This window comes from Miniopterus natalensis, chromosome 1 (genome assembly GCF_054644295.1).
Source record: "Miniopterus natalensis isolate mMinNat1 chromosome 1, mMinNat1.hap1, whole genome shotgun sequence".
NCBI classification, from domain to species: domain Eukaryota; kingdom Metazoa; phylum Chordata; class Mammalia; order Chiroptera; family Miniopteridae; genus Miniopterus; species Miniopterus natalensis.
This window is the reverse complement of record NC_142081.1, coordinates 81,903,984-82,048,162: the sequence shown is the minus strand read 5'-3', so window position 1 is coordinate 82,048,162 and position 144,179 is coordinate 81,903,984. Positions and strand designations below refer to the sequence as shown.

The 144,179-nt window shown below is 40.1% G+C and overlaps 3 protein-coding genes across 3 annotated transcripts; 2 read left to right on the top strand and 1 right to left on the bottom strand.

The window, feature by feature from the left end:
* Positions 1 to 29,344: 29,344 nt before the first annotated feature.
* OPTN (optineurin) lies at positions 29,345 to 77,427 on the top strand. Its single transcript, XM_016203921.2, has 14 exons — positions 29,345 to 29,418; positions 36,115 to 36,291; positions 36,954 to 37,156; positions 41,831 to 42,013; positions 43,967 to 44,040; positions 46,333 to 46,467; positions 56,299 to 56,401; positions 57,575 to 57,690; positions 59,059 to 59,208; positions 59,766 to 59,859; positions 61,190 to 61,348; positions 68,167 to 68,297; positions 69,279 to 69,361; positions 73,670 to 77,427. The coding sequence occupies exons 2-14, from the start codon at positions 36,126 to 36,128 to the stop codon at positions 73,795 to 73,797; spliced, it is 1,725 nt and encodes a 574-aa protein (XP_016059407.2). The 5' UTR covers positions 29,345 to 29,418; positions 36,115 to 36,125; the 3' UTR covers positions 73,798 to 77,427.
* A 2,695-nt stretch (positions 77,428 to 80,122) lies between these two features.
* Positions 80,123 to 113,447, top strand: MCM10 (minichromosome maintenance 10 replication initiation factor). Its single transcript, XM_016203918.2, has 20 exons — positions 80,123 to 80,213; positions 81,524 to 81,612; positions 84,555 to 84,893; positions 85,677 to 85,778; positions 85,919 to 86,059; positions 87,647 to 87,818; positions 89,664 to 89,829; positions 92,930 to 93,097; positions 94,346 to 94,462; positions 97,149 to 97,348; positions 98,911 to 99,011; positions 99,677 to 99,787; positions 99,874 to 99,991; positions 101,663 to 101,891; positions 102,987 to 103,131; positions 103,724 to 103,842; positions 105,554 to 105,667; positions 108,071 to 108,216; positions 111,209 to 111,251; positions 111,338 to 113,447. Exons 2-20 carry the CDS (start codon positions 81,606 to 81,608, stop codon positions 111,419 to 111,421), a joined length of 2,622 nt encoding a protein of 873 aa, XP_016059404.2. The 5' UTR covers positions 80,123 to 80,213; positions 81,524 to 81,605; the 3' UTR covers positions 111,422 to 113,447.
* Positions 113,448 to 123,388: 9,941 nt separating this feature from the next.
* Positions 123,389 to 133,129, bottom strand: UCMA (upper zone of growth plate and cartilage matrix associated). Its single transcript, XM_016203909.2, has 5 exons — positions 132,977 to 133,129; positions 132,573 to 132,638; positions 132,382 to 132,477; positions 128,339 to 128,437; positions 123,389 to 123,486 (listed from the first exon to the last, which is right to left on the bottom strand). Exons 1-5 carry the CDS (start codon positions 133,032 to 133,034, stop codon positions 123,389 to 123,391), a joined length of 417 nt encoding a protein of 138 aa, XP_016059395.1. The 5' UTR covers positions 133,035 to 133,129.
* Positions 133,130 to 144,179: the final 11,050 nt, after the last annotated feature.

Sequence of the window (144,179 nt, the reverse complement as noted above, 5' to 3'; positions counted from 1 at the left end):
CCAAGAAGAGATCTGGAGGCTCAGCCACTGAGTCTCAGTCCTGAGTCCCTATCCTACACTGCTGTCAGGCACCATCTTCCCAGGGTCCAGCACTCCTATTCTTACAGCACCAGCCTGGGGAGTGCAGTAACTCAGACCTCCAACTACTGGCAACACCACCTTGCCAAGCTCAAGTCCTGCAAAAAGGTCTGCTGGCTGCACCCAGCAGGGACCTTTGGTGTGCTCTTTTTCTGGAGAAGCTCTAGGCAGACACTCAGATAGTCATTGACTGTGTGAACTACAACAGGAGGGAGCACATAACCCACACAAGAAACATTCCTGGAGCACCTAGTGCAGGTGATCTGGAAGACTGCACCAATGAGCCCCACAAGACACCTACATCATAAAGCCATCGTAACAAGTTTGGGAATCATAGCAGATCTACCTAATACACAGAGACAAACACCAAAAGGCAGGCAAAATAGGTAGACAAAGAAATGTGCCTTAAATGAAAGAACAGGAGAAATGCTCAGAAAAAGGCTTAAACAAAATGGAAGCAACCAAGATACCAGGTGCACAGTTTAAAGCAGAGGTGGGGAACATTTTTCCTGCCAAGGACTATTTGGATATTTACAACATTTGTCAGCCATACAAGATTATCAACTTAAAACTTAACTATGAAAAAAGCTCCTAGATTTATTGAATTTCTAGTCCCACCTGCGATTGCGTTGGCAGGGCCAAACCAAATGATTTTGCAGGCCATATACGGCATACAGGCTGGATGTTCCCCACCCCTGGTTTAAAGCAATGGTTATGAGGATGCTCAAGAACCTTCAGGGAAAAATGGATGATATCAGTGACAACTTAAACAAAGGGCTAGTAAGCATTAAAAAGGACATAGAAACTGTAAAAAAAGAACCAATCAGAAATGAAGAATATAATATCTGAAATGAAAAATATACTAGAAGGAATCAACAGCAGGTTAGATGAAGTAGAGAATCGAATCAGCAATTTAGAGGACGAGATAACAGAAAACACCCAAGCAGAGCAACAAAAAGAAAAAAATAATTTTTAAAAATGAGGAAAGTCTAAGGGGATCTCTGGGGCAACATCAAGAGTAACAACACCTTCATCACAGGGGTATCAGAAAGAGAAGAGAGTGAGCAAGGGATCAAGAACCTTTTGAAGAAATAATGGATGAAAACTTTTCTAACCTGGTGAAGGAAAAAGACATGCAAGTCCAGGAAGCACAGAGTCCCAAACAAGATGAACCTAAGGAGTCCCACACCAAGACACATCATAATTAAAATGGCAAAGGTTAGAAACAAAGAGAGAATCTTAAAAGCAGTAAGAGAAAAGCAGTTAGTTATCTACAAGGGAGAGCCCATATCACTGTCAGCTGATTTCTCAACAGAAACACTTCAGGCCAGGAAGGACTGGCATGAAATATTCAAAGTGATGAAAAGAAAAGACATACAACCAAGACTCCTCTATCCAGCAAGGCTATCATTTAAAATTGAAGGTGAAATAAAGAACTTCCCAGGCAAAAAGGAAAAAAATAAAAACTAAAGAAGTTTATTACCACCAAACCAGTATTGCATGAAATGTTAATGGGCCTTCTTTAAGAAGAAGAAAAGAAAAAATATGTAGAGAGAAACATAGGTATAAAGAATAAAATGGCAATAAATAAGTACCTATCGATTACAACTTTAATTATAAATAGATTAAATGTTCAAATCAAAAAACATAGGGTAACTGAACGGATAAGAAAATAACCCATATATATACTGTCTACAAGAGACCCACCTCAGAACAAAAGATACACACTGACTGAAGTGAAGAGATGGAAAAAGATATTCCATGAAAATGGAAATAAAACAAAAAAACTGGAGAAACAATATTTGTATCAGACAAAATAGACTTCAAAACAAAGGCCGTAATGAGACAAAGAAGGACACTATAGAATAACCCAACGAGAAGATATACACCTTGTAAACATATATGCACCCAACATAGGAACACCTAACTATATAAAGAAAATCTTGGTGGACATAAAGGGAGAGATCAATAATAATAGTAGGTGATTTTAACACTCTTTGACATCAATGGATAGATCTTCCAGACAGAAAATCAACAAGGCAAGAGCAAACTTAATGACACATTGGACTAGATGGATTTAATTGATATTTACAGAATATGTCATCCCAAACAGCAGAATATACATTTTTTCCAAGTGCACATGAAACATTCTCTAGGACAGACCACATGTTAGGACACACACAAAAATCTTAATAAATTCAAGAAGATTGGAATCATATCAAGCATCTTCTCTGACCACAGGGTATAAAACTAGAAATCAATCACAATTTAAAAAACTGATAAACACTCAAACACATGGAGGCTAAATAACATGTTACTAAACAATGAATGGGTTAACAATGAGATCAAGGAAGAAATCAAAAGTTACCTTGAGACAAATGAAAATGAACACACAACAACCCCAAATCTATGGGACACAATGGAAGCAGTACTAAGAGAGAATTTCATAGCATTACAGGCCTAACTTAAGGAGCAAGAAAAATCTCAAACATAAAAATCTAACCCTATGCCTAAAAGAATTAGGGGAAAAAAAATACAAAGCCCAGAGTGAGTAAAAGGAAGGAAATAATAAAGTTTAGAGTGGAAATAAATAATGTAGAGACAAAAACAAAAATACAAAAAATCAGTGAAACCAGGAGCTGGTTTTTTTAAAAGATAAGCAAGACTGACAAACCTTTAACCAGGCTCATCAAGAAAAAAAAGAGAGAAGACCCAAATAAATAAAATCAGAAATGAAAGTGGAAAGGTAACAACTAACATCACAGAAATACAAAAGATTATAAGAAAATACTATGAACAACTATATACCAACTAATTGGACAATCGGGAAGAAATAGATAAATTTCTAGAGACATACAATCTTCTAAAGCTGAATTAGAAAGAATCAGAGAATCAGATTACAACTAGTGGAATTGAAGCAGTAACCAAGAAACTTTCAGTGAATAAAAGTCTTAGACCAAATGGCTTCACAGGCAAATTTTACCAAACATTCAAAAAAAGAACTGACACCTATCCTTCTCAAACTATTCCAAAAAATTCAAGAGGAGGAGAGATTCCCAAGCTCATTTTACGATGCCAACATTATCCTAATTTCAAAACCAGATAAAGACATTACAAAGAAAGAAAAGTACAGGCTAATATTCCTGATGAACAGAGGTGCTAAATACCTCAACAAAATATTAGAAACCGAATCCAGCAATACATTTAAAAAGATCATACACTGTTATCAAGTGGAATTCACTCAAGGGACACAAGATTGGTACAATATTCACAAATCAATAACCATGATACATTACATAAACAAAATGAAGGATAAAAGCCACATGATTATGTAAATAGATGCAGAAAAAGCATTTGATAAAGTTCAGCACCCATTTATGATAAAAACTCTCAGCAAAATGAGAATAGAGGGGACATACCTCAACATAATAAAGGCCATATATGACAAACCCCCAGCCAACATCATATTCAATGGGCAAAAACAAAAACTTTTCCCTTAAGATCAGGAATAAGATGGGAATGTCCATTTTCACTACTGTTATTCAACATAGTACTGAAAGTCCTAGCCACAGCAATCAGACAAGAAGAAAACATAAAAGTCATTCAGATTGGAAAGGAAGAACTAAAACTTTCATTATCTGCAGATGACATGATACTGTATATAAAGAACCATAAGGATTCCACCAAAAAACTACTACAACTGATAAATAAATTTAGTAACGTAGCAACATACAAAATATTCAGAAATTGGTGACATTTTTATACACTAATAATGAACTATCAGAAAGAGAAACTAAGAGAACAATCCTATTTATAATTGCAACACAACAATAAAAATAAGGTACCTAAGAATAAATTTAATCAAGGATGTAAAAGATCTGTACTCAGAAAATTATAGGATACTGAAGAAAGAAATTGAGGAAGGTACAAATAAGTAGAAGCATATACCATGTTTATGGATAGGAAGAGTTAACATCATTAAAACGTCCACTCTACCCAAAGCAATCTATAGATTTGAAGCAATTTCTGTTAAAATACCAAAGGCATATCTCATGGAACTAGAACAAATATTCCAAAAATTTATATGGAACCAAAAAAGACCCCAAATAGCCTCAGCAATCTTGAGAAAGAAGAACAAAGTTGGAGGTATCATGCTACCTGATATCAAACTATACTGCAAGGCCATAATAACCAAAACAGCATGGTATTGGCATAAAAACAGGTGTATAGATCAATGGAACCAAATAGAAAGCCCAGAAATAAACCCACACCTTTGCAGTCAATTAATATTTTACAGAGGAGGCAAGAATATATAATGGGATAAAGACAGTTTATTCAATAAATGGCGTTGGGAAAATTGGACAGATACAGGCAAAAAAGAAAGAAAAAGGAAGGGAGGGAGGGAGGGAGGGAGGCAGGGAGGGAGGCAGGGAGGGAGGCAGGGAGGGAGGGAGGGAGGGAGGGAGGAGAAAGAAAGAAAGAAAGAAGAGAGAGAGAGAGAGAGAGAGAGAGAGAGAGAGAGAGAGAGAGAGAGAAAGAAAGAAAGAAAGAAAGAAAGAAAGAAAGAAAGAAAGAAAGAAAGAAAGAAAGAAAGAAAGAAAGAAAGAAAGAAAGAAAGAAAGAAAGAAAGAAAGAAAGAAACTAGAATACCTCCTTACACCACAAACAAGAATAAAGTAAAAATGGATTAAATACTTAAATGTAAGTTGTGAAACCATAAAAATCTGGGAAGAAAACATAAGCAGTGAAATCTCAGACATTTCTTGGAGTAATATTTTTTCTGATACAGCTCCTCAGGCAAGGGAAACAAAAGAAAAGATAAACAAATGGGATTACATCAAACTAAAAAACTTTTACATAGCAAAGGAAACCATCAACAAAAATGAAAAAACAACCCACTGAGTGGGAGAACATATTTGCTAATGATACATCTGATACAAGGTTAATTTCCAAAATTTATAAAGAACTTATACAGCTCAACACCAAAAACACAAACAATCAAATTAAAAACCGGGCAAAGGGCCCAGCCGGGCATGGCTCAGCGGTTGAGCGTCAACCTAGGATCCAGGCAATCGGGGTTTGATTCCCAGTTGGGGCACATGCCTGGGTTGCGGCTCGATCAATGACTTTCTCATCATTGATGTTTCTGTCTTTCTCTCTCCCTCTCCTTTCCTCTCTCTGAAATCAATAAAGATATATTAATAAAAAAATTTAAAAAAAAACTGGGCAAAGGACCTGGATAGACACTTTTCCAAAGAGGACATATAGATGGCCAATGCATATCAAAAGATGTTCAATATTACTAATCATCAGAGAGATGCAAATTAAAACCACAATGAGTTATCACCTCACACCAGTCAGAATGGTTACCATCAATAGATCAACAAATAAGCATTGGCAAGGATGTGGAGGAAAGGGAACACTCGTGCACTGTTGGTGGGAATGCAGACTGGTGCAGCCACTGTGGAAAACAGTTTGGAGTTTTCTCAAAACATTAAAAATGGAACTGCCTTTTGACCCAGTGATTTTACTTCTGAGAATATATCTGAAGCCCAAAACACGAATTCAAAAGAATATATGCACCCCTTTGTTCATAGCAGCATTATTTACAATAGCCAAGATTTAGAAGCAGCCCAAGTGCTCATCAGTAGATCAGTGGATAAAAAAGCTGTGGGACATTTACACAATAGAATATTACTCAGCCATGAAAAAGAAGGAAATCTTACCTTTTGCAAGGATGGACCTGGAAATTATTATCTATGTGAAATGAACAAGTCAGAGAAAGACAAATACCATATGATTTCACTTATATGTGGGATCTAACGAACAAAATAAGCTAACAAACAAATATGGAAACAGGCTGTCAGAAGGGGGTTGGGGATTGGGTGGAAAGGGTGAAGAAATTAAGTTTTAAAAAAAAGATACAGACAATAGTATAGTGACTGCCAGAGGGAAAGAGCAGTAGTTGGAGGTGGGAGTGGGCAAAGGGGGAATACATGGCAGAAAGAGAAATGCAGTGTGAGATGGTGTTTTATTGAGTTGTACACTTGAAATCTGTATGGTTTTATTAACCAATGTCACCCCCAATAAATTCAATTTTAAAAAAGGGAAAGAAGCCCAGCCGGGCATGGCTCAGCGGTTGAGCATCGACCTGGGATCCAGGTGATCGGGGTTCGGTTCCCGGTCAGGGCACATGCCCGGGTTGCGGGCTCGATCAATGACTCTCTCATCATTGGTGCTTCTGTCTCTCTCTCTCCCTCTCCCTTCCTCTCTCTGAAATCAATAAAGATTTTTTTTTTAAAGGGAAAAAAGAATAGTGGTTATAACAAAATGTGTAATTTTGAAAGTTCAATAAAAACATAAAACAGTATGCAAAAAAATTACTCAACTGTTGCAAACTACTGACAAAGATTTTATCTGTGAAAATGAAGGGAAAGTAAAAGAGGAATTCATTCAAATGTCAGAGATCTAGACCTAGAGGAACTGGGGGAAAAAATAGTTTTTCCCTCCCCCTCCTAAAACTCATGCATTTTATTTTTCTTGACCTAAAATCTGCTGGTCAGAGCTCCCAAAGGTTTCTCTCAATTCCTTGCTTCCAGTGAGCCATTTTCATGTTGTTAGGAGAACAAATCGTCACCTCCCAAAAAACCTGGAAAGGAGTTTTCAGCCTCAGGAACTGAGGAAAACACAAGGGAGCGAGTTACCTGAAACTTAGTCAAAGGGACACTGAAAGCAGAAAACCCACATCTCAAAACCATCTCGCAGTCTGGGGGTAGACCCTCCCAAAATGGGAACAGGCGACAGTCACAGTGCAGGGATGGGTAGCAAGGCAGAGGGAGTCCACTTTGGACCAAGCAAAAGAAGTCCAGCCACCCTGAGGCAGCCAAGCAGAGAGAAAGAGTCCTGAGGAGTCCTCCGAGTCTTCCCAGGTTTGAGATGTCCCTGGCTTCAGCTGCCGTGTGACTACACCTGCTGAAGAAACTCTGTGAGAACTGCCTAGCAGAACCCCATTAAACCCCAGATTCATGAGCAAAATAATTGTTACTGTTTTGTCAAAAGTTCGGAAATAACAGAAGTAAAAGCAATAAATCACCAAAGTATCAATTAGTAAAAGTTTATGAATGCACACCAAAATACAGTTTGCAAACTGGGAGCACTCCAATCCAAACGTGGAATGAGGCTCAGGGGTATATTGTTATTAAGCAGCCCGTGTAGTGAGACAGCAGTGACTGTTTATTCTTCACTGGGATTGGTTATAATATTAGAATTTTCTTAAATGATGGGGAGTTAGTCAGCAGTTACCTCATACGAACATTGGGAAACAGTTTAAGTTTTGCTTCTGATTTCCAGAAGTGTAATGACCCTGGTCATGTCAGACTTGCAAACTCAGCTAGATTAAGCTTTCTTGTATAACTAAACTAGTTTTGTCTGCTCAGGGGATTTTCAAGGTTGGTCTCTGTTTTGTATTTGAACAGTTTTAAGCCCAAAATTATGGGTGTGTGTGTGTGTGTGTGTGTGTGTGTGTGTGTGTGTGTTTGGGGGGGGAGTTACACAGCAATAGATAAATGGACAACTGTTAGGCCCCACCACATCCCCAATACATTCACACACACACACACACACACACACACACACACACACACACACACGGCCCTTTAGTAATTAAGAAGCATTTATTGACTGATTTCAATGAGAAAGTCACTGTCGTAGGAAAGCTGGGCGGGGGGGGGACAAAAACATGCTTCTCTCAGAAAGCTTACAGACTAGTAAGAAAAAAAGACCCAAGCAAACAAACAAAACAAACCCCATTAAGTACAGGTCTTAGTGCAGTGATGAAAGCCTGCTAAGGTTTTTATAGACGCACAGAGATGGGGCACCCAACCCAACCTGAAAAAATGGCTGGAGGAGGTTGCAGCTGAGCTGAGTCTCAAAGAAGAAAAGGACAGGAGCCCAGAGACGAGGAAGGGAATGGGAGCGGGCAGACAGCATCCGGAGGGCCAGCAGGGAAGACACGCATGCGGTGTGGACCGGGACAACTCTGCAGGGTGGCTGGGAGCTACACTGGAAAGATAAACAAGGTTGTGTCACCAGGAGCTCAGTAAGCTGATAAGAGGAGTGGATTAGATCACCGAGGAAGCCATCAGTGTCATTTCAGCAGGAGAGTGACATGGTAAGGTCTGAGACCTCTTTAGCAACTGCCTACAGAATGGCTGAGGGGAGAGAAGGTTGGAGCACGAGTCACAGGCAGAGCAAGCACCAATGAGGGCAAGGCCAGTGTGGGCTGGAGCTGGCTTTTACCATCTCACAAAAGCCAATTAAGTGTTTAGGGATTTGGGGGAGAGACTATAAAACCTTTGATAGCTTGAAATCAGCCACAGTGGGAATATGTACTCTACAGAAATGGATAAATGCTACAAATCAAGCGCCCCCCCCCCCTCCACAAGCAGGTGGTTAACCATTTACCAGCACACCACTGATGGAAGCAGAGATGTGAATAGATTGCAGAACAGCTTAAGAAGCAAAAGGGGCAGGCCTTGACGACTAATTCATATTAGTAGTCAGGGAAGAGTCAGAGGTGCCTCTAAACTTTCTAACATATACAACTGAGTGAAGATCAATTACATGAGCTGACATGGAGAATAGAGTAGAGAAGTCAGTTTGGCCAAGATCATGAATTTGGGGGTATATATAGCATGTTGACTTTGAAATTCGAGCAAACCCTTGATTACAGAGATCTGAAGCTTGGGGGAGGGTCTAGAGCAAGGCCATAAGAGTGAGTGAGATTGTCTAGGGTGGGGAACATTGAAGCATTAAGCATTAAAGGGTGCTTAGAAGGGCTTTTGGGAACACAAACATTTCAGCTGTGAGAGAGCATCCAGAACAGCATGAAAAGCACATAGAAGCAAACTGTATGGTCACAGGTGTCACATGCAGCAGAGAGGGTCAATTAAACAATTCAAAGGTAAGTATCTATAAGTATCCCATGTCACAATCATGAGGTACAAAAAGTGGCATTTCTTTAGTATTTAAACTCTCATCCCTCTAATTGTCAGCAACCCATCCTAACATTCTTAGGGTTTCTATCTCACGTAGGGTCTAAGAATCCCAGATATATTTATACTCTGTAGGTGTCCATCCCAGGAAATGCCATTTTACAGAGAAGGGGCAGGAGCTGTGGCCAGACCATCATGGTGTTTCTGCTAAAAGTCACCAGTTCTATGCCAGGAAACACTGGAAACCAAGGATTGCTGAGGCTACTACCAGCTCAACAATTTGGGATGCAGGAGGCAAGGATGCCTGTCTCCTCGGTATTACCTTGAGCCATGTGCTACAACCAGAGTTGGTCATAGCTCCAAGGTACTGCTCTGTGTACACACACACACACACACACACACACACACACAGCCATTCCCCCAAGGAGCCCCATGGTGCTGGGGTGTCTGGGACAGGAGCAGTCACAGCATCAGTTGCCTACTGTGCATAGAAAATTCCCCCCACCCAGGGGTCCCCAGGGTCCCTTCCCACCAGCTGACCTTGGTCTAGGTCTACCTGCTTCGTCATTCTAATACATTTTAAAGGGACATATCTTCCTGCATACCAGGAGGAGGGTAGGTTGGCTCATAGGTGCCACCATCCTGGATCACTCTGCCCATTTATTTACTTGAAACTGGGATTTATCCACTGTGTGACTTGACCTATCTGATTGGTAAATTTGGGAAAAATCAATGGCGCATTATCTCCACCCCTAAACCCCTGCGTCTTTCCTCCTGGGAATGAACTTCCCCAAACAGCACAAACTCTGCTTTGCTCCGCCAGGGTCCAGGGAGGTGGGATCTGGGGGCAGGACCCTGCCTGAGTGGATAGGTCTGTAAAATGCTGGAGTTAAGCATTAGGAGGCCAAGTTTCCTAATGGATAAGCCACACTTTCCAACCAAGCCCTTATCAGTCAGAGAAAAGTTTCTCAATTTCAGAAGCCAGGCAGGGAAGTAGAGGGCTATTTTCTGAGGCCCCTCAAAGACTCTCAGAAAACAAAGAGAAAGAATTGAAATGTCAATATTCCCACCCCACCCCCAAAGCTCTTTGGCTTCCTGGCAACCTTTAGATCTGGGTCAAGGCCTGGGGTCTGCCTCAAGCCAGCGTCCCAGTTCTTGCCAAGAGAAAATTAATAAGGGTGCTGGTGAACACTCACCAGAAACCTTAGACTGTGGAACTAAAACTGTCCCCTCCAATGGCCTCTCCCAGAACAAAAAGTTCTGTTCCAAGTAACTCGGTGTCTCCACACCACAAATAGAAATGGCTAGCAACTTTGAAATGTCAGCTCTACTGCTAAAAACAATTCTACACCCTGTTACACATCCGTTTCATTTGGCAACAGGAAGTCTCCAGTGATCCTGGACAGAGCAAAAGGGTTCTCAGTCAAAAGCAAAAACACTGAACTGCATGTGGACACTGCAAGACAGCACCTTAAAGGCCGTGGAGAGCAGAAGAATCTCCTAAATTTTGCTTAATAGGCTTTTTGATCTACAATTCCCCTTTTCAGACCAAAAACCTATGAGTTTCTCATTGTCAACTAAGAAACATCCAGACCTGTAGAGAATTTTTATGAGTTTGAGCCAGACTGACGACAATTGCCAGGAAGCAAAATCTCAAAGAATTGAGAAAATGCTCCAGAGAAAGGCAGTTCTGCACCTTATTTTATACATTAGAAGCAAAAGAAGAGACATAAGATGGGGGTTACAAGAAATTAATTGGTGGTAGATTAAGGGAGCAAGAGAAAGCAAAGCGGGGAAACCTCTGAGACTGAATAAAGAGTAAAATGGAGAGACTTCTTTTACATTGGTGAGTGTAGAATAGTTCATTAACATTCACAACACGTAGAATGGTAGTTGGGGAACAAGATAACAGTGGGGGCTCTGTGGTCTCATTCTATGGTGGGAGATTGCTTCCTGAGAGGTCGTGAAAAAGGGGACTACTATGACATTCCAAGGGTGTGTCTAGGATGTGATTACCTGCCATGACTCGCTTTTAGTTAGTGATTTTTATATTCAGAACATTCTATGTAGTTACTTTCAGTCCCTGAGTTTGTAAGACCTGCCATCAGGCTTCCTCTGAGCTTCTCAGGTTTAGTTCTTGGCCCCGTTTTCATCCACACCATATGCACTGGAAAGTCTGAGGGTCAAGTGTCACTTAAAGATGTTTGGGCACAAAGAAAATGAACTAGAAAAAGTGGTGGTAATGAGACTAATTTTTTTTTTATTGTAAATTAGTTCAGCTTTATTGGAAGTAAATTTAGTAATACATATAATGTATGTCAAAACCTTGAGAATTATATATAACTTCTAAATCAGTAATCCCTCTGTATAAGTTTAACTAAAGTAAAAATAATAATGAGGAAAGATCTTACTGGCAAACATGTCCATTACCGTATTTTTGAAACAACATGGTAATTTATGCCCAAAATTAGTATTAAAAATATTAATTTTTGAACAACATAAGTTCACCCAAGCTAGGGCTCAACGTCATGCCTGAATGAACTCATGAACATTTATTCACCTTCGGCATGGGCTGAACCTCAAAAATAACTATTTATTTTTGTATTATATTTTGGGGCCTATTTTATGAGATGCATACAGATTTGCAAAGCTGTAACTTCCAGGTGAATAGAATGTTTTATTATTAACTAATGATCCTCCCTCTCATCAATATGTTTTTTCTTTACATTTTTATATGAATATAGCTATTTAAACTTTATTTCAGTTTTTTGTTTTCTTTATGTATCTTTTCCCATCTTTTTACTTTCAGCTTTTTCATTTTGTATAGATACCACTCATAATGGGATAGAGCTGTAGCTTTTGAAATTTCATTGAAAAATCTGTTTATTAACAGCTTTAGTTGTTTTACATTTATTATAATTATCATTATTTTGGAATTCCTTCCATTACATGTCTTTTTAGTTTGTCTTTGTTTCATCCTGGGGGGATGAATAAGATATTGGTTCCAAGAATTGATTTTGTAGCCTATTTCTGAATCTGCCACTTATTAGCATTATGAAATTATGTGTCATACTCGCCTGTCGTATAAAATGAGGACAGTGATAAAGCCATAAAGTTGTGCTGAAAGATTCAGTTAATTAATATGTGTAAAGTGATTGAACTTTTCCTGGGTGTAGGAATCACTATATAAGTTACAATTACAATTCTTTCTCTTTTATATAAATAAATAAAAAAGATGTTTGGGCCCAAAGAAAATGAACTAGAAAAAGTGATTGTAATAAGAAAAGTAGAACCAAGAGATGCCTTACTAATTTAGTGATGGAGTTATTTTTAGAATGGTAGGAACTTCCATATGTTTCTAGACCAAGGGGAAAATGCCCAAGAAAGGAAAGATGGCCGATAGCAGAAACAGGAATAATTTTTGGAACAAATCCCTCAAGGAATTTATAATTGTGTAGCTTTTACTTGGTAAATATGTCCTATAACTGATAAATGGAAGGAAGTGAAACCCCAAACTTGTAAGTTCTAAATGCAACATAGATGGGTCATCATTCTTCTAAGGTATTTCCAAAGAAGTCGGCATAACAATTCCAAGTCACTCCTATGATAGACGCTTAAAACTTAAGGAAATTGTTAATATTTGGGAAGTCGTAGATAAAACTGATTCCCTAAAAAGATCCCTTCAAAGAGCATTGTTAACTTAAAAGTAAAAAGCTAAAGTGAGAGGCAACAAGCGTTAATTTGAGATGACAAAAAATTGCAACCTGGGGCATAGATTCAGGCAGAAGCCCAAATTACATCCTGATGAGGGGGCAAAGGCAAGAAGTTTCACAGGAAAGGGAAGGGAACAAATTACATGAATAGAAGAAAGGAATTCCTGTTGGTGTTAACAAGCTAAGTTACTCTTTAGCTATACATGGCTGGTTACTGATTCTAAAGAATGTCCAAAATCATCATTCCTCGTTTGCGGTCAAGAGATCTGCTTTCCTGTTAGCTTTGCAAATGATCGTTTCTAAGCCAACATTGGTTTGGCCCCATCCAAAGGTTATTTTGCCCAGTTCAAACATTCCAAAGTTTCAAGGAGTAAGACGTGCAAGGCAGTTCCTCTGGAATGACTGCCCTGACTCCACTTTAGAATGACTCCACTTACGCCAGCTTTTCACAGCAGCAACAGATTCACCCCTAGTTTTCAGGGTTTTCCCCAGAGCTGTGGTCCCAGAAATCATAAAATGCATAAAATCACTGCAAATGGTCACAGCCCTGGGCTGAGAACAGTCAAGGGAACATGAAAGGGACAGCACACTCATCTGTCAAAGCCCATGCTCTTGCTGCGGCCACGGAGCTCCCGACCTGGCACAGATGCACCTTCTAAGCCCAGTGATGAAACCTGCTGGCAAGGGCTTCTCAGAAATCTAGTCCCTGGGTTTCTAGCCTCTGTGATGATACAAAAAGAGCTTCTAAAGAAGTAGGGACTAAAGGGGTGCTGACAATATCTGGCACAGCCTCCTTGGTCCTCTCCTTCCTCCACTCCCACTCCTCTCCTCTCTTCACCAAGAATCAACTACAGGGCACCTAGTAACAGAAGACCAAATGGAAAGCCTACAAATCAGCACAGGAAGAGTCAGGACTCTGTAAGTGGGGTGGGCAAGAGAAAAGCACAGAGGGGTTAAGGGTGTCGGGAGCGGGAAATAGGAGGTCCAAAGGGGAAGAGGCTTTCCTCCCTGGTGTGGTGCCAGTGGAAAAACTGGAGCAAGCAGCTGGTCACACAGAGCAGAGGAGCCGTGGCTGCAACAGAGGAGCCCCAGGTTGTGGGCTCGATCCCCAGTAGGGGGCATGCAGGAGGCTGCCCATCAATGACTCTCTCATCATTGATATTTCTATCTCTCTCTCTTCCTCTCCCTTCCTCTCTTGGAAATCAATAAAGATATATTTTTTAAAAAAGAGTGTTGAGAAGGATAGAAAGGATTTACATGATGTTCTGAAGATGGAAAGGTTCCTATCCCATAGGAGAGATATAAAGGTTAAAATTAAAAAGGGGGAAATGTAAATTGAGCAAACCAGTGTTTATAAACACAAAGAAAGGGAAATCATAAGATGGCATCCCTTAAAATCCAGCAAAGTCCATATCAACTGTAATTAGCACACGTGTACAAGTAGATGAGTCATATCGAGAAAAGGGTTTTTGATTTTCAAAGGTCACATGAGAATCGGGGATGAAAACAAGGCTGCAGATCTCCCAGAGATGGCACATGAGTGAATATCATGAGACAGGTTGCCACTCGCCTGCCTGACCCTGTTTCCAAAAAATTAGGTAAAAGAAGCCAATGAGGCCTTAAGCAGCATCAAAGAGATGAGATGGGAAGGATAAAATCATTTTTTTATTAACTAAAGATTGAGATATCTATAGAATTAAGTTTAGAAAAAATTTTCTCAAATTCTCCAGCTTTTGCACTACAAAGAAAGAGAATTACAGGCCAATATCCCTGATGAACATAGATGCTAAAATCCTCAGCAAAGTATTAGCAAATCAGATCCAGCAATATATTAAAACCAAGAGGTCATACATTATAACCAAGTGGGATTTATTCTAGGCATGCAAGGTTAGTACAATATTCGCAAATCAATAAATGTGATACATCACATAAACAAATTGAAGGACAAAAATCACATGATCATGTCAATAGACACAGAAAAAGGATATGGCAAAATCCAACACTGATTTTCGATAAAAGCTCTCAGCAAAATGGGAATAGAGGGATCATACCTCAACATAATAAAAGAGTCTATATATGACAAACTACAGCCAACATTATACTCAATGGGCAAAAACTAAAACCATTTCCCCTAAGAACAGGAACAAGACAGGGGTGACCACTTTCACCACTCTTATTCAACGCAGTACTGGAAGTCCTTGCCACAGTGATCAGACAAGAAGAAACAATAAAAGAAATCCAAATTGGAAAAGAAGTAAAACTGTCATTATTTGTGGATGACGTGATATTGTACATAGAAAACCCTAAAGACTCCACCAAAAATCTACTAGATTTAATAAATGAATTCAGCAATGTAGCAGAATACAAAATTAACACCCAGAAATCCCTGGTATTTTTACCCACCAATAGTGAGCTTACAGAAAGGGAAACTAAAAAAGCAATCCCATTTACCATTGCAACCAAAAAATTAAGACACTTAAGAATAAACATAACCAAGGGGGTAAAAGACCTGTACTCAGAAAACTACAGGACATTGCAAAAAGAGATAGAGGAAGATATAAATAAGTGGAAGAATATACCGTGTTCATGGATTGGTAGAATTAACATCATTAAAATGTAAATACTACCCAAAACAATCTATAAATGCAAAGCAACCCCTATTAAAATACCAATGGCATACTTCACAGATTTAGAACAAACACTCCAAAAATTTATATGGAACCAAAAAGGACCTGAAATAGCCATGGCCATCTTGAGAAAGAAGAACAAAGTTGGAGGGATCACAATACCAGATATCAAGTTATACTACAAAACCATTACAATCAAAACTGCTTGGTACTGGCACAAGAACAGACATATAGATGAATGGAATAGAACAGAGAACGCAGGAATCAAACCAAACCTTTACGCTCAATTAATATTTGATGAAGGAGGCAAGAGCAAACAATAAAGACAGTCTCTTCAACAAATGGTACCGGGAAAATTGGACAGGTACCTGCAAGAAAATGAGGCTAGACCACCAACTCACACCCTACACACAAGAATAAACTCAAAATGGATAAAAGACTTTAATGTAAGACATGAGACCATAAAAATCCTAGAAGAAAACTTAGGCAGCAAAATCTCAGACATCTCTCGTAGCAATATGTTTGCTGATACATCTCCTAGGGCAAGGGAAACAAAGGAGAAAATAGACAAATGGGACTATATCAAAATCAAAAGCTTCTGCACAACAAAAGAAACCATCAACAAAATGAAAAGGGAGCCCACTGTATGGGAGAACATATTTGCCAATGATATATCTGGTAAAGGGTTAATTTCCAAAATATATAAGGAACTTATACAACTTAACAAAAAGAAGACAAACAATCCAATTTAAAAATTGGAAAAAGACCAAATAAACACTTCTCCAAAATGGACATACAAATGGCCAAGGGACATACGAAAAAATGCTCAAAGTCACTAATCATCAGAGAGATGCAAATTAAAACCACAAGATATCACCTCACACCTGTCAGAATGGCTCCATCAGCAAATCATCAAAGGACATGTGCTGGCGAGGGTGTGGAGAAAGGGGAACCCTAGTACACTGCTGGTGGGATGCAGACTGGTGCAACCACTATGGAAAACAGTATGGAGTTTCCTCAAAAAATTAAAAATGGAGCAGCCGTTTGACCCAGTGATCCCACTTCTAGGGATATATCCTAAGAAATCCAAAACACCAATTAGAAAGAACTTATGCACCCTTATGTTCATAGCAGTGCAATTTACAATAGCTAAGATCTGGAAACAGCCCAAGTGCCCATCAATAGATGAGTGGATAAAAAAAGCTGTGTTACATTTACACCATGGAATACTATGCAGCTGTAAAAAAAGGAGTATCTCTTACCCTTTGGGACAGCATGGATGGACCTGGAGAATACTATGCTAAGTGAAATAAACCAGTCAGAGAAAGACAAGTACCACATGACCTCATTCATACGTGGAATCTAATGAACAAAATAAACTGGTGAACAAGATAGATACAGAGATATAGAACCATGGAGCAGTAGGATGAATTTCTGAGGGAGGGTGGGGGTGGAGAGCAGGGCAAGGGGGGAGAGAGATTAATCAAAGAAATTAGATACATATATGCATGACCTATGGACACAGGCAATGGTGTGGAGGAGACCTGGGGAGGCAGGGGTGGATGCCTGGTGGAGTTCAATGGGGGAAAAAGGGAACATTTGTAATACTTTCAACAATAAAGAAAAATAAATAAATAAATACACTTATGACCCTGGAAATAAAATAAAATAAATAAAATAAAATCACTCAAAAAAAAAAAAATCCTCTAGAGTCTGATTCAGGTCCAAGAAAGACACAGCTAACCATATAAACAATGTCTTACAGCTTATATGTAATGGCCAACTTTTTGGAAAATCTTTTTTACATAATAAACTTATTATTTAACACTGAACATGTTTAGTCACATAAAGGATACAAATTGCCCTAGCCACTCAATTCGCTGAGTGTCCTCCCATGCACCAAAAGGTCACTGGTTAGATTCCTGGTCAGGGCACATACTGGGGTTGTGGGTTGAATCCGTGGTTGGGGTGCATACTGAAAGCAACCGATCAATGTTTCTCTCTCACATCGATGTTTCTCTCTCTCCCCCTCTCCCTAAAAAGAAATCAATAAAATTTTTAAAAATATATCTTTATTGATTTCAGAAAGAGGAAGAGAGAGAGACAGCAACATCAATGATGGGAGAGCCATCATTGATTAGCTGCCTCCTGCACACTCCCAACTGGGGGGATCGAGCCCGCAACCAGGGCATGTGCCTTGATCCAGAAGTCAATCACAATCTTCTGGATCCTAGGTCAACGCTCAACTGCTGAGCCACACCTGACCAAGCTAAAAACTTATTTTTTAAAAAAGAACACAAATAAACAACTTTGTGCTACTATTTATTATTCTGAAGTCAATGGAAATTGATTGACTAAAGTCTCCAAATCTGAAACCTACTTCTCTGCTTCCGTCCTTCTTAAGGCTCTGTGGCCTTTGACACCTTAAATGGCCCCCTTGTTCTCTATAAGTTTTCTCCTTTGCCCCTGGGACATAGCACAGTTTCCTTTCTTCCTCTCTGGCTGCTCGCTTTGCTTTCCTCTTCAACTTTCTGTTTCCTCTCAGTACCTCTCAAATTGGAGGAACTCAAGATGAGTTTTTCTCTGAGGATGACTCCTAAGGCCATATTTCCAAACTTAATCTCTCTCCTGAAGTTCAGGCCCATTTTCCCAAGTGGTAGTAGACATCACAAACCTATCCTACAGCTACTTCACACACTTATCCCACAGCTACTTCACTCACCTGAACCGTAGGTACTTCAAATTCCTCAGACAGAACTTACCATCTTCCTGCCAACACTGTTGCCCATCTCATCTCAGCTAATGATCCTATATCTATCTAGTCACCCAGGGCAGAAAATCTTGTTTTCAAGAGGCCTTGTCTTCTCACCTGTCACATCTAATCATCCTGAAACTCTGTCTACTCCATCTACATAAAAGCTCCCAAATGCATCCCCCTTCTCATGATAGCCAAATACTGCATGTAAATTTTTTGCATCTGAGATGGCAGTCCCCTCGATGTCTGATATGAAGTATCTGTGAAGGACTCAATCCTAAAAAAAAAAAAAAAATTCCTCCTCTTGTGGGTCCCTGAAATTCACTTAACAGACAAGGTTTGTATTACAAAATTAGAAATAATCCTAAATGGAAAAGGCTCTGGAAAGGTAACAACGGCCTACGTTGAAAGCACAACAAAGTGCCACTGCTGTATCATATATCCTTTCATGGGAAAGGTTGATGGGACAAATAGAGAGTGAGGGTGCAAAACTGGAAGGTGAAGGATAAGAGCAGAAAAGAAAGGATGCGAGGGGCAGAGAGCAGTCAATGGGTGACATTTCATGAACACACAGAAAGTACACTTGAGCCAACCAAGCCAGAATCAACTAAAATATACTTTTGTACTGAAGGTGAATAAAAAATTCATGAGATGGGAGCCAAGGTAGACTGAAAATTGTTTTATAAAAAAGCTTCGCAGAGACTCTTCCCTTGTTTCTACAATAAACAGAATGGAACAGCTTCCCAGAGTTACAATAAGACCTAATGAATGGGAAAGTTCTAAATTTATGTGAGATCTCTGAAATTATTGCAGTGGGAAATACTACCTTAGCACTTACAAGTTCACAAATAGGCCTTAACTTGGAGTTCTTGCAGCCAACTCTTCAAAACTTGGCCACCATTGCCACAATATTCCCTGAATATTCACTTGTCTCTGCAAGACATGTATTTTGGTTGGGACATTTTTCTCCCTCCCTGGGATCATAGCAAATTAACTTGGTGAGATTGCTTTATGTGAATTCCACACTGGACTAACTCCAGTGTAAACTAAGTCATTTTCCCTTAGTTCCCAGTGGAAATAGAAAGAGAAATGGGTGAGTTGAGAATAACAATGGGTTAGTAGTTGCAAGATTTAAAGCCATATCTGCTGGAGAATTGAACCATGGGCCTTAGGGGGAAAAGGAGTGCGCTCCTGGCATCCAGTTGTAAAGATCTGAGAAGACCAACCTCAGAGAAACCTGTATTACTGCTCATCAGGGCATCATGTCTACAAATTTAATAACTGTTTATTGGTCTATGACAAAGGGAACAGGAACTCTGTGCACAAACCGGAAAAGGGTTAATGTAGTCCGGTGAGAGGAATGTTGAGGTTCTGTGGGTGCAAAGGTCACAGGCAATCCAAGTAAGATTTTGTATCCAGGTATATTGTAGTCTATTTGAAAGCCTATATAAATACATTTTCTCATGAAAACAGGGTATTTTCAAATTGCAAAATCATTTATGACAATTTAACTAGCCAAGCATAAAGTTAGCCTCTATGGTTAATTTTATGTGTACAATGGTTAATGTTCTGTGTGTAATGGTTAATTTTATGTGTTAACTGAACTGGCCCATGGGATGCCCAGGTATTTGGTCAAACATTATTCTGGGTGTTTCTGTGAGGGTGTTTTTGGATTTTAACATTTAAATTGATAAGACTGACTAAAGCAGATGGCTCTCCCTAATGTAGGTGGGCCTCATCCAATCAGTTGAAGGCCTGAATGGAACTAGAGTATGACCTTCACTCAAATAAAAGGGAATTCCTCCTGCCTGACTCTGTTGAGCTTGGACATTGGTTTTTGTCCTGCCTTCAAGCTTCCTGGGTTTCAAGCCTGCTGGCTTCTGGACTAGAACTACACCATCAGTTTTCCTGGGTCTCCAGCGTGCCAATTGCAGATCTTGGAACTTGTCAGTCTCCATAATCACAAGTCAATTTCTTATAACATATAACATTTATAATATATAATATATATATATCCTATGGGTTCTATTTCTCTGAAGGACCCTGATTAATACAAAAACAAAGATGCCTGGAATTAAGGTAATTTGGCATCTACTAAAATAGGATACCAAATGTAATGAACCAAAAGCAATTCCTATTTTTTCAAGCTGGAGGGAAGTGAAGAGATCATTTGAGGAAGAGGTCAAGCCCAGGGTACTCCGTCCCTTCCTGAGTTCTCAGGCCAAGCCCAGGCAGCCTGACACCCAGGCCTGTGTCCTCCACTCCACCATGCACCTCTGAGAAGTGAGACACCTCATTTTCAAAAAAATGAGATGGAAAGAAGACAGATGTGTCAACACTGACAGATAAATTATTAAATCAGAAGCAAGAAACTGTAGAAAATGAGACACCCGGGCTGTGTCTCACTCCCCAAGCACAAAGATAATGATAATGTTTTTCACACCATGACAAAGAATTGTAGTGTCTTATAGTGATTATTTTCCCAAATCACTGGCTTTGGCTAATTAATACTTATCAGATAATTTTGCTCCAGGAACTATTAACAGTTTTACAGCAAAACAAGGAAACAAAGATTTAATGTTTAATCCATGCTCTGCTTTGACTTGGTAGAAAAGGTGGCAGGGACTAAGCTTCTGTGTATACATAATGGGAAAGGAGTAGGAAGTAATTAATAAGTAGTATCATTACTAAGTTATCTTTACTTAGCATTCACAGAGGACCAAACCAACAATCACCTAAAGGATAAAGCCCTCCACTCCTTTCCAGTGAGTTTTCTGTTTCATGATTTAGAGACCTGAGACAAAGGAAAAGAAGGAAGACCTCACCCCAGCCCCAACACACACACACACGTTGTGCTCTGGCTTTTCATAAAGCAGAGCCTTTGCTCCTCTGTCTCAAAATACTTAGCTGAGTCTGTTGCAAATTGGTGGCAGGTTAGACCCTAATCCAGAGCCTCTTTAAAAAAATATATATCCTCACCTGAGGATATTTTTCCCATTGCTTTTCAAAGAGAGTAGAAGGAGAGAGAAAGAAAGACATTGATTGGTTGCCTCCCACACTCGCCTCAACTGGAGCCAGGGAGTGAGCCTGCAACTGAGGTACCTGCTCTTAGTTGGAATTGAACTCTGGACCCTTCAATCCATGGGCCAATGCTCTAACCACTGAGCCAAACTGGCTAGGGCTCCAGAGCCTCTTTCTGATGGAAGCTTTGACTACATACCTCACTTCTCACACAAGCAGATGCCAGATATCTGTAAGAGGAAAGTGACCAGTTAGAGCTTATACAGGTGGCCCCTAAAGCAGCTTTACCATTTAAAAATTGAATACATTTTTTGTTTGTTAATTTTTTCTATTTATTTTTTTATTACATAAAGTACAGAAAATGGGAATTTTTAAAATATGTTAAACGATGTCACGTAAATGACCTTCATTTTCTGCCTCAGGAGCACAGGCTCTTTCTACGGCATTTTCCATGGCAGCTCTTAACATGTCTGGCTCCAGTGCTTGAATTTCTTCCCGAATTACATCCTTAGGCTGCTGGATAGTCCTGGGCTTTAATTCATGCACCAACTGCACCTTGTATGGGTACATGTGTAAATTTGTTTCCATGCACTGCAATGAAGTCTGTGAGATTCCAAGCTCACAAGTTCACTCCTGGCTCTTCCTGGGTGCTCTGCTGCATGCACTCAATATTCTCCAGCACACTACTGAGCATGATCTCCAGCTGGTGGCAGATCACTAACAGACTCCCATTGCCGGAACTTTGAACCAAATGAAGTATTGCTCGGATTGTGGGTGGATTCCTGACATGGAAATAGCACATGCACACTCTCTGTGTTAGAAGAATGGAGTGCTGATTTTTTAAATAAAATTCAATGATTTCTACATGTTGCTCTGTTGTGAAGTTTTCCATAAATTTCCAGGGAACAATTTTTCAAAATCTGAAACAAAAATTTAAAAAAAAATTAATGCCAAAAAAGTTATTAAATTTTTAAATGGTAAAGTGACTTCTGGGCCACCCTGTACATGCACTGGTCTGAGTCCCTGTGATACCATTGTAATTAGCTACTTATTAATAATAGGAAAGGCACAAAGGGAGAAGCCAGACATTATAGGCATGTCATTTGGGCAGCTTCACCAGGAAGCTGCAACTTTGCATCCCTCAGGAAACAACCTGCCTATTCCCTGGAAAACACTGGGGGAAAGGATCCAACAGAACGAAGATAGACACATGCCCAGTAAAGTTGGGGTGACATAGGGAAGATACTTGCCTGTCAGTCAAACCCAGGGACAGAGATGGTTGTCCAGAATGGTCATGGCCACTGCAAGCATATGAAAATTTGGACAACGATTAATAATCTCCTAAACTAAGAGTTCTCTCTCTTGTTGCTCTTGTGTCTCTCGGCCTGTGGCTCACTCTTGGCTTCCGTGCATTCGCCCTTGTTTCCTTTATAGCTCTGTGGCCCTACAGACCCCATATACAATAGACTAATGGACGGTAGCAGGAAACACAAGCTAAACTAGCCTGATGCTGGATTGGACACAGCTCCAACATGGAAAGGAAATTCTGGACACTGGCTCTGATTTTAGCTCTACCGAAACCCCAGCTACACTTCTTCTATGACTGGACAAAGGGAAATGGAGCCTTGGAAACTCAGGGATGTAATTCCACAGAAATAAAAATCACTCGTTCTCCCATGTGAGTCTCAGAAAATTCTTCTTCTCAGAATTCCACTCCCAGCAGCAACTAGGAGAGATGAGGCCCCCTCCCCTCCATTAACACGTTTCCAATATTCAGGGCTGTATATCTAGGAGTGGAATTGCTTGGTAATACGGTAATTTTGTTGAACTTTTTGAGGAACCCATCATCACAATATTTGGAGTCAATGGTAAATTGAATCTAAGGCTCAAAGAAAGCCCAGATCCAGCTGAGCTACAGGGTAGATGCTGGCCCAATAGAGGAAAAGGCATACCTTTTACAAGACAATATGATTATTTATTGCAGGCTCTAGTATTCTTTTTGGTGTTTTGTAGTATGCTTTACATGCCACAAAATTCACCCATTGTAAGTGTATAATTCAGTGATTTCAATTATGCTAATAGAATTGTGCAATCATCATTACAATCCAGTTTTAGAATACTTTTATCACGCCCCAAAATATCCTTGAACTTGTTTGTAGTCAACACCACTCCTAACCCCAGGCAACCACAAGTCTGCTTTCTGTCTCTCTCAGTTTCCATTTTTCAAGACATCTCATCTCTATGGGATCACAGTACAGGCAGATCTATAGTATAGGTAGATCTTTTGGATCTGGTGTCCCAAGTATGAGTATTAGTTTACTAGCTCAGATGTACATAAAAATATTATGTATCTTTACTTTCTCTCCACTCAGCCCATGTAGGAGTGTAGGGAAATCCACTGTCAAGCATCATTCTCTGGGGCCATGCAAAAATCCAGGAAGGTTTCTGGTACCACTGGAATCAGGGCTATTTATTCTTCAGCCCATTAATTTTGATGCTGATACCCTCACTATCCAACATACAGGTTCTTCTAAGGAGAAGGCAGGTTGCTCTGTTATTTTCAGTGACAAGCCTAGATCTGTTAAAGCTGTGGAACCAGGTTCTCAAGGTCCAATAGATGCATCACAGAGCTGTGTGATGCCAAGGGCTTGCCATGTGTCCTGATGATACAGGGCTGACGCTTGAGTCCTTGAACCTCTCCACTCTGGGGGAGTCACTCTTTCTTCCTACTGCTGTGAAAGGCCCCCACCTCATCCTGCTTCTCTCCCCTCTCTACCCAAGACACCTGGGATAGATCATTTATTTGGTAAGAATGGGCATTCTCTAAAGACTAGAAGAAAGGTTGGCCTTCCAAGAATTCTGTAAATGTCCTTGAGGTAGGAAACACAAAGGGATTAGCTGCTTTCTACCGAAGGAGTTAGGGAGTGCGAAGGAGCACATAAATCTTGAAACAAATATCTCACTAAATACTCTATCACACTGCTTTGTATTCACCTACCACAAAACCACATGGGTAAACAGCTAAAAGCATATTATAATTGCAGTTTTCTTAGCTGCAGTTGGAATCCTTGTACTCACAGAAGTTTAAGAGGAAGGAGGTACTATTGAGGCTAGAAACAGAGCTGGCTCTAACACTAGCAACTAGCACTATGCACCAGGCAATTTTCTGAGTGTTTTATACATATTATTGTTATTGGTGAAGTGTCCTCCACATCCTCACCTGTTGCTGGTGGAAGTGGAGCTCTTGGGGTGCCATGGGAACAAGAATTTCCAGAGGCCCCCACAGGAGGATGAGGTATTGTGGAAAGTTTTATTTCTGTGGAATTAAACCCCTGAGTTTCCAAGGTCCCATCTCCCTCCATCCCACCATGGAAAAAGTCCCATTTTGTCTTCAGCAGAGCTTGGATTAAAGCCACTGCCCAGAGTTTTTGTTCCATGTTGAAGCACTGTCCAGTCCAGCATCTGTCTAGCTTAGCTTGTGTTCCCAGTTGCAGTCCATTGACTGTGGGGTCCACATGGCTGTGGGCCATGAAGCTTCTAGGGCCACATGGCAGGCTAGCATGGGTCATGGAATAAGCAAGTGCAAGGAAGCAGGAGTGAAGCAAGAGGGACAAGAGGGAGCGAACTCCTTTGTGTGCAGGTTATGTATTCCCAAATTTTTGTGGGCTTGCATTGGGGTCCACCCTCCTAGCCAATGATCTTTGTTCCCAGGTTAGACTGACAGACAAGTACCTTCCCTTTGTTATCCCCGACTTCACTTCGCTTGGACCCATTTCCCTTACCCCAGTGATTTGCAGGGAATGGACCTGTGGTTCCCTGGGGAGTGTATAGTTGCAGCTGCCCAGATGACCATGCTTACAATGTCTGGCCTCCCCTTTGCTTTCTTTCTATTATTAACATTAATAACTAGCTAGTTATGCTGGTAACATTATTCCTTTAATCCTCAATGATTTTAGGTAGGAAGTGCTGAAGATCCAAATCCCTTTGGAGCAAGCTCAGATTCAGAATTCAGAATTCAGAATTCAGAATTGTTTGGATTTTAGGAAGGCAACACATGGACGTAATTCATATAACATAACTCCCCAAGAGGTTTATTCAACATAGTACTGGAAGTCCTCGCCATAGCCATCAGACAGGAAGAAAACATAAAAGTATCCAAATTGGAAAGGAGGAAATAAAACTGTCATTATTTGCAGATGACATGATACTGTACATAGAAAACCCTAGAGACTCCATCAAAGTACTACTAGATTTGATAAATGAATTTGGCAAGGTAGCTGGATACAAAATCAACATCCGGAAATCAATGGCATTCTTATACACCAACAATGAACTTTCAGAGAGAAAAACTAAAAAAGCAATACCATTTACCATTGCAACTAAAAAAATAAGATACCTAGGAATAAACTTAACCAAGGATGTAAAAGACCTGTACTCAGAAAACTACGCGACACTGAAAAAAGAAATAGAGGAAGATATAAACAGATGGAAGAAGATACCATGCTCATGGATTGGAAGAATTAATATCATTAAAATGTCCATACTACCCAAAGCAATTTATAAATTTAATGCAATTCCTATGAAAATACCAACAGCATATTTCACAGACCTAGAACAAACATTTCAAAAATTTATATGGAACCAACGAAGACCCTGAATAGCTGCAGCCATCTTGAGAAAAAGAACAGAGTGGGAGGGATCACATTACCAGACTTCAAACTGTATTACAAAGCCACTGTAATCAAAACGGCCTGGAATTGGTACAACAACAGGCTTATAGATCAATGGAACAGAACAGACTACCCAGGAATAGACCCACGCCATTATGGTCAGTTAATATTTGATAAAGGAGGCAAGAGTATCCAATGGAGTAAGGACAGTCTCTTCAATAAGTGGTGCTGGGAAAACTGGACAGATACATGCAAAAGAATGAAACTAGACCACCAACTTTCACCATACACAAAAATAAACTCAAAATGGATAAAAGACTTAAATGTAAGTCACGAAACCATAAAAATCCTGGAAGAAAACATAGGCAGTAAAGTCACAGACATCCCACGTAGTGGAATTTTCACTGAAACAACTCCTAGGGCAAGAGAAACAAAGGAAAAAATAAACATATGGGACTACATCAAACTAAAAAGCTTCTCTACAGCAAAAGAAAACAGCCTCAAAATACAAAGGAATCCCACGGTCTGGGAAAACATATTTGCCAAGGATGAATCTGATAAGGGGCTAATTTCCAAAGTGTACAAAGAACTCATAGCACTCAGCAAGAGGAAGACAAACAACCCAATTAAGAAATGGGCAAAGGACTTAAATAGACACTTCTCCAAAGAGGACATACAGATGGCCAAGAGACACATGAGAAAATGCTCAATGTCATTAATCATCAGAGAGATGCAAATTAAAACCACAATGAGGTATCACTTTGCACCTGTCAGAATGGCTGCCATCAACAAATCAACAAAGGACATGTGCTGGCGAGGGTGTGGAGAAAGGGAACCCTAGTACACTGCTGGTGGGAATGCAGACTGGTGCAGCCACTATGGAAAACAGTGTGGAGGTTCCTCAAAAAATTTAAAATGGAGCTGCCTTTTGACCCAGTGATTCCACTCCTAGGAATGTACCCTAAGAATCCTGAAACATTCATCAGAAAGGATATATGCACCCCGATGTTCATAGCAGCACAGTTTACAATAGCTAAGATCTGGAAACAGCCCAAGTGCCCATCAGTAGATGAGTGGATCAAAAAGCTGTGGGACATTTACACCGTGGAATACTATGCAGCTGTAAAGAAGAAGAATCTCGTACCCTTTGGGACAGTATGGATGGTCCTGGAGAATATTATGCTAAGTGAAATAAGCCAGGCAGCAAAAGAAAAATATCACATGATCTCGCTTATACGTGGAATCTAAAGAACTTAATAAACTGACGAGCAGAATAGATTCAATGACATGGAAGCATACTTGAGACTGACGAAATGTCAGAGGGAGGGGGGAGAGGGGGTGGAAGGGGAGAGAGTAACCAAAGAATTTATATGCATATATACACAACCCAAGGACACGGACAATGGTGGGGAGAGTGACTGGGGAGGGGGAAAGAACGGGGTGGAACGGGTCATTGGGGAGAAAAAGGGAAATCTGTAATACTTTAAACAAAAATAATAAATAAATAAATAAATAAATAAATAACTCCCCAAGAGGGTCTGAAGCAGCTCTCATACAAACTAATTAATGTGCCTCCAGTGAAACAAATAATCACAAGTGGTCTAAATAAAGACTGTAAAAGGTTTATATCAGTTTAGGTCGTTTTGCTTCCAAATGAATTAATAAACGCTTTGTTTCTCAAAACTTTTTGTATTTTGGATCTGTATTATAGCTTACATTTAACAGATAGAGAATGAGGTCAGCAAGAGTAGGTCATTTGTCCAAGGTCACATAGCTAAGAAGCGGTGGGGGTCCTCAAGGCTGGAAGTGGCTCAGGAGAAAACTAGCTCGACCACTTTCTCTACCAGAAACTCACCTCCAACCTTCCCGCTCTACAGCCTTGGCAGCCTTGTGTATGACCTCTCCCCACTCCCACCCCACTCCACCTCCCAGCTTCTTGGATACTCATTTTATCTCACTTTAATATGGTTTAAAGTAGAAAGAAGCCCAATGGAGTGTGACTCACCCCAGGCACCCCTAACAGCCCAGGAGGGGCCCTTGGGAATTGGATCTCGGGGCAGTTAAAACTTGCTAGCTGCCCTGCCCTGTTACAGGGGTTAACTTCAGAATGGTGTGAAGGGGGAGCCCTCCTGGAGCAGGCAGTCTAGATAGCAGGAAACTGAACCCCTTGAGGGTGGCAGGAAAAGGAACATCTGCCTTTTCCCATTTGTATTAGGATCCAACCCCCCGCTATCCCCCAAAAAGCCCTGGCCTTCCGTTTCTTCCAACCAGTGAGCAGCATGGACGTGCAACCATGTGCCGCTTATTCCCACTGATTTCAGCAGCAGCAGCAGCTCCTTCGTTCACAAACCGAGTTTTCCCGGTAAGACATCCTTCCTCCTTAGTCTTCAGCACGAGCCGGCTCCCAGGCTCTCTCCCAGGCCACCTAGGACCTCACCCCGATATCTGTTTTCTCGTCTTGTCTGAGGGTTATGTTGCCTGCCGGGTGCACTGGTAGCACCGCCTCGGCCAAGCCCTTGACCCCGCCAGTCGTCAGAGGCCTTCTGCGCCTGGTGTCCAGTCCTTGCTCATCCCTGCTCGGTGCTTAGAATGCAAACTAGGACACTCCCCCTCCTTTGTCTTGTTTCCTCCCTTTTAAATCTGTCTAATCCGTTGGCATCGTCCCTCTTCTGGTCCCGCAGATCAATACTCCCGCTTCCCAGGTACAATCCAGGTCAATCCAGGTCAATCCAGGTCAATCCAGGTCAATCCAGGTCAATCCAGGTCAGTCCAGGTCAGCCCAGCAACACCCTGCCTGGGGCCGCTGAGGTACACGGGGTCAGAGTCGGCGGCTCCCTAGGAACAGGAGCCCAAGCCGCGTGCTGCGAGCTTTTAGTTTTTAATTGAAGGTCTACTTTAGGGGTAAAATGGGGTGGAAAGCCACGCATGCTCAGTTAACTATATCCAGATGTAAGACTGAACAGAGATGGAAACCTGTTTCCCAGGATGCCTGGGACCGTCCTGCTCTTTCCGCGGGAAGCAGCGACCCCTGCGGGTCTGGCCTTCTTTAGGGACCCCCGCGGGGAAGACCGACTCCGCATACTCGGTTTAATTAGTAATTTATTTTAATTAACGCCATCTGTCACGCTGTCACGCTGACACCTAGGCGCAACCCCCAGCGCCGCAGGTCCCGGCGCGCACCCAGCTTGAGGCGAGGGGTTGGTCGCCGCGGCCCCGCGGGCGTGGAAAGGAAGGGGGGGGGGGACACTTGGGGCGGGGCTTCCCCGAGGGGCGGGGCCTATCCGGGGCCCGGGGCCTGGGCGGGGCGGGGCGGGGCCGGAGGAGGGGCGGGGCCGGGAAATTCCCCGGCGGGGCGGGGAGGCCCGCGCGGTAGTCAGCTGAGCTCCGCTGGGCGGGGTCTCGAGGCGGCGCTGCTGCCGGAGGCTCCCGGAGGCTCCCGGAGTCCCCGCCGCCCCGCTGCCAGCCCCCGGGTGGCGTCTGCATCCGGGTCCGAAGTCCTCCCCCGGCCGGCTCGGTGCCGAGGAAGCCGTGACCCCGAGTGAGGCGAGAGCGCTGGCGCCGGTGAGCGGGGCCGGGGTGGGCAGGCGCTGGGGGAGGCGGCGGCTCGTCCCCTGCCCTGGAAGCTGTTCCCGCAGCCCGTTCCCGGCCACCCTGAGCCTGTGGGGGCGTGGGTAGCGAGGGGTGGGGTGTCCCCTCCGGTGGGAGAGTGTCCAGGACGGTGACCTGTGGGGAAGGGCAGCGGGGGCGGCCGTCCTAAGGCGCCCTTCCCCCCTTCTCCCGGCCTGGCGATCTGCAGGTGACTTACTCTGCAGGTCACCAAGGTGGTTTAAGGGTGACAGCCTTCCTCAGGCTGGGATTCCTCATTACAAGGGAAGCGGTGAAGGGTACACCTCTGGCTTTATGAAATGCCCCGGGAACACTAAAAACAAGGGACCTCTCCCTAAGGTGGTGGGATACTGAACAGTTGAATCTTCATAAACCATTCTATCTAGGAGAACATATATATATATATATATATGCTTTTATACAGAGAGAGAAAGAATATGAATATTTGATGAGACCGAGGAATTGTTTTTGCTGTCGTAAATGTGTAAGCTGGAGACCGTAGACATTGCTAAGAGAAAATGAAACTCAGGTTCTCCACCAGGAAAACTGTTGTGTGGAAATGTGTGCCACAGAGCTCTTTCAACATGAAATGGAAAACCAAAGCCCTAGGACAGTAAGATGGTGTTAGGACATCAGAAGCCTCACATCTGAGCAAGTGGCATTTAGGAGAGCCTTCCCCCCCTTGCTCTTTGCCTAGGGGTCCCTGGCTAACCCCCAGGATGTACCCAGTTTCTACTGGGCTGGAGAGATCCTGGAGCAGAGCCAAGGCCTGAGACTGCTCTGGAATGGAGTAGGCAAGTGAAGTTTAAATGTAGCCCATAGAGAAAGGACAGTCATTAGTCTTTGGGGGTGATCGGTCTGTTTTTCTAATGAGCAAGTTTAAGTATTCTTTATATATTGTGAATAACATTATAAAAGTAGTATCTTCTTTTTGTAATTGACCTCAGGTTGCATCTTATACTATGGAATCCAACTAAACCCTCCAAAAAACAAAAGCAAACTTTATTCTTGAAAGGAATTGGTCACTGTATTATCTTCCCATTGGAACCCCTTCCACCCCCCTTAAGTAGAAGCACATGGGTACTCTCTTCTTTGCCAAACCCTGCTTTTTTGTGAATTTTTTAGAGACTCAGACTGTTCGATATATTCCGTGGAATCTATGGAATAGCAAATCCAAAGGAAAAGGACAAAAATTAAACTTTGTTTTTGAAAAAATCTTTGATTCCGAAAGAAAAAAGTTATATTAAAAGTTTTCATTTTCACTTTGACATGTATGAGTATTGAATAACAGAATGTGTGTTATGAAATGACATCCAGGTACCTTTGTAGTGATATTAAAAAAAAAAAAAAAGCACTAATTTTCTCAATAAGTCTTAAAAGCTGAGTGTAAGAATCTGGAAATGAATGCCATAGAACTGTAGGAAAACTCAGTACTAGCGTGCTGGGTTTGTCACCTACACAGCAGGAAGTGTTTTACTAGTCTTAGACTTTAAAATACCTTGTTAAACTGTATTTTCATTTCATTTGCAACAAACGTTTACTGAGAGCCTGCTGCGTGCCAGTCGCTAGGAAGAATAAACTAGAGATCTTGGCTTAGGTTTGACTGAGAGATGGGCTGGCATTGGATGATTACAGTACTTTGCAGAGAAGGGCCAAGGAGATGGAACACACAAAGTGCTGTTGGGTTCTCAGAGGAAAGAACAGTTCCTTTCACATAGGATATCTATTTGAGCTGAATATTGAACTGTCTAGTGGGTATTTGCCAGAGCAAAAGGGGGCCAGACATTTCAGGCAGAGAGAGCTCTGTCTTGTATGGGAAGAGCTGTAAGCAATCAGACGAGCTTGTATTGGGAAAGAAAACATGGAGGAAATGAGGCTAAGATGGAAAGAGATGAGAGTCAGACCATGTAGGAGACTATGAAAAATTCATTCAGCAAGTATTTTTTGAACCCCCAGAAATCCTATATTCTGTGGAGTGCAATATTGTTGTAGTTCAGATAAGACAAGAAGGGTGTGACCTAAGTTGGTGGGATGGAGAGAAGATGGAAGTGACAGCACTTGGTGACCCATTAGACTTGGGGAAGAGGGAATGGGAAGAATCAATCATAACTCCCAGGTTCCTGCCTGGGGCAATAATGTGAAATCTACTTCCATTTTCTGTATGTTACAAATTACAAAATCAGAATACCATTTCTGTCACAAAAGGTGAGGGTTTTCTTGCCCTCTTAGTAGGATACAGTTTTTCTTTTTCCGGGATGGTGATAAGTTTAGTTGATGCGATTTTGGAATCTTAGCCTCGTGTGAACCCAAACCAGAATTTGCCAATAGCCAGCTGTTGTTTCCAATCAATAAATAGGTTTTTACTTTTTAAAATTAATTTATCCACTTGATGACAGACTCATAGATAGAGAGCAGCAGGCTGATAACTGTTGGGGGGGGGGGGTGTTAGGGGGTTGTTGAACAAGAAAGAAAGAAAAAACTCATGGACATGGACAATAGTGTGGGGGGAGGGTAGAGGGAGGTGGAGGAGGGTATAGGAGAAGTAAATGGTGATGGGCAGAGATTTGACTTGGGGCTGTGAATGTACAATAGAGAGTACAGATGATGTGTTGTAGAATTGTGCACCTGAAACCTGTATAATTTAGTTAACCAGTGTCACCCCAATAAATTCAATAAAAGGGAAAAAAAACTAATTTATCTACTTGTGGATTGAACCTATGAATACTTAATCAGCAGATCTGGAGAATCAGCCAACCAGGGTTGGGGCCTGGGCTTATTCTGTATTATGCCTGCTGGTCCAATATACAGTGGGTGGAAGTCAGTATAAGGCAAATTTCAAAATGACTCTCTGACAATCAGAGTCATCCTGTAATAGAATGAGCAGTTGCCTGCTAAGGTCATCGCTTATATTTTCTATCATTGAAGTCATTCAAGCCTGGTCTGTATGACCATCTGCCATGGGAAATGGATAAGACATTCTTGTATTGAATAAGGAATTGGACTGGATTATTTTTAAGGCCAACTCAGGAATGAGATGTAAGCTCATGCCTACAGAGTCAAGTCATTGCTATAATTACTTGACCTCTGGAATTAAGAACGATAAAAATATATAATCAGGAATTCAAATAGCAGATCTGGGAATTAAATCTAGGAGCTTTTGCGTTGGATCTTTTACCTTCCAACTAGTTCTCATTCTTTCTCATTGGCAAAATCTTGACAAATACAGTGCTAAATTAACTCACCCTTTTGTAGTTAAAGATCACCTGTGCTTAGAAATGACACCTTTCAGATCCAGATTAGTTGGCCTTTTATGAGAAATTCTGTTATTAGGTGGAACCTTGGAATAAATGACTTAGTTCCAAATTCCATGACCTTTGAAGATGTATGCAAGGGTTTCTAATGCATCTCTGTGTTTGCTTAACTGAAAGTAGCTCCAGGTAATGTTAAAAACAGAGAATTCAGCTTCCTCTGGCATTCTACCAATAGACATTTCCCATATGCACTGTACTGTGATAACTCCTAGTGAGGCCCTCCAAATATTCTAAAACCATAAAGTGTCCTTTGAGTCACCAAAATTGATTAAATTGCTTTTATTAAAAATTTGGTAATAATCTACATGCTTATAATTTTGGTTTTTACATGCTTATGTTCAGCATATGTGCTTTTAATTTACTATGACATTTGCATTACCAAATAAATTTTCCTAACAATGCTGGAAAACAAAGAGTTTACTATAACTAGGACAGGCATATATTTTATTAGTGAGAGGGGATGGCACAGCCTTGAGAGTGTTAGGATACATGGGTTGAACTGTGATTTGCTAGAAGCTTAAGAATACTTTTTGACCTGAAACCAAACGTAATGATCATCAGTTGCTAGACAAGTCAATAAACCATAGCAGGAGGCCAGGTGACTTCTGAAGATCACACTTCTGGTTAGTCGCACCCAGTATTTTTACTCCTGTCTGCCTTAGTATAACCCTGCTTTTTTCCTGGTGTCCTTATAAAATATGGGTAACCTGAAAAAGTGAGAAGCACCAATGTAAAAACTAGAACCACTTTAACTTTATTATGGTTGTGTCCAGAAGCTTGGTGGAGGTATAAAGGAAAGTCAAGAAGGAAAAATATCTGCCCAATTTTCAAAGGAAAATCTCTCTTTTCCTCCCTCCTCCCCTTTCCTCTCTCCTCCCCTTTCCTCCCTTCCTCTGTCTTTCCTCCCCTCTTCTCCTTTCCTTCTTTTTCCCCTCTCTTGGAAAAAACATTAAGGAAAAATGTGTGCATATAATACAATGAAACCAAACCCATCTACAGATATCTGCTTAGACACTTAATTAAAAAAAAATTTTTATTGCCCTGGCCGGTGTGGCTAAGTTGGTTGAACGTCATCCCATGCACTGAAAGCTTTCTGTTCGATTCCCCGTCAGGGCATGTGCCCAGTTTGTGGGTTCGATCCAGGTCAGGCTGCATACGAGAGGCCACCAATTGATGTTTCTCTCTCACATCAATGTTTCTATCTCTCTCCCTTTCCCTTCCTCTCTCTCTTAAAAAATCAATTAAAAACATTTTTATTGAATTTTAGATGTTAAATCTGTTAAATGTTTCCATTTACTCTTTAATTATACTTTTTGCAGTATTATCATTGAATACCTGAGGAAATTTAATGTGGACAAGTGATAAACATTACAACAATTTTATCTTTAGGTCTATTACCTAGAATTTTAATATTCCTCTGCAAAATAAATGGGAACACTGTTACTAAGTTAAAGCTCTTTCTTTTGAATCCTCACCCAAGAATATGGTTTTTTTTGGTTTCTTTTATTGATTCTAGAGAGAGAGAAAGGGAGAAAGAGAGAAACATCTATTTGTTGCCTCAACCCAGGATCAAACCCACAACCTAGGTGTATAACCTGACCTGGAATTGAACTGGCAACCTTTTGGTGTATAGAACAAGGCTCAACCAACTGAGCCACCAGTCAGGAGACTAAGAACCCATTTTTATGAAATATTAGCACCAACATAATTCTGTGCAAAAATGAATTTTATAGAAAGACAGAAAAACTGGTGTTATTTTTATCCAAATTTGGATAAATTATTTTTATCCAAATTATTTTATGCAAAATAATGCAGATTGTTTTATTGAGGAAAACAAAAGTCCATCTAGTCACCTGATACTGAGAGAGCACACTTCAGCATTATTCCTCTTCTAAATGAAGTAACGTGTAAAATGTAGATGCCTTCAAAAGGCTCACGGTTGAATATTACGCTTTATCGGTGTTTTTTACCTCCTTAAATTGCCATCTTCATCAAAGAATTTCATGAGAATGCCTTTCCTTGTGCTAACTGCCCTAGAGAGAAGTCACAAAGGTGACGGTGTCGTGGGGCCTGCTGTCCTGTCAATAGTAGTACCATCTCTATCTACAAATTCCTCAGACAAAAGGCAGGTTGCCAGCCTCTCAGTTCCAGGGGACTTCCAGAGAACCCAGGTACCACCTCTGGTTGGATTGAGAAGAAGCAGCACCCTGCATTCCATGTGCATAGTTGCATTTTATTACACAGACGCTGAGAGAGTGCTCATAGATGTTATGATTCAGTGATAGATCAGATAGTGCATGTCTCTCTCCTCCTCTTCCAGTGACTGATTCACTGACTCTGCAGTTCTTCATGAAAAGGCTTATCATCATCTTCATGAAGTGTGAAAAAGAAAACGTTTGCCCAGAGCATGTAGAAGAGTCATTAGAAGAGATTTTTGTGTCTGCCCAGGTGGTAGGCTACACAGAAGTAGAGTTGGGATGCACTTTCTCTTACTTATGTCCACTTTGATCCCTCTACAAAATAAAGGGCTGTGCTTAAAACAGTCTCAGAATATGCAATAATTAGGCAAAAATTTTCTAGTCTTTTTAGTGTACTCTGCAAAATTATCAAATACCAAAGCCTAAATATAGTCATACCTTTATCGTATTATAGGTCTGGGTTTGGAATCACTCTTGATACTTGGTTGCGCTTCTTGTTAAGTGACTTTGGTGAGCTATGAAACCTCAGTGAACCCAGCTTTGTCCCCTGTAAAAGAGATATAGTTGAGTTTCAGTGAGGATTAGAAACTGACGTGTGTGATGCAGTGATTCAGGACATAGTAAGCATCCAAATTATGTTAGTTCCCCCTTTCTTCTTAGCCAAAAATGTAAGAAATAAAATATGAAGATTATGAGCAGCTTTATTGAGAGATAATTCACATACCATACAGGTTACCCAAAACACAGAGATTTGAGTTTAAAGATTTGCATGGGGAAATCAATTTAATGATACTTTGTCCATGTCTACAAGTACATATATATGGAAACCCTCTTGAATGACTTGTGTTAGGATTCCTGATCATCCTGATGTCATGCCTTCTCTTCCTCCTCCACATCCCAGCTTCTCACTACACCCCTGTACACACCCATATACACAGACATGCACATGCACACACATACACACTGAAGCTAGGATATACCTTTTTTGTTTAAAAGGAAGAATCATAAATGTTCAAATATATTTGGAGAGAAAGTAGGCAACTCTTGGGATACATATTAGCAATTGCTAATGGATTGGGGGACTCCTGGGGACCCCTTGCAGAGGGGAGAGAGCTATTTTTCAGTTTGTAACTTTTCCATAGGAATTGCTGCCATGTCCTACCAACCACTTAATTGCCTGACTGAAAAGGGAGGCAGCCCCAATGAAACCACAGGAAATGGACCCCCCAATCTGGATCACACAAACCTGAACACATTTACCCCAGAGGAGCTGCTGCAGCAAATGAAAGAGCTCCTGATTGAGAACCATCAGCTGAAAGGTGAGCAGCACCTGGGCCCTGTGTCTTTCCATTCATCCTGGGCCTTCCTGAGCCTAATCCCTTTGTAATAAGGCTTGTAGGTGAACTCCTTGCTCTCTGTCTGGTTCCCTGGGGGCAGAAAGAGCACAGAATTTTCCTTTCAGTAAGGCTAAAACTGTTTCCATTATTTACTTTTGGGTATAGGTCAGAATAATAAATATTTTTTGTATCTCAGGGAAATGACATAGACATTTATCCCATTTAAAAGGAAAGAGAAAGAGGCTGCTATTATTTCAGAATTAGTCCTAAATATTACCTTGCTAAGAGGAAGCATTCTAATATCAAGCCATGGCTTTTGGCATTCCCAGTGTTTGAATCTAGGAGTCACAGATGTTAGTCTGTCTAGTTATTCATAGGTATTTGTGCTATACGGAGGTACCCAAATCAGTTTTACTTTCTTGGGACTTTTGAGGAATAGAAATAACATTAAACCTGCTAGTCCTGTCTGGAAGCAAAAACCACTCATCTTGCTCTACAGTCTTTCCGACTGACCCTCGCGCCCAGGTCCAGCATCGCGTCTTTAGATTCCCAGCCGCATGGTGAAGTGGTTTGAAGGGTGGTTTGACTCATTAAATCAAGTCCAGTCCTTGTTATGTGATACGCTCACTCTGAACCCCATACAGAAGCCATGAAGCTAAATAACCAAGCTATGAAAGGGCGATTTCAGGAGCTCTCGGCCTGGACAGAGAAACAGAAGGAAGAACGCCTTTTTTTTGAGATCCAGAGCAGAGAAGCCAAAGAGCGCTTAATGGCTCTGAGTCATGAAAATGAAAAATTGAAGGAAGAACTTGGAAAACTAAAAGGGAAAACAGAAAGTTCATTTGAGGTGAGCAGACTGATTAGTTGTGATTTTATTTTATTAACATTTTTAGTGGAATCTTATTTGTCTAGACTTGTAGATCAAACCCTTTCATGGTTCAGGTGTTTTGCATTATCTTGAAAGGAGTGTTCTTGCTGAGAAGATTGGTTGCAATTTTAAGCGTCATGAATAATCTCTGTTGGGAGAAAGAAATTTGTAAAGCTTTGACCATATTGATTTTAGTCAGAAGAATGTTGAAGTTATAAATCACTATTTTGTATTCATTATAGACGGAGCAGAAGGACCTCTGCCTAGAATTGTGCAAGTGTTAGTTTTTGGTATATGTCTTTGATATGAAACTACATTTTTAAAATTTACTATTACTCAGAATTTTTACTTGTTGACCTTGTCCTTCCTCTCAGTCTAAAGCAGATTCTTCACTTTATGTTTTACATTTACTTCTGAAAAATGTTTTGACAAATGTCGTGTTGCAGTAGGAGTTTACATAGGGTGGCCATGTTTTCATTGCCCCCAAAGCACCTGAGAAATACACACACAACCAAGAGTGGATGTCAAAGATGTTAGTGAAAAAACAAATCAGAACACATGTGAAGCCTCTGCCCATCCTCTAACACTCACTGAGTATTATTTGTTCAGGTGGGCATCTGTCCGAACCTGCAACCTAACAGCCCTTTGGAAGATGGAGCACTGGGAGGATGTAATACCAGATATCAGTGATTGTCTTGGGACCTTACTTTGAACTTTGTTGATCTCTAATTTCTTAAATGGGTAAAGAATGCAGACAAATAAATCAGAAAGAAAATAATGAAAAGGGACGATATTGAATAATCTAAAGAATGAAAAGTTGATTAGAAAAATATCATAGTTTATGTCAATGATCTCATCAGCTCATGCTCATGGGACAGTGAAAACATTCTGCTTTAATACATTTATATTTTTATTGGAAATGTTTCACCGTTAACAAGATTTATCATTTCTGGTGCTTCAGCGTGTCTTACAGTTCTAAGAGCATTAAGTCACTTTTCTGGGGGAAATCTCTCATTGTCCAAATATTTTTGAGGTACTGTACTCTGAAGAAATGATTCCCTGGGATACATGAGTAATTTTCTATTCTCTGGAACAAAATATCCTACAGATATTTCCCTTGTTTTTTGGGATGCGAACTGACAGTTGGCTTCAGCCATTTGAAGCCTATCACACTGAAGCAAAAAAGGAAGCTTCCAGAAGCAATTTCTTTGTCTAAGATAGTCTACCTGTAGGTTTTCCTACATGTCCCAGTATTGGAAGAAGTTGAGATCAGAAGCTGAAGCTCTAGACAGCTTCTTTCAATGCAGATAATAAGTTGAAGTGAGCTACAACTTTCTCCCCCAAAGTATGCCTCCCAGGCCCACCCCTGACTCCTTGCCTCTTCTTTAATCTTTGTTTCATGGATCATTTGAGACGATTTTTAAAATTTGGGCCCTCATCTTCCTGACTTACTAAAGCTCTTAAGGCCTTGGATTTCTCTCACTCATGCTTGCCCATCTTTGCCACTGTTTCTACAGAAAATGCCCCCCAATCTATCAGGGCTGCTCAGGCCTTCTGTGCCACAGAAGGCCAGGGAGTTGGGAATTTCCTTTAGAGAGCTGCCTTCCGATCCTCAGGGAGAGGCTGAGGCATTAATGGTTCTGTCCAGTTTCACTGAGTTACACATTATAATGTCTCTAAAGAGTACTTTTTAACTTTCAATTGAAGATTGCTAGGCAAAGGTCATTAGATAGACTTTTCTTCTTGCATTATAAGATGGCATGTCAACTTGCACGCATTGCCAAGACAGCAGGATAGAAACATTACACAGATACACAGAAAGACCAAGAAGTGGCTGTCTCACTAAGGTCAATGATAAGTACTCAGATGCGATGGCAGCGTGACAAACAGTGCAGTGGGGGTTGAGATTCGGGACAATAAACCATGGGAGTTCTAGTCCAGGAAGGCAGTGAAAAGACTCTCAGTGTTAAAATGGAGAGAAACTTAAGTTTTATCCTACAAGGTGTTTATGGACAAATAAGTAGATTCATAATTTCCCAGTGATGATTAAGAGATGCACACGTTGTGGAAAAAGACAATTAACCTGACTGTCCAAATTCTAGTGTCATGGCCTTATATTCCTGGTCCTCAGCACTTGTTTAAAATTCTCTTTCCAGGAACATACTTTTATAAGGAGACAGAAATTTAAATAAAGCTCTTTAAAAAACTAAAATAAAAGTATTTCTTACTTTTATGCAAAGGTAGTTTTTATTTTTTTATATGTCTTTATTAACTTCAGAGAGAGGAAGGGAGAGAGAGAGAGAGAAACATCAATGATGAGAGAGAGTCATTGATCAGCTGCCTCCTGCTAGGGATGGAGCCCACAACCCAGGCATGTGCCCTGACCAGGGATCGAACCGGTATCTCCTGGATCCTAGGTCGATGCTGAACTACTGAGCCATGCCGGCCAGGCGCGAAGATGGTTTTTAAAAATTCATTATATAACCTGTCCCCTGAGAGGGTCACATGGGTAAATGTGAAGATTCCTAATTGGGCATAGTCTTGCCCTCCCCTGCTTGCTTCTGATTCCAGGCTGAGCAGTACCTTTCCTTGTATGTTTTCATTTCTTCACATGTATGTTTCCTTGGTGTGAGTCATTACTAAGAGAGAGAGCATAAGCCTTTAACCTTTCCTTGTACACCTGACTTCATTTCACAATGACTTGCTTTTCTCTAAGGCCTGTGGTAGTTCCTAGCAAGGGACTATTCCAAATGAAGAGAAGCGTGATCTCGATGGTGGGAGGGGCACTTCCCTGCTGCACTTTTTACTATTTCATGGTCCAAGCACATGCCCTTCTGATACTTTTTGGTTCCAATGTGAGCCTTTGGACCTGTTTACCACTCCTTAGGAAATCTATCACAGAGGGTGTGTATGTGTATGTGTGTATACATGTCAGTTTTCTAATGTGCTGCATCCTCTCATAATCTCAAGTGTATGCATTTCTGCTGGTGCCATGCCCACAAGAGCAGTGAAGGTTTCCTCAGCAGGAAATCAGAGAGGCCAAGAAGGTCATAGCCAGCAGATACCTTAGAGACCATGTGGTACCATGTCTTTCTTTCTAACTCAAGAAAACTTGAGGCCAAGACACAAAGTGAATCTACTCAAGGCAACACCTGCACTGATTAGCAGAGTGTGAACTTGAGTCTCTTCTCCCTGCTCCCAAGTAAAACACCACAGCTAAACAGGGTCTTGCTCTTCTGACTTTGTCATATTCAGTAATTGCAACAGGATGAACACAACATGTACTTGACATTAGTGAAATATTAATGTTTATTAATGTTTACAGAGGCCGAAATTTAATTTTTTTTCCTTTCGTTACCAGCCTCTGAATTTTCAGTTTGCTTATTTCTCAACAGATTTATGTTTAATAACCTTAAAACAACAACACAGAGTATTATAGTACCCAGACTACATTCCTAGGAGAATCTTGAGCCTTTCATTGTGTTTTCGCCATTACTGTACCAAGTGAGGTCTTTGGTGCTTTGCTTTCTGAGTAGACATGACAGGTATGGGAAGTGTGGTGGTGGGTATACATTTATGGGGGAAATAGAAAAAGCAAGAGTGTTGAGTTGGGGCAGCTTTTTGTCCTTATTTTCTTGTATTTTTGGACTGTACCTCATAATTCTGCCATTGCCAAAGACAGGTTGTTTTTGTGGAGTTTTTTAATTTACTGCAAAAGCACCCTGGCCAGGGTTGGTTGTGTTGCGGAACTGGGGACGTTCCCCTTACGGAAAGACCAGGCGGCACTCGGAGGCTTGGGGTTCAGGAGGTTGGTTTATTTTACGCTGGGGGCCCAGAGGAGTCCAAGCCCAAAGTCTGAGCCCCGAACACAATTGGGCAAGGAGTTATATACCGTCCATGTTTCCACCTACGTTGCTGTAGGGGGGCGGGGCTCACCTATCTAGTTTGGCACACAGGGGGAAAGTGGCGGGGTGCAGGAAGGGGAAGGGGGGGACTGTTGGCCATTGTAGACCGAGCTTTCCCTTATCAATTGGAGCATCGTCCTGTACACCAAAAGGTGGCAGGTTCCATTCCTGATCAGGGCACACGCCCAGGTTGCAGGTTCAATCCCCAACTGGGGCAATTGATGTTTCTCTTTCACATCGATCTTTCTCTCTCCCGCCCTCCTCTCTCTAAAATCAATTTAAAAGTAATAAAAATAAAGTATTTAAAAAACTATGCAAAAGCACTGTATTTTTAAATTGAATTTATTGAGGTAACACTGGTTAACAAAATTATACTGGTTTCAGGTGCACAATTCTACAACACATCATCTGTATACTGTATTGTGTGTTCACCACCCCAAGTCAAGTCTCTGTCCTGGTGGTTTATTTTCATATCACATTATTCCAGCAGGCTGAGGAAGCATGTCTTTCTTGTCATGAGGTTATTTTCATTTTTTTATTATTTGAATACAACAAAATAATGTCAAAATGTTTATTTTTAAATGTTATGTCAAAATAAATTGCCAAGGAAAAGTGAGAATTTTCAACTGTAAAACACAGGGGACCAAGATGTGGAGAAACCACCTTGCCAGTGGGTATGGGGCACTTGAGTTTGATGCTGCAGCCTTAGTTTTATTCATTAATTTGCTTTTCTCTTTATCATTTCCAGAACCCCCCTGGGGACCCCAAAGTCCCCAAAGCAGAAGCAGAACAGGAAATGGAGCAGCTGAAGACCCAAGTGGTGCGACTTCAAGCTGAAAAGGCAGACCTGCTGGGCATTGTGTCTGAGTTGCAGCTCAAGCTGGGCTCAGGCGGCCCCTCCGAAGACTCTTTTGTTGAAATACGGTTGGCTGTAAGTGTTTTGGTTTTGTATTAAGCAAATTCCAAAACCTCACCTGGGCAGTTGATGCAAATACCACCATTTCTTTTTCAACATAGGGAAGCCACTTAGTGGGGAAATTTCAGTGTAGCAAAGGTAAATTGGCCCTTGTTTTTTAAGTATAACACAATACTTGTGAGGGTTATCATAGCTGAAAGGGAAAAACATCAATTAATTCTTATGACGAAAGAGCTAATCCTTCTTTTTTCCAATATGTCTTCACATATCAGACATTTATGTCACCGACCTAAAAGGCAAAAAAACCCCCCAAAACACAAACTTTTTCAGACCAGGTCTCAAAGCTGTGTTCAGCATTTCACTTAGGTGAGCAGAATCGTGATCAGATGCAGTAAACTAATGGCTTTAAAACACTTCTTAACATTAGAACCCTCTTTTCAAACAAGGTCTTATGAAGAACTGTGGTTTGTTAAAAATAAGTAGTGAAAAGGAGCAGAGCTGCTCTGGTTGTAGTTGGAGGAACTATCTTGGCTTCTCTAACAGCAGCTACTTGGGAACCTCTGAGAACAGAGTTTAAAGCCAGTGCTATCAAACTTGCATTTATGTGCCACCCAAAATAAAGTGGTCTAAGTGAGTTATCATGTCCTAGCACATGTGCAGTGTCTGTCAAGTGTATGTCTGGGTGTTCGACAGTCCTACTAACAAGGTGAATGAACCACAGGGGCCTCTCCTTCCTTACTACTAAAAAAGATTGAGAAGAGAGGGGAAAACACATGTAGATCCAATCCTGTGTCATACACATTGTCATTTTAGGTTTGTCAAAGTGCATGTCTGTTAAAGGAAAAGAGATTAACCGTGTCTCTGAAAGAGAAAAATGTACCTTATAGACAAGGAGAGCTGGGTGGGGGAGGTGGGAAGCAATTTGCAAAAAGCTAAACTACTGATGTGTCCAAAATATTAGAGTGTGACTTTCTTTACTTTCTGATTCATTTGCTGCACTAAAGATTGATAGATTTGGAGAATGGCTGTTAATAACCTTGACATCCATGTCCCCTAGTAAATTTTAGATGCATTAAAAGTGGCTGAAATCAAGAGAATTAAAATACCATTTAAAAGCACAGTTTGCCAGAATACCCTTTGTGCAAATGACTAAAGATTATGAAACACAAGTTTGATAAAAGAGCATTAACCTTCTGCAAATAACTGATAAAATTCAAGAAGCCCAAAGAGCCTATCAGAAGTTTCCAAAAGATTTCTGCCTCCAGGGTGTGCTTAGCATATTATGTTCCCTTACTGATGAGTGACAGTTATTTTTAGTGTAAACCTGTTTCTCTTGCCTTGCTTCTGTGAACTGGAAAGCACTGCCCAAGATTTAGGAAGAGTGTACACGAAACTATCCAGAACATCTTTGTGCATTTTTGGAAGATTATCCCGCTACCCCATTAGAATAGAAATGTCCTTCAAGTCATTGAAGTGGTCTTAATCTTGTTTCCTAAATGGCTCAAGATGCGTAGGGTTTCTAATAGGAGCTGACTTTGTGCTTTGTGAGCCTTGTTCACAGAAAACCACCTCTTTTTCAACTTTGCTTCAGCAAGTTCTAGTATTTTGCATTTTAAAGGACTGTACAGGAAAGGTATGTGGAGTTGTCTCTAGCTCTGTGTGACCTTAACCTGGGAAAGAAGTGCAAAGGAGAGCAGGAGATAAGCATTCATGTTATGGGGTCAGATTGACCATGCTGAGTGAGAGACCAAACTTCATCTAGATATTTATAATCCTGACAGGGCATGTGGGGTGAGGGAAGGGTACATTTCCATTCCATCTGAGTCACCAAATTTAAACATCTCACACTTAAATGTTTGGTAGGTTGCATGTCATCAAAATTCTTGATCTTTTGCTTTTTCATCTTTTGATAAAGAATTTGTCTTGTAGACATACTGTGTTAAGTCCCTTTCATTTCTGCTTCTACAGGAAGGAGGAGCAGATGTGGCAATGAAAGAAATCAAAACGATTCCAGGGCCCACAAGAACTGATTCCATTGACACGTATGTGAAGAAAGACTAGGGCTGTTGGACAGTCTTGTCACTTCCAGGTCTCCACTGAGAGGTCGAACATCATCGGCTAAAAAAGTCACTTATTAATTTATACCAGGACCTATTAAGAATGTTCTGTTTAAGTGCTGTTTAATGTTGCAGCTAAAACTGGCACAGAATAAAAACAATGTTCAATGCCATTTCAGGCTAACTAACCCTCGCCACTCAAGATATTTCATCTCCTTCAGATAAAAAGTGAAAGCAAATTTGTTCTCAAAAGACCTATGTTTCGTAATTTGCATACCAGAGCAGTTTGAGCTGGACCAGGCCGCCCAGCTTGATAAGTGGCATATTTCCATTTTCTCTGCCCTGTTCACTTCTGAGTACAAACCAAGGTGACTAATACTACTAATACTACTAGGTAATCTATAACAATGGCTGTCACTGCTCACAGTCTCTGAGTGTTTCTTGAAAGTGCCCAGATATCTTACCTGTGGAGTCTCAAGTACTTATTAGGAAGTAGACCTTGTAATTGATGGGGGCACTTTGAGGAGATGGTAGAAGGACTGGGCCCCTGAGACCCTTGCACATAGCACTCCTCCAGAACAGGCTGTCAGCTCATCCTCTATAAGCCGGTTACTACTGTATTAGTCTACTTAAAAGAGACAGTTATCTGAAAGTTTCTCTGAGGGTCTCTTCCCTCATAGACTTTTAAAAAATTTTATCTTGCCCGGCCGGGCATGGCTCAGTGGTTGAGCATTGACCTAGGATCCAGGAGATCACTCGGTTTGATTCCCGGTTAAGGCACATGCCCCGGTTGTGGGCTCAATCCCCAGTTAGGGGTGTGCAGGAGGCAGCCCATCAGTGATGACTCTCGTCATTGTTCTTTCCATCTCTCCCTCTTCCTTCCTCTCTCTGAAATCAATAAAGATATATATTTTTTAAAAATTTATTTATCTTTATTGTTGAGGATATTACAGATGTCTGTCCCCCATTCCTCCCCCATAGACTTTTATTAGTATCTTTTTTTCTATAACTTGATGAAAGTATTTATAAAACATGAAAATGGGCTGTTAGTTTTTTTCTGTTATGCTCCCAAGCCCTTGTATGAGGGAGAAAATAAGTATTATCTAATATCCTTTCTTTAAGCAGAACAATTGGCATAAATGAAAGTTATTCCCTTTTTTAGTTAGAAATTCCTCAGTTTTTCCCCATATTGTTTTTTTTTTTTAAAATATTGGAAGACGTTACTGAAAGTCGTGGGAAGGAAGAAAACCCTGAATGAAATATCCAAGCCACTTCCTCCTCATTTAGATCAACATGCGCCTCCTCATTTAGATCAACATGCTCAGACCACTTCCTCTTTCAAGCCACACAGCTGTTTTTTGATTGCAGCTTATTTATCCTGCTTAAAAGTATATTAAGGAGTCAGAGATTGACTTCTGGGTTTGGAGTTTGAGCTTAGGAGTTGGGAACAGGAATTTACTCCTGGCTGTTTATCGGATGGGGGAATTTTGAGTAGATTACTGAAAGAGTAGCTGCCATTAGCATCAGCATAGTCATCCGGAATGTTTAGTTATTGTAGCGGTGGTCGTGGTTTTGTTTGCTTGTCTTTGAACTGCCTCTTTTTTTTTTTTTAAATATATCTTTATCGATTTCAGAGAGAGGAAAGGAGAGGGAGAGAGAGAGACAGAAACATCAATGATGAGAGAGTCATTGATTGAGCCCACAACCCGGGCATGTGCCCTGACCAGGACTCGAACCCCAATCGCCTGGATCCCAGGTCATGCTCAACTGCTGAGCCACGCCCGGCCGGGCTGAACTGCCTCTTGATTTAATCACATTTTGAAATCAAGAAAAATATTTGATATACCAACAATACCTACGTTTCTCTAATTATTTGGATTTCTTCTCAACTCAAGAATGTGATGCTTCTGTCGAGTTGGCATGTCACCACTGGCAACATGTGTGCTGTGTACTTTGACTGTGGTCCTCTTTGAGACAAGTTCTCTAGGAGAGCTGGGCACCAGAAACCAGGACTACCCCTGCTCTGCTGTCCCCGTGGGTCCTGTGGTCTGCTGTTGTGAGCACGTGCAGTGTAAAGCAAACCTACTCATTAGTCTCCACTCTTTCCCTGGAAAGCACTAGGGTTCACAGGGCCAGCGCTGCTTGTCAGTAAATGAGAATTAATTGGAGAGTGTTCTGGAAAGCAGTTCCTTTAAGTTGGTTCCAGTTATATTCTTAGATTTTGACATTTTTGTTTTCTGACGAAAACCTTTTAACCTCTATCCTGCTATGATGTAGGAGCAGATCTGCAGAAGGTGCCAGGAATTATTTGGAATCTGAGGAATTAACTGTGAGCCAGCTCCTGCTTTGCCTAAGGGAAGGAAACCAGAAGGTGGAGAGACTTCAAAATGCACTAAAGGAAGCCAAAGAAAGGTATGAAATAGGTAACTTGAAATATGCACGCATTGCTTTTTTAACAGCTTTTTCGAGATAACATTAAGTTACCATACAGTTCATCCATTTAAAATGTACATTTCAATGATTTTTAGAATATTCACAGAGTTATGTAGCCATTATCACTTTATAATTTTTAGAAGGTATTTCCCCCAAGTAAGAAACCCAGTACCCATTAGCACTCATTCCCTATTCCTCCCAGTAATCTACTTTCTCTTTGTAGATTTACCTATTATGGACATTTCATATAATTAAAATCATATAATATTTGGTCTTTGTGATTGGCTTACTTTACTTAGTGTAATGTTTTCAAAGTTTATCCATGATGTAGCATGTATTAGTTTTTCATTTCTTTTTGTTGCCAAATAATATTCCCTGTATAGTTTGACATTTTATTTATTCATCAGTTGGTGAACATTTTTGTTATTCCCACTTTTTGCCTATTATGAATAATGTTAGCTCTAAACATTCCTGCACAATTTTTTGTGTTAATGTATTTTTTTTTCCTTTGGTTGGTTAATCCTCACCAAAGGTTATTTTTTTTCATTGATTTTTAGAAAGAGTGGAAGGGAGAGAGAGAGGGGAAGAGAGAGAGAGAAACTTCGACATGAGAGAGATATATCGACGGGTTGTCTCCCACATGTGCCCCGGTCAGGCCTGGGGATTGAACCTGCAACCCAGGTATGTACCCTTGAACAGAATTGAACCCATGACCCTCTGGTGAGCAGGCCCACGCTCTAACCACTGAGCCACACCAGCCAGGGCTGAACACATTTTTAAAATTCTCTTGGATGTATACTAAGGAGTAGAATTGCTGGACATGTGGCAACTCTATATTTAATATTTTCAGGAACTACCAAACTGTTCTCCACAGCTGCACCATTTTACATTCCCACTAGCAGTGTAGGAGGGTTTCAATTTCTCTACATCTTCAACAACACTTGTTGCCTGTCTTCCTGATTATGGTTAGCCTCATGGATGAGAAGTGATATCTCATTGTGATTTTGATTTTTATTTCCCTAATGACTAAAAATGTTGAGTATCTTTTCATGTTGACCATTTTATACATCTTCTTTGAAGAAATGTCTATTCAAATCATTTGCCTTTTAAAAAAATTGGATTGTCTTTTTATTATAAGAGTTTATTATATATTCTGGATACAACACCTCTATGAGATTGTTGATTTGGAAATATTTTCTCCCCTTCTATGGATTATCTTTTCACTTCTTTGATGGTATCATTTGTAGCATAGGGTTTTTTTTTTACATAGTCCAATTCATTTTGTGTTTTGTCTCTTGTGCTTTTGTTATCATATCTAAGAAATCATTGACTAACCCAAGGTCACAAAGATTCTCTCCTATGTCTTCTAAGACTTTTATAGTTTTAATTCTTACATTTAAGTCTGTGATCCATTTTGAGTTCATTCTTTATGGTGTGAGGTAGGGGTTAAACTTCATTCTTTCATATATGCATATCCAGTTCTAATACCATTTGTTGAAAAGATTATTCTTTCCCTTGGTGAAGTGTCTTAGTACTGTTAGAGTAAATCAATTGACCATAAAGGAAAAGATTAGTTTCTAAACCTTCAGTTTTATTCCATTCATCTATATATCTATCCTTATGCCAGTACTACACTGTCTCAACTACTATAAGTTTGTAGTAAATTTTGAAATTAGGAAGTGTGAGTCATCCAACTTTTTTCTTCTTTTAAAAGATAGTTTTGGCTATTCAGGGTCCCTTGTATTTCTATATAAACTTAGGGTAAGTTTGTTAATTTCTAGGAGGAAAAAAGCCAGTTGGGATTTTGTTAGGGTTTGCATTGATTCTGGAGATCAACTTAGGGAGCACTGCCATCGTAACAATATTAAGTCTTCTGGTTCATGGACATGGGGTATCTTTCCTTTTATTTAGGTCACCTTTAATCTCTTTCAGTGATGTTTTATGGCTTTCAGCATACAGATCTTATCCTTCTTTTTCAAAATGTAGTCTATATATTCTAGTGTTTTGGTGCTATTATACATGAAATTGTTTTCTTTATTTTGGGATTATTAATTGCTAGTGTATAAAAATGCAACTGATTTTTGTATATTCATCTTGTAGCTTATAACCTTGCTGAACACACTTATTAGCATTAATAACTTTTTAAATGAATTCCTTAGTGTTTTCTACATATAAGATCATGTCATCTACAAATAGAGATAGTTTTGCTTCTTCCTTACCAACCAGGATATTTTTTTCTTGCCTGATTGCAGTGGCTTGAATTTCCAGTACAGTGTTAAATAAAAGTGGAGAGAGGAGACATCCTTGTCTTGTTCCTAATCTTAGGGGGAAAACTTTCAGACTTTCACCATTAAGTATGATAACTGTTTGTTGTGGGTTTTTCACAGATGCTTTTATCATGTTGAGAAACTTCCTTCTATTTCTAGTTTGTTGCAATTTTTATTTGAAAGGGTTTTAGATTATGTTAAATTTTTATGTAAACATAAATTTTTATGTTTCTATGGAGATGGCTATGGTTTTTTTTTTAAACCTTCACTAACATCATGTTACATTAATTGATTTTCAGATGTTAAACCAACTTTTTCATCCTAGGTAAATCACACTTGATTATGGTATATAGTCCTTTTTATATGTTGCTGGCTTGGATTGTTAGTATTTTGTTAAGGATTTTGCATCTGTATTCATAAGCAATATTGGCCTGTAGTTTTCTGTTCTTGTGATAGCTGTCTGGTTTTAGTGTAAGGAAAATATTTTCCTTACAGACTGTGGTATACACACACTGCACACAAACACATACATACACAGTTTAGGGTCAAATATATCTTATAGAGTTATGAAGTCAATGAATGCCTGTGTGTGAATGCACTTTTTAAAAATGCAAAGTGCTAGATCATATAAGACATGGGGGAGGTTATGCAAATTTTTAGGGTTCCAGTGTTTGCAACATTTAATCATAAATGTACTATGATATAATCAGTTCTCTCAGACATTTAAATGGCTCATTGACCTTAAAATTATAACACTATATGAAGCACTTTCTAATTGAAGCAGTTTAAATTTTTAACTATCAGAATATCTGTTCTTGAAATATGAAACATAAGTTATTTATTCAGAGCGAGGTTAACATGGAAGACACATCAGCATTTTTTCAATGATTTATTTGATTGTCAGATCTTTTCTAAGATGAAAAAGGCCTTCTGGCTCTAAATCCTAGCTTTTTATCCCTTATCCTACTGCTTAGAAAAGTATAGGGGTTGACTTCTAGGAGACTAGTACCTTGTATTCTAATGGAGTAAAATATTTCTCCTGCTTTTTTGATAAATCCCAAAACATAGAAATAATGCACAGATAAATACATTTTTAAAAGCATTCTTTTAACACCTTAATTATTGCAGCTCATATTTTTTTATTTTAAATAAGTTTTTATTTTTCAATTACAGTTGACATGCAATATTATACTAGTTTTGGTTGTACAACCCAGTGTTTAGACATTATATAACTTACTAAGTGATCATCCCAAAAAATCTCGTACCCATCTGACACCATGCATAGTTATTACACTATTGACTACATTCCCTATGCTGTCTTTACATCCCTGTGACTATTCTGTAACAACAAATTTGTGCTTCTTAATCCTTTCACCTTTCTCACCCATCCCCTCAACCCCCCTTCTGTCTGGCAACCTCAAAATGTTTTATCTTTTTTTCTTCTTTTTAAAGAAGACCCTTCAGCATTTCATGTAATATTGGTTTGATGGTGATGAACTTACTTAGCATTTTCTTGTCTGGGAAGCTCTTTATATGTTCTTTAATTCTAAATGACAGCTTTGCTGAGTAATCTTGGTTGTAGGTCCTTCCTTTTCATCACTTTGAATATATCTCGCTAATCTTTTCTGACCTGCAAAGTTTCTGTTGAGAAATCAGCTGACAGCTCCCTTGTAGATAATTAACTACTTTTCTCTTGCTGCTTTTAAGGTTCTCTCTTTGTTTCTAACCTTTGGCATTTTCATTATTATGTGTCTTGGTGTGGGCTTCTTTAGGTTCATCTTGTTTGGGATTCTCAGCACTTCCTGGACTTATATCAATTTCCTTCACCAGGTTAGGGAAGTTTTCCGTCAATATTTTTTAATGTATGTTTTCAATTCCTTGCTCCCTCTCTTCTCCTTCTGGTATCCTTATGATGCAAATATTGTTACACTGGAAGTTTTCTCAGAGGCTCCTTGTACTATCCTCATTTTTTTGGATTCTTTTTTCTTTTTCCTGTTCTTATTGGATATTTTCTGCTTTATTACCATCAAAATCTCTGAGTTGATCCTATGTTTCATCTACTCCACTGTCGATTTCTTGTAATATATTCTTTATTTCAGTTAATGTATTCTTTATTTCTGATGGGTTCTTATTTATGTTTTCTAGTTCCATTTTTATATTTCCTTTCTTTTTGTTGAAGTTCTCACTAAGTTTATATACTCTTCCCCTAAGTTCATTGAACATCCTGTGACCAGTGCTTTGAACTTTGCATCTGGTAGATTGCTTGTCTCCATTTTGTTTAGTTTTTTTCTGGAGTTTTGTTTTGTTCTCTCATTTGGGACATGTTTCTTTGTCTCCTCATTTTGGCAGCCTCCCTGTGTTTATCTCCAGGGGTTGGTAGAGTGGCCTTATGTAGTAGGTATCCTGTAGGGTCCAGTGGCACAGCCTCCCCACTCACCAGAACTGGGCACTCCAGGTGTGTCCCCCCCAAGTAGGCTAGTACACCCTCCTGTTGTAGCTGAGTATTGATTTCCAATTGCTATTGGCATGTCAATGGGAGGGATATATCCCCAGGCCAATTGGCTGCTAGGACTGGTTGCAATCTGCTGTGTAGGGGCTGACCCCATGGAGCAGGACTTAACTTCAGCAAGACTCTGGTGCCCAATGAATCAGCCCCTTGAGTGTGTCATTGTGGAGGTGGTTGGGTGGTGCTTCAGTGTGGTTTGAAGCTGTCCACCAAGTGCACTGGTCTCCTGCCCCCAGGAAGTGCAGACTAAGGTCAGCTGCCGCCTTTGTTCTGCCCAGAGCCATCTGGCATGAGCTACAAAGCAATCTGTAGATGGCCGTTACTTATACTAGGCTTGGAAGTGCCCAGGAGAGGCCAAGCTGCAAACCAAGGCCAGCTGCCGCTACTTCCAGGCCTGGGGCCACGTAGTGGGAGATACGGTGCACACTGAGGCCAGATGCTGCTTGTTTGAGAGATTTTAGGACAGTCTGAAGCATGAGCCAGGACAGGCCATTTATATAGAAAAGCCACTGGAAATAGCATGGGTGGGCCTGCAAGTTGGGTGGGGGCGGGGCCAGGGCCTTGGGATCATCGGGGCCGAGCAAACAGTGATAGTCAGGTTGATGGAGGCTCAGATATGGTTCCCACCTGCTAGTTCTGTGTGGGGAGGGCTCAGAAAAGGAATAATGGCCTTTGCTAGTACTTCCGCTAGGGAGAAAGCTGCCCCTCTAGCTCTTACCCATTGCCAGACACTTCAGTTCCTCCAATATGTCCCTGTGCCTTTTAAACTACTGACCCAGCACTGGAGCTCAGAGCAAGTGAGTCTGCTGGTTTTTACAACCAGAAGTTATAGGGGACTTCTCTTCCTGGCACTGGAACCCTGGTGTGGGGCTGGAACCCCTCGCTCCTCAGAGAGCACCTCTGAAGCCTAGATATTCCTCCTGATTTTTATCTGCCACATGTGGGTGTGGGACCAGCCAGTTCCACATCTCTGCCCCTCCTACATTCTTGATGTGGCTTCTTTATATCCTTAGTTATAGGACTTCTGTTCAGCTAGATTTCAAATGGTTTTGAATGATTGCTGTTCTGTAGTTTAGTTGAAATTTTGATGTGGTTGTAGGAGGATGTGAGTACTGTATTTATGTATGCCACCATCTTATTATAGCTGATTTTAAAGGGAAAATATTATGCCTTAATACTCATGAGTAATCAGTGTGTTCATTTATTTCGGGCATGTTTCCTCTCCTAAGTTCTGTAAACCATTCTAAATGTCACGTTTAGCCAGTAATTCACCCTTACTTCGATAACATGATTAGCTTTAATAATAAAAGTGTAAACTTAGGCCCTGTCCAGTGTGGTTCAGTGGTTAGAGCGTCAGCCCACACACTGAAGGCTGCTGTGTGTTTGATTCCTGGTCAAGGGCATGTACCTGGGTTGCAGGTTTGATCCCCAGCCCTGACATGCGGGAGGCAACCAATTGATGTGTCTCTTTCACATCGATGTTTCTCCCTCTCCCCTCTCCTCTCTCCCCTCTCCCCTCTCCCCGTCTCTAAAAAGCAATGGAAAAATATCCTTGTGTGAGGATTAACAACAACAGCAAAAGTTTAAACTTAGGAACTTGCTAATTATACATCCTGATATTTCATATGATATATAAAATTCCTGCTTTCAAAATAATTAAATAATTAAATCTTTATGTCTGGAGGCTAAGAGGCATAGCTCTTCAGATGGCAATTAGAAAGTCAGGCCCGCTTTGAGATGGATGTTTCACCAGTAAAGTGTCCCTTTCTCAGTTGGATTAAAATTCTGTTTTGTGAGCCAGCCTTTCCTCAGTATTTAACAACTAGCAAGTCAGCGATTAGTTGCTGACATTAATATTATCTATGTGGATATCAGAATAATGATTCTCCCTAGCTAAGGTAGGACTGCAACCTAGAAATAAATCAATGATATGTGAACAACCTGGCTTGATTTACACACTATATAGGATATGATGAAAACACATTCTGTGTCTTTTTTCTCAAAATAAGTAAGTCAGTCTTCAACAATTTTCATTAATCACTAGAAGCAGGTAAACACAGTCTAAAATTTATTTTGAAAAATTTTAGGTGATTTGTGGGCAGGGGGGACAGTAAATATCTCTTTAATTGTTTACCAAGATTAATGTCACGTTTTTGTGTTTTCTAAGCAAACTTAAACTGACAGCCAGTAAGGAGAGGGTAAGTGTGTAGGAAGTGTAGTCCAGAAAAATGAAGGAGTGGCAGGGAAAAGTCAGTGCAAGATGGAAAATTTGCCCTAGAAAATTAAGATAAGGTGTAATTCAAATATAGGTCAAAACGCTGCTGAAGTGTGTAAGTGGTGTGATAAAGGCTCTCCTTCAACCTTGTACCAATAGGCTCTTAACCCACATATTTGCTTAGCTGGGAACAGTATCTGTGTACCAATTAGGTTTAGCAATTTACAACAGATACCAATATTATTTGTTTTATTTTTTATCTCCACTAAGTTCCTTTTTTAAAATCAGTTTTGCATTCATATAGTTTAAAGAATTGGCTGTTCTATAAGCTTCTTAGTGAAAAACAACAGCTCCTTGACCAAACCTCTCACCTCCTTTTCCTGCTTCCCAGACAGCCACTTTCAACACATTTAGCTGGTTCTTTTGGTATTTACCTTCATATATTAGACTTAAATTGCTACCTAAAATGTCCCCCCTATTTAAATGTAATCTACTGACCTCCCACTATGAACGTTGAAGATTTAACTGTCTTTCACCGTACACATGGTCACCACACACATATGCTTCTAGACCCTTTTTCCCCTCCCAGCCCAACTCTGAAATTGTTTACAGTACATTGAAATTTAGTTAGATCACTAATCAGTGTTTACATTATTATGCATACCCACACATTTCTCAGTTAAGCTATGCTCTATGCCTTGACCACTTTTCCTTTTTTATATATTTTTTTACATCTATGCATAATTACCTTTTTAAATTTTGCTTATTTTCCCCCTACTCTTTCCTAGTGAGGAAGTCTGTCAGTTACATTCAAACATGTCCAGTAGTAGTCTCTTCTTGAAGACTTTTCTCCTGGAGTCTGGCCTGGTTGCTTTCTGGGCCTGCTGTATTTCAGTTATCTTGGAATCTCCCTTTGCCATCATCCTGTGGAATTCCTTCAGCTCCCCTGTATTGGATCACCTGTTCTCTGAATCCAATGTTTTTCTTACTCTTTAAGAAAAAAATTTTTTTTCAAATAGGGCTCACCACATCTCTACTAATTTACTAAAAAAGAATATATGGGGAGTATATTTTCTAAGATCTGCATATCTGAAAATCTATCTTCATATTTTATGAATAGTTCGGCTAGATATAAAATTCTATACTGGAAATAATTTTCCCTCTGAATTTTGAGTGTGTTACTTCACTGTATTATAGCTTCCAATATTACTACTGAGAAATCCATTGTAATCTGATTCTTAATCTTCTGGAATGAAACTTATCATGTCCTTTGGTGCAAGCCTGTTTTTCATGCATTTGTTCTGGACATTTGGGCTCTTTCATTTTGCAAACTCATGTTCTTAAGTTCTTGAAAAACTGTCTTGAACTAATTTAGGTATGTTCTCTTATCCTCATTTTTTTTCTGTTCTCTCTTTCTAGTACCACTCAGTATGAATTGGACCTCTTGGACAAATCCTCTAATTGTCTTAACTCTGTTCCTCTTCCTTCACTCTTTCTTCTCCTTTCTGATACATTTGATCAACTTTCATCTTCCTTTTTGGAGGGAGGGAGTGGTCCTTTGAATGTTCCTTTTTTATAATGTTGCGTTTTGTTATGGTTGTAATGTTTCCTGTGTATTAAATTCTTTGGAAGTTGCAACCCCACTCCAGCATATTCTAATCTCAGTAAGTTGCTTTTTGTTATTGTTTACTTTTTCTGTTTCAGTTTAAAGTTTTCCTCAAATGTCTGGTAATCTTGGCTGTCTGATCAGATGTAAGAGAGGGAATTAGAAGCTAACTGTATGCACATGAAGGGAGATCTGGCTGGGAAATTTCCTTGGGGAACTCCGTGTCAGAAACTTTAAATCTTTTCCTTCCTCCTGGTCTCATACTCCAGAGGAAACTCTTCCAGTTTCCTGCCTAGAGGGATACCAGGATTCTTATGATAAGTAGAAGACTGTGGGTCTCAGTATTCTCTGTGTAATCTCCCCTCTTTCCAGTAGGAAATCCAAGCCCTCAACTCTGATTAATGAAGGGTCCCTTTATTTTACTATCTTCTAGTCTTCCTTAAACATACCCCACCTTTATCCCCATGTCCAGAGGTACCTGTTGTCACCAACTCCTGAGCCTTTTGGATCCCACAGTGCAAATCGAGCTGTCTTGGCTCTGTTGGCTTCAGGTCCAGACTTTTTGGATCTGAAGTTCCCACTCACACCTATGCTTCCTAAATCTTACTATTATTTCTTCTCCCTCTTTGTTTTTGTAGTATATGGCTTTTTAAAAGTCATTTTAGTGGGGTTTGAGGTGAGCAAAGAATTACATGCATATTATTCAATCTACCATCTTTAACCACAAGTCTCTATTTCATTTTTATTGGGATAGCTTTCATGTGATTATGATTCAATGGAAGAATGTTGCTGCATTTGTTTGTTTTTAGGGACTTCTAAACTTAGATGGGTCCAAAAATGAAGTATTTCCTTCTCTGCTGAATCCTTATAAAGGACACACACACTCACATAACACAAGCATGCACATGTGTACACACACAAAACCACAAATTTTTAAAATATTTGTGTTTATGTCAGCGACGTGAAAAGAGGCAGTGTTTTCCAGTCTTTGGGATGAGTTACACCTTTTACCTCTATGTGCATTCACCTCTTAAATCAGTTCTAGCCAATTTTAGGATGAAAGGTAAAACAAAGCTAATATATTGAATGCAAAGAGATTTTGAAGACCCCTGATCATTTATCTAAATTTTGAACTGTTCTTTTTGGTACTTCTGCAGTTGTTATTCCTTTTGAAGCCAAAGATAAAGTAATTTTCCTATGTTCTGTAATTTTTTAGAATTTCAGATTTTGAAAAGAAAGCCAATGATCGTTCTGAGATTGAGACCCAGACAGAAGAGAGCACAGAAGAAAAGAAAGAAGAGGAAAAAGCCACAGAAACTGTGGGTACTCAGATTGTAAGACTGCCCGCATACCCATGACAGACATAAGAGTAGTATAGAACCTGGAGTCAAATCTTGTGATGTGTTATTAGCTATAGAAATATAGAAATAATTTTAATGTTGAATATATTTTCTTTTTCTGTCATATTTCCTTGTCCTAATTTGAATTTAATTCATTGTAAGTTGTAGTGAGATGTATTCCTATCCTAGTGATTTTAGGAAATCACTCTTCTACCTCTTCTTGACTTACTTCCTCTCCTAAATTCCTAAGTGAACAGGCCAGCTAAATGAGAAAGGAATGTTGCCTACTTTATAATGAGATCATTTGAGGGTATGACTCAGAAACTTGAATAGAAGTGAAAGATCTTGGTTCTGTCCCACTACTAGTTTAAATAAAATAATTTACATGAGATAGGTTCATGCTTATATAGTCATTATTTCATGGCAACTCATTGACTGTCTTGGAGTCTGCAAACATAGTCTTAAACCTAGAGAAAGTTGATGAAGCCAGGAAGTTGTAAGAGCCACAATAGCCCATGCAATTTAGCTAATTCATTTATTTAACAAATATATATTGAATGCCTACTGTATGCCATGCTCTGCGCTAAGACTCCTACTTTCTAGAAAATAGAGAACATTTTAAAAATTGAGATGAAGAGACAACCTGTGATTAATAGTACCCAGTTAACTAAAACTAATTTGACAACCAATAATAGAGAAAGAAGTACTGAGACTTCCAAGGCACCATAAAACTCACTGGCAAAAATTCTAGAGCTGCCAGGAAAAATGTGGTACAGAGAAAATAGTTGAGTAAGCTAGGAACATAAATCAGCCAGAAACATGGGTTTGAGTTGCTAACTGGATAAATTAGATTGTGTTTTGACACCACTGTGATCTGTGATCCCTGAACCATGATCAGGATTAATTTTAATTATGATAAAGTTATTATCATGAGTACATCCCAGTTGATCTATTAGTGTTCTATGAGGAAACAGAGTTGTATCCAAAACATTTTTTTTTCATACAAGATATTTGGGGCATTCATTGTAAAAAATTTAATCAATTCACATGTCTTAACTGGACACTGATGGTTCACACTGTTTCCTCACAAAGAGGTGCATTTAATCTCTGATGCAAATCACATATGTATGTTTGGGATTTCCTGTATGATAGGTTGGAAGTGAAGTGGAAGCCTTGAACCTTCAGGTGACAACCCTATTTAAGGAGCTTCAAGAGGCTCATATGAAACTTAGTGAAGCTGAGCTAATGAAGAAAAGACTTCAAGAAAAGTAAGAATGAGAGATGAATTTTATCTTCCTTCAAAAAGTGTACATTTTTATAAAATATATTACTATATAAAAACATAGTTTTGTTATTGTGTTATTGACCAAACTAAAATAGAGACCTAATTAAAATATGAATTCAGAAAACACTAATGTTCAGGTTAATGTACAGGTTAATATATAAACATGAAATACTTGTAGTAATGTGGGGGAGTGGGGCCTGAGGACTGATTCTGCTGTCTGGGGGCATTTGTTAAGTATACTAGCCTATATGAAGACTCATAAAAAGCAGTGAGCTGCATTTACATGACTTACATGAGCTGACAGCAGTAATGTGAACAAACATAAAAGAAAGCTGCAAATAACAAGAACTTGAGTGAGACTTATTTAGGAAAAAATTTTCACTTCAATTAATCATAAAGGCTAATATATAAACTGAGAATTGTGCATTAGCTGATTTCTCTTGATATAAGACGTTATCCCAAAATTTAAGAAAGCTAAGCTGATGCTGTTCTTTTGGCTTAGTTGGCAAACATATTTCCAGCATAATGTACAAGCATATGTTTCCTTGGAGTTACACTTTCCAAGGCTGGAACAGCATGGCAGTTATAGCTAAGGATTTTGGCCATACAGACCTAGGTTGAAATATGGACCTGCGACTTAATTGTGGTATTAACCTTGGGCAAGATATTTATTTAACCTCTCTGAGCCTCAGTTTTATTATTTGTAAAATGTATGTCATAATTCCTATATCATAATGTATTAAGTGACATCATGTTTAGCATGCTTGGCATTGATGCCTTGCACATAATTATCACTAGTTCATATTTGCTATTATTACATTGAAATTCTTTTTCTGATCTTTCTGAGGACGTAGGGTACTTCCTTTTCCCCTGTTGAAACTTTGTCAGAAGTCATAGTCGTTGTGTTTAACAGAACCTGTCACTTTTTAAAATACAAAAGATATCCATGGATCACTTTATGAGAGGCATCTGTAGCCAATTTACTGCTCTGGTCTGTAACTGAAAAACAAAAATATATTTGCATGACTACTTAACAGAATTATTCCGGGTGGGCAGTAGCTTGTGTGATCTTATGTCTGTGCTTTTTTATGTTAGGCATAAGGGTTCAGAAATATGTAAATTTTTTTACAAAACAAAATCTGTACTTTTTTACGTATAGGCAGAAGGTTCAGAAATACTACTTGCTTCCGGTAAAGCAGCAAGGGGGTTAAAGTATTTTACTTTGTACTGTTAAATCTTTGAAAAATGCAATCCCCAAATTCTTTTTATTTGCTGTATAATCTTTGGATTTTTTAAAAACTACTGAAAAATGGAGCATTGTTTATCCTCATGATATTTTTTTCTTTCTTAGATGTCAGGCCCTTGAAAGAAAAAATTCTGCAACCCCATCAGAGCTGAATGAAAAGCAAGAGCTTGTTTATAATAACAAAAAGCTAGAGCTACAAGTGGAAAGCCTGAAATCAGAAATCAAAATGGAGCAAGCGAGAACAGAAGAGGAAAAGTGAGTGCGCAGTGCTGAATGGCTTCTTGCGCAGAGAAGATAGAATGGCTCTTTTATACAGATTAGAATTAGAATTTGAGAGTACATTTACATGTTTTCTCATTTATTTGAAGGAGTACTAGGAGACTTTTCTTGAGGAGATAAAATTTAAGTTTTATTATGACAAAATTATGAAAATTACTTGTAATCTTATTTCGACTTTTTGGAAAAAATTGTTTTCTGTGAAAGTAAGAAAATGCCTGTAGGTGGTAGGATGGTAAAAGTAGGAGAAAAGAGCCCTAGCCAGTGTGGCTCAGTTGGTTGAGCCTTGTCCCTTGGACTGAAAGGTCAGTGGTTTGGTCCCCAGTCGGGGTGTGTACCGAAGGCAACCAATCAATGTTTCTCTCTCTCCCCCTTCCTCTTTCTCTAAAAAAGAAATCAATAAAAACATACTTAAAAAAAAAAAAAAAAGAGGAGAAAAGATTTTGCTACTTGGGTGTTCAGAAGAAGGTTGGAGGCAAGACTGTAAGTTTCTATATTTTCTCCAAGATTCCATTTCTCAATTTCCTTTTAAACAGGTCCAAATTTGCTGTTCTACAGTTGACACATGACAAGCTTCTTCAAGAATACAGTAATGTATTGAAAACAGTTGAAGAACTAAAACGGAAAGAGGTACTCATAGAAAAAATTACTTTGATAGCCTAGTAAGGGAGGGAAACTATTAAACATTTTATATGTAAAGTAGTTGCGTTGATCTTTAACTGAATCTGCTTTCAAAGGTTGTTTTTCAGTTTACAATTGATTTCTTGTGTCTAAGTGCTTATAACTTCTGATGTCCCATGTATGTACAGGCATACCTCAGAGATATTGTGTGTTCAGTTTCAGACCACTGCAATAAAGCAAGTCACTTGAATTTTTTGGTTTCCAAGGGTATATAAAAGTTATGTTTATACTACACTATAGTTTATTAAGTGTGCATTAGCATTATGTCTAAAAAAATATACGTACTTAATTGAAAAAATACTTTATTGCTAAAAAATGCTAACCATTATCTGAGCCTTTAGCGAGTTGTAATCTCTGCTGGTGTAGGGCCTGCCTTCAATTTGTAAAAAACAAAGCACTTTAAAGCCAAGTGCAATAAAATGAGGTATGCCTATATAATGTGCTTTGAGTACAAAGGTGGTGCTAAATGTCCTACAGTCGGGGAGTAAACTTTTAGCATTTCTCACAGTGGGTGGGTTTGTAGGAGAGCTAAGAGCATGAGCTCTGTGAGTAGTGCATAGTGATACAGCTTGCTGGAGTTGGAGAGGCCGTCTAATGAATGGAACTATTTCAAGGCTAGGAACTTGAGAGTCTGGATTTACTGGGCTACAACTTAACTTAGTAGTAATGCCCAGCATGGTATGATAATTTTAACACTATGGATAGATATGAAAGGTGACAAATGTGTTTATTAACCTTTCAGAATGTATACGTATTTTAAATCATCACATTGTACATTTTGAATATCTTATAATTTTGTCAATTTTACCTCAATAAAGTTGGAATAAATAGATAAAGATGATGGAAGCGTTGAATTAGAAGGGGTCTTTGAGTTCATATCCTTATAAATATACTTTTTGTTTTTAATTTATTTTTTAATAGGTTATTGTTCCTCTGTAGGATCTAGTACATTTTTAATTTAAACATTTTTCCCCTTTCCACTGACTTCACAAAGTAAGAGTTATGTGAATGAAAAAGTAGCAGTGTTAGTAAGTTACCACCTCACTGAGATCGAGGTTATAATTTCTCTTACTTTGGTGTTTTTCTTTTTTTTTATTATTGTTTTAAATTAGAAAATTATTATTTGCAAGCCGTAAGTTAAATGAATACAGCTTTCCAAGTAAGTTATCATTGCTAATTAACAAAACAGCTTAGAGCCAATCATTTAAAAAATAAACCTTTATCTAAAATAGATTGGGTTATTTGAAAACCATTTCTAGAATAAACTTGCCTTTTACAGTCAGAAAAAGTGGACAAGGTGGTACTGCAGGAACTAAATGAAAAACTGGAACTGGCAGAAAAGGCCCTGGCTTCCAAGCAGCTTCAAATGGATGAGATGAAACAGACCATTGCCAAGCAGGAGGAGGACCTGGAAACCATGACAGTTCTTAGGGCACAGGTAAGCTACATTTTGAAACATGAGCTGAGTGAAGCCAACCCTACTTATATTCTCAGGTGGGAAAGTGATGTTGTTTAAAATATGTTTTATTTTATTTTATATTACTTCCATCAATATTTTCTAATACTTTTTCATTGAAGTATATCACATGTGGAAAGTGCACCAAACTTTTAAGTGTATCGCTCAATGAAGTTATCCACTCTATAGTTGATAATACATTTCCAGTTTGCAGCATTATAATTGTTACTGTGACATTCTTGTGTGTGTCTGTGGCATTCTTGTGCGTGTCTCTTTGTTCACCTGTGCATTCATGTCTGTTGATACACACCTAGGATTGGAATTGTGGCTTCATAGAGTATGCATGTACTGAGTTTTAATAGATAATGTCACAGTTTTCCACAGCGGTTGTACCAATTTTTGCTCCCATCAATAGTATTATCAGTACTCATACTTGTATATCAGTGTCTTTACTTTTATTTTTAAGCATTCTGGTGGGTATATAATGATGTCTAATTTACTTTGAATTTCTTTGATGGCTTATAAGATTGAGTACTTTTTCAAATGTTTACTGGCCATCTAGGTATCCCCTATTATGAAGTACTTGATCAGTTCTTTGCCTATTTTTCTTCTGGTTTGCTGGCTTTTTCTTAATTTTTATAGGAGTTCTTTATATTTGTTGCAGATTTTTTCACTCTGTGATTTGCCTTTTCACTCTTGTGAAAGTATCTCTTGATAAACAAAAAGTTCATTTGTTATTATAGTCCAACTTAACAGTTTTTTCATTTATGATTAATACTTTTTGTGGCCTATTTAAAAAACTTTCAGCATCTCAAGGCCATGAAGATATTCTCCTATAGTGTCTTCTGAAAGTTTCATTGTTTTGCCTTTCACATTAAGATCTAGCAACCACCTGAAATTAGCTTTTCTATGTGGAGATAAGGGTAAAAAATATTTTTTCTATATGAATATCCTGTTGACATGGCACTATTTATTTAAAACGGCATTTTTTAAAGTACTCTGCTACCCTCTTTGCCATATGTTGTGTCCATGGGCCTATTTCTGGACTCTATACTGTTCCACTGAGATATTTATATATCCTTGCTCTGGTACCATACTGTCTTGACTTATTATAAAGCATCAAAAGTTTTGAATTCTGGTAGAATAAGTCTTCCTACCTCAGTGATATTCTTTAAGAGGACTTTAGGTCTTCCTTCCCTTTTTCATTTTCATATAAATTTTAGAAACTACTTGATATTTTCCATACACACGGAAAAGTCAACTGGGGTTTTGAATGGAATTATATTAAATTATATTAATCAATTTGGAGATAACTGACATCTTTACAACATTAACTCTTCCAACCCATGAATATGGCATCTCATCTTTAATTCTACTCAGTAATGTTTTTAATCTTCTTAGTAGAGATTTTTGTTCTTTTATTAGATTATTCCTAGATATTTTATATTTCTGTGATACTATTATAAATAGCATCTTTTTATTTCTTTTCTTTTTTTAAAAAAATTTATCTTTTATTGTTGAAAGTATTACAAATGTCCCCTTTTTCCCCCATTGATCCCTTCCTCCCTGCACCGCTCCCCCCAGGCCTTTACCACACTGTTGTCTGTGTCCATGGGTTATGCATATATGCATAAAATTCTTAGGTTAATCTCTCCACCCACCCACCCCCTGCCTTCCCTCTGAGATTCTGCAGTCTCTTCCATGCTTCTATGTCTCTGGCTCTATTTTGTTCATCGGTTTATTTTGTTCATTAGATTCCACATATGAGTAAGATCATGTAAGATACTTGTCTTTCTCTGACTGGCTTATTTCACTTAGCATACTACTCTCCAGGTCCCACCATGCTGTTTCAAAGGGTAAGGCATCCTTCATTTTTACAGCTGCATAGTATCCATGGTGTAAATGTCCAAGAAGATGCTTGATATGATTTCAGTCTTCATCAATTTGTAGAGACTTGTTTTGTGTCCTAACATGGGGTCTATCTTTGAGAATGTCCCATGTGCACCTGAGGAGAATGCCTATTCTGCAGCTTTGGGATGAAATGTTCTATGTCAATTAACTCCATCTGATCTAGTGTTTCATTTAGAGTCATTGTTTCCTTGTTGATTTTTTTGTCTGGAAGATCTATCCAGTAAAGTAAGTGGGGTGTTAAAGTCCCCTACTATGACTGTATTGCTGTTGATGTCTCCCTTAAAGTCCTCCAGAAGTTGTGTTTTTTTAATCCATTTATATTTAAGGTTATTATTGATAGGTGCTTACTTATTGCTATTTTATTTCTTTATGCCTATGTTTCTCTTTCTGTTTCAACTTATTACCTCAGTCCCTTTAACATTTCTTGTAATGCTGGTTTGGTGGTGATAAACTCCTTTATCCTTTTTTTGTCTGGGAAGCTCTTTATTTCACCATCTAATCTGAATAATAACCTTGCTGGATAGAGTAGTCTTGGTTTCAGATCCTTGTTTTGCATTACCTTGAATACTTCATGCCATTCCCTTCTGGCCTGTAGAGTTTCTAACGAGAAATCAGCTGATAGCCTTATGGGAGCTCCTTTGTAGGTAACATATTGCTTTTTCTTGCTGCCTTTAAGATCCTCTCTTTGTCTTGAATTTTTGGCATTTAATTATGTGTCAGGTGGTAGGCCTCTTTGAATTCTTCTTGCTTGGGACTCTCTGTGCCTCCAGAACTTGTGTGACTTTTTCCTTGACCAGGCTAGGGAAGTTTTCTGCCATTATTTCTTCAAACAGGTTATCTAACCGTTGCTTACTTTTGACCTCTTCTGGCACTCCTATGATGAGAATATTGTTACATTTCATGTTGTACCACACCTCCCTTAACCGGTTCTCCTGTTTTTTAATTGTTTTTTCTTTTTGGGTCTCTGATTGATTTTTTTCTACCCTGTCTTCTAATTCGCTGATCTGATCCTAATCTGCTGTTTATTCCTTCCAGTGTTTTTTTTAATTTCTACTATGTCATTCTTAATTTCCTTCATAGTTTCTATTTCTTTTCTTATGCTGTTGAGCATCCTTATGGTCAGTATTCTGAACTCTATCTGATGGATTGCTTATCTCCATTTCATTTAGCTCTTCTTCTGGAGAATTCTCTTGTTCTTTCATTTGGGGCTTATTTTTCGTCTCCCCATTTTGGCTGCCTGTTGAATTTTTTCTATGTATTAGGTAGATCTGCTAGGACTCCCAGTGTTTGGGATGGTCTCTGGTGCAGGCCAATGTCAGACGCTGTTTGTGACTGGCCTTGAATACCCTGTTTGAAGAAGCCTGCACTTCACAACTTGTGGTTCCCTTGCTGGGGCTGGGTGTATTTGGACAGGACTAAGAAGCACACCAAGGTCTGCTTTTCCAAGCCCAGTTTCTATGTGGTCTCCACTTTTCATCCTTGATTAGGAGGGTTCTTTCCAGCTAGTCTTCAGTTGTAGTTGATTATTCAAGAAGGTTTTTCTATATTTTAGTTGTAATTCCAGTTTGGTCCTGGGAGAGTGTCAGTGTAGTTTCACTCAATCCGACACCATCTTGAAATCCCCTAAATAGCATCTTTTTAAAAATTCCATTTTCCAAGGGTTGCTGTTAAATAGAAATACAATTGATTTTCGTATATTGACTTTGTATATAGTAAACTTGTTCAACTCACATTTTAATTCTAATATTTCTGAACTTTTTTGGACTTTGTATATTCATGATATCATTTGAATAATGATAGGGTGTTTTGGTTTTTTTCCTTTCCAGTCTTTCTACTTTTTGTTTCTTTTTCTTGCCTTATTGCAGTGGCTGGGATCCCAGTGTAATGTTATATCTATGGAGATGTCTTCCTCCTAGTCTCAGAGGAAATGCTTTCAACATTTCACTATTAAGTGTGTGATGTTTGCTATAGGCTTTTTGTAGATATCAATTATCAGATTTACAAAATTTCCTTCTATCCTTGTTTGCCAAAATTTTTTATTTTGAGTAGATGTTGAATTTTATGTAAGAAATGTTACATAATGATATAATTAGGTAAATATATGCTTTTTCCCTTAATTTATTAATGTGATGAGTCACACTGAGTTCTTAAATATTAAACTCTGCATTTCTTATCCTATGTATATATTGCCAAATTTGGTTTGCTCATATTTTATTTAGGATTTTTGTATCTATATTCTTAAGGAAGCTTGGTCTAGAATTTTCCTTTTGCTAATGTACTTGTCAGGTTTTGATATCAGGGTTTCACAGGTCTTATAAAATCAAGTTAAGATACATTTCTTCTTTTATTCTCTGAAAGAATTTGTGTACAATTGGCTTGTTGTGACTGTTTTGGCCTACTCTAGTGACTGTTAGATGGAGTACTTGGAAGAGAATTTATGAGTGAGAGTACATCCTGCCTGAGATTTAAAAATCATAAAAAATGGGGTGAAAACCTTTTTCTTTCTAAGTAACCAAAGATCTATCTCAGAGGTGGTTTTAGGATTAGTAGGTACTAAAATATTTTTATTTTTGAGTTAAACAATATTACTCAGTATAAAATAGAATTTTAGACTATAGAGAAATGACTAAAGTAGAAAGGGAAATCCAACTGCCCCAAATTCCATTTTGGTGAGGGTGTAGTTAAGTCTATTCTGTTTTTATTTTGTTTATTTGTTTGCTTAATTAAAATGGGATCACACTATCTATACCTTTTGTACTACAACATTTTTACTCATGATATATCTACTTGTTATTACTCATAACCATGTGTTATTTTTTTAATGGCTGCCTAGTGTTCCTCCATGTGCATGACCATGATAGATTTAACCAGCCCTCTCTTGATAGACATATAGGATGTACCAATATTTTTGCTATTATCAGTAATGCTAAACTGAACATTCTTGTATGTCTTTGTGCACGTGTAGAATCTGAAGATATAGAAGTGGAATGGTTGGGTCTTTGGGTATGCCTATTCTTAGGTTAAATAAGTATTACCAAGTTATTTTCCAAAAATGCACAACCAAAATTATTCTCTCACCAAAAGTAGATGAGAGATCTATTTCTCCACATGCTTGCATCATTCTTTAAAATGTTTTCCAACCTGATAAACAGATTATTTTTAATATAACAATGTTAACAGTTTATTATTCCCTATATACTCATTATCAGCTGCCCAGAGTGGCTGACTCAGTGAAATACGGAGGTGGTTGAATGGACTTAGGGCTTCATTTTATTTCTACAGGAACAGATAGTGTTTCCTTTATTTGGGAACCTCATGATACTGTAGTCATGTACTTCTGCCACATTCTGTACACAGACATTTGTTTTGTTTTGATGAATATTCTTGTTCATTCATTCAACAAGTCTCTTTTTGAGTTCCTATATGTCAAGCACTGTTCTCACTGCTGGGGATATAGGAATTGACAAAACAAAGACCCAGTTTTCACTGGCTCAAACCTAAATTCAAGACTCTAACTCGAATTCAGGTCTGACTCAAAAAAGCCCATGATTCATCAGTAATACCATAAAATTTTGGATTACTCGTAAATGGCAGGAACTCCTTTATAAAGATCTCTTTATTACATGCTTTCTTTTTTTAACTACAATTGTGATAGAATATTTAAAATTTTATTAATTTTACTTTTTAAAGTAATGGATTAAAATTTATATCCTAGAACCCCTAAATTTGAAAAGAAAAAACCTAACTTTAAATATAGCAAGTTAAAAATTGGGTATTAGAATAATGCTCAATTCACTACTAAGTAGTTCAATAATATTTATCTATTTCTAGGTAACAAATTACACTCCAGACTTAGAAGCTAAAACAATAAGCACTTGTTATCTTACACACTTTCTATAAGCCAGGAATCCAGGAACAGCTTAGTAGAGTGATTCTGGCTCAGGATTTCTTATGAGGCTGCACTTGAAAAGGAAGATCCATTTCCAAGATGGGTCACTCACATGGCTGTGGGTAGGAGGCCTCAGTTCCTCACCATATGGGCCTTTCCACATGGCTGCTTCAGCACTTCATGATGTCAGCTAGCTTCCCCCAGAGCAAGTGATCCAGGTGAGAACAGGCAGAAGCCAGAGTGTCATTTATGACCTAGTCTCAGAAGCCACACACCATCACTCCTGCAGTATTCTATTCATTGTGGGAAGGGATACATGAGGTTATGAATACCAAGAGGTGAGGATCACTGGCACCATCATGGAGGCTGGCTACCACTGTGGGAAACGATGTGGTATATGGAAGAGTCTATGGTATATGGGCTTCAATGTGAGTTCAAATGCTGGTTTGACCTCTTAACTAAGTTCCCCAAGATTAAGAGCTATTAAACTTGTAATATGAAATGAGCATAGCCATTTTACATTCCCAGGATTTTCAATAAGGTGAAATAAGATAGTCAACATAGAACTTCACACATTTAGAATTCAATAAATAGCATCTATTTATTATTATTTTAAATTTAACTTAAGGCCAGCCTTCATAAATATACCTGACAGAGTAAATAAACCATTTACTATGTTAAGCTATTCTGAATATTATTTTTTAAAAAGAGACCAGAGAATTTTACTGAATTGATGGTATATACAGTACTTAAACCACCTATAGCAGTGTAATTGCTGGGTTCTAATAGTTTAAAGTGCACTCACATACACAACTTGTGCCTTCTACTTGAAGGTAGTTGGACAGTCATGGTCACTACTACTGGTTTCTAGCAGGAACATGTTCCTGTCATTTAGAAAGCATATCACAGGCTGCAGCACTGCCTCTTCACCTCAACAGGTGAGCTGTAGAGAATCCACATCAGCTAGGTAGTAACTGCTCTCTTTTTCTTCCTCTAACAGATGGAGGTTTACTGTTCCGACTTTCATGCTGAAAGAGCAGCAAGAGAGAAGATTCATGAAGAAAAGGAGCAACTGGCATTGCAGCTGGCAGTTTTGCTGAAAGATGATAATGTTTTTGAAGATGGAGGCAGGTAAGGTGAGGGGAAGACTTAGAGCACATTTCAGTGTGGGACCTGTCAAAGATGGCTCCTAATTTGAGCTATAAGAATCTCTGGGTACACTTCACTTGATTGGGTTCCTATAGCTTACTTTGGCTTACAAGGCTTGGCAGTGTTTTGTGGAAACCTGATCAAGTTCTTTGCTTTTACATTAGCTATAAAAACATGACATTGAGTTTCAAGGTCATATCTTGCCATTGTCATGGATGTCCTAATACTTTAAATAATTCTGTAATATATACTGCTAAAATTACTTCTGTCCTTTAAATTTTCATTTTGAGAAAAATTTGAAATATATAGAAATAGAAAAATACAGAGATTAAAATACATACCAATACGTACCCCATCCAGAATTGACATTTACCAATATTTCTTTTATTTGCTTCAAGTATATTTTTATTAAAAGAAAAAAGGAGTTGTAGATGAGGTTCAACTCTTTTTTGTTCCCCGCCCTCATTACATCTCTCTCCCCTTCTCCATACTGCCTGGAATTTGGTGGGTAGCATCCCTACCCGTTTTATATTTTTACATATATACACATCTATATAATAACACTAATTTCTCTGTGCGTAAATATTGTTTTGCAACTTGCTTTACATAACACTGTGATTTTTGAATTATATGTATATATGTGCAGATTTAATTCATTCTGTTTAATTGCTTTGTAGTGTTTCGTTAGAAATATACCACTTTTTTTTAATCCAATTCCCTATCAATTGACAATTTGGTTATTTCCTAATTGATTTTTTAAAAAATCTTGTTATTTACTTTTACTACATCGTGTCCTAGTACCAATAATATTTACAACTCAAGTTAGTCTTAAGTTCTGATTTCTATGCACCTTGGCATCGTAGTTCAGCTTTTTTTTTTTCTAGTTCTGCTGAATATGTGTGCTTAATGTTGTCATATTTCAGGGTTTTAGAACATCACATAGAGTGTTGCTTTTAATCCCAGTAGGCAGTCCTTGATGGAAATGCAGAGCCGTCATGGGGCCAGAACCAGTGACCCCGACCAACAGGATTACCTCGTTCAAAGAGGTAAGTCATGTATGATTCTAGGCTTTCAGGGCTCCAGGGAATAAACTATCCTTGAGGAAGATGCTTGAAAAAAAATTCCACTACATCCTATATAATGGATTTCAAATCAAGCTACCAAATATGTAGTACCCATCAGTCTTATTTCCACAATACCTCAGTCTCCATCCATTACCTACTAAATACAGACCAGACTCTTCACCCTGACAGTTAAGGCCTGGCATAGCCAAATTTTTAAGCCTTCTCTCACTGTATCCCCCACAGCAGTTAGCCATGGGATGTCCTTCATGTAGATGCTGTTCCCTCATTCATATTCTTGTCTTCCTCCAGTCTCTTTCCAGTGAACTCTTATCCCATCTTTAAAACCCATTTCAAATATCATCTCTATGTGACCGCTCTCTCCTGAATTTCCAGTGTACTTTATTCCTGTTTTAGTATTTACCTAATATTTATTATAATTATTTATGTGTTCTAAATATGCATTTAAGTCTCTTTTAAATAAGCTCCCTCAGGGCTTATATCTTCCCCACAATCTGGTGTTATGCACATAATAATGTTACTCTTTATTGAGAGTTTACTGTGAGTGGCCGCTGTGCAGATCACTTCATTCATACACATTATTCCATGTAATCCTCCAAAATTCTATCAGGTATATATTATAACTATCTTACAGAAGGCAAGGTTAAATTACTCAGGATCATCATAAGGTGAATTAGGGGCAGAACTGGACATGGAACCCAAGGCTATCTGACCCTCGTAGAACCCAAAGCTATCTGACCCTTAACCACTACACAGTACTGCATGGAATAGACTGTCATTGAATTATGTACTACATCCAGATTTTAATTTCCTGAGTGACACTGATCATGACACTTATTTAAAGTATGATACTATGTTTATTACATGGTTTTAATATACTAGTAATAATGTTCTATAATTTGTAATAAATCACTGTCTTAATAGTATCTAGGAAGTGTTATTCTTGATTCCGGATATGAATAAACAAACTCAAAGGATCAAAGACTGACATGGCAAGAAGTTAATAGCAATGCCAGTAAGAGGATTCTGGGTTTAGGATATAATCCTAAATTTTACATAAAACTGCTTCTGTAACTTTTTTTAATGTTGGACCAGTCTAAGTCCCTTCCACATAGCAACTGACTGTTGAAATAGAACTAGATCACAATATTATCAGCAGCAAGGAAGGAATATTAGTATGTATAGTTAACTGTTAAATCTTGGGGAAATGTCTCTGAGTATCCCTTTTACTTCCCATCTCCTCCTGTTCCCAACTACCTCCACCACCACCACCACCAAAGTTCTTTTACAGAAAAAAATAGGCTAAAGTAAATATTAGAGGAAGTAATTCAGGGTACAAATAAACAGTATTCATGGGACACAGGCAGTGTGTGAACTGACATAAATAAGAGCCTCTGGCATTTTTAGCATCAGTAGGTAAAGCTATGTTCTTCTCTGAAAGCTGCATCTACCCACTTGAACACTACTATGCATTTTCTCTAATCTGATTTTAAATATCCTAGGAACACCAATATACCTCATATCTAGAACTACGTACACAATTGTCTTGAGTCAAAAAGGGCAATCTCTTGCACCTGGATTTCTTAAGGGAAGATTTTCATTCATCGTAACTATATAAGGCAAATGCCGATTTACATTAAAAAGAATTTGTCAAACACTCTTTGGCTTGTATTTATAATCTAAAAATCGTCACAAAATGCAAATTTATTCTTAATAAGCGATTTTTGTCTTATAAAAAAACAATATTCCAGAGACTATCTTAAGATTTTTTTTTCATTTCCTAACAAAGCTGCCTTAAACAGGAGCCCTCTCAGTATATTTCATCATCAGCAGCAGCCATCTAAGTGTCTAATCTGGTTTAGATCACCTGGATGAGCACAAGGAAACAAATGGGCATAAGTCATGGTCAGATCCGTTGAGGACTTATGGTCTAGTTGGAGAGACAGGATGTGCACATACAAAGATGAATTAATACAGCCCGGCCGGGCGTGGCTCAGCGGTTGAGCATCGACCTAGGATCCAGGCAATAGGGGTTCGATTCCCGGTCAGGGCACGTGCCCGGGTTGCGGGCTGCAGCCGATCAATGACTCATCGTTGATGTTTCTGTCTCTCTCTCCCCCTCTCCTTTCCTCTCTCTGAAATCAATAAAGATATATTTAAAAATAATAATAATAATACAAGATAATACTTAAGTAATAGAAATAATACTGCTAAAGAAGAAAGGATGATCATTAAGGGCCAGGCAAGTTGAGATAGGCTTTAAAAAGATGTGACTTTAAGCTTGACCTTGAAGCTAGGATTTAGATAAGTACAGTATGAGAATGAAAGGGCAAAGGCAAAAAATGAGTGCAATGTGTTAATACTAAAAACTGACTGAGCTTATTTTATAGTGAAGAGCCAGGAGGTAGAGGGAACCCATCATCCCAAGTCTGAGTCTATAAACCTAGACCAGGACAAGAAGAAAGGCAGAGATTGATGCATTGGAGCTTAAAATGAAAAGTTAACAGTCCCTGATAGTTGGCTGGTTGTCCTCTAGAGCAGGGTTTGGCGAACTGCAGCTCACAGGCCAAAGCTGCCCTGTTTTTATATAGAAAGTTTTATTGGAACATAGTCATGCCCTTTTGTTGACCTATCGTCTATGGCTACTTTCATGCTATAGCGGCAGAGTTGAGTAGTTGTGACAGAAATTTTATGACCTGCAAAGCCTAAAATACAGCATGGGGCAAAAGTAGGTTTACAGTTGTGAGTACATTAAACATAGAATTTATTCTTATATTATTTATTAATTATTGTATTATTTCCCATACAAACAACTGTAAACCTACCTTTGCCCCACCCTGTATTTACTCTCTGGCCCTTTACAGAAAAAGTTTACTGACCCCTGATGTAGAACAATGAAACCATTAGAAAGCTCCCTGCTTCAGGGATGGCAGTGTGAGGATGTCAGGAGGGGTGGGAGAGGTGGAGGAGAGTATGGGGTGGGGGATAAATGGTGAGGGAGAGAGACTTGACTTGGGCTGGCAGACAGTGTGGTGTACAGATGATGTGTTGTGGAGTTGTGCACCTATATGATTTTGTTGACCCGTGTCACCCCAATAAATTCAATAAAAAAAGGGGGAAAGAAAGAAAGCTCCCTGCTTTAGAAATCATGCCTGTCAATCAATATTTCTATTCAAGGGTACTTCTAAAGTTTGCCGAACACAAACTATCTATAATAGTCTCACTTGTTTTTCAATTCAAGTCATATGCTCAGATGCAAATAACCATGTTATAGGTTACCTCCACTGTCATCCTCCAAAAAACAAACAAACATATGGGGGGGTTGAATGAAAGTGTGGAGACCTGAGTGGAAACTACAAAACCAAAATGGTTTGCATTTGTCCAGAAAGGTCTGATCAAGGAGATGCCCTGGGAGCCAGAAGTCATTTCCAGCACTGATCAGTTTGAACATGTGGGACTTACCTAGATAGAGTCAAGGCTCATCTCAAGCATTCTTTGATTTAGACTTGAACCTCAGTCCAACTCCAAAATTGGGGGAAATGATAGACTCATTCTTCAATTTTTCCTCCTCACTTACTTTGCCTAGGTAACCCTTACTCATTCTTAAGCCTCCTCTCAAGTGGAATCTACATCATCCAGGGGCCTGTCTGCACAGAGCAGTCTGAGCCAGGTGCCTTTCTCTGTCCTCCCACTAAACTGCCTTGTACATGACATAGCCATGGCACTTCCCTCACATGCCATGCTGTCACTTTTCTTGTCTGACACCCCCATCATGCCTGTATACCTCTCTTCCATCTACAGGGTACTCCAAAATATCTGCTGAATGAACACAATTACTGTCTGTGCATCTAAGGAGATGCGTGTGTCCTAGGTACCGCCTCTCCATGCCGTGCTCATCAATCTCTCCACATCTCTCCTCTTTAGCTCATATCCTCATCTGTGTCTTCTCTCCAACATTCCAGTTTTTGCTAGAACATGTATTACTCAGTATCTAGAAATAAAACCATGCATTTTCATGTACCTAGAACTAGAATAGAGCCTAAATCTTAAAACAGTAGGGAAGCAGGTCCTACTTTTGGAGATTTTCTCTGTGTGTGTAGATTAGATTACTTCAGTAAAAGACAAAAATGACCTGGATTCACTTCCTACTAGGTATAGATTACAGTGTTTAACTGGTGTTAAAATTAACCATCTGTTATTAAAATCCATTAAACAAGACTACTTGTAACACGGAAGGAATGGAATAACATTTCATTTAATGCTTATTCCCAGGAGCTGAGGATAGGAACTGGCGGCAACAGCTGCAGCAAAATATACCAATTCATTCTTGCCCCAAATGTGGAGAAGTTCTGCCTGACATAGATACATTACAGATTCATGTCATGGACTGCATCATTTAAGTGTTGACATTTTGCGTCCCCCAGACTGCTGGTAAATGTCAGATTTCTTTCCTCCAAGAGTTCTTACTTTTGTGTTACTTGTTTTCACTCAAATATTTTGGTTCATTGTGTTTGTTTTAGGAGAAAAAATCAATACGTTCCATGTAGGACATTTTTTTTGTGGATTTCCATAAACTCACAAAATAGAATGCTTAACACATCATTCATCTGATAATAGATTCATGTTTTTAAATGTTCAGTTTATGTGAGCACTGAACTGTTCATGTGGTTAATGAGCATGTGGCATCATGGAACATAGTAAATGTAATTAGATGGAAGTATCGCTGATAAACTTTAGGTACCTTTTAAGTAGGCAGGAAAAATGAAGTGGTCACAGATTTCTCCAAGAAAAATGTCTCCGAAGTATTTGTGAAATAAGATATATTGTTATTTTTCTTCATCCATTTAAGACAAACCTATTTGGGGTTGTGTATATATGTGTGTGTTGTAGTTTTATTGCAGCCACAGTAATGTACCAAAGTTATGATATGGCTTTTTTCATATGAGCACTGTGAGCTTTTACTTGGTCATCAGGACAAAGGAAGAACTTTTGGCATAGATGAAGTAGATACATTAAGTTCACTGGATTTCATATAACCACAGTACAAAAAAGTTATCTTTGTTCTTTCATTGTGCTGCAGGTATGTGGGCTCGTACCCACATAATAGAAGGTTTATTCATGTCTAAAGAGAACCACCATTTATTCGTTTTCTTCCTAGATCAGGTACATAATCATAATCACAAAAAGTTATTGCAAAATAACATTTTGCTTATGAACTGTTCACACTGGCTACTTTCATAGGATGCATTTTCTGGATTCAGCTTCATATATAAGCTTATCACTTAATTCAGATCTGTTTTATTAATTCTATGAATATGAGCAAATCCCTTTACTAGAGACCAGTATGTATTGTCTGAATTAGATATTGTTCTTGCTAAAGAGGTAAAAAGATAGGGATGTGCCATATTTTGTGAACCTATAGTTATTAGCTAATACTAGGCCAGCCATAAAAGTAAACAATGACCTATGTATCTAGAACCTAAAACATTTAAGAGAAAATTAAAATATATCTTCTGTTTGTCATGAGAATCTTTCCTAGATGAACTTGATTTAATACACACATATATACACACATATGGGATCAAACAGGAATCAAAATAGTTAATTGTGTCTTCATGCCAAGAGAACACACTGTACAAATTCAACAGTAATTTAGATTAAAGGATTTTCTCATTTCAGCCCAGGGAGAATGTGTGTTAAAGATATTTCTAAAATTAACTATGAAAATTTTACTTTTAATTTCTTGTTTAAGGCTTCTAGTTTAACCCTTTTCCTTACTATTTTATACTGGAGAAAATAGATTTCTATATTATCCTAAATAGAAAAGCAAACCAAATAGTTTTACATTTAAGTTTTGGGGGATATTATTTTACTTTGTTCAAGTAAAACTATTAAGCTGGTCACAACTCTGAGATACCTAGAAATCCTCTAAACACCTGGAGATTATACAACACACCCTGTAAATAGTACATGGGTTAAAGAAGTCTTAAGAGAAATTTTAAAATAATCTAAACAAATAAAAATGAAAATATAACATCAAAATTTGGGGGGTGAAGCAAAAGCAGTGCTTAGCAGGAAATCTATAGCATTGAATGCACATATAGAAAATCAATAATCAATAATCTAAGCTTCTACTTTAAGAAACGAGAAGAAGAATGGCAAATTAAATACAAAATAAGCAGAAGAAAATAAGTAATAAAAATTAGAGCAGAAATCAATTAAATTGAAACCAGGAAATTAATAGAAAAAAATCAGTAAAGCCAAAAGCTGGTTCTTTGAAATGATCAATAAAATTGGTAAACTGCTAGCCAGGTTAACTGAAAATAGAAGACACAAATTACTAGTATCACCAGCAGTGAACAATCGGAACTTGAATTTAAAAAGCACAATAACATTTACATTAGCACCAAAAAATGAAATAGGTATAAATCTAATAAAGTATGTACAAGATCTGATGAAAGAACTCAAAGAACTAAATAAGTGTAACGATATTTCACATTCATGTATAGAGACTCAGTATTGTCAAGATGTCAGTTCTTCCCACCCTGATCTATAGATTCCACATGATCCCAATCAAAATCCCAACGAGTTATTTTGTGGAACAAACTGATTCTAAAATTTATAGAGAAGCAAAAGATTCAGAATGACCAACACAATATTGCAGGAGAATAAAATTGGAGGACACTACCAGACTTCTAGAATTACTATAAAGCTTCAGTAATCAAGACAGCATGGTATTGGTGAAAGAACAGACAAATATATCAAAGAACAGAATAGAGAACCCAGAAATATACCCAGAGAGTCCACTGGTCTTTGACAGAGGAGAAAAAGCAATTTGATGGAGAAAGGATAGTATTTTTAACAAATGGTGCTGGCACAACAACATCCATATGCAAAATAAAAATAAAAAACCACCTAAATCTAGACACAGACCTTACACCTTCCACAAAAACTCAAGCCACAGACTGGGAATAGATCTTTACAAAACAGATGTCTGATGAACTAGTATCCAAAATATACAAAGAACTCTCAAGACTCAACAGTGATAAAACAACCCAATTTAAAAATGGGCAAAAAATAGCAGGTAAACCTTACCAAAGGAAATATATAGATGACAAATAAGCATATGAAAAGATGCTCAACATCATATATCATTAGGGAATTGCAAATTAAAATGAGATACCACCACACATTAAATGGCTAAAATCCAAAACAATAATAATACCAAATGCTGACAAGAATATGGAACAACAGGAACTCTCATTTATTGCTGGTGGAAATGCAAAATAGTACTTTGGAAGAGAGTTTGGCAGTTTCTTGCAAAACCGGGCATGCAATCCGTGGCATTTACCCAATTGAACTGAAAATTTATTTCCACATAAAACCTGCATATGAATGTTTTGTAATAGCTTTACTCATAATTGCCAAAACTTGAAAGCAACCAGGATGCCTTTCAGTAGGTAAATGGATAAACAAACTGTGGTACTTTCAGACAATGGAATGTTATTCAGTACTAGAAAAGAATGAGCTCTCAAACCACGAAAAGGCATAGTTTAAGGAGGAACCTTAAATGCATATTGCTAAGTGAAAGAAGCCAATCTGAAAAGGCTACATACTGTATGATTACAGCTATATGACATTCTGCAAAAGGCAAAACTACAGAGATAGTAAAAGGATTAGTGGTTGCCAGGAGTTGGGGGTTAGGGAAGAGGGAAGAATAGGTAAGAACACAAAGGAGTTTTGGGGCAGTTAAACTCTGCATGAACGTATAATGTAAAGAGTGAACCCTGATGTAAACTATGAACTTTAGTTAATAATGTATAAATATTGTAATCAATATTGTAATCAATATTGTAATAATGTATCAATTGTAATAAATGTCCCATACTAATGCAAGATGTTAATAATACGGGAAATTATGTGTTGAAGGGGCTATGTGAGAACTCCTGTACTTTCCACTCAATTTTTCTGTAATCCTATAACTGCTCTAAAAAAATAAAGTATTATTTTCTAAACAATGAGAAAAATAACTTTGAACTATAAATTATTTAATATGAATACACATAAAATGCAAAGTGTGCATCATAAAATCAAGATTCATGTGAAGATTGGCTAACACTTCCATTTTACCCATAATAAAAGGGCTAACTTGAAATTGCCTTTAATGAAATGTCAAAATTATTATGCCATCATCAGAAATCAAGTATATGAACTGATATTCAAATATTTCAGTGGAACAAAAGGTACCCAAACTGCTTTGCTATGAAAAGCAAATAAAAAGTAGAAATAATTTAACAATCTTTGTCATCCTTTGACTTACATAGTTTGTCATTTAAAAAATTATTGAGCCCACCGGCATGGCTCAGCATATGAGCACTGACCTATGATCCAGGAGATCACGGTTCAATTCCTTGTCAGGGTACATGCCTGGGTTTCGGGATCAATCCCCAGCAGGGGGTGCACAGGAGGCAGCCCATCAATGACTCACTCTCATCGTTGATGTTTCTCTCCCTCTCCCTTCTTCTCTCTGAAATCAATAAACGTATATAAAAGAATTATTGAAATAACTTTATATACGCTTGCTATGAAAAATTTGTCATTGCTGAGTAATTTAAGTGTTGTTGTTTTTTTCTAGCTAAGTAATTGCAAAGATGTGAAGTATACTACAAAAAAGTATTCAGGAACTATCAATGAGCTGAGAGATTTATGTAGTAATTCTGTCCTTTAAATATATGGAGCCATAATCATGGATAGGTATTTCACATGTGTAAAATATATATTGTACTTATTAACCCAGCACAACCAAGAAGAAATGTGTTGAACATTCTAATGAGTTAATTGAAACCACCAAGGATAGCATTTTTTTATCAGCTTCCTTTTGGGAAACATCATACTGCGCTGTTTAAAGTAGCCTCTAGATTGGCTGAAAAGCAGTAGACATTTATCTCGGCAGCAACGACAATATTCTGTTATGAAAATTAAGAAGCTTGGGTTTTCCCCTTTCTCATCAGGGCCATTCTCTAAGTAGAGGGCTGCCTCTGGTCAAGGATAACAGTTTCTCAGTACAGGGTCTCCGTCCAGTTTGTTGGGCAAATTCAAGTTTGGGATGAGACTCTAGAGTTCTGCACCGTACAGCTTGGAAGATGTGAAGGCAAACATAAAAAGATTTCTACAAGGGGGTGTGGAGGGGTGGGGCTGTGGAAACTGGCAGTTTCTTCCAGTAGAAGTTCTGATTTTCTGATTTTGAATAGCATTGCCTCCTGCTGGGCCTAAGGATGGAAGAATTGATATGCATCTGGTACATTAACCAGGTAAACATGCTCAGATATTCTGCTTCTACATCGCGAGAGAACTCAATTGCATTCACTAAGCCACATCCTGAACCCTATGCTGGAAGCCCTGATATGACCCCCTGGCTTCAATCACAAATCTAAAGGCACCTGCTGAAGTCTCCAGAGCATCCCTCAGCCTGGACTTACCTCTTCCCCTGTCCAAAGCAAGCTCTTCCTTTAGACTTCTGGTCCACTTCTATAATTCGGCCAGTTTTTCCCAGGTATTGCCAACATGGCCACTGTCTTCTCCTTTTTCTGCCAAAGGTAACTTTCCTTTGGTCAGTTACCAAAGCAGATGGGTTTTCCTTCATCATGTTTCCTATTGACCCTTCCCTCCAACTCTTACAGTCTGGGACTATGGCAATTTTCTAATGTGCTGCTTTGCCTCCAGTTTCTGGTACATTCAGTTCCTGAGGACCGATCTTTGTTAGCTTAATCTCCCTACGCAGTGCCTTATAAAGCAGTAAGAATATAAGTTAATACACAGTTAATGTTTACATGTGCTGGGCACTATGTGTATTTTCAAGGTTTTCTCGATCCTCAATGCCCTATAAAGCAGCTATTACTATCCATTTTGCAGAGGAGTCAATTGGGGCTCTGGGAAGTTAAGTAATTCACCCAAGGCTGCCCAGTTAGCATGTGGCAGTTAAAAATCTTGCAGTCTTTTAACTCCAGAGTCCAAGCACGTAGCCACACCTTTTCTCTAGACATCTGCCTTCCTCCCCCACCTGCTCAAACGCGGTCTTTTTACTTCCTACAGAAAAAAAAATCGACCTGGAGTATTCATCATCGTCCACACAATTCGTCTTACCTACGTATTTGAATGTTTCTCGCCCATCTCCTTTGTTGCCTCATCTCCAGCAAGGTCGGTACTCATTAGTAGTTGCCTTACGTTAATTACACATATATCACATCTACCTAATTAGGCTGTAAATTCCTAAAATATGTATCATATCGTTGTCCCACACCGTCTATACCTGAGACAAATATTAAGTGAAAATGAGGCTCAGGGTTGGATGGCATAGTCTTGGAGAGTGTTAGGAATTGAGTTTTGGCCTCGTGTAAAAATACCGCCTGAGAATATACTTCGCGGCGCAGGAGGGCGCCCAAGCCCTTTGGTTTACCTAGAGGTGCCCGGACGTCGCCGACCGGAAATACCTTTGCCGCCCAACCGAGAGGGCGCCGGTCACGTGAACCAATCAGCTCGCTATACGCAAGGATCGTTGTGCGCCACCTCCCCCAGGTCGTTTCCTCCTAGAGCTCTGACGCAGCCAATCAGCGTGACCCCAAGCCGGCGTGCGTCAGCGTCAGAGACGGGGTGGGGTCAAGTTGGAATTTTGGCGGGTCTGGCTGTAGAAAGGGAAGGGGCGCGGAGCCGGCTGGGTGAGAAGCTGGGTCTGGTCGTGTGAGCGGCCCTGGGCGGCGGGAGCGAGGGGCCGCCACGCGAGCCTCCGGTAGAGGAAAAGAGCTCCCGGGAGCGAGAGGTGCGGAGCCCCCGGGCGCTCGGGTGGGCGAGACGGAAGCGGCGGCGGCAGCGGCAGCGGCAGCGGGAGAGCGCCGGGCGGGCGCGACCCAGGGGTGCAGGGGCCGAGCAGTTGCGCGGCAATTCTGAACTTCATTGTGAGGTGCCGTTTATTTAAGGGACCAGTGTTTTCTTTTTTTAAAGTAACCTTTAAAACGCTTGCCTGGTGCATGCCGTTTGGACTTCTCATTCATTTTTCAAAAAGTCATAATTGTTGACTACGTGCTTTTGTACTGGGCTCCAAACGCTCATTACCTTTGCCCTGTGATGCCTGCAATCTAAGGAGGATAATAAACAAGTACACGGTAGTGCAGTAGTTATGAAAAGGGGTGAGTTGAGAGGGTGGGCTGGAAAGGCTTAGGAAAGTGGGTAGCGAATTGGAGACTGAAGGGTGAGAGGGAGCGAGGGGAGAACTTTCCCAGGAGCCTGAGCGCTGAGAGCAGCCTTGTGTTCCGGGGCTGAATGCGGGCTCGTCTTGCTGACGGGCTTGGGGGGTAGAGTTGGGTGGGTGGACGCACAGAAAAGATGAGGACGTAGAGGTAGGCAAGAGAGCATCCATTGCCTTATAGGCTTTGTAAATTTTGTTCTAAGGGCAATGGAAGATTATTAAAGAATTTTTATTAAAGGATTAATACCACTATAGGGTTTCTGTTCCTGGAAGATTACTAAGGAAAGAAAAGATTACTGTGGCTGTTGTACGGAGACTAGATTACAGAGGGCCAAAGAGGCGAATACAGGACACTAATGCAGTAGTCGGAGCAAAAGACTGATGGTGGCTTGGACTAGGCTTTTGGCAGTAAAGTTGGGGTAGAAGTTTTGAGCACTATTGTGGGGATAGAACCCATAGCACTTGTCAGATGGCCCTTAGATATGAGAGTAGGAAAGGACGTGGGTTTGGGTGGAAAGAGTGGTTGGTTATAGAAGACAGTTTTCTGCCTTCTAACCCCTCAAGGAGCTTACAATCCAGCAGGTTCCCCAATAGATAGCACAGTAATACTGTTTACACTATGTCTCATCCATGTAATCTGGTAGTATACAAACTCTTCTGTACCTCACCTGAGCTTCTATAACCATAGTTTGCAAAAAAAGAAAAAGGGGGAACTGCTTCCATACTAAGAGGAAGATATGTTGGCAGTGGGGGTGAGAAATGGTCAGATTCGGGATGAAATCTAGGGGTTAGATCCCCTAGGAGTTTTAAGATTCTGGACTTTTTGAATATGCAGTGTGAACAAGAGAGAATCAAGGGTGACTTCTCTAATGATGATTTCACAGAGCCAAGATTACGTCACTGCCGCCGTCTCCTGGCACCTGAACCTCCTCCAGAGTTCACTGTGACCACTGTTCCCTAGACAACATGGAAGGTAAGTCCTGGCAGTTTTCTCAATTTGTCTTTGTTTTCAGAAAATCACCCTTTTGCCTATGGTTTTGTTATTTATCCTACTTGCAAAATAGTGAAAATAGCTGCCCCACCATCAAGTGTTGCCTGAGTGGTTCACTTTAGTCACAGAATGTTACTTGTTTTAATCAGGTGGGATTTCTTCTCCTGGCGGTACTGACTGTCTTTCATAATAATGATAGCTGGCATGTACTTGCAATGTGCCAAGCACTGTTCTAAAATCCTTAATTATATTAACTTAATCTTCATAGCAACTATTTTATAAACAGAAAGACCAGTGTTTAGTAACTTGTCACAGGTGAAACTGTCAGAGCAGGGATTTGAACCCAGGCAGCCTCCGAGTTCACATTTAATATTGAAATCTGTTGAGCCCAGTCTGTGTAGCTCAGTTGGTTAGAGTGTCATCCTGATATACCATGGTTGCAAGTTTGATCCCTGGTCAGGAGCACATACAAGAATCAACCAGTGAGTGCATAAATAGGTGGAACAACAAATCCAGTGTTTCTCTTCTCTCTCCTCTCCTCTCTCTACCCCTCTCTAAAAATCAATCAATCAATCAATCAATAAAAAGAAATCTGTTGAAGTGATTTTAGTCTAGCTCTGTCTTAAATTCTTATAGTTCTCTCTAGTTTTGTTCATTTGCAGGAATGTGTTCAAATATTTACTTAGTAAAAAAATGTTGCTCTAATTAGCAGAGCTTAGCCAGGGAGCAGCACAAAACTGTGCTGGCTGTGAAGAGATGCTAACAAATAAAATACATTCTTTTTCTGGCTGTGTAATTGAGCTCATTGTCTGAAATTGTATTTTTTTTAAATCCAAGTCGATTATACATTGCCCTTTTTAAAAAAAAATTAAATGTTGAAATTCATCACACTGTGATATTATATGAAATTGATTGCATCTTTAGTATAATGATAGTTTCCTGTTTTCTGAAATCGTCAAATTACCTACAGGGTACTTTGTTTTATACAAAGTATAATTTTTTGCTGTGAGAACGTCATGAAAATAAGTGGTGAGTGGATATGTGTTTCCTAAGAAATCACTGTATCTAATAAAACCTCATTTGGTTAGCATGGCCTCAAAATTTGATCCAGTGTAAATGAAATCAAAATTTTCCTGATGCTAGAATTATATTGTTAAACAACATTCCTGCTTACATTTTGGTAGGGAGAGCAAGATAACAAACAAGTAGGAAAATATCTGGTAGTTGGTAGGATAGGAGACACTGGAATGAGTTTGTGTGCTGAGAGAAATGCTCCAGAAAATGGAAAAACTGGTGATATGGGGGTGGGGAGAGCTGGTGGTTGTAGGCTGAAGTCCTTGGGGAGCTGAGAGGAATGGGGATCCAGTTAATAAACGGAAGAACTGGCCGTAAATAGGACTAGACACTCATCTATTATCATAGGTAAAGCAGAGAATATATGTTAAGGTTTAGTAATGAAAGATGAACTCTGATTGCTTCCTTTTTTTTTTTTTTTTTGGTGAGATATCATCAGCTAAGAGTAAAGAGGGAGGAGAGGCGTCAGAGATTTGAGAAGAGACAGAAGTGGTTAGAGAATAGGAAAGCAATGTGTTATGGAAGTGTGGGGATTTTTAAGCACTTGAATGCCTATTTGTTCTTGGCTGGTATATATTTAAAGTTAAACCAATCAGTATAGGGGTCTTTCTCTAGGAAAGTTCACCAGTTGGGGTGCAGGTATGGAGATGGCAGTCTGTTGGGTTTTTAATCAGGGTTAAGATTTTGTCAAGGTCAACATTCCTAAAATTTTAGAAATTGTATAAAGACAAGCTCATAGAAAATATTCACAGTGGATTATGAATGATAAAATTGGCTTTAAGAAGAATATAGGGAAAATATGTACTCTTGGAGTAAAATAAGACACCAGTTAACCTGCATAACTTTACTATAGTCAGCAGTTTATTATTAGGTTACTGTACACCTTTAGAACTGAATTGGATGTGAGGTATAATTTTTGTATCACTTTATGTATATTTTTTAATCCTTACCTGAGGATATGTGTGTTTTTTTTGCTGATTTTAGAGAGAAAGGAAGGGAGAGAGAGAGAGAAACATCCATGAGAGACAGAATCATCTATCAGTTGCCTCCTGCACGTGCCCCGACCAGGGATGGAACCTGTAACCTGGGCATGTTCCCTGATCGGAAATCGAACCAAGACCTTTCTGTGTATGGGTCGATGCTCCAACCAACTGAGCCACACTGACCAGGTGTATACATGATTATAGCATAGTTTGCAGTGTGAAAATACTGGAAATAGCTCATGTTCTTTATTGGAAAGGGAATTTTAAAAATGTGATACATCCTTACCGTGGACTACTAAACAGCGATTGAAAGAAGTATATGTTTTGATTTGGATTAATCTTACATGCAATGTCACATACAGTGTGAAATAACTAATGTAAAGGCCAAAAGCAAACCTGACAAAATGTTAGTCATGGCTAATTCTGGGAAATGGGATATGAGTACTTTTTATGAAATTGTGTGTACCTGTCTATATTTTTTAAAAATTGCTCAATTTAAAACTGGGGGAATATATACATCTAGGGCCTAAATATATGTTTAGTGTGTTTTTCAGTTACTCCCTTGTGGGTTGAAGTCGGTATGCAGGAAGTTGTCTCATTAGCTTATGTAGCATAGGGAAAAAGATCTAGCCTAGTGACTGGCCCACTGTGGCTACTGAGCAGATACTGGCCCCTTCTTCCTTAGCCCAGAGCCCTTGAGAAGCACTTGGGAAGAGAGAAGGTGGAGATAAGACTAGTGATGATACCAGGAAAAATTTAGAGGCATTTTAATTGCCTTGTCAATGTTGAATGTTTTAATTAACTATGCTTGTCATTAGCAGTTCTCCTCAGGTAGGCTTATTTTCTATGTTTTCTTTGTTCTCCTAGTGGAGGAAGATGAATTGTCTCTGCTGACCGCACTGCTGGAGGAAAATGAGTCAGCCTTGGATTGTAATTCAGAAGAGAGCCACCCCTTGACCCAGGGTGATGGTATCCCTGATACATTTGATGAGCTCTTCGATGCTGACGGTGATGGTGAATCTTACACAGAGGAGGCTAATGATGGTGAAGTGGAAAAGACTCAAGACCAAAAGGAAAATTTGGCTACTCTCTTTGGAGATATGGGGGACTTATCAGATGAAGACGTTCCTGTATTGCAATCAACTAAAAACAGAGTTCCTTCTGCTCCTGCTCTGAGTCAAGGAAAAACTAATGAAGAGTTGCAAGGTGCCCTAACTACTTGCTTTCTCTAGACTAAATGAAGACCACCAGACTGACAGTTTTCATTGAGATAGCTGTTGAGTCAAGGGTGGAGATAAATGACTTTGTTAAAAAAACAAAATTGAGTTAATACATCAAGCATCTAAGGCCAGCATTTTACCCTACAAAGTGACAGACAGCCAGTGACACATATATCAGGGACAGCCAACTATAGTTGATCCTTCACAGGGTGACTTGAACACTTTGTATGCTCGTTACAAAAAATGTTACTTTAGGATTTTTATGCAAATGGAGCCAGAGATAAGACCTGTAAAAGCTACTACGTACTCTATTTGAGCAGGAGACCGTTTCAGAACAGAAGGTTTGAGGAGTGCCCTTATTCCTGGCATCTTCACTTAATATTTTTAAATTATAATAAAATTCAGTGGTGGGTAGTTTCTTTTGATACAGGACCAAGCATTTGTTATTACGATATTCAATTTGTGAAATAAATGTAATGATGTCTTGATTCCTAAAAACTTAACTGTAGATAGGTATCTGTGATACCTGTCAGTAGTACAAATTCATAACTAGCTTTGGTATTAGAAGCTTGATTACTGAAAATGTTTATTTCTCTATAGGGACCCCTTTGGGGTGCAAAAGTTAGTTGTGAGTTCTCAGTAAGTGATTATATTGCGGATCTCAGGGTTTTGGGGGAAGATGGAAGGACACCAAAAATAATTCCAGCACTTTCATCATGTATAATATTTCTTCTGGTTTGGTTCTTAAGTCAATATTTTCTTTCCCTAGATGAATTAAGGAAGTTGCAAGAGCAAATGAAGTCCTTACAAGAACAGCTAAAAATGGCAACAATCAAACAGCCTGCAAGTCCAGCCCGTCCACATACATCTGGTAATCAGACTGTAATTCTAGGAATAGTATACATTTCTGTTAAGAAATTATAACATTATCTCTGCATCCAATTCCTCGTAAAACTGCTTTTGAGCCTCTTTCTAAACTTTCTTTACTGATTTATTTTACTTTTAATCAAGTAGATAAGTCTCCACGCCCCCCTCTTAAGGAGAAGAAAGTTCAGAGAATTCAGGAGTCGACATGCTTTTCTGCAGAGCTTGATGTCCCTACTCTACCAAAAACCAAGCGGGTGGCTCAAATACCAAAAGTTTCACCTACAGGTAGTACTTAAGCCCTCCTGGTTTCTCACTATTGATTCTATTGAGAATATATTTGGGCACTCTCATGGGAGGGGTCTTTCATCTGCCCACTGGAAATGGGAACCATATGCTCTCTTTCTCTACACCTCAAAGTGCCTAGAAAATTTTTAGGTAGAGAGTTAGGTATGTACTACTTAATGGGTTGAGATTTTTTTTTAACTCTGTAGTCCTGTAGTTGATCTGAACTATAGTAAATATAACCCCTGGATTGAGTTCTCATGCTAGCAGTCTAGAAGTTTAGTCTTTGGGGTTGTGAAACTGAGGCACAGATTCCCTTATAAAGTGGTCAGGTTTTATTTGAAGTTAGGTTATATTAAATTAGAAGGTCCATTCTTTAGAAAAGTTTTCTCTGCCAGGAATCTGGAATAGTATTCAAATAAAAGCCAATTTCAGCATACATATATATACACACAAAATAAAATGAAAAAGATTTATGAGCTTTCTCTGTTGATTATGCTGTATTGCCTCAGTTTGCCCAAAGTGATTATTCCTTGGAAGACGGAAGACAAAATGGTATATAGATAACATAGCTTAGAGTAAGCAGCATTTTTTTGACCAAGGTGTGTTTAAAAAGGCCCTTTCGAATAGCATTGGCATATCACACAATAGTAGAGAATAGTTGTAGACTCTTGAGTGTTCACATTTATTTGGCAACAAATTTATATTTTATGTATCTACTTATGAATAGCATCCATCTCATTAGAATCTTTGGCATTACTAAGGTGTTTCATTAGGTAACTTCCAAAGTTTGGTTTTGAGAGGGTGGGGCATGGACATGATTTCTAGAGATTTAAAATTCAGGGTTGCCGTGGCCCCTTGCTTGAGAGCAATGATCCAAAATCTCTCTGAGGGTAAATAAAAGTCTGGTTTAAGAGAGAGTGATATTTTATTAAGGAAAATACCCAAGCTTTCTGACCTTCAGGAGCAATATCAATGCTTCTAAAATATGAAAAGTAACCATGTCAGTAGAATACCCTGGTCCCCCCAAACCCCCCACCCCACAAATTAAATGGAATGGATTGAAATGAAATGAAACAAACAAGAAAAGAAGGGGAGCAAACTTTGGATTTTTTTCAGGTAGAATTTTATCTGTGCACAAATATCCGCTAATTATGGAATTCTGAAGGAGAGCTCTTACTCCCTCATGGAATCGACCACAGTGTTTCATATATGGTGAATACTCAATAAATGTCATTGCAGAGGAACAGTGTTTTAAAGTGGTATAGTCTAATACAGCAACCACTAGCCACATGTGACAAATTAAATTAAATTAAATTAAATAATTAAATTAAATTAAATTAAATTAGACATCCATTTCTTTAGAAACAGTAGTTATAAATGATCAGTGGCCACCATATCAGACAGCACCAGTATAAAACACTTCCATCATTAGAGAGATTTTGAGGGTCGTACAGAAAGAATCTTATGGGCTTCCTTTGTTCTCCAATATTTGGTTATTTCATGTGTGAGTGAAAAAAGCAACAATTCTATTAAAGATGTAGGTATCAGTGTGGTTTTTCTTTTCACCTAATTTTTATAATTTTCTAGAGCCCAAAAGCTCACCTTCAAGGATGACAAGTGCACTCTCACAACCACTCCGAATGACTCCTGGGAACAAACCTAGTGGGATGACTAGAGATCACGGTGCAGTGGCCCCCAGGAGTTCTGGGGACACAGCTCAGCCCATCTCTGTGGAAGCCTTCTCCGGCCTGAGGCTCAGGTCAGTAGCTGACAGCCCCTCACTCTGCTCACAGGCCCCACCAGGTGCCTCGTCCTCCTTCCTGAGGGCTGAGCCTTTTAGAAATAGTGTCTGTACAGCAGATCCCCATAACACCAATAGCTCTGGAGCTTGACAAAACTTGGCATTGAGCACTGGGTGTGACTCAGTACATTTGCATATGAAATGTTTAAGGAAGACTTTTGCTTGTTTATATATACATTATATAGACATATATATATGAAATTGACAGATACATTTAATCAGAAACTGACTTATAGGAACGGTAATAGAGACTATTTTTAAATACATAAAGATATATACAGTTTAACCAGGATAATAGTATCTTGTCATTGATGTTAAGAAAACACCTGTGCTCTTTTTTTCCTAATAACTTTTAAGGGAAATTTATATTCTTTGCATCTGTTATGTGGAAAAACTAAGATACTCGGTTAAATAGGATTAAATCCCAGGATCAAGTCAGCTAAAGCCTAGACTTTTAAAAATCCCCTGTTCTCTATATTGCTACTCTACTGCATCTCCATCATTACTCTCTTGAAACCCAGGGCAGAGTGGTAATCTTTACTTTGAGACCAGATTGCTTAGTATAGTCCTTCTGAGTAGCCAAGTGCACCCCCTCTAGAACACCTAAACCTTGTCGATCTAAACTAAAACTGCCAAGCTCTTGAATTGTATTATTAAGCAGGGGGAGAACAAGTAGCTGCCATTCTGCAGCATGGTACTGTGTATAGAGTAATACAGTAGATGTGTATTGTGAAGACTCAGTACTCCAAAACTGAAAAAAAAAATTCAGTGTTTTAATTATGTTTGAGATGGAGTCTGAGGGATGGAATACAATAAAAGCTCATTGAGGAGCATCAGCTTCTTTTTCAAGGTAAATATGTCCTTCCCGAGATGATACTGCCTGCCCCAACCAGCTCCCAGTTGACACAACTGGTAGATAATGAAAGAGCTTGCTGATTCGAATGTAATGCACGTGGGAATTGAATGGAGGTAGATAAAGTTAAAACTGCTCAGCCAAAGCTTCTCAGTGGCCTACAAATTTAGGGGATTGCAGTATTGTTTGAGTCCCTGTAATTGTTATACCTGAACCTCAGAACCTAAAAATACTCCAAAGGATAGTAATCTGATACTAGCCTATTAACTCACAGAAATCAGGCAAAGAAGAGAATTTCTCCTGAATATTATTCATTATTCAGAATTAGCTCTAGGACTTTCTATTCCACAAGACTTCTGAAAGAGTCAAAGTCATGTTTATTTGTGTTTCATTTTGTCCTTGAATATATAGTATGATCAAACAGATATTAATATTTACTAGAGAAAAACAATTTGCAGATTCACCAGGTTTTAGCCAGTCATTAGGAACAAGAATATATTAATTAAAGCTAGAGTCAGAGCCTTTATTTATTATGTGAATATGTTGGCTTAAAAAAACCTGATTAGAAATAGTAGAACCAGTGCGATTCTTGCAGAACTGATGAAATTTAAATATCTTATTCACTTACATCAATTTATAGTATTGTATTAAAGTCAAAAGACATTTTTAAAGGATATTATAACTTATAATTGATATGAACTTAAAGAACTTAGGATCTTTTTATTTTCTATATAAGCTCAATTCTGTATCCAAGGAAGTACAAACCTAGCTTTAAAAATTATATTTTTATTTGCCGTAAAAAATGTCTGCCTGAACTGTATAAGTAAACTTCCCTGAAAACAGGTTCTTTAGAGATTTCTACCTATAGCACTTCTTTTAACCAACCTGCTACAGTGGCAGATAATTCCTTGTTAGACTATAGCCTACTAATTGCTGGTTTCTTGACCCAGATGGCCTCGAGTGTCCTCCACAGAAATGAACAAGAAAATGACTGGTAGAAAACTGATCAGACTGTCTCAGCTCAAGGAAAAGATGGCAAGTGAGAAGCTGGAAGAAATAGACTGGGTGACATTTGGGGTTATATTGAAGAAAGTCACTCCGCAGAGCTGTAGCAGTGTAAGCCATTTTATTGATTTCTTATTTTTTTTTAATTGTTCACAGTATTACAGATATTCCTCATTTTCCCCCTTCTTTGCCCCCTTCCACTCTGCCTTCACCACACTATTTTCTGTGCCCATGGGTTATGCATATATGCATATGTGTTCTTTGGTTAATCTTTTCCCATCACCCTCAACCCCCTCCCCTCTGAGATCTGTCAATCTGTTCCATGTATACATGCCTCTGAGTCTGTTTTGTTCATCTTATTTTGTTCATTAGAGTCTACATATAAGTGAGATCATGTGATACTTATCTTTCTCTGACTGGCTTATTTCCCTTAGCATGTTAATCTCTAGGTCTGTCCCTGCTGTTGCAAATGGTAAGAGATCCTTTTTTACAGCCACTTAGTATTTCTTGGTGTAAATGTCCCACAGCTTTTTGATACACTCATCTACTGATGGGCACTTGGGTGTTTCCAGATCTTAGCAATTGTAAATAGTGCTGCTGTGAACATAGGGGTACATATATTCTTCCTGATTGGTGTTTTGGGATTCTTAGGCTATGTTCCCAGAAGTGGGATTGCTGGGTCAAACGGCAGCTCCATTTTTAATTTTTTGAGGAACCTCCATACTGTTTTCCATAGTGGCTGCACCTGTCTGCATTCCCACCAGCAGTGTACTAGGGTTCCCTTTTCTCCACATCCTTACCAACACTTGTTGATTTATTGATGGTAGCCATTCTGACAGATGTGAGATGATACTTCATTGTAGTTTTAATTTAAATCTCTGTGACAGTAACGCTGAGCGTTTTTTCATATGTCCATTGGCCATCTGTATATCCTTTTGGAGAAGTGTCTATTCAGGCCCTTTGCCCATTTTTTTAATTGGATTGTTTGATTTCCTGGTGTTGCGTTTTTAAGTTCTTTCTATATTTTGGAAATTAACTCCTTATCAGATGTGTCATTGGCATTTTATTGATTTCTTAGCTGCTTCATCACAAACTAGCGGTGAGGACTCATGCTCTTGATTTGTTACCCAGAGCCCATCATTATTTCATTTTGAAATAATTACTAGTAAGTTCTCAAGTTGCTCCACCATCATTGGGTTGCTATCCCAGGGGGTATGTGTAAAGAACGCTCTACTTAAAGAAGATCTGGGTGTATATATTTATTGGGCTTTTCATTGCCCACATAACTTTTACTGCATTTCACTTGTCATTCATTGTGTTGGTGACACATGGTTGCCCCTGGTACTATAGTCCTTTTTGTGGAGGACTGGAGCAGGTAATCAAAAAGGCTGAGTTCACGGATCCTTTGAGAGCCTTACTAGATGTAAGACGTCAGTCGCAGAAGTTACGAAATTGCCAACTTGGCCAGCACAGTGTGATATATTTAATTTGATGGATATTGTGAAAGATCTTACAAGTTTTAAAGTTGTAATTGACTGACGCATAACTGGAAAATTATTTTTTGGCCTGGCAATTCAGAAAACCTGGGTTCTGCCCGGCCGGGCATGGCTCAGCGGTTGAGCGTTGACCTATGATCCAGGCTATGATTCTGGGTCAGGGCACATACCTGGGTTGCGGACTCGGTCCCCAGTCGGGGGCATGCAGGAGACAGCCAATCAATGACTCTCTCATCATTGATGTTTCTATCTCTCTCTCCCTCTCCTTTCCTCTCTCTAAAATCAATAAAGATACATTTAAAAAAAAAAAAAAATGAAAACCTAGGTTCTAAGCCTCATTCTTCCTTTAACTAGCTGTGTCCTTAGAGTGGCCCTTCCTCTTTCTTTAAGAACCTCCATCTCCTTATATGTAAAATGAAGGAACTGGCATTCATTTATATGTGGCAAGTCCCTCCCATTGCTCAAACACTATGATTAATCATGCTCAATACTGATTTCATTCTCTAATTTAGATCTTGACCAACTTTAGATTTTTTTATGAGCTCTGACAACTGGAGTGAGTTTTAGATTCTGAGTCCTGCTTAAGCCCTGTTCTGTCTAGGTAAAAGTGAATAAGTCTTTTTTTTATATTAAGCTTATAATTGCATCACCACTGGGTATAGTAACATTGAAATAATTGGTGTGAAATTTTATATGAACTCTTCCAAAGGCATTCTGCAAATCCATGGAAGGGTAATTACAATACTTGAGTCCAGGCAATAGCATACCATAACCTATAGCGATATCCACTCTGGAATGCCTCTGTGAAAGAGCTTGATTCAGTATTATTTGAATTAGTTTGGGGGTTTTGGGGGCTTTGTTGTTTGTTTTTTAATATGTCTTTACTGATTTCAGAGAGAGGAAGGGAGAGAGAGGGAGATAGAAACATCAACAATAAGCTGCCTCCTGCATGGCCCCCACTGGGGTTCAATCCCACAACCCGGGAATGTGCCCTCACTGGGAATCAAACCACGATCGCCTGGATCCTAGGCCAATGCTCAACCGCTGAGCCATGCCAGCTGGGCGAGTTTGTTTTTTTTAAAAAATTTGTAAATATGGAGGTTGTTCATATTGTAATTGGTCAGGATTTTGAGTTGCATTTCTTCAGATATTTAATAATATTTCTGAAGTTTTGCAGTTAAATGCAACTAGTTTTCTTTAAATGATGCTTTTGTTTTTCTTCTAAACTAAGCAAAGATTTAGAATCATAGAGCTGAAACCTCATTAATAGTAATAATATAAGTAGTGATAAGAGTTACTAGATTTATATCAGTAAGTTACTAAATGGTATGCGAGAGAGAGAGAGGCAGAGAGAGAGAGAGAGAGAGTGTGTGTGTGTGTGTGTGTGTGAGAGAGAGAGAGAGAAAGAGAGAGAGATTAGAAAGGCAGTTTTATCCCATTGACTATTTAGACCTTAGAGACTCTAGTAACAAGTTTGCTACTAACTTGCCTTAATTTCACCTTCACGTCTAAAATGAGAAGGGTAGTACTAAAGCCTGGAGAGAGGTTTAATTTACAATTAACAGATGTTCTGATGATTATATATTCAGTGTGGATTATACTTTTTTGCTTGTTTGTTCTGTTTTTCCACAGTAGAACACTTGAACCATAAATGGAAACAGTGTAACTGTCCATTATTCAAAATCATTAAAATTAAGAATAAATATTTGTTCCAGGGGAAAACATTTAGCATCTGGCGACTGAATGATCTTCGTGACCTGACGCGGTATGTTTCGTTGTTCTTGTTTGGAGAAGTTCACAAAGAACTCTGGAAGACTGAGCAGGGTACTGTCATCGGGCTGCTCAATGCTAACCCCATGAAGCCCAAGGATGGTTCAGAGGAGGTAAGACTCTATTTCCGTGATTATTGGGGAAAGGGCCTTTGCAACTTAGTCCAATTCTGTCAGAAGGATTTGCATTGGTCTACTTTCAAGTAATAAGTCATGCTTTTATGTTTTTATACTGCCATTGACCTGGGCTTCTGCTTGCTTGTTCATCCTCATCCACCAATATCCTGAATTTCCACCTGCTCTAAAGTGTTTCGTATCAACTTCTTTCATTATATCTTTTCCAATTAGTTCCAAGGTTCCTGGAGTTTTTTGAACTCTTAGGCTCAGGTCTTCTTAGCTCTTCTTCTAAATTTCCAGGGTACATCGAGAAGGCAAGGTTTTATAGTTGAGAGGACTTTGCTCCATCGGTTAGTACAACCGTAGCTACGACTAAGAATCAAAGTGAATTTTTATCTTAAGCATCATTAGAGTTTCCGTACTACTCACTGATTCTCTAGTAAATTGTAAATCTAAATACAGTGTGAATGGGACGGACCATTTCTTCATCTGACCCAGCAAGAAGCTACACTTTATACTTTGTTGTAGACAGATTATTATTATCAGAAAGAGTGAGACAAAGTTTTCTCATTCCTTGTTTTCACCAGAGAAATGGCGACAAATCTTCACCTGTTGGTTCCAACGTGTTTGGCTACAAGTAACAGAAAAACTTCACTATAGTTTCTTCTTAACAGTAAACAGTGGGGTTTGTTTTTCTCATATAATAAAAAAAACCTAGACATAGACAGTGTGGTGTTATGGTGGCCAGTGTCTACAAGTCTCTCAACCTTTTCCTCTTGGTCACAAGATGGCTTTGAAGCTCTTGCCATTACCTCTCTGTTCTAAGCAGGAAGTGGGCCAACCTTCTCTATCTGCTTTTATCGGTAATGCAAAAGCTTCCCCAGCTACCTTCACTACCAACCCCAGCTTCAGTCTCATTGGTGAGAATATAATCACATGACCATTGCTAACTATAAAGAATGCTGGGAAAACTGGGGACAGGATCCATTACCTTATGCTCAGCATTTGCCAACCCAAATAGAATCAAGACTTATAGCAGACACAGAAGAGGATGGATACTGGGTAGAGAACTAAGTGTGTTTTCTACACCTCCCATTTCTAAACCCGTTTTATAGGGCCCTTGCTTCAAATTCTTTTAGATTGACAGCCTTCTTAACTCACACCAACCATTCTTTTATCCATTCTAGCTGATAAAAGATCATATCTTCATCTGCTTTTAACTCCCATTCCACTTCTTTTCTACAGATGTGCTTATCTATTGATCATCCTCAGAAGATCTTAATTATGGGTGAAGCTCTTGACCTTGGAACCTGTAAAGCAAAGAAGAAGAATGGAGAACCGTGTACACAGACTGTTAATTTGGTTGGTTTCAGCCTTGTTAGGATGTTTTCTGCTAAAGAAAGGAGTTAAGAGAAATAAATTGTAGGTACTTTAGTAGTAATGACCACTTTGGAACTGAGTTTCCTACATAACAGGAAGCATAAAAGTGAGAAAATTGAATGTGTGGTTAATAATTGCCAGTTTGAAAAGCTGAGAGCAGGGGGAGGATTTAAGCTCTTAGTACATAATCTTTTATTGCCAGCTGACTAGGAGGTATAAGACAGAATTTTAGTTCACCCTCAATTCTAAACTTACACCAACCATTCTTTTCATTCTTTGTAGTGCCAGAGATCAAACACTATGTATGATACACTAAAAACCTTAGTTTAGTCTATGCTATAACTTTATTATACCTTCTCTTAGAACTTTTTTTAAAAAAATAGCTTCATTGAGATATAATTCACCTGCCATAAAATTCACTTTTTTAAAGTGTACAATTTAATAATTTTTAATATATTCAGAGTTGTGAAACCTTCATTACTATGTAATTTCAGAACATTTTCAATACTTACCCCACAAAAAACCCATACCAATTAGCAGCCACTCCCCATTCCCTTCTTCACCCAGCCCCTGGTAAGCGCTAATCTATCTATGAATTTGCCTATTCTGGACATTTCATAGTACAGCGATTTTCAACCTTTTTCATCTCATGGCACACAAAAACTAATTACTAAAATTCTGCAACACACCAAAAAATATATTTTTTGCTGATCTGACAAAAAAAATAGGTATAATTTTGATTCATTCACATCTGACCGTTATTATTAACTGTTTCCTTTTTTTCCCTCTATTTTTTCTGTTTTTATTGAATTCATTGGGGCGACATTAATAAAATTATATAGATTTCAGGGGTACGATTCTATAATACATCATCTTTGTATTGTATGTTCACCACCCCAAATCAAGTCTCCTTCTATCACCATCTATCCTACCTATGCCCTCTTCTACCTCCCCTTTCTCTCTGGTAATCACCACATTGTTGTCTGTTTCCATGAGTTTTTTCTTTTTTGCTCATTCTCTCCACCACTACCCCCAGTCTCCCATCCTCTCCCCACCCAACCCCCAGACAGCTGTCAGCCTGCTCTCTCTCTATGAGTCTATGTCTGTTCTGCTTGTTAGTTCATTGTGTTCATTAGATTCCACATATGAGTGAAACCATATGGTATTTGTCTTTCTCTGACTGGCTTATTTCACTTAGCATAATACTCTCCAGGTCCATCCATGCTATTGCAACCCTTTTTTTTTTCTTTTCTACAATCTAAAGGAAAGTCAGTGCCCCTGACTAAATAGTCAGGTATTACCTGTTTCTTATGGCAGACCGGTTGAAAATCTCTGATGTAGTGAAATTGTATAATATGTGGCCTTTTGTGTCTCTTAGCATAATATTTTCAAGGTTCATTCATGGTGTAGCATTCATCAGCCCTTCATTCCTTTTTGTTGAATAATCCCATTGTATAGACATACCACATGTATTCATCAGTAAGACATTTGGGTTGTTTCTACCTTTTGGTTATTATACTTAATGCTATAAACGTTCATGTACAAGTTTTATTGTGTAGATGTATGTTTTCAGTTCCCTTGGGTGTAGACTAGGAATGGAATTGTTGGGTTGTATGGTGACTCTATGTTTAGGATTTTAAGAAACTGCCAGACTGGTTTCCATAGTGGCTTTTACATTCTCACTAGCAATATGTGCAGGTTGCAGTTTCTCCACATCCAGCCAATACTTGTTACTGTCTGTCTTTGATTACAGCCATCCCAATGGGTACGAAGTGGTACATCTTAGAGCTGTTTGAAAGGATTAAAGGACAGGTTTTAGTTTCATCTCTTTATTTCCCTCATTCCTGCCTCACAGATGAACTAGTGAGCAGGAAATAGGAGGGAGGTAGTTGGAAAAAGAGGTCTCAGAGTGAAGTACCTGAAGTTCTCTACATAAGAGCTAGAATTTCATTGTTACCATATCTAAGGGCTCGCCCAATAGAAAAATAGTATGCTGTTTGTTTTTTGTTCCTTTCACTGAAGGAGTAGCATTTGTCCAAGAGTCAACCAGAGAAATAGAAAAATCTCACTAGACGCTGATTTTGTCTTATTTTTTTATTAATTTTTATTGAGGTAAAATTCACATAACATACAATTATCCATTTTAAATGTATACTTCAGTGTTATTTAGTACATTCACTGTTGTGCCACCACCCACTCTCTCTAGTTTCCAAACTGTTTCATCACCCCAAAAAACCACTCCTCATCCTCCCACCTTCATCTCCTGGTGACCTCTAACCTGCTTCCTGTCTCTGTGGACTTGCCTGCTCTGGATATGTGATATAAGAGGAGTCATACAACATGTGGCCTTTTGTGTCTGACTTCTTTCACTTGGCGTTTTCAAGATTTGTCTAGAAGCCGATTTTATTTTGATTGTAGAAAGAGTGCAAAGGGAATGAACTATACCACTTTTCCTTCCACCTAACTAGCTCTTTAATTGGAATTTAAGGAAACTCCTTTCCCCTAGTCACTGCATGGCTCCACCTTGCAAAAGGCCCTAGAGGTCAGTAGTGATGGCTCTGCACACAGAATTGTGTCACACAAAGCTGGGAGAAAGAGACTGTGTGTATTTGTATTGTTTTCTGGCCTGTTACCCTAATTCTGAGGCAGCCTCTCTTCCTTTTTGCAGAAGGACTGCGAGTACTGTCAGTATCACATCCAGGCCCAGTATAAGAAGCTCAGTGCCAAGCGAGCTGACTTGCAGTCCACCTTCTCTGGAGGACGAATTCCAAAGAAGTTTGCCAGCAAAGGCATCAGCCTGAGAGAACGTCTGTGTCAGGATGGTTTTTACTATGGAGGAGTTTCTTCAGCGTCATATGCAGCCTCAATGTAAGACATTCTTGGGCCGCTTTTGGTACCAGGATCTTGCTTATCTTGTAAGAATAAACTTAGAGATTGTACATTTCTATGATGTTCCTAAAAGACTTATACAGGTTTTATCTTTAATAACTCACTGCATAGAAGAAGATAGATGAGGGCCTCTTTTATTCCCAGGTAGAGAGGAAAACCCACAGAACAAGGAGAAATTGAGCCATGTCGTGATGATCTTTTTTTTTAAATATATCTTTATTGATTTCAGAGAGAGGAAAAGAGAGGGATAGAGAGAGAGAAACATCAGTGATGAGAGAGTCATTTATCGGCTGCCTCCTGCACGCCCCCGACTGGGGATTGAGCCTGCAACCTGAGCATGTGCCCTCGCCAGGAATCGAACCCCGATCGCCTGGATCCTAGGTCGACGCTCAACTGCTGAGCCACGCCTGGCCGGGCTTATCATGATAGTCTTTAACAGAAAGCCCATGTTTCCTGTTTGGGTTCTAATGTGAATAGTGGAACTTTGTCAGCAGCAAATTGTTTGACAGTTAAAAGATTGTTAATCATGTTGACATCCTTGAAATCATTTCCCTCATGGTTAGAGTGAGGTTGCAGACCTCTTGAAATCCATATTTCGGTGAACGAATATGCAGTGCAACTTCACAAAGGGGTATGGGAGGCAGGCATTTGTGACCTCTTTTCGGGGGATCTCAGCCTCTCCACAGAGTCTCTGAAGTAGGTGATCGATGACTTTGTCTCTTATTGTGAAAAGCACACCTGAGGACGTGACAGCTGGGGACCTGGCACAAGGGAACTACAGTTGATCCAAGAACAAAGCATAGATTTTGTCCCATGTGCAACAGAAATTGGGCAAGAGGACTCTCATGCCCTGCCCATTTTGTAATATGAAGCTTGTTTTTAAATTTAAAATAATTTTTTTTCCAAACTGCAAAAAGCAATACAGATTACTTAAGATTATGTATGTATATATTAGTTCCTTGTTATATATGCTTCTAGGTAATTTTTATTTTTCCATATGTATAAATTTTTAGTAATTTATAATTAAGTCATACTGTACCTATAATTTATAACTTTTTTTAACAATATAACTGATGTCTTCCTTATCAAATATTTACTTGTGGCACTATTTTTAGTGGCTACATAGTATCCTTTTACATGGCTCTACAATAATTTAAACAATTCCCTGTGACTAAACCTTAATGGTGTTTCTAATTTTTAACGTTACAAACAAAGCTTTTGATAATATTCTGTCTTTTGCATAGTCCTTAATTATTTTAAGATAAATTCCTAGACTGTTTAACTAAAGTATTGGCATATTTTTTATTTCTTTTGCCAAATTATCCTTCCAGATGGCCTCAAGCAAATTTGTAGGGTGCTGTCCTCTGACATAATGCTTTCACCAGTTATGCTCTAAAGTCATGGTATTAGGAAAGTCTAGTTATATGCTGTTTTGAGAAACTTCGACAGTTTGTAATATGAGTACTTTTGTGCCTTCTTCACTTCATCAGAGCACTGAAGTTTAGTGGTTTTCCTTTTGGGGATGATTTTTATCGTTGCAGTGCAGCAGCTGGTGCTCCTAAAAAGAAGATTCAAACCACTCTGACTAATCTGGTTGTGAAAGGCACAGATCTGATCATTGAGGAAACTCAACAAAAACTCGGTAATTTTGTTTCTCAAGATTACATATCTATCTCCTGCTTAAGTGTGTAGTCTTTAGGATTGAAAATGGTCACAGTTTGTACTTTAAATTATAAATATCCACTCATCACTATCTTAATGAGTAATATGGCCTAATTTGAAGGACTCATGCTTAGTTGGCAGCATCTTAAGAAAAACAGCATATTAATCTTGGCTGTATCTTAGCTTAGTGTGCTAAAAATTTCTTGATGTATCTGGGCCTAACTCTTAATGTCCAGTATTAGAATCAGTAATATCATGTTCATGGTCAAGCCCATCTGTTATCTTTCTTTAAAACAGGTGTAGGTCAGAAAATGCTGCCTTCACCCTGTACTTGGGGCTTTATTCATAACAGTGGTCAGGGCCTAATATGGACCCTTATCCATAGTGCATATTCCAAAAATAGTGTATGAAGTGACCCCAAGATACAAGTATTCTAATCATAACTCAAAATAAGTTATATTTGCCATACCTTTACAGTCCTACCAGTCTGATGTTAAAGGTTATGGATACTTTTTTCTCTTGGTGTTCCATCTACTTTATTTACAATGACTAAATTGTGAAGGCAGAGTTTAAAAGTGATGTCACATGACATCATCAAACAGTCTAAATTTTGAGTCCTCTGAAGCTGATGTTTATATATTCCAGGAATAGCCCAGAAGAGCTTGTCTTGCTCCGAGGAATTCAGAGAATTAATGGACTTGCCTACATTTGGAGCCAGAAATTTGAAACAACATTTAGCCAAAGCCAAGTCATCAGGTAGAGTCAGCTTGTACCTGCTGAGCGTTCATACCTGAGCTCCCACTGCCTCTCAGAACCCCCTCAGTCTGTGGCTTGTATTTTAGGGATCATGGGGAGCCCAAAACCTGCTTTCCAGTCTATCTCGGCGTCAGCCCTCCTGAAGCAACAGAAACAGCATATGTTGGAGATAAGGAAAAAGAAATCAGAAGAAATCAAGAAACGGTAAGAGTAACGTTTAATATCGCTGCTTGGATAACTCATCTCAGGAATCCTCAGAGTATCTTCAGAGACTTCAGAAATGCACTTTAGATTTTGGATGATTGGCTACGTTTTTAACTTTGAAAGTATTAAAATAATTTTAACTTAACCTAAATCAATAGCCTTTAAAGTTATATACTTCTGGCTTATGCTAGTGAATCCTGAGACCAGGGCGGTACAGGTTATAGTAATTAATGTCACCATGGAAGAGAAAGGAATGACATCTGAAAAGGGTCTGGGGAAAGGGGAAAGCACGTATTGACCTGTTTGGCTCCTGTTTCTCAGTTTGCCACAACTAGGTTTTTAATTACAGGCTGAGCCAGTGAGTAGATTTTTCAGTTGTTGAGGTAAATGATAAAAAAGGCACTGAATGTGGAGTCATTTTAGAGGCAAAATCAAGTGGAAATGGATACGGAAGGTAAATGAATCAAAGATCCCTTTTTTTTTTTTTTTTTAACTTTAAATATCTTTTTTTATTTTTCAATTACAGCTGACATACAATGTTATATTAATTTATTATATATTAACAATATATATAATAATATTATATATTGTATAATACAATATATTAATTACTGTACAACCCAGTAATTAGACATTATATAACTTACTAAGTGCTTATCCCAAAGATTCTTTAGCGCAGGTTATCGGGATAGTAATAAGAGCCACTATTTACAGGTGCTTAACATGTACCAAGCACTGTATTATGCACTGTATTAATGAGTGTCTCATCTGGTCCTTACAATAATCCGTGAGGTGCAGGTGGGATGTCTATAGAGATATTCCTTATGTGCCAACAGATGGCATATACACATACACACACACACACACACAGTTATACATGGACATAAAAATATATATGCAGTTGTGGACCTTGTGGAAAATAAGAGAGCACCTGTCAGTTTAAAGGCATTGTAATTTTTAGTTTTTCAGAATTTTACTGAACAAGTGAAACAGTTTATCTTTGGGCAGGATGTGATAGGCAGTTTGCAGACTTGGCTTGAAGCTGGCAAGAATGGGTCTGTGGTAGTGACAAGAATACTGGCCTGGGATTACCTTGTACTAATCCTGAGGCTGTCACTATGAACAATTGGGTCTTGGGCCTCAGTTTCATCATCTGTAAGGTGAGAGGTTTAGACTAGATGATTTCTGATGTTTGTTGTTTTTAAATAGCTTCTAAAACTGTATGTAAAGTAGTCACCGTGTGAATTGTAGAACATTTCTGTTAAGGGCTTCTAAATTTATCACTTGAGTTATCTCTTCCCAGGAGAATAAACTAAAATACAGAGAGATTTGGTGAAATCCTAAAGATCCTAGACTAACCAAAGGGGTAGAAATATATAGTCTGTAGCTCACCTTCAGGGCTGTGTTCTGTAGACAGCGCCTACTGAAAAGCCAATTGATAAAAATAATCAGTTCTAAATTGGTAAGACAATTGAAGCTTTTTCAATGAAAAATCAGACAACTGAAGAATTAATGAAACTAGTATTCTTATTATAGCATGCTAATCTGAATTAGCAACCAAGGAAGGGAAATTATTCTACTGACAACTATTCATCAGTTGGTGGCCTACCTGTAGTCTCCCAGTCTGTTACTTTGTGCTTGCAGAGTTTGTGACTGCATATTTCTTTAAAGATTTTTGCAAAGCTCAAATGAGGTCACGAGCCCAGCTGTGCCATCGTCTTCTCGACAGCCCCCTTCTCGGTCTCCACCAACAGAGGCTGAGTTCCCCAGGCTGGAAGCAACCATAGCCACACAGGCGCCCAAGCTGGGCCGAGGCATCTCAGAAGGGGATGATGTTCTCTTTTTTGATGAGTCACCGCCTCCAAAACCAAAACTGAGTGCTTTAGCAGAATCCAAAAAGGTAACTGGTATTTGTTTTCTTCAACGTTTCAATTTGTTTTCCGTAGACATAGCTTGAATTTCACACTTTATATACCTATGACCAGGAACGACAGATACTAAATAGCTGTTTATTGATCATGATAGTCAGAGTCAGTGAAATTTTAAATGATAATGGTGTCAACATAATGCCATTAATTTAGTCCAAGAAAATTAGCCATTATCTTAACACTTTTTTGTCAGGCTGAAGGAGATAGCCTAGAAGAAGATACTGTTTCACAATTGGAGACACTGGCGTTAGGGAAAAAAATCTTAGAATTGTTGAGACAAGATGGTAAAATAGTGGTTTAAAGAATCCTTTAAAAGAAGTCTTACACAAAAGCCCAGTCTGTAGACATAAAAACCGAGTTACTGTGATTGAAGTGGGAGTTGGGGGTGCCCAGTACCCCACTGCTCAGCACGTTCCACTACTCCCTTTCCTCAGTCACTGGCTTCAGCTCTCTTCTCTTTGCTCTAGTAGCAGCGATAACCACATGGAAGGCAAAGGCGAGCTACAAGCCAAAGCCATACCTACAATAATAATAACAGTTGCATGTCTTCTATTACTCTGTACCTGTGCTAGATGTGTACATGCTATTTTCTGTGTCCAAGTGCATGCTTTGCATGCATTATCTCATTTCATTCACACAACCCTAAAAGAAAGGGAAATGCTATCATCCCCATTTTATAAATGAGAAATTGAGGCTGAACAATTAAGTAACTAAGGTTACAAACCAGTAAGTGACAGAACTGGGATTCTATCCTAATTCTGTCTGATTCTAAACAAACTTCCAAAATGTTTATGTGGTTCCTCTGTGAGTCTAGAAGCCTAGACTAGCTGATGTTAAACTTACGGTATTTAAATAAGCTGAGACTTTATTTAGTAACTAGAGACCTGTCTCCTATACTTTTTAATTTTAATAATTGTAATAATGCTAAATAAAATGAAGATATATTTTGCCAATTTATATTTGAGAGCTGCCAGAATTCATTGGTTAATAACTGGAAGGGGGTACGGAGCTACAGATGCCTATCTCATTTTTTAGATTTTTATTTCCCTCTCTTCTCTTTTTTCTAGCTAGCTGCAATAACCAGATTAAGGGCAAAAGGTCAAATTCTTTCAAAAACAGACCCAAACAGCATTAAAAAGAAGCAAAACCATCCCCAGGATGTCCTGGAAGTGAAGGCACGAGTAGAAAAAAATGCCACATTCTCTTCTCAAGGTACTGTAGATTTCAGAGTTCATAGTAGGAAAGAGGAGAAAGTGTTAAGCCATAGCCAGTGTTCCTGATACCAAGTTATTATTTTACTTCAGTTCACTTCTAGATAGAATAACTATATTGAATTTCCAGAACTGGAACGGTTTGTTTTTTATAGTCGTATTAAATTGAAATTATGCACAATTTAAAAATTTGAGAAAAGGATTATTCATTTGACCTTTTTACCTATATATTAGTATAAAGGTTTACTTTGAAAGAAGTAGAATTCCTTTGTTTAGAATTGCTGTATTTTTATTTTTTTAAACTCTAAAATTGGCAATGTCATTTTAACATCAGTTTGTAAATAGAATATTTGTTATCTCTTATAATCAGCACCTGTTTTAAGGTGAAAAAGAGATTTTAATTCAGTGGTCAGATCTGCTATTTCTCACTTCACTTCTTCCTCTGCTGGTAACTAGTGAGGTGAATTAAGTTTGAAGGGCCTGGTGTGCAGAGACAAAGAGAATGGGGGAAACTGAGTCGACAAGGCACACTGTTTTCTAACGGTAGGTAGTAGTTGGGCTGTACCAGCTGATGCTTTTTCTTTCTGCTCTAGCTGAGGATGAATTGGAGCCTGCCAGGAAAAAAAGGAGAGAACAGCTTGCCTATTTGGAATCTGAAGAATTTCAGAAAATCCTAAAAGCAAAATCAAAGCACACAGGCATCCTAAAAGAAGTAAGAGCTCAAAAGATTAAAGATGGTAGAGCTGCCCTTCAGACTCTCAGTGCTTTGTTGTGGGGCTGAGAATTTGTTTCTTTTACCTCAACTAGGATGTGGCTACATGTCAGTTTGTTTGAGTTCTCTGTGAAGAACAGGAATATTTCCAATAGGTTTTAGTTTTGCCTTTGCCCTTGCATTGAAGGATATCATTTAATATTATTTAAATAGACTTAAGTATTATAAAAATTTTTACCTGTAGTTATGGCTATGAACTTAGGAAAAAAAAACGCTCACTACTATCTACTGTTTTCTTCCTTGTAGTGTGAGAAGGGATTTTTCCATTCAAATATTTTTATATTGGCATTTCAAGTGCTCTAAATCAGTAGTTATCAACCCAACACTCCCAATGCCCCTATTTAAGAACAAGTATTTTGTATTGTTCCCTTATTATCCTGAAATAAAATGTATGATGATATAATCACCTAACTAGTTGAATTATATTGAAATGTTAAATATCTTTAATGTAAAGAAGAAAAAGGGAAGTCTTTATAGTAAAAATATCTACTATGTAAATACATGGACACAACACCCTATAAGAAATACTGAAGTAGTCAGAGTGTTGAATTCATAAGTGTTGTAAATATTTGAGACAGATAGGAAGGAAGAGTCATAGAGATGTGTTCTCTCGGTAACTTAAATACCTGTTTTTTTCAAAATGTGATTTTTTTTTTTTAAACAATAATCTTGGGAAACTTTTGAAGGCAACAAAGTAAAGTCTCTCCATATACACAGGAGTTGCCGAGATGCACTCTTAGAATATTCACTGTATATTAAAGCCCTACACAAATATTATAGGCTTGTATATAAAGCAGTTAGCTTCAAGGATTGTAATCGGGTTTTTTATCCACATGTCCCAAAGAACATTCAGAAAAATCCTTTGTTGTATGGGGGACTATTTTGTGCGTTGCGCATGGTGTAGCAGCCTTGGCCCCTGCCAGTAGCAAGGGTAGCAGTCATTGAGATGACAAAAAAAAGTGCTCCCACAGATTTTCAAATATCCTCTTGGGGGCACTGTCGCCCCCATTTAGTGCCAGTACTCTGATCTGCTGTTCTTTTGATTAGTAGATGATTAACGAGAAGGTAATATATCTTCTACTGGACTTGAAATGAGGAGAGATGCTCAAATGACTGTAGAGCCGAGCTGCTTTCCTTTTGTGGCCACCGAACACCCTGGGACCTTGTGTCTTGTATAGCTGCACTAACTCCAGACTTGTGACCACTTTCTGCTGTAGATATCTCACTGCCCTCATATCTCTTCCCTGTTGTTCCAAACAGCCAGGATTGCTCCTGCCAAGCACTTGGCCTGGAGAAGAGTATATACTAGAATGGGCTGTCATTGGGTAGGCATTGAATACCTTCCATAGCTGGAGTCTGTATTGGGATAGTAGGACTAATTCCCTTCTGGTACATACTTGACATGGTGACACTGTTAATAATGATAGTATTTTAAGTTTATATTTAGTGTTTTAAAATTCACATGCTCTTGTACCCTTTTTCTTGCATGTCAAGAACTTGTGTCTACTTATGATCATCTTTTGGTTTCTATTTACCCAGCTATTATCAAGTGTCCTCATTTACCGGAAGTTTGTTCAGTACTGTTATTGAACTGTTGTCTGAGTATATGTTGGATTTGATACAAGGTCTCCTGAAAGTCTTGTCATTCCAGGCTGAGGCTGAGCTGCAAGAACTCTATTTTGAGCCACTGGTAAAAAAAGAACAACTAGAAGAAAAGATGAGAAATATCAAAGAAGTGAAATGTCGAGTGGTGACATGCAAGACTGTAAGTGCAGGAAGACTGTTCTGACTGTGAGCCCTATTTTGTGCTGTTGTGACTCAGCAGAACATGGAGAATATATGGGATGAGGGGCCATATCTTGTGACCAAAGTCCTGCTTAGGTCATTTATTTACGCTGGAAATGAAACTGCTTACGATAGCCCAGGATCTGGCTTTATGCTGACTGTACAGTTAGCTGTGATGGGGAGAACATTTGTAATGAGGTTTTCCTCTCATTTGAACTCAGCTTCCAGATGTGCCTCTAACATCTCTTCCCTTTTGCTTATTGGACCCAAGTTATTCTTACATCTTAAGTTTCTAGCACACCCTCAGTTCACAGCTCCTGGGACCTTGGTTGAATGACTTGATCTGGGATATCATGATATAACCAACTACTGTTGTCTCTTTCTACTCAGGGCTTAACCTACTAAATTGAATCCCAAGGCAGAGTGTGAGTTGTACTATTGTCTGTGTTTGCAGAATTTTTATTCTAAGCCTGTTAGAAAATAATAAATTCCCTATTCCTCAACATTAATTGAAAAATGACACTACCACCCCTCACCCCCATCCTGGCTTAGTTGGTTAGAGCATCGTCCCCATACACCAAGGTTGCAGGTTCACATATGAGATTCTTGTATGTGCCCAGTCAGAGCATATACAAGAATCAACCAATGAATGCATGAATAGGTGGAACAACAAATCAGTGTTCCTTTCTTCTCTCTCTCTCTCTAAAAAGAAAATTGATTTTTTTTTTTTTAAAAAAAAGTGGCACCAAAAAGAAGCTCTTGCTCTGCACTCTATCATTACGACTCATTTTCTCCCTGCCTGCCTAATCAGCCCTATATTTGAATGTAAGAGGAAGAAGAGGCTTAGCTTACTAAGTACAATTTTTTCTATCTTCATTCTTTTAAAGCCTTAGATCCTCCTTTACATTTAGGGAGCGGCCCTGAACCAGCCACGACCAAAAGGACTTTCTTAAGAAAGTCGAGACCTTGGAGAGTAAATAAAGGTTTTACCTCAGATGACAGCTTTTACTCTGACAAAGTGGCAAACCTAAGGACGTAGTTGGTGTATTAGTTTCCTATTGCTGCTCTAACAAATGACCACTGATGTGGTAGCTTAAAACAGCATAAATGTATTACTTTATAGTCTGTAGGTCGGAACTCTGTGGGGTCTAACGGCTTAACTCCAGGTGTCCTCAAGGGCCATGTTCCTTTCTGGAGACTGTAGGGGAGAAACCATTTCCTTGCCTTTCCTGGCTTGGAGATCTTGCCCATATTTCTTGGTTAGTGACCCCTTCCTCCCTCTTCAGAGCCAGCAATGGAGGTTGAGCCCTCTCACAGCATCACTCTGACTTCCTCTCCTTTGTCCCACTTCTACTTTTAAGGACATCTTGTGATTCCTTTGGGCCCACCCACATATCTAGGAAATCTCCCTGTCTTAAAATCAACTAATTAACCACCGAACATACTCATAGGCTCCAGGGAGTAGGGTGTATACATCTTTGGGGGAGGGGGGACATTATTATTTCTACCACAGCTGGTATATCACTCCGCTCTGCTGCCTTTTTTTTTTTTTTTTAAATCTTGGAGGAAGGGAGGGAGAGGAAGAGAGAGAAACATTGATGGGAGAGAAACAGCAATTGGTTGCCTCCTATACATGCCCCAACTGGGGATGGAACCTGTAACCTAGGTATGTGGATATGTGCCCTGACTGGGAATCAATTCTTCAACCTTCTGGTGCATAGCACAGCGCTCCAACTAACTGAGCCTCACCAGCCAGGGCTTCTCTGCACTTTTTGAGGTTGCCAGAGTTGGGAATTGTTTATCTAGACTCAGTGTAATTAGCAGATGGCACTATCTCAGCACCGTTTTCGAGTTTCACCCACCATTTCTTATTCTCTTCAGTCCTTTTGAGAATCAAAATTAAGTGAATTACTTAATATCTCTGTCTTGGTTTTGCTACTTAAAACAGGAGTAGTAATAAGCTTGTATCCTTTTCAGAGGCCTTGTAAGAGAAAGTGAACAAGCTGCTGATCCACTTCCTCAGTGAGCCCTGTGCCTCAGTGTCCTGTAACCAGGGGACTGCAGTAACTGTAGGATAACCCTGCCCAGGCTTTTGAGAGGTTTCCAGTATTTTTCTTCCCCTGCCCTTTCTTTTGTCTTGATGTCACAGAAGATTATTGTGTGCTTCGTGCCTGACCAGAAATAGGGACAAACATGAGAAAAAGCAGTATGGGTATGAGAGACCCAAGAAATCACAGGGATCGCTGCAGCTGGAAGATACGGTGATCACTTCACTAACAAGCACCTGGGTCATGATGCGAGGACAGATTGCTATCGTTGTAGCTAACAGGTTTCTCCTTCAAAGCTCTTCACCGATGTGTGCCCTTCTGTTGGTTTTGTGCAGTGTGCCTACACCCACTTCAAGCCTTTAGAGACCTGCGTCAGTGAGCAACATGACTACCATTGGCATGACGGCATAAAAAGGTTTTTCAAGTGTCCCTGTGGAAACAGATGCATCTCCCTTGACAGGCTCCCTAAAAAGCACTGCAGGTATGAGAACTGCCTGGTGTTCCTTGTCCCATCTAGGTTTCTTGAACCCTTTTTTCATTTCCCACATGATGCTGTTCCATTGAAACACTGGACAATCCTTTGTGAGAGTCAGGCCTTATTTCCGTGCCCTCTTACAGCTGCTGGAGAAAAGGGACCCTGCCCTCTTCACTGGTTTATCCCCAGTACGTATTGCCTGGCCTATAATAGATCCTTACAAATGTTTGTTGAATAAATAAATGAAGTATGGATAAGGTGTATTGGGGAATATGTGTATTTGCTGAGAGTTAGGAGATGGGATTATTTTCCTTTACTCCTAAGGAGTTTTCTCTTTACTTTTGGGGGTACTTCAGATATAGAGGTGGAGCTGCTGTGTTAGGCATTATTCACATAGAACACGATGCAAATGTTCAGGGGGCTGATCACGCAGCTTATAATACACCATCAATGGTCCAATTCAGTGCTCTCATTATGTACAGTCACGTGCTGCATAGCGACATATCAGTCCACGACAGACTGCATATAGGATGGTGGTCCCATAAGATTATCGTGGAGCTGAAAAGCTACTGTCGTCTAGTGATGACGCAGCTTTCATGATGTGGTATCTGTTGTAATGTCACAGCCATCATGTCCTCAAGCAAAACATTCCTCCCATGTTTGTGGTGATGCCAGTTTGAACAGACCTGCGCTGCCAGTCTATTTCCCTCTAGTCCTGCTCTGTCGTCTAACGTGTAGTTAATGTATTTCTTAATGTCCCTGATGATTGCCTTTTTGACTCAAAAGGTTAGTAATGTCTAACTTCCAAATATATAGGATTGATTTTAGCTGTCTTTTTTGTCATTAATTTTTAACTTTACTACATTATTCTTAAAAGATGTAATTTGTATGATATTGATATTTTGGAGTTTGAGGCAATTTCAGGGTCACCTTTAGTCTTCCCAAGAATGTCTCACCAGGATATTCTCACTACCTTTTTGTTTGCTTGTTTGGTTTTGGTTGTTGTTTGCTTTCTAGAACCCATACGTCACTCTCCCTTCAAGTTATCCCGGGGCTGATTTGGGGGGAAGGGGACCTGAACCTCATTCTAGTTCATCACCCTGTCAGGAGCTGATTTGTGAATTGTTCACAGTCTAGATAATTGTTTTAAATAGTTATGTATATTTTGACACTTGACATCACTCCAAAATATTGTGACAATAACTTCTGTAAAACAGTTGAGTATCATAGAAATTCTGTTCATTAAGGATAAGCAGTTAGGTACAGCTCACAAATAGAAGAGCAAGATGCTTTTTTGGCCTCCAGGTGACACTGTTATTTTTGTAAGACCAGCTGCTTTCTCTGGTCTTTCTCTTGTCAGTTCTTGATCTAGAGCAGAAGTGGGCAAACCATTTCTGTAAAAGGCCAAGAGAGTAAATATATTAAGCTTTACAAAGAGGCCACAAGGTCTGTTTCACAACTACTCAGCTTTGCTGTTGTGGCTCAAGAGCAGCCATAGGCAATACACAAACAAATGGATATGGCTGTGTTCAAATCAGACTTTACGAAAACAGATGCAGGCTGGATTTGGCCCATGGATTGCATTTTTTGACTAGAACAGTGATTTTATTTTTTATTTTTTGTAATATCATTAATCTAGTAGCAAAAGTTCTCTCAATAGATATTGAACAGGTCTCTAGATGGGGAAGGTGATAGAGAGACTCTAGGCTAAGGCCACTGGCATGCTGACTCTCAGGGCAGGAAGAGCCCAGCTTTGTTTTTTGTTGGCCTCAGCCTATCAGTAACCAATGTTATAAGTCAGGTTCCTTGTTTCTGTCCTTCTTTCTGGCCTAGCCCTAGTAGTTCTTACTATGATTGCAAGACACCCTTCAGCAGTAACCATCCAGGAACCCTGAAAAGATACTGGTTGATTACTTATAACACCTGGAGATCACACAGCACACCTGGGGCCACACAGCGAGGTCCCTGTGGAGAGCCTGGAGACTGAGCACACTGGCCTGGGGTTCTGCTTTTATTGGGGTTGAGGGTAGGGCTGGGGGTTTCTAAGGCTCACTCTATTGTGGTGAATTGAAAACATAAGAGAGGGAATTTAAAGCACAGGAAGAGAAAACAAGTAGCCATATGGTCGGTTGTTGAAATTAAGAGATCTCTGAAACAAAGGAACCTCAATGAGGAGGCAGGCAGCCTGGGCCTGGCTCTTTATCTAGTTCTGTGGCTGGCAGTGTGCTTATTGAGTTAGCCGTCTTTGAAGTGGATGCCCCTTTGAGATGGATGCCTCAGTAATCAAAGCTTAAGTCAGGCACGTGTGTTACCAAAAGAAAAGAAAAGACAAAGGTCAGGACTTCCACTACAAAACTAGATAGGGAAGGCGGATAGGGCAGTCCCCGGTGCCCTAGACCCTCTTATCCAAGGGCAAGGCATATTCCCACATCTTCCCTGTGTTTCTTTTCCTTTTCTTCCCCAGAGTAAACTCTATAGAAGATAAGCTTTCCCTAGCAGCCACATCCCTTCTCAGGGTTGGAACTCACCCACCCAGTTAAAAAAGGAGAAAAGCATCTTGAGGCCATTGGGATAATAAGAGGGTAACTTGTTTGGGTTAGGAAAAGGTAGGAAAGATTATTCATACTGGAAGGAAAATTAATCCTTTTTCCCCAACCATTAGTTCCAGAAAAAGAAAAGGGGTCAGGTAAGCCTTAGGCTAGCTTCCTAAATCCAAGCGTCCTCCCAGTGACTGTCAGTAGGAACGAAGGTTACAATCATTACCTACCATGTCATACTATCATTAGACATTCCATATCTGATGTATCTAGCTTACTACAGAATTGAAGATCATTTCTCATATCACTGGAGTGTGTATTTTCAGTAGCATTGGAGCATAGCCTGTAATAGGAATGTCACCTTGATCAGCTCCTGCTTGAGTGGGGGACACTCTTCTGGTGTCTCTATGTGTGTAGGCCCGTATCTCACTACTGAGTAAATCTCATCTCTTCTATTTCAGTAACTGTGGCCTCTTCAAATGGGAACGGGACAGAATGCTAAAGGTATGGCATTTACATGGTGATTGATTTTAGTGATCCATGCAAATAATGTTGACCCATTTCTTATGAAACTATTTTCATTTTTCTAGGAAAAGACAGGCCCAAAGATAGGAGGAGAAACCCTGTTACCAAGAGGAGAAGAGCATGCCAAATTCCTGAACAGCCTTAAATAGCCCAGACTTCAGGCAGATACCCACAACCTACATTGCTTCTTGTGGTTCTGGGAAAGCAAGGATCAGTTCTGTGTGGTGTTCCTGATTGACACAGTCAAAACAAGTACTTGTTAAGCCTACAAGCTTTGCCTACGTACTTCCCTCCATTGTGTTGATTGGACACCAAATTTAACATTGACCTTTAAGTGGAAAATGAAGATGCCATTATCTTCTGTGTTCTTAGTACTGGTGGCTACATTCACACAATTTTTTGCTCAAAAACTGGAAGGTAAATTGAGATTTGTGTTTCTGTATCTCTTGGGTTATAGGGTATGCAATGTCCGAGGCAAAAGAATTAATTTAGCTCACCCTGAGCAAGTCGCTTAACTTCTGGACTTCAATTTCCTTATCTGTAAAATGAGGAAAGTTGGACTGACTGATCTTGAAATGTATCTTTTAGCACTCAAATTTTACAAATATATAACTTTTTTTATCTAGATAATTATGATCATTGCCCTTGATACAGCGATATAGTTTTGATACACTGATACTATAAGCCAGGTTTCTTCTTTCTCTGTTTTGATTTTTTTTTTGTTTTTTTGTGGGTTTTTTTGTTTTAAACAACAAAAATTTATTTTCTCACAGTCCAGAGTCTAGAAGTCCATGATCAGGGCACCAGCATGGTCTGGTTCTAATGAGAAATCCTTCTGGCTTGCAGATGACTGCCATCTTGCTGTGTGCTCACATCATCTCTTTGGGCAAAGTGTGAGGGGAATGGGAAAGGGAGAGACAGTTGATTTATTATTTTTTTAAATTAGGTCACCAAACCACTGCATTTCAAATCATATGTGTATGGCTCTCTGCCCATACAATATTGTGGAGCTTTGAATGCAAATACCTAAAAATCTCATCATTTTAAAATATGGTTTAAAGAAGCTGAAACTTCTAACCAAAATGAATGTAACGAGAAGCTAGAAAACATGACTGAAAAAAACAGAAACATCCCATAAATAATGGAGTTTGGGATTGGCACATATACTTTATTACACACATTAAGAATTAGAGCTCAAGCCCTGGCAAATTACTACCACAAAATACCATTTTCTCTGCCTGTGCAACTTGACTTTCCAGATACTATTTGACCCAAACGAATGCTAATGTCTAAAGATCAGGTAAATTGGTAAGATTATTATATTGGGATTTGAACTCTAACTAGAAGTAGATTAGGTTTCCCCAAGATGGTGTTATGGTACGAACATAACAGTTACGGGAGATGACTGATTTGGGTGTATAAGAGTCAGAAATAAAATTCACGTGCCTCAGATTATATCAAACTCTGCTCTATATGGTTAAAAGGTGCTGTATCTGCCCTTGTGTTTCCATCTAAGGTCATATCTTGATACCTTTATTTTTAGGAACATTTTACTTTCCAGGAGGTATTGGCTTTTCAATTTTTTTAAACTAACAAAAAATAAAGTATTTCATTCTTGATAAGAACCAAAACCACTTGAAACTGGTATTTTTAAGGCTCACTTAGAGTAGGTTATTTGTCCCATAAACTTAAAACAGAGCTACGTATTTGAAGTAGGTCACAAATGAACAGTTGCCTAGAATTTGAACTTCAATTGCTCATTGAGTATTTCTCTTCCTATGTGAGAATATGTTCTTGTTTGAACCACGGGCATCTGAGTCCATATTCACTTGACTATTGTATGCAAGTAGCATAATATTCTTGTAAAGGTTGATGGTGAGCTGAATCTGAATGCCTTCCTTTTTTAAAACTTTAATTTTCAGTTTTAAAATGATTTAAAAATGGAAGTGAATGACTACTCAGTTACTCTAGATCTTGGGGAGTTTTCATTTGGGGTGGTGTATGTGTGTGTGCATGCACACGTGCTTTCCCAAAATATTCAGGTATCAGAAGGGGTGGGTAGGCAGGAGGGGGAACTTACTTGTTTACACTGAAAATAGGATTCATCAGTGAGATCAGTCTTTTAATCTTACCCTCTTTATCAATGTGTATTAAATGCTTTCATATAAAACCAAATGTGTGTTTAATTTTTGTTACCTTGTCATTGGTGATGTAGGGCTTATTGTATAATCACAGGCCATCAGAACAGGGTTAGTACACAGAACAAAAACTGGCTGCGTGCTACATGGAGAGTGTTCTGATCTTCACAATAGATTTTTCTCTTTTGCCTTTTTCTGTTCGGAGGAAATAAGTGGCTTTTAAAGAAAATCATCTCTCTGTTGAGTTTTGTTGAAATAAATGAAATATATTTATTTTCTCTTCCGAACCACAAAAGGAAAACTGAAGTAATTTAGCTAACAATGATCTAGAATAGTAAAAAGAAACTTCTGAGTGATTAGTGTGGAATCTGCCCCAAAGAGAACTTTAAAGATTAACAGCTTCAACTTTTAAAATCATTACAAGTTTACTGATGTGTACAGCAAAGTTGACAGAGCGCATAAGTTGGGCTTTTGTGTAGAAGTAGATGATGATAGAAGTAAAGCTTAATGTTTATAACAGATTAAATGTCTGATAACAATTTTTTAAAATGCGGAGAGTAAGTCTGCCTAAGTATGTCACAGATAACAGTCCATCAGAGCTTCTGCAAGTAATACAGACATCTCTGATCTCATGAGTGGAGATTTGGAAACAATACAGCTCTCAAGAAGGATGGATGGCTCAAAAAAATGAAATTCTGTATTTGCCAATATTGAGGATAGAAAATATACCTAAAGAAAATAATACACAAAAGATGGATTCAGTTGGATCAAATTGAGAGCAGTTTGAAAAAGCTGGGAATTTGTAAAAATTAAAAGGAGCCAGGAGTCTAGCCACATTGCTGAACTATCTAGATCAAAATGGGCAAGAGACCTGCTGTGTGGTACATAAGCCAGACTGTATCTGCAACATGGACTTAAGTTTTGGAGAAAAGCCAGACAGTGGTAATCAAGATGTTGAAAACTCAAAGCCATTTCACCCAAGAAAGGATAGAAGGAACTTGAAGTTATATAGTTTATTTTTGTTATTCACAATAATTATGTTTTATAATGTCACTAAATAAATCAGCAGATAGTCACTGCTTCCAAGGGAAATGCAGGGGTAGGTTCCTGTGAGCATCTAATTTCATTTTTGTCGATGGATCAATACATAACCTTGTTTATATATGTTTCTGTTTTTTAAATATACCTTATGAATATTGTTGATTCATTAACATGGAACTCATGGCCACAGCACTGGAAGTCAGGACTGAACAAAGATTGTCTTAACGAAAGTATTTTCTCTGGATGGCACATCACTGCTTTCCTGTGTTTGGAATTGCTAGACAGCTTTTGTCCGCACTACGCTTAGGGGCCATTTGAAACGGCACAATCACCAACAAAAAGCATAAAAATGTGAGAAATGTCACAAAAGGGTACTTAAGGTATCAGCTGAGCAAGGGTGTACAGTTCAGTAAATTTTGGTAAGTGTGTAACCACTGCCATAAGCAAGATAGAGGATATTTCCATCACCCCAAAAGGTTGCCTTGTACCACTTCCTAGTCAGTCCACACCACGCCCCTGGCCATCACTGGGCTATTTTCTGTCACTATAATTTAATCTGTCTTTTCTAGAGTTTCATATAAGTGGAATCATACAACATACACTCTTGTATCTGTCTTTTTTCACTTAGCATATTTTTGAAGTACATCCGCATTGTTGAATGTGTCAGCAGTTCATTCTTTTTTTTTTTTTTTTTAATATTTCACTGTGGATACTCCCCACAGTGAATGTATTCGGGCTGGATTGTTTCCACTATGGGGCTGGTATGAGTAAAGCTGCACCAATATTCAGGTATAAGTCTGTGGGTATGTGTTTTTGTTTCTCATGTAAATAGGAGTGGAATTTCTGAGTCAGATGGTAAGTGTATGTTTAGATTTGTAAGAAACTGCTAAACTATTTTCCAAAGTGGTGTCCCATTTTACACACCCACTGGTAATGTGTGAGAGTTCCATGTCTCAACATCCTCACCAATATTGGATATTGTCTTTTTTTTTTTAATAAAAATTTATCTTTATAATAGATTTCAGAGAGAGGAAAGGAGAGGGAGAGAGAGAGAAACATCAATGATGAGTTGTCATTTATTGGCTGCCTCCTGCACGCCCCCCACTGGGGATCGAGCCCACAACCCCTGCTTGTGCCCCGACCAGGTATGGAACCTCAATCTCCTGGGTCCTAGGTTGGTGCTCAACCGCTGAGCCATGCCTGGCCAGGGTTATTGTCAGTTTCATTTCAACCATTCTAATAGGTGTGTGGTAATACAAAATTGTACTTTAATTTTCATTTTTCTCATGACTATTGGTACTGAGTATCTTTTCATGTGTTTTTGGCTATTCATATATACAGTTTGATGAAATATCTATTATTGGGAAAAGTAATTCTTTCTATATCTGGAACACAAGTGTTTTGCAGGTATGTGTATGGTGAATAGTTACTCCCAGTTTGTGGCTTGCCTTTTTTCTTTTAACAGTACCTTTTAAAGAGCAGTTTTCATTTTGTTGTCCATTTTATCAGTTTCTTCTCTTTTGGTTCATGCATTTTATATTCTAAGAAATCTTTATCTGCCTGAAGGTCACAAAGATTTCCTTATAGAATTTTTTATATAGTTTTAGCTTTCACTTTTTGGTCTGTGTGTGATTCACTTCAAGTTAACTTTTGTATAAGTTGTGAGGTACAAAGGTTGAGGTTCATTGTTTTCTAAACAGATGTTTGGTCATTACAGCACCACTCAGTGATGAGATAATTTCCCCCATTGGATTTTGGTTTATCATAAATCAGTTGATCATACATTTTGGGGTCTATATCTAGACTCAGTACTGTTAAATTTATGTATATGTCAGTCCTTGTGCCAGTACCACACTGTCATATTACTGACTGTAGCTATATAATAAGTCTTGGATTCGGGTAGCGTTAGTTCTCCAACTTTGTTCTTTTGAAATTTTGTTTTGGCAATTCTAGGTCCTATGCATTTCAATGTAAATTTTAGAATCCCCTTGTTGATTTCTGTTCCCAAAACCCTGCTGGAATTTTTATTAAGATTATGTTTGCCCGGCCGGGCGTGGCTCAGCAGTTGAGCGTCGACCTAAGATCCAGATGGTCAGGGTTCAATTCCCAGTCAGAGCACATTTCCAGGTTGTGGGCTCGATCCCCAGTTGGGGGTGTGCAGGAGGCAGCCAATCGATGACTCTCTCATCATTGATGTTTCTGTCTCTGTGCCTCTCCTTTCCTCTCTCTAAAATCAATAAAGATATACTTAAAAAATTTTTTTTTAATATTATGTTTAATCTATGGCTCAATTTGGGTAAGAAATTAATATATTAACTAAGACTATGCATATATTACATCCCCATTTATTAAGGTCTTGTTTCATTTTTCTCCATAATGTTTAGTAATTTCATTGTACAAGTTGTATACATATATTGTCGTTTATTTTAAATATTTCATAGGTTTGATATTATAAATGTTATTTTTCCATCTTAATTTCTAACTATTGCTAGTCTATAGAAATACAGTGCATTTTTTTTGTCTGGTAACCTTGAATCCTGGGTTCGTGCTAAATCTTCATACTAGTTTAGCAGCTATTTGAGAGACTCCTTAGAATGTTGCCTATTGTTTCTACCTATAGGACTGTTATTCTTGTTCCAAACCTGAAGAGGAAAGCATTTCCCTTTACTGTCAATATCAAGGAAGTATTTTGAGTAAGGTTGAACAAGAAGATCTTTAAATAATAGTGTGGGTTTTGTGTGTCACCCCATACATTCCCTGGAGTGATGTTATCAATTGAGCATTAGTGGGCTTGACCTTGACAGGGGACAACCAATTCGAGTTGAGTACATTTTCAGAGTGTGGTACTGACTTTATGTAATTATCAATCATATCAAAACAGTACTGTCCAATCGTGTCATTCATGTACGTAGGGTTAGAGGTACAGGTTGTCTTCTGTGATTTATTAAAGGGGTGTACTATTCTCTTTCAACAGTGATGTCAGAATACCAATCTAATGGTATATTTGGGTGGTTTATCATCAAAATCCTCTTACAAAATATAAGCGATCTTGACCCTCAGTACCACAGTTCTACACTGGGTGCTTGATAAACAACCAGACTTGAGCTAATAAAATCACAAGCTCATGCTCCCTGACCTCACTGCCTCATAATAAGGTGGCTGTTTTTATTGGGGGAAGTTTTTAATCTGGGGGCCTACACACTGAATGATTCAGTGTGTTACTTGAGACTCATTGGAGTGTGTAAATTAGAAATTGTCTAAATATTTTTCAACTTTGTTTTACATATTAAATTAGTGTTTTCGTCAGTATGTCCCCTCAAACATTGCCATTCCTGTAGGAGGCTTCTTATCAGAGAAAGCTTTATGAAAACTATAAATTGGCTATAGAGATATTTTTTTTAATGGTAGAAAAATTGTTTAATAGGTAAAGTAGGCATCATTGGTCAAAAATGAATTTTGAAGTTTAAAAAATAAAAATGGAAAAAGTATAGCTAGATACTTAAAATGTGCACAGATCATTTTAAGTATACTCAAGATTCGGGAATGACGGTTTCCTTTGGGAGATGGGAGGGACACTTCCTTTTTGTACTTTAAATTTTTTTAAACTTTGTATACACTCAAAATATTTTTAATTTAAAAAATCAAAATGTGGAAAGTGGACAAACCTTTTAAAAAGTGTTGGTACATTATAAGATCACAGAGTATATCAGAGTTACCAATTGTGAACTGTATCCTCCATATTTAACCAATTTACTTTTGAACAAATCCCTTAATTTTCACATTTTGAAAAACTTGCCAAAGAATTAGAACATTGTTGGTTGAAAATGAATTAGAAGTTAAATAACCCGACTGAATGAAACTGATAGAAAATATATAACAAGTTTTTAAAAATTTTTTAAATCATCCAGAGTCATGGAAATTACCACCGCCTCAAAGAATCTAAATAAAGGCACATGATAATCAGTTGCAATGTATCCCCTGGAGTATACACACTCCAAAAAAAAGGTGGATAGAAAATGAGTTTTCTCCGGTCCATCCTTTGACAACTTTGTTTTCAGCCACTTAACCTGAAACCCCTGAAGTAATGAAAGAACAGAGAAGAGTTAGTTAAAAGAATGTCCCAAAGACCACACTTCTGACAAGGCCAGTCTAAAAATACAGATCGTTCCATTATTAATTTCCTATTGAATGTGGCTGCCCAGATTCCTGGTCCTATTACCTTTGGCGTGCTTCCTCCTGCCCAGGAAGTGACTGATTGGCTTTAATGAAGGAATTCTGGGTGGAATTTGAAAACCCTGAAGTATAATGGGGTCCTTGTTAAAGACAGGGGTAGAATGAGGTAACAGAATTCTTATTTCTGCCAGAAATAAGGGGACCCGTTTGTGCCAGAGTTGTTTATCTAGAGCCAACACTCCAAGCGTGGACATTAAAGAGGCAAAGACAGGCTGTTTTGTTCTTTTAAATGGGCCACACACCCAGACCATTCTTGGTTTTTGACGTCTGTATGGCCCTCATGTTTCTCCCTGTGGACGGGGAGGCCTTTTGAAATGCTGGCTGTGGGAAATGGACTGAGTCAGGATGCTTTACCACCATCCACCTGGTTGCTGGTCACCTTGCCAGAAGGCATTTGTATGTGATATCGTTACCTGTAACAGACCAAATGTAGCTCCTGTTTCCTGACTGGGGCAAGAGCAATGCTTTGTCTTGTCTCTATTGCCCAACTGGGTGTGTGGAAACAGACAACCCACGTAAGTTGGGGTTACCAGCCTAAAGGGTCAGGGACTGGATCCGGCCCTTAGGGCCTGGCTTGGCATCCGGCCTCTGGCCGACCAAGAGGGCAGTTTCACCTGGGTAAAGGGCAGTTTCACCTGTATCACTGGCCCAACAGCCCAGAGTCCTGACTCGGATCTGAGCTGGCAGTCGGCTCAACTTGCGCTGCTGCCCTGTGTTGGCTCCCCATCTCATCTCGCTCTACTTGGTAGCCAAGCTATGGTCAGGCATGTGTTGTTCCTAGATACCTGTTAGCAAGAATTTCTGATCTACGTGCGGGGTTAGATACAATGAGGAGCCCCACCCCTAAGAGCACAGGTCTTGAGCCAGGGGCTATACCTGGCCAGTTTGCTAAGGCTCCCTGCTCTGCCACTTTAGGGGGTGTGATAGGAGGCAGACGGGATCCGCACAGTAATTCTGGGAGAGACATCCCTGACCTTTGTTCTACTCAAGCCCACTGATTTCTCCTATCTGCATCAGAGCCTGGGGAGATGGAAGGCAAACAGCAGAACCCCATGCCTTTCTGTTCTGATTTTATGCTTCAACACTTTGAAATACTCATTCCTCCCAAATAATTTCAGGCTCATCAGGTAATGTAAAAATAGTAATGAAATGTCAAGGCCTCTGAAGTTTTTATTTTGTGCCAGTTTCTTCCACTGCTATTGCATTCTAATTTACAGCTCCTGCTACTTTCACTCAAGGCTGTGAAGAGAAGAGCAGATTTCTGAAGAGACTTTCTGTGGAAAACAGGCCTGGAAGCAGGTGGGTGGCCTATGGAAATAGATGAATTGTGTAGGTGGGGTGTGCACCAATCACCTGGTGAGAACTGATTGGAGAATTGAGCTGCAGCTGAGGTTTGCTGTCTGGGGGGACACCACAAAAACTATGTTGCCAGGGTTCCCTCTCCCCAACTCCATTTGCTTGGTTTAAGAAAGGATTGGCAAAGATGTTCAGTGATGGTAAGCACTTAACCTCTTCAAAGAGAAATCTGATTGATCCAGTTTTAATATGTGTATGTTATGACCCCACATTTTATTTCCAGAGGTCTTAGGAGTGGATAAGTAAACTCTAGCATATTCACTAATATGCAACGGGAGCAACAGCATACACACACCCCACTAGTGCCATGTAATGTAAATATAAAATAGGGCTTGTTGAGGAGCACAGACAGTGCCCTGAGCACCTGTTGCCCCCCAGAGAAGTGCACATAGCTGGCACAGCCGCACCAGAGCCACCGTAGAAGAGTTCCAGTAAAAGGACCCCATCCCATAATGCTCTCATGCTTAAAAGAATCGAGGAACATGGTGACAGTATAATAGAGCTATTTGGCTGAGGTAAATACTCATTTAGACCTTAGAAAGGGAGCTTTCAGAGCTCAGCTGGTATCAGCCAGTTCTGTTAGCTAAGAAGCTCCTTCCCGTGCTGCTGGGAGTGGGGCTATCCGGACTTCCATAGTTACATGTTGCATTGCCATTATGAAAAATGAAAATACACGTGTGCATATAAACAAAAAGTGGAAGGGGACACACCTCCTCCCTCACATGGCTCAGTTCAGGGCAGAACTAAGAAGCACAGAGAAAGACCCCTTTTGTGTAGTTGGCTTCTATATGGCTTACATTTACTACTCTGAGCACTTACTGTAACAAAAAAACAAACAAAATATTGGGTAAGGATGAATAAAAGCGTAAAGAGCATTTGAAATGGTGAAATGCAGTTTTCAGTTGAGTATTTTGTACACCTTTTTCCAAGCCTGAGGAAACCATTACTCTCCTGGTTTCTTTTGGAAGCATTCTTATTTGATCCAGTTTAGACACCCACAGACACCTAAGATATATATTGGTAACATAACTTTACAGCAAATTCCTCAATGCTCCCCAAAAGAGCATAATCAAAATATTCCAGGGCCTCGGCTCCCAATCTTGTACCTTAGGGCACATTTAACAAAGCACGTCATGTCACTGGAAAATTGGGCACTGCTTTGACTTGTGATGGGGCTTTACTTGTGCCCCAAGCCTGAGTCTTCAGATTGTGAATCCTGGACTGCTGGGAGGACAGTGGCCCCTCTGTTCTACCTGCCCTTGTAGCAGTCAGTCATGGGGTTAACCCAATGCCCTTCCTGCCTCCCTGAGGCCAGTTCACCACCTGCTTGGAGTTTCTGTGAGAAAATACAGTGCTGACCATATACATGATATGATTTGGAAAATGCATAATTGCTTCATCACTAGAATGTTTTTAGAGGTTTTATCAGTCTTTAAAAACTACTTTAAAATACATGCATTTATTGCAAAGTATCCTGATCTAGTAAATAGCCCCACCTCTGATGGAGTATTTTACCACAATTGAGCAGCTTTTCCCCAAAGGAAAGTTGCCGCATAGTGCCCTGGAAGCCCAACCTCAGAAGCAGGCTGGACTAGCAGGCCAGGGGCCCAAGTCATGGAGGAAGCAGAGGGCCCAGGGGTTGGGACAGGGAGATAGCCAAGAGTGATCGCTTATTTTTCATCTTCACCCTCCAGGGCGCTGTGGCCTGCACAGGCGCCTGTGGAAGTTGTTCTGTGTTCTTAGCGTGGAATTCCTGAAGGCAGTTGAGAGCAAGGCTGGAAGTAGGAGAGATGCCGAGTCTGGGGCAGGAAGGCAGAGTGGTTGGGAGAGGAGAAAGGGGCACTGCTAGCATTGAATCGTGTCCCCCCCAAAAGACATGCTGAAGCCCTAACCTGCAGTACCTGTGCATGTGGCCTAATTTGGAAACAGGGTCCTTGCGGATGTAATCAGTTTAAGATAAGGTTAATGACTGATGTCTGTATAAGAAGAGTAGAAGGAACAGAGAAAGACAGAAGATAACGTGACAACATGAGGAGAGAAGGCCATGTGACAATGGAGTGATGCTGCCCCAAGCCAAGGCAGCCTGGGCTACAGAAGCTGGAAGAGGGGAGGAGGGACCCTCTCCTAGGGCCTTTGGAGGGAGTTTGGCTCTGCCAACACCATGATTCCAGATTTCTAGCCTCTAGAACTGTGAGAGAATACATTTTTATTGTTTTAAGCTACCCAGTTTGTGTACTTTGTTATGGCAGCCCTAACAAACTGAAGGAAAATCAGAGGATACCAAAACTCAATTTTATCTGTTTTCTAGTTTGGATTACAACTGGCCTGGCTGTAACCCAGGCTTCTGATTGGTGCAATTAGAAAAGCACAATTGAGCCCTGTCGGTGTGGCTCAGTGGTTGAGCATTGACCCAGGAACCCAGAGGTCATGGGTTTGATTCCCGGTCAGGGCACACGCCCGGGTTGTGGGCTCGATCCCCAGCAGGAGGCAGCCCATTAGTGATGTTTCTCTCTCATTGATGTTTCTAACTCTCTATCCCTCTCCCTTCCTCTAAAAATCAATAAACATATTTTATAAAAACAAACAAATGGGGAAAAGCAAACCACAGTTGAACCTGAATGCCATTTTCAGAGAAGCGCCTAGGCTCACGAACCATCTCAGAGAATGATTTTATCAAAATAATTGTTTTAGCATTGTTCTCTCATGTGACCCCTGAGACACCCAAGTCAGTGTAACACTCATTTAGGGATGGTAGGTTGACAAACCTAAGTTCAGGATTTGAGAAGAAGATAATTCATGCCCGGCCAGAGTGGCTCAGTTGGTTGAGCATCATCCTGTGCACCGAAGGGTTGAGAGTTCAATTCCTGGTCAGGGCACATGCCTGGGTTGCAGGTTCGATCCCCAGTAGGGGCACGTACAGAAGGTAACGGATTGATGTTTCTCTCTCTCCCTCTCTCTAAGCATGTCCTTGGGTGGGGATTAAAAAGAAGATAATTCATTGTTGACTAAGCATTTTTATTTGTAAGCTATAAGCAAACATGGAATCTTCTCTTTACTGTGATTCTTTTCACTGCTCTATGGAATGGGACTCGTACTTTGGGAACAATGACTGAGCAAGGGGAAACCGTAGGTTTGGTGCTAGGCAGCCCCACAGGCATTTGCTCAGCTCAGAATTTATCTGCAAAGAAGCGAAAGCCAGGCATTTTCATCAGAACCAAAGGCCTTATGTGTTTACCACAGCAGGCCCCAAATTGAGACCCTTTGAAGGGGCCTGTTTGTATGGGAGTCGTTCGAACACCTGGGGTAAGTGCATTTCAAGCTCTGTCTTCTGGGTTTGTCAGGATGAGGTCAGATGTGGTGGCGGTTATAGAGATATGATGGGTACAGGCCGTCATAATGCCACTCGCGCCACTGTTCAATAGCCTCCCGGCTTCTCTCTTCTTGTTCTGGGGAGCAGAGATGAAATCATGTTGGGATGGAGAGGATTCTGAGCTGAAGAGAGCCACCAAGCTCTCTTAGCAGCTGTCAACCCAAACTGCCCACTCCTTGGTGCCATGCATGAACCAACACCTGTGCACATTGGTGCCAGACATCAAATATTAGAGCTGGCAGGGCCTGAGAGAACACCAAGTCCAGAGGTCTTATTTTTTAGAATCAGGCCTAGACAGGTGAAGGTCACAGAGCTGGTTGCCAAGAGAGTCGGGTCCAGGGTCTGGCATTTGAGTCCCGTGTTCCCTACAAAACCAGCGAAGGGGGAAGAGCAGAAACTGGCTAGAAGTTATAATACCTAAGACACAAAATGCAAAAGTAGTAAAATAGTAATAAAAATAGACTATAAGCCATACCTTTGGGGAAAATCATGGAAGGAAATAATTGTCAATTAGGAATGATGGAATTATGAGTAATTATTATCTCTATATTGTTCTCTGTTTTATTTTTTTTAATTTTATTTTTGTTTAAAATATTATAGATGTCCCTTTTTCTCCCCAATGACCTGTTCCACCCTGTCCCATCCCCCTCCCCAGTCCCTCTCCCCACCATTGTCCGTGTCCTTGGGTTGTGTATATATGCACATAAATTCTTTGATTACTCTCTCCCCCTCCACCCACCCGCCCTCCTCCATCCCTCTGACATTCATCAGTCTCATCTATGCTTCCATGTCATTGAATCTATTCTGTTCATCAGTTTATTAAGTTCTTTAGATTCCACATATAAGCGAGATCATGTGATATTTGTCTTTCTCTGCCTGGCTTATTTCACTTAGCATAATTTTCTCCAGGTGTTCTGTGTTTTTAAGCTTTAAAAATAATATTCCTTTTTTCCAAGCTATAAGAGAACATTTATTTGGTAAATCACAGAGGTAGAAGAAGTAATTCCTAGAAGAAATGGGCTTAGGAAACATACTATAGAGGCAAAGAATTTGGGAGTGAGGAAGCTAATAGTAACTGCCTGGGGGGAGGGGGGAGGGAAAGGGAAAGGGAAAGGTACCCGGAGTGCTCCCAGGAGGGAGAGTACACGGGGTCCTCGGTCCTAAGGCTTTTAAGGGTAAAGATTTTCGGGGAAGTCCTAGGGGATGATCTCATTGTAACAGTTGGCAGCTTTCTAGGTGTGTCCTTTCAGGATTGTGGTCTCCATCGATTGATTGGTTGGGCCCTGGCAAGGGATCATTATCCAATGCAGCTGGTCCTGAGTAAGCTGTGGCTGGTTTGTTGCTTTTCTGGGCCTGGAGCTAAATCACACCTGAGGCCTAGATGTTATCTCTAGGGTGGAAAGATCAGAGGATCCAAACCCCATGACCAGCTGACATGCCAGTGGAGGAAAGGTCACCCTGGGGGCAATTGCTAGGCACATGGGGCTTTCCACCCTGATGACCTTTTGTATCTAACCCATTGCCCTTGTTCTGCTCATTTCTAACTAACTGCCAACACATCCCCCCTTCAGGACACTGGCTCTGAGTTCTTTCAGAGAAAAGGCACAGAGTGTCTTCTGTAGCTGCTTCCTGCTGAAGAGGCGTGAAGCTTTCCTTCAAAAACAAGAGATCCTTGCTCTCTGTCAGAGGGATGGTGAGGCAAAAAATAAAAATAAAAAATGTTTCTAAAACTAACTGGGAAAATGGATGGATGAAGCAAGTGTGGGGAAATCTTGACAATGGTTGATTCTGGGTGTACTATATACTTTTAAGTATATTTGAAATTTTTCATAGTAAAAGGCTAAAAAGATCAGAAGGGAGTTCTTAATGAGTAAGAAAGTCTTATTTTACTGTATTTGATAAGATGTATTTCTGAAGAAGACCTATGTTCAATGGTAGAAATAGTCTCCTGATGCCAGTTCCAGACAGCCTGTTATTGTTGTTAGGTGCCATTGAAGCTCGTTATCACAGCCTCCAAAGTTTAAAAAGCATCCATGCAGCTCCTCAAACAGGTAAACAATTACCATGTAAGGCAATAGTTCCACTCCTAGGTATATATATAAAAGAACTGAAAACGGGACCCAATGAATGGATAAACAAAATGTGAGGCCTATGTACACATATATGTACATATGTATTATTCAGCGATAAAAAGGATGACTTTCTGATACTTGCTACAACATAAATGAAACTTGAAACAAGCTAAGTGAAATACGCCAGACACAAAAAGTCAAATATTGTGTAAATCCACTTCTGTTACATAACTAGAATAGGCAAATTCATAGAGGTGGAAAATACATTAGAGGTCACTAGGTGCTGTGACGAATGGAGAGTTATTGCGTGATGGGTACAGAGTGCCTGTTGGAGGTGATGAAAGGTTTTGGAAATAGGGACATTTGTAAATTTGTGAATTGCAACACTGAATGTACAAAATGCTACTGAATTATACATTTAAAAATTAGTTAAGGTGGCAAATTTTGTGTTATATATATTTTACTACAAATTTTTTAAAGTATTTTTGAAAAATGTTGGGAGGATGGGAAGTCCTAACAAAAAAAGGTAATATCAAAGATCAGAAAGCCTGGGAACCTGACTTTAGTGCCCGTGAAATGTACCCTCTGTAGCACTGGACTAACAGCATGGCCTGCAGGCTTCAGCGTGTAGAGAAAGTGCACCTTAGCACCTGTGAGAGCCAGGTGGTCTCAACAGCAAGCACCCTCAGTTGTTCTCAGAACTGGCGACACTGTCAGAGGAAGACAGCTAACTGAAGCCAGAGTCCTGGTGGCAGGGGCAGGGGAGTGGGGCCTCAGGGAAGAGCTCTGAGCAACACACCTGTGTGCGGGTTGCCAGCATCACTTGGTGCTCTGGAGCAGAGGCAGGGCAAGAGGAGAAAAGTGAACCGAGTTTCCCCTGTGTGTACAATAACCCTCAGGCCGGCCAGGCCTGCTCCGCCCCCCTGCCTCCTTCACCAGGCCCCGGGGAGGCCTCTCTGGGCAGCCTCTGCTTTACCCTCCTCACTGCATCCTCACGGGCCAGTCCCTGCAGTGAAGATCTCCAGGACCTCCACGCATTTGGTCATCCTTCGTTTACAAGAACACGACCTCCGCTGGTTTAGTTCAGACCCCTTACTAGAAGTATCGCCTTGGGTATTCGTGTATCCTTTCTCAGGATGAATTTTGAAACGGTAAAATGGAAATTGCAAGACCTCAGAAGCTGGTTGTAAGGATTGGCAGTTCATTCCCACTGCCTGAGGGACCAAGTACTCATCAATGACAACAGCGGCTATCACTACAGACCCCAAAGGCCTGTGCCCTGCCCTGCAGTGTCTTCATCTTTGTAGGCAAGGCCTGAGGTCCCTGATCTTAGTCTCCTCTGGCTTTGGTGGAGGACCTGTCATCCCCAAGGTGCCTGACCTCTCATTCTAATTTCATCATAAAACGGAAAACATCAAATTTTCTACCCAGGTGTTAGGGATTTGGACTTGAAACATTAAAAAACTCACAAAATAAAATGCTGTTATTAAAACTATGAGTAAAAAAACAAAACAAAACACCAAAGGAATTTTGGAGGCCACATTCTCATTTGTAAAATGCCTCTCCCCTAGCCATCCACCAAGGTAAACAGAAGTGTTTGCCTCTGAGTTACAACAGCCTGAGTTGTTCCCAGAACAGTTTGGTTTGCCAGGATCCAAGCTCAGCACCTGTTGCAGGGCTCAGCTAGGTGCCACCTGCAGGGCAATGGTCATGGCCTGCAGCCCTCAGGTATCTGGTGATCATATCCTTCTGAAATCCACCAGAGCAAACAAGCCAGGAGGTAACAACTTCAGAACTGAAATCGCTGACCTTTAAAAAGGTGACCTAAACTGGGGCCTATGTCGAAGCTCATATGCATCCTGGAGCTTACTCAGGAGCATTTCAGTCTTGAAAGACCAAAAACAAGGAACACACACACACAAACAGGCCTGCTGGTCTGAGCCCTATTAAATGTACCTAAGGGTTTTTACTTGAGGGTACTTAGAGATCCAAAGTCAAATTCAACCTGGTGGAAGGCTGTGTGGTTCAAACATAGAGCTCTTTACTCCTCACTCTTGCCTACACCCCGCTGCCTCCAGAGGCCTTGATGAAATCAGCATTTCCTTGCAGAAGCTGGAGCCCTGTCTGCCCAAGTTTCGAGGGCAGAAATGAGATGTGCTGATTGCCTAGTGAGACACGGAGGCAAAGGCGACAGCTTAGTAGGGAAGACCCTAACAGCAGCTGGGTAAGGGCACAAGCAAATCATGAGAAATAAGCCGATGCCCGATGCTATGGGTATGTTGGAGCCTTCATATCAGCGGTAGATGCAGGTATTGGAGGTGCGAAGGGTACAAGGCAGGGCACCGGTGACCGGCGCTTTCTGAGTTTTCCTGGTTTGCCTCTGCCAGTCAGATAAGATGCTGATTATAGTGAATAGGTAAACGAAGGCCTTGGTTTTCCAGGATGAGTAGTTCCTAGAGCCATTACATCAATGTGAATCGAAGACACTTAAAACTGAGTTTGAAACCCTCCCAATCCAACTCTACAAGTGCTAAGCCACCAGTGTAGGCGCTAATACAGAGAACACAGGCCACTCCAGTGACCCCCAAGTAGGAGAGAATGCAGTCAGCCCTCGATCCCCCCCGCCCCACAGTCCCTGAGCCCTTGGCAGCAGAGGGGTACTGTCCTTTTCTGTCCCTTCCCAAGTTCTATGGCCATTTATGACTTTCTCCTTTCTTCTCAAGACTCCCATAGATGTGAAAGTAGAGCTGCTCTTTCTCCTCTAATTAAAACTTAGGGAGACGTGGAGGCAACTCCGCTTTGTGGTTTTCCCACAAAGCCCCACTTCCCCAGAGATGCTGGCCAAAGAGCTCTTACCATCATTTTGCTCCTCCACGAAGTTCTCAGACTCGTTCCGTTGTTCCTCATGATATTCTCTTCGTAGCTCATCAGCCCTCAGCTTCTGTATGTTCTCCGCTGTGAAAGGGTAAGAGGTGAGAGCGGCCCCCAAGAATAGGGACATCTGCACACATTTAGGGGAACACCGGTTATTTTGCCAAAGAAACTTAATCTGGTTTTTTGTGAGGGCTAAGGGTGGGGCTTCACTGAATTGGTTTACTCCTGACATAGGTTTTCAAACTTGGAGGACCTAGGAGGTCTTTCCATCCAACCACCTCTTTGCCCAAATGAGAAGACTGAGACCCCAAAAGGTGAAGCAATTTAGCTTCACACATAAAATTACGATGTAGCCAAGTATTCTAGGCCACTTAGAAACTCGAGAAGTTCAATGTCAGAAATGAATTAGAAGAGGCAGTTCATCTAACTTAAAGTTCATTTCACATTAATTAATACTTTCAAGTCCATTCAACATCTTTGCGCACCTATCATGGCCAGAATGTATATGATACACACTGGGATTAAAGATGCAAGTAAGAGAGATTCTGTCCCTCTACTAAAAGACATTATGGCTGCTATGATAGAAGTCTATACACTGATGGCATGGGGTAGGGGATCTAGGGGGATCCCTGATACTCATGCCCCTGGTATGCTAATTCCCTCCCCTTGTGTGGAGCTGACCTAGTGACTCGCTGCTAATGAGCAGAATATGGCAAAAGTGGTGGAATGTGACCTCCCATCTAGGTTACAAACAAGACTGTGGCTTCTGTCTTGGGTTGGTCAGCCTCTTTCTAGGTTTTGCTCTCACTATGAGAAGTCAGTTGCATGTTGTAAGCTATCTTATGAAGAGGCCCACTCATGGCAAGAAACTGATGTCCTTGACCAATAGCAAGGACCTGAGGCATGCCAACAGCCACATGCATGAGCTTGAAAACTAATCTTCTCACAGTCATGTTTTGAGATAACTGCAGCCTGTTGAGAAACCCTGAGCCAGAATCTACCAACTAATTAGACCAAGGTTTTTGACTCTAGCAAATGTGAAACAACAAATGTTTTAAGCTGCTAAATTTTGAGGTAATTTGTTCAAGCTGGTAGATTGGGGATTGTTTGTTATACAGCAATAGATAACTAGTACAGGATATGGGGCGATTAGGCAAACTTCCTGACGGAAACACTAACCACAGGTATCCCTTATTTTGTAAGGCAATGCATTTCAGTAAAGTTGGCTGTAAACCTTTTTATGGGGAATCCGAGTTCCACATTATGAAATTGAAAGTACACCTCTATGGTTGGAAGAAGTCCAGCTGGTGAAAACTGAAAACTGTCACTGAGAACACATAAATAAGGTGACATAAATAAGGTGACACCCTTGGCAGTTGAACAATGAAGCTCGATAACACTCCCTTGAGCCCCAAAGGGAATCCCACCTGAACAACCACATCCCACCTCATTAGCAAGTGCAACTGTTTCTCACCTACTCTCATTTAGACTGAAAAATATCTCTCTACATTTTAGATTTTTCTATGTAAAATAAATTAGTTTCCAAGTTCATCCATCTCTGTCCTCAAATCTTCACATTGACCTCTTTGGTGCCAGAGCTGTGGTTGTCTGGTGGAAATTATTTAAAGTGCTCTTAGGTTTAAGATATTTCTTTTGTCTGGGCTTCAGCTGGGAAAATCCATGGCAGCAGGAAGGCTGTGTCTGGTGCAGGAGGAACTGGTCCCTCAGAACTCCCATCCCTCCCATGAGGTGAGGTCTGATTCCTCTTACATCAAAGGGAGGAGGCTGAGGTGCCGTTGCCCCCACCAGTGTGGATGTGCAAGAGGAAGGAGGGGGTTATGATGGAAGCAGAGGATGTGAGGAGAGCCACTGGTGTTCTGCCCCAGCCCACAGTATACGGGTGCTGGAGAAACAAGTAGTATTTCTTTGCGAAACAATAAGACCGGCAACCATCTCAAACCCTTCTTGAAAGTAAGAAATTTACAAGAATAAGTAAATTAATTAAACAGTGGTTATTTATATTAGGTTTATATTATCTAACTTAACTCATGAAAAATCAAGTTACCCGAACTGGTCTCAGTGTCGCTTCCTTCTGTAAAGCACATGTTTTTCCGAAACTTGTACTGTTACCTGCATAGTTGCAGGAATCTGATCTGACAGAAAGGCTTGGCACTCCAGTCCATCCCCATGCCGCCTCTTCCCCACATCCACACATTTCTTAGGGGATTCACTCAGGTGAGTTGATTTAATCAAGGTCAATGCTGGGCAAGGCAGAGCTATGACTGGGGCCAGAGCTCCAGGCACCCACACTCCACTCCTGGACAGAACACACCGTGCGTGGCAGAATCTCCCTTACAACCGCCCCCACCCCCCCAAGCTTCAACAATGCTACAGGTACCAGAAAGCTGCTGGGGGTGGGAATGCGGAGACAGGGGATTTGGACTCTAAGCAGGTGCTTAATGAGCCACCGCCAATTCCTAAAGAAGCATTTTCCATCCCTGTATACTTCAGAAAAGCAACTTCCTTCCGAAATTGCTTTTTTGGAGGTGCCACACGTTGGACTTTTGACTTAACAAAGAATAAAAACTAATTCCTGAGACAAGATGCTATTCTTACACTATTGTGTACATCTCTCCTCAAAAGCATGCATTTCACTGGATTAGTTCCTCCTTTCACCCTGAAGTGACCTGCATCTTTACCCAGAAGCTTAGAGATATCAGATGCCTGTTCCCTGGTTCCAAATTCAAGTTTATCACTTGCCTTTTACCTAGCCCGAGACGTAATTGGGCCCTGATCCCCTGCCCATCCATTGAAACTGACCAGGTGACTAGACATGAACTCGGGTGCATCCTAGATGTTCTCCAGGCTGCTCCCCCCTCTCCCAACAGACACACTGAACTTCTGTTTGAGGTGAGGAACCTCTGGCTTAGTCACATGCCTCATTGTTCTGCTCAGCTTCCCAGAATGGAAACTACCTGCCTCTAAAATTCACACCTGTTCCCCCTTGGAAGTCTTCCAGGAGGTTGCTGCTCTGATTTATATCAAGAACTGCCCAACCTCCATCAGTCTTTTCAGTGTTTCTTGACATTTGCTAGCTTTTAAATCACAAATTGTGTGAGGCCTGGAAGTTTTCCCAGTTTGGTTAATATTTGTTCTTTTTCTAAAAAAAAAGGAATTTTATCTCCCAGCATTTTCTACTCTCTTCTTCCCCATCATCTGAAAACTCCTATGATTTTTATGGAGCAAGTTACCTTGTGGAGTGTGCTGAGCGACACAAAGAGCTTATTCAGACACTCACACGAGTAATGAATCAAGCTACAGACTCGGAGACAGTCAGCACTCAGAGTCCTTGGAAGAATCTAGTTCAAGGGCAGAAAACTCAAATGCCTTCCAGGTCGACAGGTCATGGAAATGAGGGTCCCTGCTAGGCAGGGGACACTGGGGCCTAGTGAAAGCTGAGGAGGCAAGCTTCTCAGCTCAAAAGCCTCCCAAATGCATTGGAAACAAAAACTTAAAACAAAACAAAACAAAACACTGCTGGCTAAACACCACACTTTCAGGGGCTTGTAAATAAGGAAATTTGGGCCCTGAGAGAGGAAGTGGACAAGGCCACTTAGCAGCAAAGCTGTCACCAAACCCACAATCCCAGCTCCGAGTCTCATGTGCCCTCTCCCTGCTCGCAATGCTATTGCTCTTGCGTGTAAGGGCTCACTTTGCAATACCCCAAAAAGCACACACTGAGATATTGTGTCCGTGCTGACTAGAACATGGATTTTCCTCATATGGTTCTAACTTTCTGGAACCAGGTTATATCTCGTCACTGTTAAGTGCATGTGGCACTGTCCCTTACCCTAACAGCATAGTCAATCTAAACAGATGTGACCTGCATTCCAGGAAATGTGGGATTTCTAACTAAGAGCTGCAGTCACTTTGATGCCCGAGGACCTAGGTCCCCACAGTCCAGCTGACAGAGAGAGAGAAGGAACTGGAGGGGCCAGCAGAAGGCCAATTGCCAGCATTCTTACCATTGACCTCATCTCGGGATTTGGGGGACCGCTTGCCACGCTTCTTGAGGAAATTCGAGGCATCTGATTCCTGCATGAAAATCTTCTGTTCCACACCTGAAACCCGAAGGAGGCCCGGTCACAACCAGCATGGGCTCACCAGGGCAACCACAGGCGCTAGCCCACCTGCCCTGGGTGGCTCCTGCACTCACCTTCCTGGGCCTCTTGTCCGGCCACCTGCCTGGTGCCCACTGATGCACTGGTCCCCTCCTGCAGCACTGTGGACCAGAGCAGAGAGTGAGGGCTGCAGCGCACTGAGGGGACCCTCATCCCAGCCAGGGCAAGCCCGTCCTTCCCAGGACAGAGACCTGCCAGGCCCCAGTGTGGGGTCCTGGGTCCCACATACACCAGCCCAGAGCTTACCTCCCCAGGAAACCTCCAGGCCAACGGTTTCCTCTGTGTTGTATTGTGTCACACACACACACACACACACACACACACACACACACACAGCACAGCCATCTTATAGATAAGCACCTACCCCTTCTCTCTCTGGGCCAGCCACCTGAGCAGCCTCACCCAACACCAGTCCATCCTGGAGCCTCCCCATACTCACTGGACAGGAGCACAGTGACTGAGAAACAGGAAACAAGCAGCAGCTGTCTCCAGGTCATCTTTGGAGAGGATGAGGCTCCGTCTGGGAACCACAGCGCAGATGAAGAGGGTTCTGCAGACCTGGGTCCTCTGGGGCCTCACTGCTGTGTCAGACAGGCCAGGAGACAGGGAGGAGAGATTCAGGAGGCTGGGATGCCACTGAGGGGGGAGTGGGAGGGGTCCCAGTCGTGGCTTCCATTGGCTGCTCCAGCCTGAGCACCGGAGATGTTTTTGGCACCTTACAAACCTCACAGAAGCAGAGCTGTCCTTGGGGCCTGGGTTGAGACAGTTTTGAAGTGGCTTTTCCAAGATCCGCACCCAAGGAGTTGCCGTTGGAATGCCCAGCCTCAGAGTCAGGATTCCAGAGACCAAGGGCAAGTTTCAAAGAGCTCCTGGCATCTGCTGCAGAAGAGGTGGGGACTCATCCTGGAGGCTGCAGCCTGTGGGAGGAAGGAAGAGAGGCTCAAAGGGGACTTTGACTTGGAAGTCAAGCCGGGAGGGACCAGAAAGGCAGGAAGACCCCCCATCAGGGTGACACTTGCATGGACGCAGGGATCATTCTGATGGTAATCAGAGTTCCCCTCACCTTGACACTTTGTCCCCAGATACTTACTGTCAAGCAAAGCATGGAGCCCCCCCCACACACACACCTGTAGTCCCAGAGCCCTTTCAAAAAGACAGTGAGGAAGAGAGGCAGTCAGCCTTCCTCTGTAGAGGGAGAGTGCACAACGTGAGCAGAGCCCCCAGCTGGGCATACTTCTCTAGAAGGAGACAAAGGCATACTCCATGTAGGGGAGGAAATGTGTTCCCAGAAACGGGGACGCCAATGGAATCAGACCTCTCCAGGCCCATAGGAGAGTAGTCCGTTTGGAGATGCCTTGACACTGTCGTCTATTATGAACCACCCTCAATTCTTTGTTACTGGCTAGAGTTGCTTTTGGGCATTGTTTAGAATGTCCCTAATGGTGATCACCACTAAACCGAGGACACAGCCGACACACCCACCCCACCCGAAGCTCCTCTTTCACTAGACTTGCATGGTAACATCCCTTGTGTACTTAGACCATTGGCCAGGAAAAGAATGTTAATGGCAGGAAAATAACTGGTAGAGTAAACAAAATAAATGAGTTGGTTTCCAGTGGAAGAAAGTGCCACTGACACCTGTCCAGGTCCCTGGTGGCTGAGCGCACAGGCAGGGCTCCCCTTCTACAGTGACTGACCCCGCTTAACAGAGGTGAGCTCTGCATGATCAGCTCAGGAAGACACAACAGGGTTTATCTGTCAGATTAACTAGATCCCCTGGGAGAGGAAAGGGCCACAGGACAGAGTTATATTGATGGGACTCCTGGGTGAGAAAGTGAGTATGTGAAATACATGTGACATCCGTGATACCCTAATTCTTCTTGCTGTCTTTTTAAATTCCATTTATTTCAATCACATGTATTTACCTGTCCAACATCTCCAAAGACAAGTTTTGAAGGACAAGGGTTTCCACAGCCCAGTTAGAATAAAAGGCATTGTCCAAAGGCCCAGAGGAGTGAGGCCTTTTTGAGGAATTGCAGGGAGTTCAGTAACACCAGAGCATAGAGACAAGGAGGGGCTGCACGTAGGCAGGGCCTGGGCCACAGAAATGAGCTTGGCGTCCACTTTTGTGAGGCAGAGTAGTGTGATGACTGTAGGCCCAGACCCCGGGCCAGGCTCCCTGGGTTCAATCCCAGCTTTAGACTTAAGCAGCTGCTCAGCCTTAGGTAAGTCATTTTACCTCTCTGTGCCCAATTCCTTCCTCTATCAACGGACTGATGTTAGGATTCAAGTTAATGCATCTGAAGTCCTTCAAATGATGCTTGCCAGGCACAGAGCATTGTATATATGTTTGCTATCATGACACAGTAATAACCACTGAATGATTTTGAGCAAGCAAGTGACATGAGGTTTCTTTTACAAACATCACCCTCCCAGTGATATGGAGAGTGAGAGGGATTAGACTTAAGCGGTGAGACCTAGAGAAGGCTGTTGCTTAGTGCAGGTGAGAGGTGATGTTGGCAAAAGGTGAGAGGCGCAGGAATGGAGAGGACAGAGCCCTTAAAAAGACTAAAGGAATAGAATTAATAGGACTTGATGACTGGTTAGCTAGGGGCAGTGAGGGGTTGGGAGGTGTGCATTTCAGATGGCTTCAGAGTTTCTAGTTTGGTAACTGGATGGATGGGTGGTGAGATCATTTAATAAGGTGGAGAAAACAGAGAAAGCTCAAAGGGCATGTCATTGGAAAAATCAAGCAGACAATACTTGTAGGATTCAAACTAGGTCTTCTGGGGTCAAATCCAGTGCTCTTCCCGTTTTCCCATAAACATGATTTTGGAGTATACCAAACCATCACCAGTTAATTCTGGAGAACTTTCATCACCACCAAAACAAACTCCATACCCATTAGCAACCAGTCAGTCCCCATGTCCCCCACCCCCAAAGCCCTAGACAACCACTGATCCGCCTTCCAACCCTATAAATTTGCCTATACTAGACACTCCATTTAAATGGAATCATACAATATGTGGCCTGTCGTGACTGGATTCTTTCAAAACACTGTGTTTGGGGTTCCTCCATGCTGTAGCATGTATCAGTCCTTCACTCTCCTTATTACCGAACTATATTCTACTGCAGAGATAGACCATATTTATCCATTCACCAATTAATGGGCATTTAGTTGTTTCTACCTTTTGGGTATTATGAATAATGTTATGAACATTCTTGCGTAAGTTTTTGTGTAGACATATGTTCTCATTTCTTTTGAGCAGATACCTAAGAATGGAATTGTTAGGTCATGTTTGATTTTTTTGGAGGAACTCTCATTACATTTTAAATGTTCATCTACTCCTCTATCTTCTTCAGTGCTGTTAGGTTTCTTTTAGAAGTTTCCACCTTGTTCATACCTAAAATGGTGTCTGGCACAGAATAGATACTCCATAAATGTTTATTGACTTAATCAGTGAAAATACCCTTGGTTGAGACCATTAAAAGGAAGCATTTATGAGTTCATTTCAATGGACTATTCAGAAGAAGGTACCTGTGCAGGGACCTGAGATGTCCTAATTTATGTATTTCTGGGTTAAGGGTTCTTCTCGAGCAGCAGGAATGAATTTTGTAATTCATTTATGAATTGCCTCAGAGGGCGAGCAAGATAGCCTTAATATTCCCTTCACCTTGACTAAACTTTAGACAGGTTGTTTCCTGACTATGGGCCCCTGGCCTTTCTTTTCTTAGAGCATTTACTTTAGAAAACTTGCAATTATAAATCCTTATTCTGCCCCTTTGCAATATAAACAAATCTGCCAACTTCTTGCTAGTTTTGCAACCCAGGACATTTCTTTCTCAAGGACCTGGGAACCACCTTTTTGAAAGAAAAACACTGAAAGAGATAACATCCTCCTAGTCTCTGTAGGAAGGTACATGCCTGACTTTGGTGGGTTCCTTACTCCAATCGTGAAGACTAATTAACAAACACAGGTGGCCTACTATTCCTCCCATCCCAGCTCTTAAACACTCTCCAGGCCTTTGTGGAGCTGAGTTTAGTCTCTTTACTCTATTGAAATAGTTTAGAATAAAATCCTCCTTGCCTGTGTAACTTTGTCAGTGCAATTAACAGCGCAATTTTAACTTTGACAAGGGCATTCATTGACTTAACATATAGCCTGATCCATCAGGGATTGTGAGTATAACTCATGTAAGTGGAAATGATCCTTGGCAAGAGTGTCTCCATGCAAATGAGATCACTAGATGCCATAGCCCAACAGTAAGCATTATCCTGAAATAAATATATAGAAGCCCATTGACTGTATCTAATGTTAAGACTGTATCGTGTTCTTTTTTTTCATTTTATTTTCAATGAACTAATTATGTTCCTGAGCCCCACCTCCCACCCCCGTCCATTTGATAAGGTGAGTTAAGGATTGTACCAAAAAGTAGACTCATAACCCTTGAAACCAGGGGGTCCCCAGAACTCATCCTCCTCAGGAGTCCCCATGAAGGATATATATGAACACCTTTCCTGCCACCTCCTCAAGCCTCAGGAGCAGTGTGAAGGAAACATTTCAGATGTGAATAGGAAGGCTTGTTTATTCGACAAGAGAGTGACAGTTTGCAAAAAAGGTTTAACTCATTTGAAATCCTTCTAGAGCTGACTGTGTTGACACAGGGGGTGTGGAAAATGAGGGCTTGTGAGTCAGGACAACATGTCTAAAACCTTTCCGGTTCCTCATTTTCCTATGAAAGACATTAATTTCTCTAAGACGTAGTCAGAATGTCATGGAGCTTCCTTATGGTGTTTTCCTTGTGTGCCATGGAAATATTATCAGTCCTGAAGAAAACTGACTAGAAGTTTCCCAGTGAAATTAAGTCTGACAGGAGCTGTCTCCATTCAGAGCACATTTGCATCACTAGCCTCATGTTCTCTTCCCAACATGACCAATAACATCCTTGAGTCTGTAAGACAGTTATAAACCCCTCTCTGTGTCCCGTTTTTCCTGTCTCTCCTACAGGAAGCCAAGAAACATTTGCCTTCCACCATCACCACTAGGATGCATGACATGTTAGCTGAGAAAGCTTTGAAAAAGGCATGGGACACTCCACAGCGCGTGGAGCACTGCCGTGAGATCACCCATGTTGGGGCTGACAGCCTGCATGCAGGCACTGTTACTGCAAGCTGCTAAAATATCAAAATACTTCACCAGTTGGTCAATAGCTCCCTAACACCTTCTATCGCCCCAAGTGCCCCAGTCTTCCTCCTAGAACCCTCACTTTCCATGATCCATTATCCAAAGGGGTGATGCTTGTACCAAAAGGGGACCTCCAGAACCCCGCTCAGCTCCCGCAGCTAGCCTTGATTCTGATTGGTCAGTGTTAGTCCTGTGCCAATTAAACATTTTTAATATCACACTGAATTCGAGCGTTTCTTATTCACTGGGCCCCTACATCTGCCTTCTATTTTTCCGCCTCTTTTTATTGCCTTGTTCTGTTTCCCATACTGAAGTACTACCCCCAACTCCCATCAAAAATCCCATACTTATTAGTTCATGTACACAAATTCATGTACAAGGAGGTTTAAAGTATATTTATTACAAAAGTAAAAAAATTGGACACAGTCAAAATAAAACAGCAGGGCACACATTATGGTGTATGTGTGAGAAGAGTTTCTTTTGGAAATGTTTGGAAAGACATGGGAACATGATGATATCATAATAGTTGTTGACAAGAAGAAGCTACTAGAGCGTGTAGGTAGCTGAATGCTCTATCAGAAGGGTGTCCCACCAGAGCAAGTTCTCCTGGTTTGCTGAAAAATCATTTTAGATGATTTTAGATGATTAGTAGGATGTAGTAGAGTAAGTGATACAAAGGAAGGGTAAGCTGACCCCATTTTTCTGGAAGGTCACCTTGAATTGACAGATCTTCATTGCTCTGAAAATGAATCACTTTGGCAGGTCTTATGGGAGGAGAAGAGGGATACAGAAGGAAGGGGAGACGTGGAGAGGTGGCTTAGGTCAGCGAAGGGGCCCCGGGGAGATCCTCATCCAGCATTCCTGGGCGTTTTGTCCGTGGAGCCAAAAAGAGCTGATCTTTAAAGATTGCTGAGACTCGTCAGACCTTGGGCTTGAGACCATAGACTGAGAGTCTCCTGGGGCTCATCTCTCCCCAAAGAAATGAAATGAAGAGAAAGACCATTACTCTACTACCTGGGGCAGCAACCAGTACACAGCACCTGGTCCTCACCATCCAGACTCCACCTCTGGGGGGCGCGGTACCGTCACGGCCGCCTGGACCCCAAACCAGGAGCCTGAGCTTCTGAGCAAGAGCCACTTGCTTCCTCTGCAGCCTCCTGTCTTCTGACCCAAGAGACTGAACCACTGCCCATTTCCTGAGCTGCTCCAGCTGTGAGTGTGCCACCTTGGTGCCCGTGGTTGTTGGTGCACCACAGCCTTAACCTCCACTGCTTGGAAGCTGACCTGTCAGGAATCTGAACAGCATCTGAGTCAGGGTGGCTCGAAGCCCCTCTCCTGAGATGACACTTGAGGGTGAGAGGCCCAAGCCCAAGGAGTCACTGCTCTAGGAATGATGACAGCTTAGCAGCTGCAGCCAGTTTAGGAACTAAAGACTTGACCCAGGTGCTGACTTGAATGCAAGTCACCGAGGCCAAGTTCCAGCCCAAACCCTAATCTCACCAGGCCATTGTCCAAGTGCAAACCCTAATCTCACCAGGCCACTGTTCCAAGGTCAACCTCCCAAATGCAACCGAGGCAGGTCATACAGCTGCCTGCAAGATCCCTGGCATACAGCAGAAGAGACCAAACTTCTGGACTCTGCTATTGCCATCAGATGAGGGACCTGAATCTGCTCCCTCTGGGGATAGATGGAGGTGCCTTCGCTTTACCTTAGAGGGCCTAGAGATGTGGTTCTCAGACCTGACTACACATTCCTATCTCCCTGGTGCTTTAAAAATACCAATGCCTGGGCCTCAATCCCTAAAATTCTGTGTGTGTGTGTGTGTATAATTTGAAAAATTTATGTCTTTTTATCATCCAGTGCTAATTAAAAAGTACCTGAATCATCTAATTTTTTCTAGCTTTATTTAGGCATAATGGAGAAATAGAAATTATGTATACCTCAGGTGTACCCCTTAATGTTTTGATATACATTATATATTACGAAATCATCACCACAAACAAGCTAGTTAACATATCTATCAGCCCAACCTCTAAGGTTCTTATTCAATTAGTCTGGGATCTGTGTGTCAGTACTTTTTTTTTAACAAACACTTGAGGTGATTATGATGAACAGCTAAGGCTGGGAACCACTGCTAGGAGTATATATAGCCCAGCTGGTGTGGCTCAGTGGCTGAGTGTCAGCCCAGTAATCAGGAGGTCACAGTTCGATCCCTGGTCAGGGCACATGCCTGCGTTGTGGGCTTAACCCCCAGTAGGGGGCGTGCAAGATGTAGCTGATCAATGATGTTTCTCTCTCATGGATGTTTCTATCTCTCTGTCCCTCTCCCTTCTTCTCTCTCTAAAAACCAATAAAAACTATATGTTAAAAAGAGTATGGCCTGGCTGGGCGTGGATCAGCAGTTGAGCATCGACCTAGGATCCAGGAGATTGAAGTTCAATTCCTGGTCAGGGCACATGCCCAGGTTGCGGGCGCGATCCCCAGTGGGGGGCATACAGGAGGCAGTAAATCAATGATTCTCTCATTATTGATGTTTCTATCTCTCTGTTGCCCCCTCCCTTACTCTCTCTGAAATCAATAAAGATATATTTTTTAAAAAATTAAAAAATAAAAAGAGCACGTATATATTGATTATACACAAGTATATTTGTGTGCATATATACACACACACACATATTCACAGACTCATCCAATTTTTTATTAAAAATACATATATCAATGAGGGGAAAAGGGGACACCTGTAATACTTTCAACCATGAAGATAAATTAAAAAAAAAAAAATATATATATATATATATATATATATATATATATATATATATATACTCATTGAGAAAAACTTACAATATTAGTAGTCTTCTTCTTTAGTTTTTTGAGAGTTTTGTATTTTTCAAGTTTGTACAGTGATCATGCAATCATTTTATAATCCAGAGAGAAAAAGCTGAAAATGCTATTTAAAAAAACAAAAACTTGACCGATCCATTTAGATCCAGCTCATCTCTCTCTGAGCCGTCCTGTAGCCACACCACCACCCAGCTGTCTCTCTGCTCGGAATCCCTCCCGGACTGGGATCATTCAAGTGCATCCAGCACTTCACAGAGACCAGCAGACGCTTGCTCTTTGTTCCACGTTGGCATCAGGCCACTTTCCTAGGCAGGGAGTGCCTGGAGGGCAGGGTCTGAACACCTTTGCAAAGACAGAGGTATTATTGATAACCTGGGCCTGAACTGGCACCTGGAGAGTTAGCCATTTCTTTGAACAAAGGGCTCTCTCTCCCTCTCTCTCTGAAACAGCTGCTTTCTGGTTCCAAGATGGGCTATCTAAGCAAATGGAAAGGAAAGGATGCATTGGCAAGACCCACGGAAGAGCATATAAATGAGGTCTGTGGGATAAGAAGTGTTGTGGGGAGCGGGCTGTAAACTGGCAAAGCCCAAAGGGGAAAGCCTCATTCCAGGGGAACAGGAAACACTGAGTAATGCATGCCAAGATGTAAGCAAACAGGTTTGCCCTCGCCTGGGGGCAACCTGGGGGAACTGTAGCTGGGGCCAGGCAGAACGAGAATAATGATATCCTGTGCTAAGAATGATTTAGAGGTAATCAAGTGCCATATAAAATAAAGCTGCAAAGCCTGTTTAGTGTCCCCTGTATGCCATCAGCATGCGATGAACCTCCGGATCTTCTTTCCAATCCACCACCGTTCCCACTCAGCCCTGCGGGAAGGGAAAGTGTAGGCCCTGCTAGCTGGAATCCCTGGTTGTCTAGAAATCCAGTGAATGTATGGCTTGTATTCTGAGTGTGCCACAGTCCTGGGCAGCTGGGCCAGTACTCAGCCAGACAGACAGTTGTGTCTAAGCACTGCTTGAGGCAGGCCCAGGGAGGAGAGGAATTGAGTCACCTCAGGAAGCCTGGGCAGAGGCTGAGCCATGCCGAAGGAGAAAGGCACACAGGCCCCCATCTTGCCATTCTCATGGAGGTGCTTTTGAAGGCAAACCTGTGTGGGGATTCTGCTAGGCTAAGCCCTTCACAACAGGGCTGGGGAACCAACAGGACTGGAAAATGGTAGGTATGATTTCTGGCACTCTTCCTCCTATTAGATACCAAAATGCATCTTACTAGAGCAACATCCTATATGACATCCCAGTTACACTCTAGCACTGGGGACTATATTAAGGTGTAAGTTCCCCAAAGTTTGGACACACTAGCCCTACAAGATGCGCCAAGATGAAAAGCTTCCAGGGTCGAATCCCCTTCCTCCCAACCAGGTTCACAATGCACAGGAGCATTTTAAAGGCTCTGACAAGTCCTGCAACTGGAAAATCTGTTTTTGTTTAGCATTCCCCAAATTTCATTGACCACAGCATCTTTATTTATGGAGTACCTACTAACATCCCATGGACTATTTTGGGAATGTCTGAATTGGTCATTTAGTGACAAGAGACATAACTAGAATGGTATTTGTCAATAATCCAATTCCATTTCCAGGAACAATTAATAAGGATTACATAATTGGGTCCCTGTGCTCAAATAATATACAGTCCATTTGGGGAGATAATACTCACTGGAAATAGTGTTTTTTTAAAAAAATAAATATTTTAATTCTATTATTGGCATTTACAAGTAGAATACATACAGTATGTAACAAATATCAAAATATGAAAAATATGAACATTACATAAGTAACAAATGTAAAAAAAGTATTTTCTTACCTTCCCGAAAGTAAGAAAACTTAGTACCCATGGTCACATACAACATATTCAAATCTTCAGACATTTCCGAGCAACATCAAATGTGGAATCTAAAATTCTGAAAAGTGTTAGTCTTTCATTCAAGGGTAGAAGGGCTCTTTTCTACACTTTACAAGGATAGGTTCAACCTCAAGGGTCTTGCAATGGAAAACATCATAACACAACGACAACAATACACAACCCCACTGTGAGAGTGACAAGTTCATTTCTGCAATGGCAATGGTATTAATTTTTAAAATCACAAAGCAGACACTGGTAGGTAAGAAAAACCTTTCCGAATGCTGCACCCATGTCACTAGTTACACAGTATGAAGCATGCAGGACACTAAATTGAACCAAGCACATTTAAATTAGAGCTGTTCGGAGCCTGTTTCAGCAGCACTGTGGTTATTTTTTTTAACATTTTCCTCTGACACCAGTCCTTACTGGCTGGTTTTGCAAATGTGCCTGCCCTGGTGGGTGACCCGAGGACAGCTGAAGCGCTCCTAGCTTTTTCTTATTTCCCTCCTGCCGGCACACAGCGCTCACACGTATGTTCCATTATGTGGATGTTTTTAAACATCCATTATGTGGATGTTTTTAAAGATTTGGCCTCTCTCCTGGAAAAAGTAGCAGCAGCAAATGAAGACAGCAAAAGTAGGACAAGTCAGCCTGTCCCCAAAGATGGGGAAACAGAACAGTAAGTGAAATAGTGTTTTTTTTTAAAACGACCACATAAGTTGTGAGCACCAGAGGCATAGATAAAAACAGAATTATCTTGGAAAGAGAGAAGTCAGTGTAGGCAGGAAAGCTTCTAAGAAAGCCCTGGTATAAAGAAAGACATGAGTTTTGAGTGGGTGAACACAGTGTGCCTCGGGAGGGAGAGCAAGGCAGGCATTCTAAACTGGTCTTATCAATGGGGTATGAAGATGGTGGCAGAGTAGGTGGAAGTTACACTCTCCTCCTCCCAGAACCAAACTGGAGTTACAGCTAAAGTATAGAACAATCAACCTGAATAAGCAACTGAAGACTAGCTGAACAGAGGTCTTATAACCAAGGATTTACAGAATAAGTCACATCGAGACTGGTAGGAAGGATGGAGACGTGAAAAGGGTTGGCCCTGCTTTCAGGGTTGGTAGCTGAGTTGAAAGTGGCCTTTCTCAGCGGCAAAAGTTCCCCCTGAAGTGTGTGGGGTCTCAACCCCACACCAGAACTGGAGAGGCACCCATAAAACATCTGGCTGTGAAAATTAGTGGGGATTCTGTCTGCCAGGGAGAGACATGAGTTAGTTAGAGACACAGGTTAAAGGGCCAACACACAAAATCTTGTTTGAAGCCATTTACCTTGAGCTCTGGTGGAGGTAGAGAAGAGTAGACTAGAGTCATGTGAGGAGATTGGGGTTTGTGGTTGAGGGAGATTGCTGAAGGGACAGCAGCCAATATCCTTGTGCTGAGTCCCTCTCCCACATCACAGACACCATATTCCGTGGTTGAAGCACTCCCCTCCATATGCATCAGCCTAGGGGAAAGCAATAGCCCCACGCCTGGACTCCTTGTGGCCCCACCCTGCAGAGCTCATGCTTTGCAGAGGAGTCAGTTGCCTGGGCCAGGGAGTAAAAGTCTGGGCAGACTCAAAGGGTGTCAGTAACTGAGTTGCATGGTTCTGGGGCAGGGACCACTCCCCCCATCAGACCTAAGCCTGACAGGTGCCTCCCCCTCACCGGAGATCCAC

What these genes read in the sequence shown, in the direction of transcription:
- OPTN (XM_016203921.2), top strand. Translation starts at nt 36,126, where the DNA reads ATGTCCTACCAACCACTTAATTGCCTGACTGAAAAGGGAGGCAGCCCC. An exon ending in AGGAAAAAGCCACAGAAACT is followed by an intron (nt 56,402 to 57,574) that starts GTGGGTACTCAG and finishes CCTGTATGATAG; the next exon opens with GTTGGAAGTGAAGTGGAAGC. An exon ending in GTTTTTGAAGATGGAGGCAG is followed by an intron (nt 68,298 to 69,278) that starts GTAAGGTGAGGG and finishes TTTTAATCCCAG; the next exon opens with TAGGCAGTCCTTGATGGAAA.
- UCMA (XM_016203909.2), bottom strand. Translation starts at nt 133,034, where the DNA reads ATGACCTGGAGACAGCTGCTGCTTGTTTCCTGTTTCTCAGTCACTGTG. An exon ending in AGTCACTGTGCTCCTGTCCA is followed by an intron (nt 132,639 to 132,976) that starts GTGAGTATGGGG and finishes TCTGGTCCACAG; the next exon opens with TGCTGCAGGAGGGGACCAGT. An exon ending in ATCCCGAGATGAGGTCAATG is followed by an intron (nt 128,438 to 132,381) that starts GTAAGAATGCTG and finishes ACCCTTTCACAG; the next exon opens with CGGAGAACATACAGAAGCTG.
- MCM10 (XM_016203918.2), top strand. An exon ending in CCAAGGATGGTTCAGAGGAG is followed by an intron (nt 93,098 to 94,345) that starts GTAAGACTCTAT and finishes TCTTTTCTACAG; the next exon opens with ATGTGCTTATCTATTGATCA. An exon ending in CTTTAGCAGAATCCAAAAAG is followed by an intron (nt 101,892 to 102,986) that starts GTAACTGGTATT and finishes TCTTTTTTCTAG; the next exon opens with CTAGCTGCAATAACCAGATT.